General features: G+C 42.0%; 8 protein-coding genes and 1 non-coding gene across 17 annotated transcripts in view; 3 read left to right on the forward strand and 6 right to left on the reverse strand.

The window, feature by feature from the left end:
• Positions 1 to 10,985: 10,985 nt before the first annotated feature.
• On the forward strand, positions 10,986 to 50,459 carry LOC119013145 (potassium channel subfamily K member 2-like). The gene is made up of 9 exons (XM_037087547.1): positions 10,986 to 11,033; positions 11,770 to 12,085; positions 12,196 to 12,239; positions 14,133 to 14,455; positions 27,573 to 27,690; positions 33,556 to 33,716; positions 37,523 to 37,718; positions 40,293 to 40,435; positions 45,651 to 50,459. Coding segments are annotated over exons 3-9 (1,299 nt in total). The 5' UTR covers positions 10,986 to 11,033; positions 11,770 to 12,085; positions 12,196 to 12,238; the 3' UTR covers positions 46,008 to 50,459.
• Positions 50,460 to 61,633: 11,174 nt separating this feature from the next.
• Positions 61,634 to 75,656, reverse strand: prkg3 (protein kinase cGMP-dependent 3). The gene is made up of 22 exons (XM_037085691.1): positions 75,320 to 75,656; positions 72,102 to 72,191; positions 71,016 to 71,078; positions 70,733 to 70,859; positions 70,391 to 70,557; positions 70,115 to 70,228; positions 69,098 to 69,203; positions 68,890 to 68,953; positions 68,646 to 68,723; positions 68,477 to 68,565; positions 67,956 to 68,021; positions 67,711 to 67,758; positions 67,537 to 67,578; positions 67,320 to 67,431; positions 66,212 to 66,348; positions 66,025 to 66,114; positions 65,390 to 65,531; positions 64,519 to 64,682; positions 64,136 to 64,252; positions 63,808 to 63,870; positions 63,524 to 63,599; positions 61,634 to 62,368 (listed from the first exon to the last, which is right to left on the reverse strand). The coding sequence occupies exons 2-22, from the start codon at positions 72,187 to 72,189 to the stop codon at positions 62,282 to 62,284; spliced, it is 2,040 nt and encodes a 679-aa protein (XP_036941586.1). The 5' UTR covers positions 72,190 to 72,191; positions 75,320 to 75,656; the 3' UTR covers positions 61,634 to 62,281.
• An 834-nt stretch (positions 75,657 to 76,490) lies between these two features.
• On the reverse strand, positions 76,491 to 83,841 carry LOC119012155 (phospholipase ABHD3-like). Of its 3 annotated transcripts, XM_037085696.1 has the most exons (10): positions 83,290 to 83,365; positions 82,234 to 82,322; positions 81,640 to 81,800; positions 81,249 to 81,431; positions 81,124 to 81,169; positions 80,355 to 80,467; positions 80,020 to 80,193; positions 79,888 to 79,936; positions 79,612 to 79,777; positions 76,491 to 79,056 (listed from the first exon to the last, which is right to left on the reverse strand). In XM_037085696.1, exons 2-10 carry the CDS (start codon positions 82,246 to 82,248, stop codon positions 78,851 to 78,853), a joined length of 1,113 nt encoding a protein of 370 aa, XP_036941591.1. In that variant the 5' UTR covers positions 82,249 to 82,322; positions 83,290 to 83,365; the 3' UTR covers positions 76,491 to 78,850. The 3 variants fall into 3 exon arrangements, with proteins under 3 accessions (XP_036941591.1, XP_036941592.1, XP_036941590.1); XM_037085697.1 differs by lacking the exons at positions 82,234 to 82,322; positions 83,290 to 83,365 and adding an exon at positions 83,536 to 83,841; XM_037085695.1 differs by lacking the exon at positions 82,234 to 82,322 and having other exon boundaries at positions 83,290 to 83,841.
• Positions 83,842 to 84,133: 292 nt separating this feature from the next.
• LOC119012156 (cathepsin B-like) lies at positions 84,134 to 87,853 on the reverse strand. Its single transcript, XM_037085698.1, has 10 exons — positions 87,722 to 87,853; positions 87,063 to 87,186; positions 86,866 to 86,951; positions 86,112 to 86,226; positions 85,907 to 86,022; positions 85,739 to 85,824; positions 85,513 to 85,656; positions 85,306 to 85,422; positions 85,094 to 85,222; positions 84,134 to 84,971 (listed from the first exon to the last, which is right to left on the reverse strand). Exons 2-10 carry the CDS (start codon positions 87,183 to 87,185, stop codon positions 84,895 to 84,897), a joined length of 993 nt encoding a protein of 330 aa, XP_036941593.1. The 5' UTR covers position 87,186; positions 87,722 to 87,853; the 3' UTR covers positions 84,134 to 84,894.
• A 349-nt stretch (positions 87,854 to 88,202) lies between these two features.
• Positions 88,203 to 97,418, reverse strand: fdft1 (farnesyl-diphosphate farnesyltransferase 1). 2 transcript variants are annotated; one of them, XM_037085694.1, is made up of 8 exons: positions 97,078 to 97,418; positions 93,279 to 93,376; positions 91,329 to 91,512; positions 91,039 to 91,167; positions 90,756 to 90,947; positions 90,269 to 90,445; positions 89,777 to 89,929; positions 88,203 to 89,697 (listed from the first exon to the last, which is right to left on the reverse strand). In XM_037085694.1, exons 1-8 carry the CDS (start codon positions 97,174 to 97,176, stop codon positions 89,470 to 89,472), a joined length of 1,260 nt encoding a protein of 419 aa, XP_036941589.1. In that variant the 5' UTR covers positions 97,177 to 97,418; the 3' UTR covers positions 88,203 to 89,469. The 2 variants fall into 2 exon arrangements, with proteins under 2 accessions (XP_036941589.1, XP_036941588.1); XM_037085693.1 differs by lacking the exon at positions 97,078 to 97,418 and having other exon boundaries at positions 93,279 to 96,164.
• Positions 97,419 to 101,065: 3,647 nt separating this feature from the next.
• LOC119012929 lies at positions 101,066 to 105,012 on the forward strand. Of its 2 annotated transcripts, none has more exons than XM_037087164.1 (3): positions 101,066 to 101,198; positions 101,408 to 101,539; positions 102,156 to 105,012. In XM_037087164.1, the coding sequence occupies exons 1-3, from the start codon at positions 101,185 to 101,187 to the stop codon at positions 103,306 to 103,308; spliced, it is 1,299 nt and encodes a 432-aa protein (XP_036943059.1). In that variant the 5' UTR covers positions 101,066 to 101,184; the 3' UTR covers positions 103,309 to 105,012. The 2 variants fall into 2 exon arrangements, with proteins under 2 accessions (XP_036943059.1, XP_036943060.1); XM_037087165.1 differs by having other exon boundaries at positions 102,168 to 105,012.
• gata4 (GATA binding protein 4) lies at positions 103,914 to 115,741 on the reverse strand. The gene is made up of 6 exons (XM_037087166.1): positions 114,959 to 115,741; positions 108,488 to 108,654; positions 107,976 to 108,101; positions 107,293 to 107,374; positions 106,885 to 107,021; positions 103,914 to 106,161 (listed from the first exon to the last, which is right to left on the reverse strand). The coding sequence occupies exons 1-6, from the start codon at positions 115,479 to 115,481 to the stop codon at positions 106,036 to 106,038; spliced, it is 1,161 nt and encodes a 386-aa protein (XP_036943061.1). The 5' UTR covers positions 115,482 to 115,741; the 3' UTR covers positions 103,914 to 106,035.
• A 17,313-nt stretch (positions 115,742 to 133,054) lies between these two features.
• Positions 133,055 to 133,126, reverse strand: trnae-cuc. The gene has a single exon. It is a non-coding gene; the product is annotated as a tRNA-Glu (tRNA).
• A 90-nt stretch (positions 133,127 to 133,216) lies between these two features.
• Positions 133,217 to 142,796, forward strand: part of LOC119012842 (nuclear receptor coactivator 7) — a 13,812-nt gene continuing 4,232 nt past the window's right edge. The window contains exons 1-10 of one of the 5 annotated variants that reach the window (XM_037087015.1): positions 133,217 to 133,406; positions 134,451 to 134,638; positions 138,234 to 138,391; positions 140,283 to 140,353; positions 140,444 to 140,551; positions 140,654 to 140,755; positions 141,140 to 141,265; positions 141,432 to 141,616; positions 142,061 to 142,215; positions 142,501 to 142,796. The exon at positions 142,501 to 142,796 is cut by the window's right edge and continues 289 nt beyond it. In XM_037087015.1, the coding sequence (XP_036942910.1) occupies positions 134,601 to 134,638; positions 138,234 to 138,391; positions 140,283 to 140,353; positions 140,444 to 140,551; positions 140,654 to 140,755; positions 141,140 to 141,265; positions 141,432 to 141,616; positions 142,061 to 142,215; positions 142,501 to 142,796 (1,239 nt within the window). In that variant the 5' untranslated portion in view covers positions 133,217 to 133,406; positions 134,451 to 134,600. The other 4 variants (XM_037087019.1, XM_037087017.1, XM_037087018.1 and 1 more) reach the window with 4 other exon arrangements.

The following is a 142,796-nucleotide window of genomic DNA, read 5'->3' on the forward strand; positions in this document are numbered from 1 at the left end:
AGAAACTCTGAGATTACAAATAGCCTGGGCCTACCGCCAGTTCTGACGGAGTAGTTTCACCTGTCTGGTGTTCTAAGAATAAGAGGATTTAACAGTTATTCCAGAGGTATTCGGTGCATCTCGCCGTTTTTTTTAAATGTATGATGCCAAATCTCAAACTGACAGAGATGATAATCCAGTGGAATTGGGCACAAAGCTTTGCAGGTCAGCAGCTCGGCGGTCGGGACATGGTGTTCTAACTTAAAGCGTTTCTCCTCTCTCTACGGTCACAGCACTTGCGCGACTCCTTTCTTTTTCTGAGTCAGCTCTTTTTGTCTCTTTCTTTTCTTCAAGTGTTTTTCATAGCTTGGCCTGTTTGGTTGTATCGGCCGTCGTTGGGAGCGCTGGAACTGGTAGCTTCCCCTGTTGTGCCAGTATACGGGAGGATCCTCCACTCTGGGCTTTTCCCTGAGCAGACAGGACCGCCTCTTTATGGAGTTCTGTGTCCTGATTGGATGAAGTGGGCGTGCATGAGCAGTGGGGAGGAGAAACATGCGTTATGGACCAAATACACAGGGATTACTGTTGGAATAAAGAGCTATTTACTCGTATTCTATCAAAAAAAATTACTTAAAGCATAATGCATGACAGGCCTAGCTAGGTTAAGGCACAAAAAACACTTGCGTAGGGGTGAGGAACGTTTTAGGTCGCCACAGCTGCAAAATATTCTCATTCTTATTCTCCTTAGAAACATTGCTTGCAAATGTTCTAACCTCAATTCAATAACGCAACCGCCATGCCTTCCGCCTCCTGACATGAAAGTCAGCTTCTATACACACACTCTGATGAGAACCTGAAAAGAGACGTCCAACGTATCCGTTGTTTGTTTGCAGAAACAAGAAATGTTTCTTGGCTGCAGAACATCGTGCGACGCTCAATTCCATTTAGTGTTTTAGCATGCAGATGTGGTGTTTCATAATCACAGGCGTGCATGATCTGCACACACAGGCATACAAAAGCCGCGATCCAAGTGTAGCGCGTGTCGCCGAGACAAGTGTGTTATCCAGCAGATAATGAGCTGTTGGGCCGCTGAGCGCTGAAGGCTCCGAGGGGGAAATGGGTAACCATAAAGTCAACGTGACGGGAGGAGACGGAGGATTTCTATGTGTGCTTTCTTATCAAAGCCCACCACATAATGATAATGTCTCGGGGCAAGAGGTTGTTATGCAAAGTGCCAAACCACAATTGTACACACTCAACAGTTTCCCCTAAAAAAAACACGATTCTTTGGCAGTAAACATTCGCTTTCTGTCTCTGCAGCAGCGTCATCTTTGTCGGAAAAAAACAAAAGATGTTTCTGTGGATTGCTGACGTCTGTTTGAGGTCGTGTCTGCAGGGGGGAGGACGCGGTGGGAGGAGTTGGATACGAGAGCCCGATTCAAATGTATGGATCTCATCAGTTCGGCTCTCAGACGCGTATTGATTGGTCCGTCATTGTCTTTGACTGCGGCATGAAACTGGCTTGTGAAGACAACGGAAGAGCTCAGGCGGGAGATAAGCAAAGCGGAGATTCCTTTGTGTAAATGTGTGTGTGTGTGTGTGTGTGTGTGTGTGTGTGTGTGTGTAGCTAATCTAAAGGAGTAACACAGTGTGGCAATAGCTAGAAAATCTAGCTAGAGTAAAAAAATTTAAAAAAGAATAATTATTAAATCCATCCCTTCTCTGTTCCAAAGACGCCTTCCTAATTAATGCATCAATCTGCTGCCAAGAGCTGAATTCAAACTGCTAGAAGAAGATGTCACTCACAGTCTCACTACACACAGCGCTATTATTCCAAAAATCTCCCCTCGTGCGTTGTTTGTGGCTGCTGCCATCCTTCAGTGTGTGTGTGTGTGTGTGTGTGTGTGTGTGTGTGTGTGTGTGCTCCAACCCATATGCCCGCGCTTTGCAAACCGCCCTGTCAAACAAACAACCCCCTAGGAGAAGTTCTTTATTTTCTCGGTGACAGAATGTGGCGCTGATCCCATAATAATCTCAGATCCTGCAGAAGGGAGAAAAGAAAGGGCTGGAAAAGAGCAGAGCCACTGGTTACACAAGGAAGAGTCTATACCGTCTATTATCACCAGGAATAGAACAGCAAATTAGTAATCAGAATCCACATTGCTTTATTTCATACGTGGTCAGAGGGGACGGTTGCTACTAGTCAAATTCGCTGTAAGCGTTTGAGCTGACTTCCTGCCCACCTCCCGCCTCTGAGCACTGAAGTTTTGATTATAAACCTAAAAAAAGGCAACTAAACCAAACTCCAAACCAAAGTGACACAAACATATTAACTTACTTTCATTATAGTTATTAACAGAGGCGTTTATGGATTCAGGGCAGCCAAGCTGGTGACAGCATTTCAACAGTTGGGACAAGTTTCAGCTGTGTTTGTGGGGACAAACCCCGTCCATATTAAGCCAAAGCACCTTTTCCTAACCCTAACCAAGTGGTTATTGTGTACCTAACCAAACCATAAGCACAGCCTTGCCACAATATTAAAGTTAAACAAAAAAACAGAACCTAAAGAAAATAATGCAAGTGCGGTTAGTTGTTCACGCTGGGCGACTTGTCCAGGGATTGCTGGGATTGCCTCAAGCCCCCTCGACCCTGTAAAAGGATCAGCGGTTGCGGATGATGACTGAATAATTCCTTTTTTCCCTTTCATTTGAACCTCTCCCAGTTTTCTCCAACCGACTTTCTTGCCCTTGAGTGGTTTGAGATCAGTTGCAGGGCTTGTTGTAACATGAGTGACTGCAGAACAAGGAAAGCTTGAAGCCTTTATCTCCGTCGAGAGCCTGTTCAACTGCAGCAGAAGCCTCGGTGTCATAATGGACCATATTCTTCAGAACATAAAACATTTGAAGAGTATGGAAAGACAAACAGACATTTTCTTCGCCATACAATAAGCCTTATTATGTTGATTCTGACCTCGTCATGTTTCCACCTCCCACCGCTTCGCTAGTTTGATGAGCTACAGCAATAAAACTTGAAGGCATCACCACAAGCAGTGCAGCCGAGGCAACACGTCACACCGCTGAAGGAAATCTCAATCTGAGAGTCATTTTCAAGCGACCTCTCAGAATAGGGATTGATATACAAACACTGTACAGTAGTTTACGAGCCTGGAGCGTGTTCCCCTGTGAGAACAAACACTTATCCTTGTCGGCAGATGAAATGGGAGCGTCTGATTTGTTACACTTGGGAAAGCCGGCATCAGTATGATAGCCTCATAACCACATCTTTGCTGCGCGGGATTACACTCGTATCATATCACTTTATTCTGCATGGACTCACCCCAGCGGTTATCTCCTCTCACCAGCTTGCACAGGAAAGTGTGCGTATCAGCTCATTCAGCGTGAGACCCCTCGTAAGCCCCTCCATTAATCTTAATTAACCCCCCGCTGGCTGTGGTGCACCTGTGCGACGGCGTGTTATGGGATAGGTGACACTGCCATCTCAGCGGGCGGTGGAGAATAAAAGGGGACAGAAAACGCGCCCTCTCTCTACATCAAAGTCTGGATTTTGACGTGACAGAAGGAGCGGAGAGAAAATGTGAACCTCCGAACATGTTTCCGGACAGTGGAAAACTATCGCACAGGGTGAGAGTAGAATTAGCTATGTGAGGTTTCCATCTCCAACACGAGGAAGGTCGGCATTTTCTTGAAACTCACAACCAGACTGAGTGAACGAGTGATGTTGTGCAGGTTTTTTTCCTGAAGAGGCTCAAGATGTTTGTCAGTGAGTGAAAGTGCGTCCTTGATGAACACAGTGCATGAACGGAACAGGAAGTGTCATTGTGGATGTGAAGAGGTCGTAGATATTCGCTACCTGAAGTTTCCTTTTGTGCCTCTTCAACGTCGATGGAGTAACTGAAATTCTGTACTCAAGTAAACTAATTTAATAACCTTTAATCAATAGCGATCACGAAAGTAACATTGACATTGGAGCACGCCAATTTAAAAATCCCAGACGGACCTCGAGATGCAAGATAAGATCATGTCATCAGCAAAGCGTCTATAGATAAAACATGAAAAATGAAGTAGCAAACAACATTTTTACTCATCCACAGTGAGTCCCAAGTGTCGCTCAGTCCCTGCATTTAGAACAGAAAAGCTCAAAGTAAATTTGATTAGACTAGTTCAGTTTTTTTATGAAGGAACATAAAAACTCACAGAAACATTCTCATTCGTGTTCTTACAGGCTTTTTCATTGCAGGTTCTCTCTTTATCTTGGCTTTTATTATGTTGCCTGTCTCCCAGTTTGAGATATAATCAGTGGGAATGTACCAAACAAATCCATGTGTGAATGCCCATGTGCAAGACTGGGTGTCTTTTTAAAGCTTTTTTAAACCCTTTTGCCTGCACACCCATCCCATTTAATTCTATTTCTCAGTGATTCATCCTCATCTACATCCATTTAGGCATGACATGAAACTCCAATCCACCCGTACATGTGTCTGCGCAGCAGGGAAAGGTAAAAGCCGTCATTTCTAAAAAAATATATATATTTGATAGAATTAAGTGTGATACCGTTGACCTTAACCACTTAAAACTCGTTCATATTCTTTGATAGTCTATGATGTGTGAAAAGGTTTCCCCCCGATGAATACCAATTCAAAACTGTAATTATTGTTGCAGCGCGAGCAGCTTCAAAAGTGATTTACCTCCCCTCCTCTCCAGGCTGTTATACTTCAAAGCACCACGTGCACCAGAGTGAGTTCATTTTTGTGTAAATTTAACATGCCTGTCAGTGTTTGCATTTACAGGTGCACGTCACATTTCATTTTGCTCAGCTGTTCATGATGATTGATTTTTCGCAGGGCTCACTTAAAAGAAAGCAGCCGATGAAAGACCTTCATCTCATGTGTACTGGATTACTCTTCTGTCCTTTATCAAGAAGCAGCGGCTGGAACAACCAGACCTGACATTCAACATGCAACACCACGAGGAGCCGTCGTAACATCAGGTACTGTTTCCACACCGGTGCTAACAGCATATGAAATGATGATAGGGATCATCAGCACAAACTCCAATCAAAATCAGTGCGCGTTGTGACTGCAAAATCGCTCTGGCAAAAAGGCTGCAGTTAACTGGACTTCATTGCATTTCCCTCCAAAAGGTGTGAAACAGCCGAACGGCAGAGTAAAATGTTGGCATCATACTATTCAGCAAATCCCGGATATGTAAAATGTGTACGTTTAACGCATGTATCAGTATTTCTTACAATGCATGTCAAATAACACTCAGATTACTTGCACATGAGGTGACAGTCATGTCAGGAGGAGGAGGAGGGGAAGGATAGTTGGTCGGCAAGACAACTGACAAGCGAGAGACAACTGTTTGAGATGGTGCTGGTGGTGAAACCACTGGAACCAGGTAAACCACAACATGCCAACAGAGACAGACCGCTGTTCGAGGTGGCATTCCAACCGTTATAAGCCTGAAACCACTGGATATTTTGACAGGATGACTGAACATTTTCAAGCAACAGTTGTGGGAACAGAACCAGGTAAGGCAAGACTTGCCAAACAAGAGACGACTGTTCAGGATAGTATTTCAACGTTTGTAAGTGTGAAACCACTGGATATTTCAATGCTGCGTCCGGACCAAAACAGAACCATGTAAGCCAAAACAAGTCAAACTAGAAACCAGCATTAGAGATGATGTTTCAGTATTCAGTAAATATGAAACAAATAGATATGTTGTCACACGGCATTTGGACATTATCAAGTAACAGAATCAAGATAGACTAAGCGAGAGACCACTGTCTGAGGTGGCATTTTACCATTAGTTATGGTGGTTCGCATTAGCCTGGAACCACTGGATATTTTTAACAGGACATCATGACATTTTTCTGCAATGTTTGTGCTGACAGAACCGAGTGAGACAGAACATGATCTCTTGGACAATAAGGAGTTTTGTGTTGAAAAATGTCCATAGTTGAAGGAATGTAAATTGCCAACATGTTTTCCTGTTGACTGGACTGTGTACAATTCTCTGTGTTCTAAGATGTTCTCAATAGTTTATTGTATCATTCATGAACCTTACATTCAATAGACTGGCCTCTGTAGCAAGCTTTTCATACTTATTCAGAGAAGCTTCCCTTTTTCCTTTTACAAGATGATAAGATAAGTGCTGAATCATGCATCACCGATTCATCTGCTTTTTTAATCATTTTTAGATCAATACCTGTTTGGGATACACAGTCTATGTTCATTTGCTCGCAGATGGCTGAGATCGACCTAAAGACAATCATTATATGTTCAGTTATGGCCCCTGCTGTCGAAACAACTGATGACACGCCTCTGCAGTGTGAGGAGAAAACTGCAACCTCAGTAGAAATGATTCAGGTAGATTCAGCAGGATTTGCTGTAAAGATGTGATTTAGTTGCCTCACCTTGAATGTTCTAATAGTCTACAATGCAAGCTTGCGGGCAGGGTTGTGAAATACATACAGTATGTTTAAACATTAATAAACCCCTTGATAGCTGATGCTGCCGATTGTCTGTTTTCTGTGCATTCGTTTTTTGTGCTATCGCCGTTGAAGTTTTGACACAGAATTTTTGTACAGCTCTGCATTTATAAAAAAGAATACTAATGAATAAAGGCCTTTATATAGCCTACTCAGCCTACCCTCATTACCCACAGTCATATGGTGCGAAACGTTTAAACTGGAGGGTTTTTTTTTTTAATGGAATTTCACGTTGCATTCACGGATAAAGTAAAACCCACAAAGTGTAGAATTTAAATCCTAATTAACAGCCAATTCCAGTAAGAAGCCACTTTCTCAGCACCTTTTCTTTCCAAAGGTCACATGTTAGCTGTAAAACGGTTCAGAACGCCAGTGTCTGGCATTTTGCTGAAACACAAGGAGAGATTTCTATGGTAATAAGGTTTCATTAATGCAACAATGTCACCCGTAATAAGATTACTGTCATATAACAAAAGCCACATGCCTCCTAATGTCACGGGTGCTGTCCTGTTCGAGGGAAACAATTAGGACGAGAGATGCTGGAGCAGGATGTTATGAGGAGACTATTAATGAGATGACAAAGACACAAATGCATTCATTAAGACATTACCTAAATACATAAATGCAAGAGGGATGACTTCACATAAAGCCAGAGACCCATCAGTGTAACTGTGTCGTCCGAATGAGTTAGAGCGTCCGGGGACAGCCTCCTTCAGGCTTCATCCCTCATTTCTTCAGAGCAATCAAGCTGAGTGACTCTAATTCAGTTATGCACTGCTGCATTATATCCATTGATAAAATGTTTTCAGAGTCAGTGGAAATTCAGATCATTTACCTTAACTCATAGCTACGTATGCACATTACACTGCACTCCGTTGTGTGTCTCCTGTGTCATTATATATCGCATACGACTCGGGCTGTACTAGCTTCTTTAATGGATTTTTTCCTCCTTTGGCTTTGATGAGAGGTGTAATTGTGTTGTCTGACTGCTAATTCCATCAAAGCTTATCACGAGCAAAAAGAGGAACTGGAAAATGCTTTGAACTGGCGATAGACAACTTTTTTGCACATCTTGCAGGCTGTGGAAAGGTGATTCTTTGAAACCTAGCTTTCACAATGCCACCCGGTCAGCTCGACTCTTCCTAGAAAAATTACGGTAAAATTCGACACATTCTGCAAATGCGCGACCGAAACGAAACAGGAAGAGACATTGTTCTCCCAGGTAGCTATACCCAGGTGACTTTGGATGATTGGAATAACTGTAGAAACCCTACACTGTAGACTAGAAAGACAAAGAAGGTGCGTAATAGGAATCGAGGTAAAAATAAATAAATAAATAAAAGAGAGAGAATGGAGTTCGCTGGTGTGACAAAGTTTGTTACCCCGTTGATATGTGTTTCCCCTTACAACTGGGATTTGAGATACAAAATCGACACTCTAACAACAAAACCTGCTCACTATTTATTACAACCGGATGTTTTACTCCAACTTGTCATCGCCCTGAAATTGAGGTTTCAAGGTTAAATTGGGATTCTTACAGTTGTTGTTTTTTTGCCTTGGACTGTAGCCAGGCTAGTAGCAATAGCCATGTTGCTAACTCTGTATGCAGGCGCCAAAAGTAATACCACAGGGAAACTCTGGGCCATGAACTTATGGCACGAGAAGAAGAAAAAATTGCAAAGAGAACATTTCATAATTCAGAGTGCTCAGCATCTTTATCTACAGGACTGGTCTAAAAAAAGCCTTGACACTCTGAGTGCCAAAAGAAATAGATGGAAACTGCAGAGAAAAAGTTACAAAACAGCCCCGAAGCCACACCGACAAAGTCAGCAAGATTCACAGCCTGTCACATTCTCACACCACAGGCGTTAGTGAATTGTTGTAGTTCTGCTGGCAGAGCAAAGACAGCAATGATGGCAGGAGGCCATTTTAAATTGATCCCAGCAGCAGAATTCATATTAAATGTATACTGTATATTCACCTAGCTTGAGTGCTAATGAACCCTACTGTTCCCTGGCCGAGCCGACCTTTTACCCCTTTCAGGAAGCGTCAAGAAAATTAACCCTCAGTGGATTAACGGGAGCTCGTAACACTTCCTGCCTGCAGTATAGAACGATTAGTACAAACTCTCAAGCCCTGTTCTGTTTTAGTGTTTTCATCAGCTGCTCTCAGACACCTTCCCTTGCTCTCCATCTGGCTGCTCGCGCTGTGGCTTGCTGCACCAGTAACACGCTGCCCTGCAAAGGGAGACGCGCAGCTATCTGGTTATAAACGCGAAATAAGCCTGAACACGTGTGGAGTTCCCTGTGTTACGTCCTGCTGCCAGGGAATCCATCACGACACGACACGCTGCAATAATCGAGCTGACAACAGAAAGCTTTGAACGACTGCAACCGAGAAGTTTATACGCGTGTGAAGCCACAGTTTCCACTGCTACTCTCAAAAGCAGAACCGTAACCATAGCAACATAAGCAAATCCAGCACTCCAGCCATTAATCCTCCGAGTCTTCGGCTCACGGAATGAAATTAAAGTTAATATTGGTACAAATTTACAGCATCCACTCGAGCACACATTGGAGCGCTCGGACGTAAAACACAGGAGCTTGAAGGTGAATCAGAGACGATGGATCAGATCTGAAGATTCATTAATATTTCTTACATGTGCAAGGACAGAATAAATCAAAGACTTACAAACAGAAATAATTTAGCATTGTTATGTCACGATTGCATCACACGGCCGACATGAAAAGCCCCCGACACTTTGTAATATTTCAGGCAGGAATGCGTTGTCCACCTCTTGAGCGATGGAGGAAACACTCTAACTAATGAGCTCCAACCATCAAACAGACCGGAAACATCTGAGACCTTCACTGTCAACACCTGCAGCACCAGCAGAGGAGGATGATGATGGAAGATGAGAACATGGCTGACACATACGTTAGACTTCCTATAAATATCAATCTGCTGTTCTTTGAGCGTGTGAGCGCAGTTTGGATGCTTCACCAGGAACATGGGTAAGAAGAGAAGAAGAAATATGGGAAAGGGAAAACTGCAGCTGGCGATTTATGTCGGAATGAGCAATTATCTGGACGCAAACCCACTGGAAGCCTTTTAAGAGTTGGAGCACAATGCATGTGTGAGACCGTTTATGGTTTTATTGCTGTCATCCTGCAGACTGCGATATATTTATCTTCCGTTTTCTTTGGCAGGAGAGGCTTTTTTTTTTTTCTTTGCAGACTGAAGAGCCAACCAATTATGAGTTACTCTTGCTATAATCTAAGATGAAGACTACTTATTCGCAGTCCCATTAATACAAAGAGAGGATCTTTCAGAGTGTGACTGTGTGTGTGTGTGTGTGTGTGTGTGTGTGTGTGTGTGTGTGTGAGAGAGAGAGAGAGAGCCGAAGACAAAACAACACAGCTGCACAAGTCTCTGTGCAATTCAATTAGCTGTAGCAGCTCATGCAAATCAATATTGTGGACACATGTGCACACTTTTCTTTTGCTAACACACACACAAACACACATAAATCCTCACGAGGGCAGAAAAAAAGGATGTGAAGTGCAACTGGAAATCAAATTACTAACAACAACCGCCAGCCTTGGTTTTGTGTATTCATGGAGCGATCACACCTGCGAGCTAAGCTACATCTGGGACATAAACCACACGCCGTCACACTGATTCAGATGAATTTAATTAATGCATTGACAGCTGCCCTTCAGGGCATGTACAGCCTGAAGTCTGTTCCTGCTGATAAGGTGGAAGGACGGGAGACGCCGGCTCGTGACTGGGATGTCACAGGGTTAAAATCATTGGTCACTCAAACAGAGTGAAAGTGCTCTTGTGGAAGAAACTGAACAAATAACCCACAGAAGACCTTAATCACACAGTGGCCGTTCTCCTCAGAACGTCACACTCGGGATGGGGAACTTGAAATCCTGGGATAATATAACTCTTCTGTGCTCCAGGTTGCACGTTATATAAAGGTGTTGTCATTTTACAGCTTTCCAACTGGTCAGCAACTGAAAAGATGATACAAAGGTAAAAGGGATATGGAGGGACATGGGGCCATCTTTCAAGATACAACAGCATATCTGGTAACTCGTTCGCTGTATTTCATTTTTATAATTCTGACAAACGTCAGGGAAGGTGAGGAGAAAAAACAGGAAGCAAGATTTCATCAACTGATCTAGATATGAAGCCCAAAAAGCAAGCAACAAAAACCTAGGGGCAAATCCACAAAAAAAACAAAACAAAGACAGATACAAAAGCTAAATTGAGTACAGCATTAAGGGAACACTGGTTGGAACGTAAGGAACTCTGGACAGACGTGACAGATGTGGGAAAGCAAAAACAGGTGACTGACGAAAAGAGAGGGAACAACACAGGTTTAAATGCAAACTGAACTAACGAGGGGACGAAGTGCAGGCGGTGAAACACCAGGAGCCAAGATGGTGCTAACAGGACTGATGTGAGACAGGTGAGGGCGAACAGTCAGACTTGGGGAGGAGCACCAAGGACGTTATATTACATCTGGACATGTAGGCAGAGCTGCTCAGTTGTGTTTTGAAGCGAAGCTAGCTTCCAGTTCGGCACCTGGCTAACTTGAACGGGGATAAAGTTATTTAATATGCTCTTAACAAAATGCTAATTTCATTGGACCGAATGGCTCCAGTCAGTGAAACAAGTCATTTACTGTGGTGTTGTGATGCTGTTTTTTGAATGTTTGGTGCACCGCGTGACGTTCTAATCACACTGATTGGCCACTGGTAAGATTGGGGGCTCGAGGAGCACAGGAGGGGAACCGAAAAGGAAGTAGAAAGTAAAAACAGAAGACCCAGTGTAACTCCAACATAAAACAGGAAATTGACAGCTGGAAAAACACAAACCTTGACAGTGTTGACGACAACCTCAGAGTGTTTCACCTCTAAGTTCAGACAAACGCCTCCAAAATGTGTGTGTTGATGTTTCTGAATTGGAACAGTAAGGTTTGCTGGAACATGGTTGAATGACATGAGTTGCATCAAACCTGTTGTTTCACCTTGAAGTAGCTCTGATGCCCCCTGAACAGCTGCCTGTAAGATGTGGAATGATCATTTGTGTGAGCAGTCTGTCAGTGTGCTCTTGGATTTCTTAGTTTGGAGCCGCTTGATTTTTTTTCATCCATTATTGTGTGGAATTTTGCAGCACGTGGAGTAAAGTGGAATGAAGTGTAGTGAAGTGAAGTGAAGTGCAGCAGCTCTCCTCTCCCCTCTCTCCCTCTCCGTCTGTCTTTAGAGCAGGAGCGCACACGCACAGTCCACAGCAGCGCAGCGCGTCCAGAGTCGCACCAGAGGAGGAGAGCATCCTCCGACCCGCACGTATCCCAAACCTCTGCGTTCCCCCCTTCCTAGGAGAGCGCCGCACCAGGGCACAATGTCTCCAAACACCCGCACGGATCTCACGGAGGCGACGCGCTCCTCCTGCGCTCCGTCTTAGCGCGTCTGGCGGCGGCGGAACGCGATGTCCTGGATGTATTTTCTGCGGAGATTGTGAAGTGGAGAAGGGGAAGCGCAGCTCGCAGGAACCATGTGGAGAGCGGAAACGTCCCTCGGTGGGAGCACCGGAGGCACACAGCGACGATAAAGAGGGATACAGGATCTTTTGTTATTTATTAATTTAATTGAATTTTTTTCTTCTTCTTTTTTTTTCTTTTGGACAAAGAGATCCGTCGATGAGGAAACAAAGAGAGACGAGATGGTAGAGAAGTAAGTGCGTTAAAGTTCATCTCGATGATGGAAAGACGGCAAATATTTCTGCATCACTCGTGTTAAGTGTGCACCTTCACAGAGAGATGATGGACAGTTGAGTTGGAGGAAAAAACATCCCCAAATTTCTGTCTCTTGATAGTGAATAGTGTCACAACAATACTCCTGCTGAACTCATGTGTAGATTTTATCATACATTTTTTTAAAAAATGCTCATGCAGTTAAAATATATAGTGAATAAACTAAACTGGTGAATATTAATTGGGTTGATTTGACATGTTCCAGCTCAATATTGACAGAGTGATCCTTCCCATAAGTTGTTTACTGTGCAGTACTGGCTATGAGGAGCTCATGTGCTGGTTATGTAATTGCATCTACTGTAGCAAGCTGTTTGGGGGACGGGATTGTGACAAAGAGTGTTTTCATTTTTAATGAGCTCCCATTCAGTCCTTGCATTTATTTGTATTGTTGGACCTAAAGGCAACAGCAATCCTCAGTATTTTGCTTCAGGGAGCCTGTTCTACTGTTAAATCCGAATAAATAACCCCTAAATGTGTTATTCAGTTGGTTGTGATCATCTACTTAATTTCCCATTTTCAGTCTCAATATTCCTAATGAGCTCCAGCGCAGAGGAGGAGGCTGAGATGTAGAGGTGCATGTGTTTAGGTGCAGGTGTGACTGTAAATGTTGGTGTTGGATAATGACCGGTGGTGTTAGACATGCTGCAGATGTAGCATTCGATGACAAAAGTGCTCTACCTGCACCGGATCAAAAATTACTGTGGGTTGTGGAGAGACAGGGCTCTGCTGGCAGGCACAGAAGCAGGTCCATCCAGTTCCCATGTGTCAAGTCATTCTGTAGAGTCACTGTATTTTAAAGGTGTGGAAATAATAAATGAATATATTTGCAGGTAGATCTGCGCTGGAACACTTTAATGCCCATGACTTACTGATGTAGCCATTAATAATTAAGTTTATATTAACGTCCAGTGCTCACCTGACTTTGTTCAGATGGTTATTGCCTTGCAGTTTATTTAAATGAATCAATCTTTTATGTAGAGCTGAAAAAGTTATTGAATTAATCAGTCAGTCAAGTGACAGAAAAGATACTTTTTTTATGCCATCGAGTTATGGTTTGAGTCATTTTTAAAGACTCTGAAACTCAAAGCTCGTCCTTTATAACTCTGTAAGGACACTCCCACGCAGAGTTTAAAAGCCTCTCGGATGAGAGGTGAAGAGTCTGCAAGAAACTGAAACAAGTCCAGCTGCCTACGATACAGCACACAAAGAGTTTTCAGAAATATATATAAAAAAAAATATACATATCAAATTGCCAGAATTTTAGTTTGAAAGATTCAAAATATGAAGTGGAATCAACAAACGAATGAAAAGAACCAACCATCCTAACCTTACGTCAAAAACGTCAATGTACTGCTTTGCAGAGATGTCTGCAAGTTAGCATGCTAACCAGTTAGCCCTGGCCTGTCCTGCCTCTCACCATAATGGTCTAATATCAACTCACTAGATGTCAAGAAAGGAGGTATTGTTACGACTGTTTTCCTTACCAAACAGAAAAATACACCTGTACATCATCAAGTTTAGTCGAGCTGAGCTCTGTTGCTCGTGTTTACTTGTCCCATCACCCAAAGGTGCTGTTGAGGCAAACTACTATCAGCTCATAGGGCCACTTAGCTCAATGGTTAAATTAGCTAATCGCTAATGGCAGGTAGTTGCTCCAGCCAAAGACAGGATGTGACTGCTGGGGATGCATTCATTACCAGCAGGACAATACTGATCTGGGGAAAACACAGTGATGTGACAAACGAGTCTACCCAGGCTGAGTCTCCTCTATTGCCAATAAACTGATCCACATTAATCCCTTCCATCCTCACAGTGGCCGCACCTGACCTTCTTGACCCGAAATCTGCCGCCCACAACTCCAAGCCGCGCCTGTCCTTCTCAGCCAAACCGGTGCTGCTGAACACGCCGAACGACGATGATGATGACTGTGACACCCACACCACTGTCATGAGGTGGAAAACCGTGTCCGCCATCTTCTTCTTGGTGGTGCTCTACCTCATTATCGGGGCGATGGTGTTCAAAGCGCTAGAGCAGCCGTACGAGAGTTACGAGAAGTTGGTCATCCTCGAAAAAAAGTTGGACTTCTTGGTCATGCACGGCTGCGTGAACTCGTCTGAGCTGGAGGATTTGGTCAAGGTAGGAGGAAGTGTCAAGCTAGTATTATTCAAATCTTTTCTAAAACATCTCACACTGTGTTTCTATAAATACTGTATTCTACACAGAGGGGAGAGGAGAGGATAATCCATACTGAGGTTAACACTGGAATTTGGCAGCTTTGCCTTGTTTAACATTGGGTCTTTAGGATTGTAGTTAGTTGTGGACACAGTGACTGTGAATACTGCCAGAGCATCACCCTCAGGATCTTTTCTCAGCCTGCTGAGCAACTGAAGAACTAGTTTGTTTGAACACATTTATTCTGTGGCTCTGTTAAATCTACATATTTCAGACCATTTTAAAGGTCAGTTGGATATATATTTTTCTCCTTTTTTGTTACAAATATTTTGAATTCCAAATGTGTGCAGAACAACTTTTCTTCAAGTTTTTGAAGGGCTTTTTAAGAAAAACTGCAGGAATCACATTTGACAAACACAACACAAACAAAATAAGAAGAATGAAACACAAACACAACACCAGGCTGACATGTTTACATTCAGATAATGAGGATATGCTGGCGTCATATCCAGTCAAACTTTTACAGATCTGTGATTTGTATTTATAACAATGTTGTTGCACTTGGAAACTGCAGGGGGCGCCAAATCCCTCGAGATGCCAATTCCTACAAAATATTGCTTTAAGTTAGTGAAGATCTACACTGACATCTTTCTACACACATATTATATAAACTACTATAGGGCACTGTATGAAATATTCCAGGAAACCATCAAGGGAACCTGAGGGGCAGGTTTTGTTTCAAAGCAATGTCCGTCAGATGTCAAACGTATCTAGAATGCTTTCCCTCCGATGCTTCCTGTAGCCAGAATGAAGTGTGCCATTGTACTAAAGGAAGAAGAAACACAATAAATACATAGAAAATATTGTTTGGGACTCAGTCAAGTCAAATAATATTAACAGATTATCAACATTCACTTCCTGTTAAGGCTCTTGTTAAAGGCCCCTGTGCTTTCTCCTGCTGGAAATTAAATCACATCTCGAACTGAACTGCATTTAATTCTTTTTTTTAAACAGGAACACTTTTAAAAGAATAAGTAAATAAAGCTGACTAAATTAAATTCACCATTTAGTAATTTCCACTCACTCAAATGTCAAATAAAAACATCTGTAAATGTCAGTATTGAGTGAGTGTTCTTCTCATAAAGGACATCCACTGACTTCACGACTCCTCTTTTATGGATTACTGGATCTCACATCACCCACGGTTGATGAAAAGCATTTCCTCTTGGGGAATCTTATAATGTGCAAGAACTGAAAGGTCTTTCAAAATCCCAGGACACACACACATTTATCATTATATATATTGTGCATGAGTTATCCATACAGGCTGATAATCAGCTGCAGTCCCTGAATTTGTGTGCCGCTGATAATTTTGTCCCCTTTAGATTAGATAAGATCGGAGAGACGTTATTGGTTTGCAACACATCATCCTAAAATTCTGATTCTAAACCGTCCTTCACACTCACTGAGTAAGTAATATGCAAGAAAAACAAAAATGTACTTATATATGAAATATATTTCCTACAGTAAGCGAAATACTTTTATTATATGCATAAAAATACCAGCAAAGTATCTTAATGATCATTACCAATTTTGCTTATAGTTCTTGTTCTCCCACTTTAATTGACCTGTAGATTAACGGTCCAGCTTGAATGTCAGGTAGTTTTTGTTTGTTCCAAAATGTACTCACTGTACACACAGCAGGGCAGAGCTGCTGCAGTTTCTTAGATAACGAGAAAGGAGCCTCGTTATCAGCGGCCTGGTCACTGTCCTCAAGCTTCTAAATTTGATGCTGTACTCTCCCCTCTGGCGTCACGTCTTGAAGTGGCCCTCTAGAGGATTAGAATCAAAAACAGGAAGAGTCCAATTCAGGAGGTGGTTCAGTGAGTCAGACACAGGCCTTTCTCACAGGAGACTGTGGTTTGTCAACAGTGTCGACATTTAATTATTTTTAAGTTGTGTTCTGTAAGTGGGTGTATTTAGGTAAATTTGGCTGTGTAAGCAACATTTCTGGATGTTATTTTAACACAAAGCACAAGAAGTTTTGGTACCTAACCCTAACCAGACACTGCCGTTTGACAACATTTGTAACAGTCTACAAGTCATGATAAGTCAGACTATGTGAAACATTTATGAGCAAGGGTTATTTTGAAAGTCAATGCTGCAAGTTATTCGTCCTGGGTTAGGGTTAGTGTCAATATTCAATTGTTTTTTTAGTGTTTTTTTCCTAAACCGAAGTGATTTGTTTTGATGCATACCACTGAACCAAACTCTGTGACAATCCAGAGGTCATATCTCTTTTTATGAAAGCTGATGTGTGTGTGACAGTCTGTCGCTGTCGCGTTTGACGAGTTGTTTGTGAGAACGTGTTGTCGTTATCAACTAAATCGTCTCATTAAAACGGAAAACTCCGACTGTTAGGTGAGAAAGACCTTGTTGGAGAAAACGTCTCTTCTGATAATAATGAGGAGACCTGAAGTACAGACTGTATTCAGTTATGCTAGTGTATGAATGGTTACCTTATATGGCATCTGGGTTTGCAAGATCAAATTAGAATCCATCAGGCAATGCAGTGAGTCTATGTAGATGAATTACATGGTTCAGATGAATCAGCACCCCATGATGAACTACTACAGCCGGGGTTTTACTGCAGCTAGCTGGGAGATAAATGACTGCTGGTGTTTGGTTTCTTGAGTTGATTGTATGATGCCAGCCTTTGAGAGACGCTGATAGTCAAATGGTTTGTCCAATCAACAGACAAGTGTTATTTGAGAGTGCCTGACCTTTACCGAAAAGAAGGTCTTCTCAGAGGATTCTGTGCAACAAACCATTTGGTTATGTGAGTGTGAGCATTTCAATAAACCCGTGAAATGAGCAGAGTGACCGTTTGTTCATGTGCTGTCGGACTTGTATCGGAAAACGTTTTGCAGACGGGTGAAATACACGTGAATGTCCCCTGAAGTCGGAACAACGCCTCATAAAAAGCCTTCGAAAATGTTGCTACACAAGATGCTGGGTTGACGTCACATTACGCTAAATCATGGTGGATGAAAGTAAACACTGGGTTGATAGTAAGACACTTTGACCAAAGTCACACGTTGAATAGTCATTGTCTCGAGTCCTTCGCGCTCCCTTGTCACTCACTGAGCAATAAAATGCGAAACAACTTCTTTTTCGTTGCGCCTTGTTGCTCCCACCCTTCTTTATGATGCACATGAAAACCGAGGAAGCGAAAGAACAACTTCCTAAATCTGGAAATGGAACCATCCGGGGAGTGTGTGAATGCAGCAGATGTCCCTTAGATACACTCTTAAGGACTAAAAACACACAATGGTTGCACCGTTGTTAGCCGGTACAGCAAAGCGTTGGATTTCCATTTAGTGGGAATTTGCTCTATTTCCAGTTGAGCCACTTTAATTACACTGACATTGAAGATGTTGCACTATTCCCCATGGCAGAGCATCAACCCCCAGTGTAGTCTCGAGATGAAAAAGACCTCACTGGAACGAGAAGAGTTCTTGGTTTAATACCTTCTGGCAATCATGAGGAAACTTTCTGGATATAACACAATACTGTGTGGCATACTTTTTCTCACTGCTGCATCTCTGGGCTGCAGCTTGAATGACAATCTTGGAAAGAATTCAAATGTAGTTCATGCATATTTTAAATTATCCATAATCAAATGTAAATATTCAAGGATATTTCCTGAGGTGTGGGAAACGTAGCATGTATTATTTCTAAATTATCTATCAACTTTCTCCTCTTCTGAGTTCGATGTGAGCGATATAATAGCTTGAGGGAGCAAGTGTGATATTGAGTTGTTGGTCAGGCTGCTGATTAAATATGTATGATTTGATTTTCTTTTTTTTAAAGCTGTTGTGGAACTGAAAAATCTTTCATGAATTGTTGTTCTCTGTGTTGGCATTTGGTTATATTTACAGTAGACACCCTCACCATATTAAACTGACAAAAGATTTATCAGGCCTACTGAATAATGCTCAGTGCCATCTACTTTATGTAAATGAAAATGCTTTCGATTAAAATGGGCCGGTAACAGATGGTGGATCATTTGGTTCTGAGATGCTGAGCTAATGCTCAAAGATGGTGTTGATGCTCCTGTCATGAAATCATTATCCATCAGATTGACTGATTTCCTGTCAGGAGTCGACTTAATGAATGTGGAGTGCCCGACAATGGAAAGCAAGGGGGGCCTTATTTATGATACCATAATTATGCACATATAGTGATAACAACAGCAAGTCTGGTTTCCCCTTGGAAGCCCATTAGTTGGCATAATGCAGTCACCATAGTTGCCACTGTTGCTTTCACCAGCGGTGAAAGAAGAGAACATTGAGGTTGGAGGCAGCTGAAATTGATGAAAACAGCAAACCATTCATTCTCCAATTGAGACAGTGTCTTTGTTTACTGCACCACTTTGCGAACAGTAGCACCATAATGGATGGACTGCCATAAAAAATCTTTAAATTTGTCCATTTAAATGGTCTGCGATGCAGCAGCCTCATGACTGTGATGATCACCTGAGGTCAAATTTTTAACTTTTCCTGGTGGATGGTACAACGGTTGCTGCTGCAGATCACTCAACTTAAGTTGTACCAAATATTTAGCATTAATTAGCTAATATTAGCTAAACTAAGTTGGTCGAAATTGTATATAACATACCTGCTAAACACTAATATGTTAGCTTTGCAATTCTGAGAATCTTAGCATGTCAACATCAGTATTTAGTTCTAAGTTAACACATACTCATAACTAAATGACTGAATAGGTGATTGCCAGTTGGTACCTAAAACTTCATATGTCTCCGTTCCTCCAAACAGTGTGACCATTGCAGTGTGTATGCATCAGGTGTACTGGACATTGTTCGTACACTTGCAGTCTGGTCTGGTTTAGACAAGGACGCTACTTGGTTAGGTTAAGGAAAACATTGTGGTTTGGCTACAAATAACAATGTTACTTGGGTAACTTCAGTTGAGAAAGTACCTCTGCTATGCTACTTTGCCTGATTTCCTCCTTTGCTATCATAACAATTACTGCGGCCACTAGAGGTCAACACTTTACAGGAAATGTAAATATGGATCGTAATAAACTGCTGTCACAGTCAACCTTAATGTAATCTTTCTAATCTGGTCGGTACCAAAATGATCTATGAATAAACTCGCTATGATAGTAAATTTAACAAACCAAGCACATGTCTCTGAACAAGCCACTGTAAAATGAATGAACAAAATGCCCTGTAGCCGCCTGTGATGTGAAGAATGTTGCCAACAACAGAGCCATCTGTGCTGTTTGACCTCAAATGTCCCACCTCACTCTCAGGCTCAAAAGTTAGTGCAAACTGTCCTCTCTGTCTTTTCAGCCAGTTAACTATTTGTATTCCTCCTGTCAGTGATGTTTTCACTGAATCATTGAGTGGTCAGTTTAGTTTACAAAAAAACAAACTTATCAGTCTTGGACCAGGCTGCAAAGTGAACTGAATTAATTACTTACTTACTAGATGGTAAGATCATTAAAACTGGGCCATTTGCCTCTGGAAAGCATTCAAGAGCACTTAATGCTATCAGGCTAATTGAGAGCCAGTAAGACCAGTTCTGAAAATACCAATAAAAATCTTCAAACACTTCTTCTAAGTGAGCAGTGTGACCAAACAGCTTTGCCTCACCATCCATCAGAAAGCAGCCCTACGAGCTCAGCATCCTTTCAAGCCTCTCTTTCTCCTCTGATGATTTATTGATAAACAGCTTCAATACAGGTGTCCCCCCACACTCACTTTTACTTAATTATGTACACACACACACAAACACACCTCTGTAAGCTCCCACTGATCAAAAGCCAGTCAGCAGAGGATTGAGAAGAGACGCGCTCTCAAAGGGAGTAATTAAAAAAGTGAGAGATGTCAAAAAAAAAACAAAAAAAAAAACCTCAGATGATTCAATCTCTCCTGGCTGTTCGCCTCAGTGTGGAGACAATGCCAGTGTGGTCTCCACACTATCCTGTCTCATCATTTCCCGTGGCCATTGTTAATATGCATACAGCCGAGTGCCAGTGAAATTATTATCGCTGCCTTGGCGGGGAAACAAAGAGGCTGACTGAGCCAAGCTTGTCTGATTTGTGTCATTGTTAAATGATGATGAGGCACAATTAATGTAGGGTTTCAGATTTTCTATCTTTGAAGCCTCTGCTTTGTTGTATTTGGAAATGATTAACCAGAGGGGAGATGTAAACACTGTTGGCATGTTGACCTCTAGACAACATATTATTTTGAATACATTTGTTTTGTCATTTGGTTGACTTTTTTTCTTTTAACTCCGAAGGTAGTGGCTTCTGTCAAATATCAAACTTTTTACTTTTTGCTTAGATTTGTGCTTTGTCCTGCTAAAGAGCAGCAAAAAAAAGATGTAAAACAAATCAGCTTATGAAGCTGATATTGTGAACTTATTAGTAAAAAGCTGCACAACTAGTAAATGTGAAGCAACATTAGCCTTCAAGAGTCAAGTCTATAATTCACTCCCTTTTAGCTCTTATTTTGGTCTACATCAACTCCTCCAGGAAATAAACTAAAGGGTATGCTATGTTTACTAGCTAGTTGATAACTTTGCTTGCTTTTTGGTGCTTGGTATGTATAATGTGATAACCAGAAGATATTTAGCTGTGGCTGCAAACCTACTAGATGGCCAAAAACAGTAACACTGCAGGCTATACAACCAAAACAATGTGCTGAAAGAAGCTAAAATGTTACACAGAGCTTAAGGGAACTGAAGAGTTGGATGATTATTCTCTGAGTTCCCCCGTTACAAGCAACACCTTTCACACTGTGCCTGGATTAGGCTCCTTTGGACTGCACGTAAGGAGACATGGTCGTATAACACACGTGTCAACTTAGAAACGGTGTCATGTTTAGCAAACCACAATGTAGCGAAAACATAGTAAGAAGAAACCAGAACATGGAAATCAGTTTCACCCCCAGTAAAACAGTAAATAAATCACTACATGCATGAAACTATCTGGATTCCTCAGATCTGTTTATCGACAGTCTTAAGTTCTTCGAGGAGGAGTTTATGTTTCTCTGCTCTGCTCAGTACTATGCTGGAATATACTCTGAAAGAATGAAAGAATACCATCTTGGGATGATGTTGGATCATTCAATCACTATGGTTGACACAGGTCCTAGGGCAGCTGTGACTCAGGAGGTTGAGCGGACATTCAGCACTCCAAGGTTCTGGTGGTTCGATCTCTGTCCACTTCAGTCTACATGTCAAAGTACCCTTGAATAATATACTGAACCCCAGATGCCCTCAGTGGTTCTGCTTTTGGCATCTGAGTGCTTATGAGTGAATGAGTCTGTTCTGCCAGTGTATGAATACATCTATATGTATGAATATAGATAGGTGACTTAAGTTGTAAGGCACTTTGAGTGCTCACCCAGGCTAGAAAAGCGCTATACAAATACAGCCCATTTACCATTTACCTATGCCTTGTTTAGATTTAGGGGGTGTGAGAGTCGGCGCTTACTTTGATGTCCATCTCCACGGAAAAATAAATCCTGCTTTAAGCTTCAGGCTGCTGGTGCTCTGAGTAAATATACAAATATTTTCCCACATCTATGAATTGCTATTCATCCATGCAGGTAGTTTTGATTTTCATTGGAAATACTTTACACCAAAGAAATAGTCCCCATGAAAAACTACTGACAATGAGGTCTTCTGATTTTTTCAGCACCTTAAACAAAAATGAGAAGGTAGCTGATATCTCAAAACCTAGTTGAATAAAACAATGGTAGATGCTAGAGCCCGACCAAACTCGAGTTTTTATGTGGATATAAGGGAGTAATACGTATTAATACATTGGCTAACACACACATATTTCTTTTGCAATGATCTCTAAAATGTGGTTTGCAAAAACTGTCAAAGACATGCGACAGAGGCCGTGTATTTTAGATTTTACCGAAACACTTTATTGTCTACAGTGACACCAGTGTATAATCGTCTTTTGATTGAACATATACTCTGATACTGATGCAAACCCCACACCCTTTTGTTCCACACCACTCTATAACCAGCGCAGTATTTCCTGCATTAGCACTTTATGGCTGGTTGGCAAGTGTTGAGGTGCAGAGTCATCAAATATGCATGTAATTCCCAGGATACCTTGGCTGAGGAGTTGGGAAAATAGGCTTTTTTAGGCATTTGAGTCAACCAACCCTTTCAGCTGCTGTTTGTCCCGTTGTGTTTGTCGGGCTGTGTGGAGAAGTCACACACAGATCGATGTAAGCTGCAGGACAACATCATTATCTGCCATTGGCACTTATATTTCCACCTGCTGACCAATCATGTCACGTTGACTCATGCGTCTTTACATGAGTGCTCAGCTTCCGATCCATTATTCATCAATTTCAGCTTTTACACACTTGACCTTTATCACGTGTTATCACCCTCTAAAGTCATAGGTTAACGAAAGCTCCCTGTTTCACGAAGGATGACGAATCGTTGCAGTGACCCCAAACTGTGTGAGTGTGTGTATATATTGTGACGGTGCGAGTTTCAAGCGACCTGAGTTACATTATTGTAACATTACTATTCTGTTCCTGAAGTTTCATCTGTATTATTCAAATGATGAAGATCATTAAAAAGACCTACTGTCTCACTAGTACAATTCTTTAAATCAATAACATGCACTGCAGAGACATTGGATTATTTTAACTGCTCCGGATTGGAAGCCCACAGATACATGAGGGAATTAAAGCTTTAGTCCGGCAAAGTATTCTTCTGCTATTTATTAGTGTCAGCGCCTGTCGCAGTGCCAGCTGTTCCCCAGAGCTTTTCTCTTTCATTCGTCTCTGTAATGATTCTCTATCTTCAGAAAACCACTTGGGCCAAGAAACACTTTTTCTTTCTCCCTGCAGTGAACAGCAAGAGTCAATTTCAGATTTCACTTTCCGGCTTTCAGGGCAGCAGACCACAGAACCTATAGTTGCTGCTGCTGGATACATGTCAAGATAGCCATTCTTGCCAGTCTTGCAAACTTTCCCATTAGATTGGGCTTCTTTTGAGACTCTCTGAGCTAGTTTATTTCAAAGAGTGCCTTGTGCCAAAGCGCCCTGTTCAGATCATCAGAGAAAAGGTGAGAATTATATTCGAGTATATTATCATAAATTATCCCCATGAATGCTGCTCAGGTTGATTGTAGTCCACAGCTATTCTGCCATAAGCACTAGGGTCTCTTCCTCTCCTTTTGCACCGAGCATAGGCAGTTAACAGGCGTGATGTGTTTAATAGTTTGGATTTATTTCCTGTTATATTTTATTGTTCATATCCTCTTGTCATGTTTCATTTTCTACTTCCTTTCTTTGTCTGTTTCTCTCTTCACATGTGTTCCATCAGTCAGTCACTCCCTGTGTATATTAGCCTGTGATTTCTCCTTGCTCCTCGTTGGTTCGTCGGCTTGACTCACCTGTCCACCAGCCCTGTGCTCTACTTGTTTAATTTTTAAGTTGTTGATTTCTGTTTTGACTGTGTTTTTTTTTTCCTTTTTGGACTGCCTCTGTTGCGTTCCTTTTGTATTAGACCATCAGCTCCATTAAAGCTCGCTTTTGGTTTCAGTTGCTTTTGGGTCCTCACCATTTTGTCACTCACAGTGTGCAGGGGGCAGGCAGGAGGACGCCACTAGCTGTTTAGTTATAGTGCGTTCATTTGATTTATTGATGCCCTCGTCAATAAAACCATATAAGGTGAGCTGAACCATACAGGTGAGCTGAAGCTTTCTCTGGATTGAAATTTTTTTTAAAGCACGAGAAAGTGGTGCACTACATTATAAGTGCCATAGCTCTCAAGCCGTGAAGATGTTTTGAGGATTTATCTGTTTAATCTAATACAGCTAAGTTGTGCAATGCTTTCATTTCTGTCAGAGCATAATAAAAAATATGACACCAGTAAATCAGATAAGATTTATTGGATTGTCACGAAACACTTTCACTTGTAACACCCACATGGGCCTTACTGCAGTCTCTGAACGAGAGAGCTGCACGAACCTCACTGTGTTTGTTTTAAACACTTCTGGAACTTAATTTATAAGTTAACCTATTACATCATCTAATATGTATAAAAACTAATTTCATGCACCTAGTCTTCTCCTTCATAAAATTTCTCATAATTGTTACTCATGCTTCCCTCATGTCTCATTCTAGCATATGCACTTAGAAGTATAGGAAGGAATGGGAGCCACATCCTGAAACCCTGCATGGGAAATCATTTAATGCCAATTCTATACCGTCTCCTCTACAAGACAGTCTTTTTATATGCCAAGTTGAGTGACATAAACATGTGCATGTCCTCTAGAAAGACATTTTAGATCTCCAAGGCTTACAATTCCACAAAGCAATCCAAGAAAATTGATTCCTCCAAGCCGGCTGAGGCAATCATGGCCATGGCTATTGCTGAACACTGCTCAATCATGACGTGTGACCACATCAGCGAGGCATGCAAAGCTGCTTTTTGCAAATGCGGCCACACATTTCACTTGGAAGGTGAGAATGTCAGGTCAGTGGACAATGACATGAGCTGTATTGGCCTTTCTCGAGAAATGTTCCTCTGGTAACCGAAGCTGTGATGAGAGGTGTGTACAATGTGGAAGACCAATTTCTGATGGAGGAGAGTGGCCTCAAAAATCCTCATCTGCTGTGTTTTTCACAAGGAGTTGTGCCTCCAGCAGAGTAAATGCTAAGAGAAGCTTACAACCGGTTCCCTGTATCTCCAAAGTGCAAAGAGGCATCCGAGGCGGTTTATGAGACAATTACCTACCTGAGGTCAGAAGCCTTTGCAGATCACAAAGGCTGCTGGTGCCAAATGTTAGCGGTCAAAAGAGCTCTGCTCTGTCTCGAATACTGGGTCAATTTGAATTACACTTCAGTCTCACACATCGAAGGCCAAGGTAGCAGAGCTGAGCCTCTCTGCTGAAAATGAGAGCAGCGTGCGAATGAGATGTGTGGGCAACCATACCGCTGACAAATGAGCTGAAGGCAAGCCCCCCTGATAACACAGAGACATTTCAGCATACATCTCACTTTAATGTGGGGGAGACACTGAGGCAGTGCTCGGCAGACATATTCATAATTGCCAGCCTTTTGGAATACTGCCCTTTCACCACTGTGAAGGAACAGCACAGTGACACACTGGGATGAGATCAGGAGGTACAGAGATGCAGCTGCTGAGGAATTGGCTTCTCCTGCATTCTCTGTCCCCTCCATCACACACTCAAACACTTGCCCCGTAGACCTTCAGATCTAGTGTGATTATCGGCTATGAGCTGAAGCTGGCTGAGGATCCATTTACCAGTTTTGTGCCTAAACTCACATTCAGGAACTTGGCAGAAATGACGACAAAGTCCATATGTAACACGAGCAGATTTTCATTCTTGTTAATAGACAGAGTTCATGGATCTTCAGTTTTGAAGAAATGCACACCACCTTATCAAGCAGAGAAATCCAAAGCTTGTTTCTTCACAGTTGCTCTAATACTGGACGATTCCTTTGCAGAGCTTGATGTTCCTCCTCACTTCTATGTTTAGTTGACTGTGGGTGTGAGAAGTTGTACAGCGGTGTTTTCCCTCCAGCTGGTAGCTTCATTCGCCTCACGTCTCCGGTCATCAGAGCACATCCCTGAATAGGAAAACATCTTGCTGTCCTGTTTCCTGTGCAACCGGCTGTTTCGAGGGCTTCTCACCCTCAGCTGAGACTCGTGTCACACTGACAGTCACCGGGGAAAGACCAATCAGCACAATATTCGACCAGCTGGTATCACATCACAGCTACAATCCCCCTGTCAGTACAGCTCAAAATTATCTTTACTTTTTTTAAAAAAAACATGATTCAAATGATCAACAAAATGCTTCAAATTGTTTTAGAAGTGGAAAAATAAACAGATGAGCTCTCTGCTGGTATCAGATTTCCGCAGTTTTCATGTTGTCACACGTTTACAGGAGGAGAAAACACTGCTCAGGAATGCCAAAATACACTTTTCCTGGCACTTGTAGTGCTGTTCATCCATTTCGATTGTTTTGGTGCGAATTGTTGGGTTTTGAAGAAAAAAAGAGTCCTTTTGAAAAAAATCCACCGCAATGTGTCACCTCATTGATCATAACCCAGCCTTTCTTATGAGCAGTTTCGTATAGGACCTATATTCTCTCTATGTACCACTGCGCAGAAAGAAACATGCATCTGCTCATTGGCAACAGGCCAGCTACCTAAGCTAGTTAATGTTGCGGCTCAGCCAAAGAGGACGCCATTATTGTTTACCTACCATGCCATTACAAGCTTTTGGGGTGAACTGTCCCTTTAAACTCTGATGTCTTTTTTTTCGAGTTCTACATCTAATACAGCAATACAAATGGGCAGCTACGTTTGATGTTTCCTTTTACCTTTTAACCTGGTCAAGGATACACTTTTTTTTTTTTTTTTTTTTTTTGCTGCAGTATGGGCAATAAAACCACCTTGGATTTCTTTGTGCACAGCAGTTTCCATGTAGCCTTGATCCCCCTGCATGCATTTTTGCCGGCATGGTGAGGCACTCAACACGACTGCCCTCATCCATTTTAAAATGTGTTAAAATGTTCGATCCAGGCTGGGCTCCCTGAAGGCTGGATGTACAGTTTCTGAACACATTTCATGCTTCGGAGAGCATTGTGTAATCTGATGCATATTGTATCACATCCTATACTGTAGATGGCAAGAATGTGTGTGTGTGTGTGTGTGTGTGTGTGTTTTCAAGTTGTGGGTGCTTAATGATGTGTGAATAATGAATGCTCTGTATATAAATCTTTCAGGAGCACCTCATTTTAAACCATAGGAATGTAACTGTGACTCTTTTAAAATGTAAACCCTTCTCGTAAACTTTTATTGAGGCAACAGATGCACCTCGCAACTCTAAATTGGTTTTGGGTTGGATGATAATCTTGGCTGTCATCTGTCTCCCCCGCAGGAAATTGATTAACACCAATTTTCATATGTTCTTCAGCCCATCTCATACCTCATGCGTAACTTTTTCCTGTTTCTTTTCTCTTCCTGCTGCAGCAAGTGGTTTCAGCAGTCCGAAAAGGTGTGAACCCTTCAGGAAACTCAACCAATCAGCAGAGCCTCTGGGACATCAGTTCCTCGTTCTTCTTCGCCGGGACTGTTATCACCACTATTGGTAGGTCGTTTTTCATGCTTCAAATGCTCCCTCCTCATTGTCCTTGGAGAAGCTTCTGGCAATACTTCACACTCACTGCATGTTAAGACATAAACTAGTACTCTTCAGGATTTAAAATCATCTATGATTGAATGTCCAAAAGCACGCAGTCCATTTATTTTTAGTCTTCACACTCTGAAACTACTGAAGCACAGTACAATTTTCATGATCATTTTGGCATGAAATTGCACATGCTGACCAAAAAAAGTTTGCATTTGCCTTTTCAGTTGCTTTTCAATTTCGGAAAACAAAGCAGTAAAAAATCTGCGGTCAGAACAACAGAAATTTGCTCTGTAAGCAAGGAAATAACTCAAACTGCAAGCAGGTATACCAGGATCCTAAACCTAAATGCGTATGACCCTGTGACAAAAACATTGCTAAACAGAGCTTAGTTTCATAGTTGTTTGTTTGAATGTTTGGACAGGCTGTTGCCACAGTCTTGGACCGTAAAAGCTGTGTTTTTTGGTCTACACTAAAATTATTCTCAGTAAATAAATCCTCAAGGTTAGGTACTCTCTGCAACACACTTAAGATAACAGATAAGACATAACTGAATTAATCCCCCCAAAAATTATTGTGCCAATTCTTCCATTTATTTACAACAACAGACATTAACTGCAATTTAGCCTACAACATAATGATAATTGCAAGTTGCAATATATAGTATCATTAAATTAATGAGCGTCTGGTGGAGATAATGTGGCCTTTCTCTGTCTGGATACATCTACTGACTTTTAGTCAGTGTCGGGGAGATTTAAACTACATGTAGCTGAGCCATATTACCGATTGCAGTAGAGTTAAGCAGCTCAGGGATGAAAATGTATGATTATTACTCCATGGAAATGCAATCAAAGTTCATATGTGTCTTGCCTACCAGTTTATAACAATTATTGAGAGGTGACAGAGAAAAGAACGGAGCATTTCTAACTGCACTCAGTAATTGACTGGTCAGGGCTTCCTCACAATGAGCAAGCTGCTGCGGAAGAGTAGTGAGCTGTGTTCTCTTTTCAATAGAAATGCCTTGAACTATGTACCGGGACCCCATATGTACTGTTGCTGGAATTTGATGCTGTTCTGAGCATTATGAGTGGCTTTTTGAAGGCAGTTCCTTGGTGGAGGCATAGACTGCAGTGTATTGTTATCGTGCAGTCTTTTCTGTGTTTGCCAAAACTACATAAGCGAGCAGTCGGAAAACTTGATCTCTCGAGGGGGGGTCTTACTCTGTGTCACGGTGTGTTAGACCATGGATTAAATTTACACCAGAATATCCCTTTAAAGGGGTCTGCCATTAGAACAAAAGAATATATTTTTTTTTTTATTATTGCTAGAGGTGTCAAAATTTGGTTGGTTGGTTGGTTGGTTTGGTTGGTTGGTTGGTTGTCAGCAGGATTGGTTGGTTGGTTGGTTGTCAGTAGGATCGGTTGGTTGGTTGGTGGGTTGGTTGGTTGGTTGGTTGGTTGGTTTTCAGCAGGATCGGTCGGTTGGCTGGTTTGGTTGGTTGGTTGTCTGTTAGCAGGATTGGTTGGTTGGTTGGTTGTCAGCAGGATTGGTTGGTTGGTTGTCTGTTAGCAGGATTGGTTGGTTGGTTGGTTGGTTTGGTTGGTTGGTTGGTTGGTCGGTTGGTTGTTCGATACCAATACATACATGGTTGATACAATTTGATACAGTTTTAGATACCAGGATGTTTTATTTGATATTTGATTAAGCTTAATTGAATTAAAGGGGACTGTTGGCATGCACTCTACTGAGTGCCATCCTAGTTAGTGGTGGGATTGTTCATTTGCATATGTAGTTCAAACGTGGTATTTTACTTACTGTATGGTCTTGAATCACTTATCGTAATGTCTTTATTTATATTGCATGAACATGTTGCTATGTTTAGATTGTGGAAATGTGCATTACAAGAAGCATATGACTTTAAGGGCCTGCGATTTGTTCTGAACGGCTGTGCATAATCATGGAGCTTCCATGCTGTTGCACTTTCATACAGCCTGAGACTCTGGCACACTTCCCTTTTCCATCATGTTTTTTACATGACGCTCGACAGCTCTTTCTCTGTGTCACCTCCAGCTGTAAGAACATACTAATCAGGAACATGGAACAGCTCACACACACACACACACACATACACACAGCCAGTCCAACAGCTCATCAAGCTCTTCCAAGTGGACCTTGACAGATCGCTGCTTCTGTTCAGTGGGCTGTTGGGCTCCATTTCACCTCTCTTGCATCCTGCTCTCCAAATTCAAACCGCAATACCTTGAGCCGAAATAAACTCATTTTGCTCCCTAATTAGTGTGTTTTTTAAGGTTGGTTGTTGTTGTGTATAGAAAAATACAGTCGTGATGACTATTTCCTGCTACACACCCAGATTTTGCTGCACTGCACCAGGCTGGTACATCTTTCATGGCAAAAATCCATTGGCCACAGCAACAGCACGCATGCACAGCTAGTCTTACCAGTCTCGTCGAGGCAGACCTTAACATTTCAGCTGTTTGATGGGTGGTTGGGCTACCACTTCGCCCCTCCATCGCAGAAAATATTACATCATTGGAATGAATTGAATTTTCCTCTGGTTGGAGAATGTTTGTGCTTTTGTAAGAGATTATAGGTAATCACATGTAGGTAGGGAGTAAAATCTCCACTGTGGGTTTGTTATTTTCCTCTGCCGCTCAGCTTAGAATAAGTATGTTGATTTTCTGTTTTGTTCGTTGCTGCAGAGATTGCGCTTTACAAAAGGCAGGTTTACTGATGTTTGACTTGACCGATAGAAAGACAGAAGGGCTCTGCGATTTTAATTTACCTCTATATACAGATTTGTTTTGTTTGTGAGGAAAGGTTGCAAAGCGAACATGCACAGAAGAGAAATAGGTACACAGAGTCACACAGCTTTGACTTTGCTGCAGAAATACAACTCCCAGGTTGTGTTTTTTTTTCATGTTACCTTTGACACTTGTTAGTGTTAACAGCGCATAATTGCAGTGCTGTCTGGAGGCGATTATTATAATGATCCTGATTGGAACAAAATGTTCTGTTGGCCGTTGCTGCAATACAAAGAAAGAATATTTCATAGAGGCTTCTCTAAAAATCATTGTTTTATTTTGTCAGTGATCAGCCAGATATGAGATACAATAAAGTCCAGAGAGGGAAACAATTCTGCCGGCGAGTTGCCTCTTTCCTCATGCTTTCATTCAGCTAAAAGTGGTTCACATCCAAAGATTGATTTGTTTATGCAGAGATCTTTAATTGGCTGTGCAGCATTGAGGCAAAGCATCTCCACTCTGCTTACTTTCATCTGTATACTTCACCCTGGAAATGAATTGAATAAGCCTCATGACTATACCTCCTTTCCTGCATCTCCTGGGAGTAACACAGGGGCAGTTGCGATTGATCTCGCTGTATTTCCTCCCTATAGGATTCCTCGGCTGGTTCTCTCCCACTTTTATACTCCAGCTGGATCCAAACAGATCTAGAAGAAAAACCGTTGTTTCCAGTGGAGTGCAGGTGTCCTGATTCCTAGTTAGTATGCTAACTTCAGTAGCTTCAACACAATACTTAGACATCTTAGACACGTTAACGCTGTTATTTCCTCGCACTCTCTTGATGATGTTTGCCAGTTTGTGAATGTTGAAATTTTCTTATGTGTTTTCACATCATATATTATTGTACAATGTTAAATGCTAGATTGGGAATGAGGCCTAATTCCGAATATCCAAACAGAATGACCTGTATCAAAGTCAGATACAAAGAGCTGTAATCACAGTCATTGTAAACCAAATCAGCTTATGTTAATACCACCTAAAACCCACCATGGCAGGATTTCAATAACTTTTTTTTCTCAATGAAATGATCCACCAACCAGCAATCACTGTTCTCAGCCGACTTTTTTTTTTCTTCCTCCCAGCATCACTTAATGAGTTTAGAAGGAAGTCATTAAGGTTTTATTGGCCAAGAGACAGCGCAGACCGTGACACGTTACTGCCTGTGATCATTGCATAACCTTGTCAGTGATGTCGTGAACGCAGCGATTTGTGGCCCGCGCTGATAAACGGGTTCGTCCGGTTCAAGGCTTCAACTCATTATAAAGTGGAAACTTAAAGGTTGATCTATTATTCATGGAGGCAGCGTTGAAGTCACGTATGATGCTAATTGGACTTTTTAGTCAAATACATATCAAATAAATGCCATTTTCTCAATTTGTTTAGCAATGTTCGAGTGCCTAAATTGTCTTTTTAAAAGTGCACCAACAAGCTTGTTTAGACTGATTTTGCCTTTTTTCCGCCTATTTAAATACAAAGTCAGCCGATTATCTCTGAATGCCAGCATTTTAATCCAGTGCATGACACCAACTGAACCTCGCTTTTCACGTCATATATTATTGTAGCATTTAAGAAATGACAATATAAACAATAATTACTCTGTTTGATTCAGTCAAAAGAAAAAACAGAAGAAAGTGCGGCTGCAAATTAGAGAGCTGCTGTTTCTCGCTCGTTCTGCAACAGAGGTGAACCCAGTGGCGTTAAAAATGAATCCAGGCATCCTGCCTCCCACTGAACTAATCATGAAATTAGCGAGACTTGATTGACGACATTTCTCTCACTTAAGAGTCCCTCGACTCCGAAGTGACTCTGGGAAGTCGTTAGAAGGCGCCCTGCAGCTCCCATCCTGAGACGCACAACTCCATTAATAAAGGAAAGTGGATGCAGTTCATTATGCAGCCTCCATGAGACGTTAAATAATGAAAAGTCGCATGCCGCTGGACGTGCAGAGTCAGGTTTACTTAAGGCAGCAGGTTTTGAGGCACTCGTGTTTACGAGGACACGCACTTCTATCAGCCTCATCAGCTCCTCTGGCTGCACATGATGACAGGTTTTGAGAGAAGATGAAAGGCAGCGAAACACTGATGGACTTTAAAGCATACTCTGCAACTGCATGTCTTTTCATTCTTGGTGTTCATTTTTATATATATATATATATATTTTCCCTCTGTTTTTTCATTCACATCAGTGTTGCTTGAGGACAGTGGGTGTGAATCATGAACTCTAGTCTGAGTCAAGGCTTTGACACGACTTCCATCTCTCACTCGTAAAAGAATTCTCAGAGCTTTTCTGCTGCGGTTTCCTCAAACTCAAGCTTTGTGAACAATTTTTATTGTCAGCCCAGTTTAGTTTGAACTGCTTCTGGCAACGCTGATGAAAATATACAGTGACAAGTCCTGGTAAAGCCAAGAACTATCCCTCAGTCATAACTTCTGCTCTTGCGGTGGACAAAGACCGCACTTTCTAGGTTTCCTCAGAGCCTAATTGCAAGACACAAGCATCACATTCCAACATTCCCAGGGTCTGTCAAGCGTAAATGCTGTCTGTTTCCTCCCAGAGAAAAAGTTAAAAACAAAAAGAGCAGCAGAACAGAGCATAATGAGCTCAGAAACATCAATACAATACCGTCTAGCATAACTGAACAACCGAAAGTCATTCCCTGCAGCAAAGAAAGTCACACAGACCACATGTCTGTAAATGTTCTTTGTGTTGTTTGTTTCAGCATTACAAAATGTTTTGTACATCCGACACAATTTCAATAGTCTGAGTGTGCCATGCGCATGACTCAACAGTCTTCTCTTAAAAGTTTTATGCATAAAAGTAAATAAAACTGCACCTTGAAAACATCAAAATATCAGTTCCCTTTCTTTCGTGTGCACGTTACAATGCAACATATTCATCTTATAGGAACTTCATCTTTATAACAACATACACACTGCTCTAAACTCTAAAACCATACCACTGTGTTTTTCCAGATTACTACTATCTGTTTCTTTTTTTCCGTCAGGTTTCGGGAACATCTCTCCTCACACAGAAGGCGGCAAGATCTTCTGTGTCATTTACGCCCTGCTGGGGATTCCCCTGTTTGGATTCTTACTGGCTGGTGTCGGGGACCAGCTGGGGACCATTTTTGGGAAGGGCATCGCCAAAGTAGAGAAGATGATTGTGGTGAGCTCCTTCTTTGTGTTTTATCGTCCAATCACATGCACCTGCCTGTATGTTTACCTGGGTGCAATGAGCTGTTTTATTGTCAACATCACGGTCACATTTGACGACCTAATTATCCAGGTAGGCGAAGGCAGCTGTAAAATTATATTGCCGGGGCATAAAGAATTGCAAAGTGTAAAGGTTAAATCTGCAACATAAATATCCCTAAATAGAAAAGCAACATCAGGAAATTGTGTGCTGGTTGCAGTTTTGGGGTTGCCATGTCAACTGACTCCTGGAAACCTGATCTAGAAAGCACTTTGTCCCAGTAATGAAAGCCCAGATCACTAAATGTTACAGCAAAGAAACAAGTTCTGGTGTTCACTTTTTGTGCTGAGCTCGCTGGACTGTTTGCGTCTCATTTCTTGGTTTAAAGCAGCAGAATAAACTAGCAGCACACAGATAGATACATCACTCCGGAATAACGATGGTGGTCTGATTTACCAAGCCACAAGTTACACATTGACTTATGTCCGTTCACAGAATGTACGGTACACACATGCACAGGAAAAACACACGTCACAGCTCTGCCGGAGCAGTTAGAAGGCACCATTAGTCATGTTGGACACAGAGAATATAAATGGACAGTCAGATTGATGGATGGTCATTAAGTTTTTAGTTGTTTTCTTTCCTGGAAACTCAACGGCTCTCCCTGAAGTAAGGAAGCGATTAAACAGCCACTCAGTTACTAAGGAAGATATCGACAGCAGAGACTGTCAAGGAGTTTCACCTAAAGCAGATTAAATGCATCAGACTCTTTTTTTTATTTTCTCTAAGTAAAACAAATACCTATGCTTTGGGGTTTTTTGTTTTGTTTTGTTTTTTTACCCATCCCTGAACCAGAAGCTTGTGCTTTTACAGTGGTTAATGAATGGACTGTCCAGCTATTTGATGACTGGATGGACGATAATGAGCCGTAATAACTTAATCACTCAGATGGGTGCAATACAAAGCGGTTTGCAAAAATAAAAGCAGACGAAGAAAAAGTCTAACTGTAGATGCTACAATGGAATTCAAGGTGTTACTGAAAAAAACATTTGTGCACTAAATGTGGCTGTTGTTTGAATCATCTGACCCCCAAACTGTTGCCAGTGTGTCGCTTACATCGCTAAATCTAGCAACACCAACGCTAACGTCACTAATCGTAACGCTAGTGTGGCTAATGCTAATGTCACTGCCACAAGCGGTTTTTTTTTTTGTTTTTTTTTTCAACAAATCTAAACCAAACTACCAAAAACCTTGATTTGTTGATATTTACGAAACACAAATACCACGCGATGCCAACAGAGTTATACTATTGGCTGAAAAATCTTGTTATGTATGTGGATGTGGGCCTATTTTTTATTAAACATGTTATTAATGTGACATGTAAGATTAAAACATTCAAGAATTAACTAGAATTATCAGCAAAATACAGATAAATAACAACTTTGATGCTATTTTGAAGATGTTGATGTATTCTGTTACAGCGTTAAACTTAATCCTGACATTTTTCGTAATATCTCTTCCAGCTCCCAATCCTGTCTACTAGCTGCACAGCTAACTAAGATAACTAGCTAATGACAGCCATAGTTAGCAGCAGTTAGCACATATTTTGGTGAATTGCCGCTATCTATTTTGAGTTTGAGATATGGCTCAGTCTTACATATTGCACAAATATGAATATAAATAGATGTGAAACAAGTAGTAGACAAGTTTTTGCTTTAATGCAAAAATATGAAGTAAATATTGATTGAACAATGTCCATGTTTATTGAATAATAACTCATAGTTTTGGTTTCCTGTAAACTTTGCTTTGGACGTGCAATTATTTCTGCGACCAGCCACAAAATCTCCTGGGGATATACAGGCCGTTTCTCTGTGCTTTCCATTAAAATCTATATGTATGAATCAAAGCAGGAGTCAGCAGAACACCAAATTAGCTCGCTATATGGTTTAAAAAAAAACAAAAAAAAACAGCACAGATGATAACACTTACACATCACTTTGCTTCATATAACTGTGAAGAGCTAATTAGGTGGTGAGAACCTGTTAAAATCCATGTTCCCTGTAAATCTGGGTGTCAGCGGACTGTGATTGGAGGCGTGCAGTACGTTGGCTGGGGAGTCATAAGAACCAGCTAATATCATGACCCGATGGGAGGTTTGGGATTAGAGAGTGAAATCCTCTGGGCCTGCAACTAATCTGTCTTTCAAATCAGGCAGAAAATGGTGAGGAAAGTCTGTCGGTGTTTCCCAAAGCCTAAGATGAAGTTCTCAGATGTCTTGATGTGTTGTCCTAAACACAGAGATAATCAGATTACTGTGAAAGAGGCATATCACATTTAAGGAGCTGGAATCAGAGAATTGTCTGGAATCGCTTTTCCAGTGTGGGGCCTCTGTGATTTGAAACAGTTCAGACTGCTGTGGCGTGGTGTTGTTGGTGCTGACACGTATCAAAAGTCAGCCTCTCTGTTGACAGTAGCTGGAGGGGAGGGAGCTGTGTTTCGGCTGTCTTGACGTCCCTGATGATGGAGTCCCCAGAGAGGTTACTGTCGGATGAGTATCAACACTGTGAGAACTGACAAATACAATCCTCATCCTGCTGCATTTTGTTTCTCTATTTTGCAAATAACTATGTGTTCAGCCGAGAGACGCCTCAATGCAGATACACCCTGAGCTGAGATAGCCTCGCAGTAGCAATGTTAAATAATCCCCCAAATAATTACGCTGAGATCAGAGATCCTTTTTACTGGATGTTCTTTTAATATATTTGTGCAGCTGTAAGTATAGAGAGTGTAAAATCTCCCATAAAAGCATGCCATAAAGAATCCAGGCACGTGGCAGCAACAGGTTAATTACGATTTTGATTCTCTGTGGCTTCCCTCCCGCGGGAGGAGGAGGAGGAGGAGGAGGAGGAGAGAGGCTGTCAGCTGGCTCCAGCAAGAAAATAAATGGACTGTAACAGCTGCTGAAGTAGCTGCTGTGCTGTGCAGAGAGCGTGCTGGCTAAGAAACCACCTCAGCTACATTGGTTCATAATTTAGTCCACCGTAGGTCGCTTTAAACTGTGCACCACTGTCCTGTGCTTTGTTCGGCACAGCGCCCATTAGACGGAGTCAGTGATCTGATGTCTGCCTGCACTTTGCGCTTCTTCCCCCTCTGAGGCTCTGTGCTCTGGGCTTACATAACTGGAAGTAAAAAAAAAAACAAGTACAAGTGGGAACCAGCTGAAAGCAGTCACCTCAGGTGGGAAAAGGCAGCTAAGAAAACAGCAGCGCGCAGATGAAAATCTAATATTCTGCGACTGTGAGGCAAAAGAGGGACGACAGGGCTAACGTCAAATTAAAACCAAAATAAAAAATAGTTACACCTGCACAAGCCGCATCCGCAATTATTCAGTATGATATCTGCAACTATGACTTTTGCCTTGTGCCACCTCGCCACATCTTGAGCGGGCGTGCCATCTGACAGCAAAGGGTTTGACGTTTGCGATGTTCGAAAATGGCAAATATATTCCTAGAAGGAGGTTGGAGGAAGTGACTCATCGCAATGTGAACTGGGCAAAAGAAAAAGAAATTCCCCGGGGAATCAGGGAGAGGGAACTGTCCTTTACAGTCACAGTTGAAAACATCTTAGGCTGCAAACAATCACGTTGAGCAGTAAACAACCTCTAATCACTACTTCTTCCATTAAAAGCCTCTGCTCTACACAGTTCCCCAGCTCTTTCAAAGTTTATTTTCTGAATGTGAAAATCTTGCTTTTTTTTTCCTTTTCCATCTCCCTTCCAGAAGTGGAAAGTCAGCCAGACAAAGATCCGCGTCTTCTCCACGCTGCTCTTCATCCTGTTCGGCTGCCTCATCTTTGTGGCCCTGCCGGCCGTCATCTTCAAGCACATCGAGGGATGGAGCACCCTCGACTCCATCTACTTCGTGGTCATCACTCTCACCACGATCGGCTTTGGAGACTTTGTTGCCGGCGAAAAAGGTCACTCGATTTTCCTCTCTGATTTATAGGCCGTCTTTCATTTTCACCCCCAGTTTAGAATCAGTGTATTTATAGTCGAGTTATTCCTCAGCCAGTCTGACTCAACAGATGTGCACTGCAGCGATAAGTCTTCCCTTTGGCCTGCCGTTACATTCTGTTCTTGACTTCATGATGTATTTATTCTGACAGTGCATCTGCATTGTGTTCCTTGCTCACATCTCGTGAAGCACACATCTGTGGTCATTACCGCCAAATAACTTTTCTGCATGTTTTACTCACAAATCATAAAAGAACGTTCAATTTGACTGTTATTTTTAGCAAAAATAATAAACTCAGGCAAATAACACAATCATTTGCAGACTTCACACCTTCATGCACATTTATCAGAGCCATCCAAGGGCAGTGAAAGGGTCATCCAACCCTCCAATCTAAAGGGATAGTTTGACATTTTTGGAACATACACTTTTTTCGCTTGCTTGCTGAGAACTGGATGACAAGTTTTCAATGCCTGTTAAGTAAAACTGGAGGAAGCAGCTAGTTAGCTTAGTTTAGCACAAAGAGAAAAACAGGTGGAAACCTTTAAGTTCACTAAGTATCTTAATATATCTTGTTTGCATCAAGTGTGAACAGATGTGTTGAAACTGGCAGCCGAGCTTGTTAGCTGTTCGCTGTTAGCAACCAGTGGGAAGCAGTGTTCGGCGGTGTTTTTGGCCAAGGGAGCTAACCGCTAGTGGAGCTAATAGTTTACTTACTCACTTTAGGATGGCTAAAATTGATTTGCGTGACAGCACTGTGACTGTGGTGATCCAGCTGATCCAGTGAAATAATACAGTTGTGTGAGTTTTCTCGTCTCACGTCTTAGCAAGGAATTTAATAAGCGCACTTCCTAAAAAAACTGTTCCTTTAATAACTGATCCTGTAACCATTATCTTGTTGATTTAATGGCAACATTTTGAGTCTTGTCATTCCTACAGTTTTGTCCAAAATAAGGCAGATTATGTGATGTCTAAATCATTGATTGCACACATTATACATAGCGGTAATATGGGATACACTTGTGCATAAACAAGAGAGAAAGTGAGCACATGTGTGCACCTGTAAACGTGTGTGAGCAGGTGGTATCATCTTGATTTGACCTGCCTGATGGATGAAACGGGAGAGGCAGATGTGAGAATCACAAACACTTAGCTGCCAAATTAAATTTCTCTTAGCAGGCCCTAATAATTATGGATTAGATAACACCACCAGTAAACTAATCAGCCTGGACTGTGGTTAGTTAAACTGAGGTTATCTAACAGCACAGTGGGATGTGTGGCGTCACAGCTGATTTATTAATCGCTCGTGCAAGGACACAGCTAATGGTGGGAGAAAAAACAACCTCAATCAAATGTACTGAAGGTAATGATTGTATGTTGATTCAAGGTAAGGTCTGTGCAGCTGATGAGACTCAGGTGCTCTCAGACATGTCACATAAACATCATTTTTAATTATCAAAATCTATAATCTAAGTCTATTTCTGAGTCACATATCTAAATATTTTGGTAATCTTAACCTGCGTATGTGTTTTAAGTTAACTTGTATCTCATTTCACAAGGAATTGCAAGACATCAAACATCAAAAGTACACAGAGGTACATACAGCTAAAGGAAAAACATTAATCATACCATAAGATTTACATTTACTTGATTTAAACTTTACATTTGTTTTATGGGCAAAACATTTAATTAATCTGTGCACTAAACACCTTTTTCCACATGTTTAAAGGGGCCATGCAGAGTTTTTATGTTTGTTTGCAGTCAGTGTCTCTCACATAAACTTACTGTGTGTATCCCGCCCACCTCACTACCCACATCTCAAACACCACACAAACAAAACGGGGGCGAGTGTTAAAAACATGGCAAACACGGTGCTGCTGCAGTCGCAAACGCCACAGAGCCGCATTAATTGTCATCCGGTCAAATGACTTTTTTCAAGTAACTGACTGCACAATTGAAGTAATTGAGTTTAATTTGTTTTATGTGTAAAATAACTCAGTCGTTATCATGTCTCAAAGATTCTGTATTTATGTTTGTCTTACCAAGCTAAATATTACCAACTAAAAACTAAAATTAATCACTAAATTAATCACTTACAGTAGACAACAGGACAAATCTGCTGTATAAACCTACAGTATATCTATATATTCTATTCTGTATTTTTAGATTATAGTATCTGTAAATGTTTACACAATCAGATCAGATTTTGTTGTTGCTTTATGAAAAATATCCATCAATCATTATTAGAGGTTGAACCTTTTCTTGCCCTCTTTATTCTCTATATTCTTACAAACTGTCTCCACTGAGGACTGAGGGGCAATTAAAGGCATCGGTGCAGCTGAGAGCTGCGACTGCCCTTGAAAATGGAAAGACGAAGGCTCATTAAATGATACAAGTATAAAAGTTAAAGACCCATTTTCCTCAGCTGACTGCATTAGGCCAATAAAATCACTCCTCTCAGAATGAGTCAGTTAGTTAAGTGACCCAGGATAATGTAACAGACTCATGTGACAAACTCCTTGTGTCTTTGGTTCTGCAGCTGGGTCAGAGAGTCCAGATTATCTTGACTTCTACAAGCCCGTGGTGTGGTTCTGGATAATGGTGGGCCTGGCGTACTTTGCCGCTGTGCTCAGCATGATTGGAGACTGGTTCCGGGTCATCTCCAAGAAGACTAAAGAGGAGGTACGTGCTGATGAGCTGTGAGTTATGTCACCGTAGAGCTGACGCAAGCAGGAGATAAGAAACTTATCTCTGGTAAAGGAGGAAAAATTAAATTTCACCTCTGAGGTTTTTCTCAAGAGGATGCTGGGAGACCATTTTCAAACTTAAAAATGTGTTATTTTTATATTTATTAGGACCCAGCTGTCTCTTTTTTTTATTGCCCAAGACCAATTATATCACTCCAATATTACTATTGCCAGCCTGCCCCATGAGTCACTAAACGTGTTGCTGTTAGTGAATAAGAGGATAAAGACTTTTAAGGGACGCATAAGTCTCACACAGGCAGTGCCAAGCTTGTGGTTGGCACAGCCCCAAAGACAGTAATGCCAAAGATAATAGATCAATAGAAAACACACCTTGAATAGCAATCGCTATCGGGTCCCTTTGACATCACACATCATCATGTACTGCAAGTATTTTTGTATGTTTACAGTTTAAAAATTACAAGTCCTCAAAATTGTGTCATAGCTAACACCCTTGTACTGCCCTGTCACTTTACTTAAAGCTTGCAGAGTCATGCTACAGCATATTATTCATGTTTATAAGACATTATACCATTTTAGAAATATATAGTCTGTAATGTGCTGTGAGACAGAAACAGTGGTCTCAAGCATTATGAAAGCTAAATTTAAGGGAGACATATTGGGCTTTTCTCATTATTTTACTTCTCTTTAGTGTTTCATTTCAGTTCATGTGCATGAAAAAGGAGTTAAAGGTGTATTAATGATTATGTCCACCTTTTATATTACTCAATAAACCTTGTTGTTCATTGTCATGAATGATAAGAAACATTTATTAAGAGTTTTATAGCGCTTTATAAATGCATTTTAAGATATATGAATATGCTCACCATGCATTACAGACATAAAGTTTATCTAAAGGCTTACCAACCGTACAATTAATCAAAATTATTAGATGAGCAAGCTCTGAGCCTGGGGTTTTAAGGGAACCTGTGAGTCTAAGGCTACAGGGCTGTTGCACATTTGAAATCCAGCTGTGCGGTTTTGTTTTTTGGTTGGACACGAGGAGTTGTGCAAAAACAAAAGATTTATTTTAACAACAGGGGGGAATGAGGCAGGTCGAGGAGAGAGACTGCGTCGAGTGGTTTGGGACCAAGCAGCTAGCACTGGCAGACTGGAGAGGGTGAAAGTGAAAGTCTGAGCAGGTGAACGCTGGTGAAATCGGCACGCGAGGTAGAGAAAAACAGTGTCAAACAAAGGCTCAAAAACACAAGAGGTAATCACAAAGAGAGTACACTATGATTCCCCGCACTGGTCTTGTGTGGAGAATGAAATAAGGGTCCTTGAGAGACAAGTTCAAATCCTGCCTTACTTTCACAGCTTTGTACAACGTGCGAGTCTCTGCATAAAGTGGATTATATGTATCAAAAAGTATGTTACACAATAAGCAACAAAAATGTGATGTCAGAGGCTCCGAAACTAAAGCATACACTTTGTGTCAGTATACTGGGACCTTCAAAGAAGCACTAAAGTCTGTCACCCAGTTTGCATTATGCAAGTCTAAAAGAAAATGTGTCAACTTTAGCAGCGAGGTGAGCACAATATTTGTTTCACATGTCAAAAATGTGTCAGATTTGTCAAAGATCCCAAACACTTGCACAACTCTGTGTGCATTAGACCACTTAAAGCTGCTGCAGCTGCTCCATGTTGACGCCTACACTCCTCTTCAGCAGCCTAACAAATATAACACTGTAGATGTGGGGGGAAGTTTGCAGTAAGTGCACAGGTGCGCATCCGTCTCCCTCTAGTAGTGACAGAGAAATATCTTGCAGTGTTTTCCAGTTCACTCCTCAAGGCATAAATCTGAGGTGATGAATATCCATCCTGACTGTGTCCTGTGGAGAAAACACCATCTTTACAAGAGTTGGATTAAATATTTGTTGTGCTGCCGCTGAGTAATAAGATGCCTCGCTGTTCCAGCAGTTTCATTATTCACATGTAAAAGAGATGGAGGGAACCACGCATCTGTGCACACACACACATATACACACACACATACATACATGTCAATATTACCAACAGGGCACTATATCGAGCAACTACCTAAGAGGGGACCTCTGTTTCTGGTCATTTTGAATAAACAACAATAGATAATATTATGCCATAATATTACTTCAAATGTGTTATTTAAATGTTTTTTAAAGAATTGCCAAGAGGGGATTTGAACTTAACTTAAAAACAGGGGGACTAAATGGCGGTCTGCAGCAGGAATCTTGCTCAGGCATAATTAGGAGGGCAGCTGTGGAGGCTGTGAGCTCTACAGAGAAATACATTACTGTGAGAGAAGGTTGCGGTGGGAGGTTGGGGAGTTTGTGGGAGGGGGGTGAGTAAGATCAGACCGAGAAAGTGAGAAAAGGGAGGAGAAAGCACGTACTCAAGTGTCCTAGTGTGTGTGTGGCTAATGTGAGCACACATGGAACACAGCCCATGAAATGTAACTTAAGCACGCAGAAACACACTGCTTTAAACAAGCACACCTCAGAGCCCTAATGAATGACTACACGGCCACGAGAGAGAGGCCTTATAGTTTATGAAGGTGAGAGCAATGATGTATCCCCCCCGCTCGCCTCTCAAGGAACATAAACAGACTGTGTCTACCAGATACTGTACCCTGCTCAGAGACAGGCTTTTCTTTTTATTGCTGCAGGCTCCTGCAGTCAAGTTTAGATAAAACCAGTGAAGTGATGGATGGTGCAAGCATGTCTCATCTGTACAACTTCTCAACAGCAATAGCTGCCTGCAACAACAGAATTTTAAAAAAAAATCCCCACAACATCCATCCTCTTTATGCTTAGAACAGTCGAGCGTCTTATGACAGCCAAAGTAATTCCTGAATAGTCACTTGAGAGCAGAGCTTGCATAAAATGAATAGGTCATTTTCAGGCTCCAGCAGAGCTCGATAATGAGTTGATCATTTCTATCAGGTGTGTTGGAGCAGGGAAACACCTAAAACACACAAGGGCAAGGAGTCCCGAGGAATAGGACTGAAAAAATGTTTGTTCATGTTTGTGCAAAAAAATCAACCCAGTGTCACACCAAATCATGCAATAGATGCACCAGTTCACCGTTCAGTGTCGTCATTTAGTTCAACATGCTGTCATTCTGTGTTCAAGTTAGCAAAAATAGATATACAATGTCTGGTTAGGCCTTCAAAACAAAGGCATCAAAATAACTTGCAGATTTAGGACAAGATTGTTTAAACAATTACCACTGACTATTGGCTTCATTCTGAATCCGAACATCGGTCTCCTGGGTGACCGTCCTGTTCCTGACCTCCTCCCAATGTGAACTCTCTGTGTGCTCCTTTCATTATCGCCTCTTGCTGGAGCGGCACCTCCATGCACTTGTGCACCTTCACACCTGGGTGAGGCACACTGCGACACTCAAACGCTATCCTCTAGCAAATTGGCGGTTCTATTAAATGCTTTGGCAGGAGACTGGGCTGGATAAATAAATCCAAAATATTTGGTTTCTTTGTGAAAGCACTCACGACAAAGACAAATATTCGAAAAACAATATTGAAGCGCGAATGAATCATTTGAAAGAAGCCACCCAAGGGTGTAAAGACCATAACGGGCAGATATCAGATCGGTATTCAACATCTCATCTAACTCTCAGCTGGAAAGAGAATATGCCTATTCCCTAAAATGTCAAACTATTGCCTCATACAATCACTCAGATGCTCAACAGAAGGTAAAAAACACATTTCTAGATCGTAAATATTATATAATATAATATATTTTCCCCAGTTTAGCCATTTTACCTCTAAAAATCTAAAACCTCACTCCCTCATCTCAATGACAGATGAACCATTGATGCAAATAATAGAAGAAGGTTCTTTCATGGGCATCACTAATTTGTGAGCAGCTAATATATGTGTGAGAAGGCACAAGCTGTTGAACAATATGATCAGATTAATGAACATGGCATTTATGTTCCCAAGACTGAACTCCATTCACTGTTGGTGAGCTGCTCACATTAACATGGCCATTTCTGTTTACCTATTCTGTCTGAAGCCAATGAATACGTTCAGAAACAGGCTTGGGGCTTTTGTGCAAGATTGAAAATACATTAATTTACCTGCACTGTCTCATTTCCAATTCTATATTCTATAAAGACACAAACATTTTTTTAATCACAAATGGTTTTCAGGACTTTGTGGACTCTGTTAAATGTGAGGAAATAAAAACACCAAATACTTGTGGTTGAACCATTGGCATGTCTATGGAAAGTATAATAATTATTGGGAACAACACAGAAGTGTGTATTTGTTCATCTCTCTGTGTGCATTACTGTTGTCCAGCACCTGTAAATAATTATGGATGCATGTTTTTTTTAAGGTTAACAATTAAAAGCACCATGACAGTATTTAAGCCCCCAAACGTGCATATCTTATATGCTATGTGTTGCAACATAGCAGTTCCAGCTCGGCCCATAGACCCACATCATGACATGCCATAATTTTCTCAGCCTTTTGGAAGTTTTACAAATTTTAAAACCTCCATGTATCAAACGTTTTTTAACAAAAAGTGTCATATTCAGCCTTGTTTGCTGTTATTGATTTCCACTCAACAGTTTTACAGACATCTCTCTTATAATCAGGGTCAGTGAAGAAAATGCTTTTAGCCCCGACTGGAAGCAAGGTTGAGCGACACCCTCAGGGGCCTGGTAGAGGGATCCACGGTCAAATTAAGCACAGAAAATTCTTGCAATATCCAGTTAGACTTTCAAAATCTAACTTTCTGACAAACATTTAACATATTTTGACTATTAAGACTCCTGGACTGTTATTAGTGTATGGATTGATTAGGTTTAGGCACCATAACTACTTTGTTAGGCTTACGAAAACATCCTGCTTTGAGTTAAAATAACATTCTTTCACATTTTTTTACATTTTGCACCAGTTAAGATACTTAGACATCATTACTTAAAAGCGATTCCATATTGGCAGTAGACACAAACCCTTTCCTCTAGAAAGAAATGATGCTTTAGGGGCTACCTACCGCATCACATCTAAAAGCCAGGCTGCTGTATTTTAAGCACTGAGAACAGACTGAATTGTAGCATGTGTAGTTGTTATGATGGACATTACTGTACAAGAAGGAACAGGTTGTTGTGGAACACCTACAGGCATCAATCTTGTTCTCTCTCTGCAGGTCGGGGAGTTTCGGGCTCACGCAGCTGAGTGGACAGCAAACGTCTCAGCGGAGTTCAAAGAGACCCGGCGGCGGCTCAGCGTTGACATCTATGACAAGTTCCAGCGAGCTGCATCCATCAAGCGCAAGCTGTCATCTGAGCTGGGTATAAACACGTCCATCAACCAGGAAATGACCCCTGGCAAGAGGACGCTGTCGGTCAACCTGTACGAGGACAGAGAGGCCTGCCACAACTTGACTCTCTCCCTCAGTCCCGTCACGGGCGCACTGACCAGGAATGGCAGCCTCTACCTGAACGGCCTCAGCCCAGACTACGCTGACCGGCGGGAAATTGCCATCATCGAAAATCTAAAATGAGGAAAGCGTGTGCATGAAAATTAGATTAAAGGGGCTGAACATACACACGCTTTTGTGGCTATTGACTCAGCATCTGTGATAAGGTACCAATGCACATTCATTAAGTGGATTGAGTGCCAATCATTGATTAAAAACCTTGATAAATCCATCTGTTTGTTAAACACTCACACAGATACTTTTGGTGTGGTTTGCGCCTAAGATTCACGTCATTCGACGAAAGGAGTCTGACTTCTATTTTTATTTTGTCTGTGCCAACATGATCGAGGTGATCGAGCCAAATCCGGAGCATGCTCCGGACTGGAACATATGATTGTATCAGAGGCATGAGTTTAACAAACTTCTCTCATCAGCAGGAAAGTAAATGAAAGCCCATATTTAGGTAGCAGCACACTGGACATCTGGGTCACATATACATACAAATAAGCCTATAAACACACAGAAGTGAATACATTCATCAGACTTAGAAAGCAATAGATGTATCTGTGCTCATCTCTTGTTGAGGCCCTGAAATCTGCATCAGATGAAGAGGAGCCTCGCTGCTAAAAAAAAAATACACTCCATAATCAACAATGAACTCTGGCGAGGCAGCGGTCCTGTGCCAACACAAAGGAATGTCTCTTTCTCTTTTCGTTTACACTTCTTCCAGTATGAATTTATATTGCCTTGTATTTGCCTGTCAGTCCGCCCTCACTTAAGAGACGAATGTTGACATCTTCGTTCCTCCATGACTGACGTTCAGCTTTTCACCCCAAGGATTAATTCACATGTGCCTTACTGAAAACCACCGGTTTTACATGTGAGGATGGTGATACATGAAAGACTGATGCTCTCCGTCCACTCATACTTGTTATCCATGAGCACAGTTGTTATAAAGACACAATATATAGACAGTATGAAGTATGCAGGAGAGGCAAATGTAAGGAGATGGACATGGACCTTTTTTTTTATTTAAATAATTTCAAGCTGAATCTACAGAATGCATGGCAACTGAGCGGAGAAATGGTTTCTTGGGATATGATTCATTTCTGTCTGTCAGCCTGAATTAGCCATTTCCTCCCAGTCTCAGAGTGTTGAGATGGATACAGTGCCAGGCTCACTGATCAGACCCTCATCTCCCCTATATATGCCAAAGTAATGAGTCTGTTTTTCTGACAGAGGAATCGGAGAAGTATCCAGTCTGATCAAAGGATCTGGTGTGTTTCTGTTCTCCCTAATTCCCATCCTATTTTCCTAGAAATTGAACCCACCGCTATGTTTTCACGCAACTGGAAATAGAGCTTGGAGGGAAAATAAATCCCTGGCACGTATGGTAACCTGTTGCAATGACAGCTCGGAGGCTGGGAAGAATACATTATCTTTACTGCTTTTAAAGATGTTGCAGCTGTATGTCACAACCCTCACGTATAAAGTTACAGGGATCGTTTCCTTATGCCAATGCTGAATGTACGCTATTGGAAACTTGTTTTTGCTCGATATCACTGCAGGCGTTTAGATCACCAGGCTGGATCACACTGAAATAGAAGCATCGATCTAAGTAAATGTCACTCTGCAGCTGATTTGTTGTTGATTAAATATTAAGGACGTGGTAGGAATGTCATGTTGGCACAGTTAATATTTCACCTTGACTCTTAACATACACATTCACACTTTGATTTCTCATTCAAATTCAGCATATTTCCACAAAGAATTAGGTTACTTTTCATATCATTGGATTTTATCACTGGTGTCCCCAGTTGAATGATCTGGATTGTGTCTTGTGTTATTCAGTGCATTTTTTCCCCCCCAACAGGATACACTTATATTCTCAGTAGCATTAACATGCATTAATGATACAGTGTGACTTACAGGACAGTATGTCATATATGGCCAAACAATATACCAAATGTCTATAATTGGGTGGGGATGAGTATGTTTTTGTTGTTGTTGTTTTGATTTTTTTTTTTTTTTTTGGTGAAAATGGATTGCTTTTGTTTTCTGTTAAAGCACATTTCAGAACATCCAATGTAATCTTATTCCTCAACTTAATGGCAGGAGCTGATTGCACCAGCTTTTGGTTTAAAGTTTAAAGTTCCCATGAAGATCAAAATTGATGCTTAAGTGTTGTTATCACATAGGTCTTTCTCCTACAGACTAGTATCACACCCAACAATGGCCAAAAAAGTAGTTTTGTAGGGGCTCTTAATGGTATTGTATAGTTATAGCTTTTAAAATAGGAGATGACTCATCCTGCACTTTGGGGCGTATACCAATAAACATTCACAAGGCTGCTATGAATGTCAAAGTAGAGGGGGGAGCCTCCAGAGCAAGCCTCATTTTTCAACTTTGTCCACTGATTTTGGTAAAACTTGATCATAATTCATGGAGGAAGTATTTTCTCAACTATTATTGCTGACTACTGCTAACGAGGAGCCTCCCAATGAACAGCTCCAGATAGGGTCTGCACGCAGCCTCCTGGAACAATAATGGACAGATAACAGTAGCATTAGCATATAGAGGCTAATGAAGCTGCTGTTAGTTGCCTCTCGAAGGCAGAGTTATTCCTTCCCAGTCTGGCCGTGTTCAGTGGGAGCTGCCAGTCTGGGTAGAGTTGGTTGACTGCTAGATTCATGGTAGGGGGCGTCATGCGTATTCAGTGCTATTTGCTACTTTAAAAGCTGATCAGTATCCGTGCTAAATCCTCTCCTAAGCAGAAGACATGTCATACCAAAGCAACTTGCATATCACTAGCTATTTCATGGGAACTTTAAACTTAGCCTACTTATAACTTAAGAGATCAGATGAAGATTTACAAACAACTGATCTGAATATGTTGCACTAAACAAAGTAGATCTTAGATATGGATGAGTTCATTTACAATACCTAGTTAAAGAATATAAATGCCCGATGTAACAGATATGTGGCTATCTGAATTAATTCACAAAATCTGCATTAGCTTACTAATAGATTACCGAAATTAGAATGAAGGTGATGCAATACAGATCCGACCGGACACTTTGCTGTATGTATGTTAATGTCGTCATTACCTAAAAAGTGACGCAATGTACCTCAAATATACTATCTTTTAAAAACTTAGTTCGACTAAATAACTAAATAGGGTTATCTAAGTTAGCATGATTGAATATTTCCCCACTTATTCTGACGTGTATAAATGTATGTCATTTTTTCCCCCATGTATACATATATAGATGAAACAAACATTCATAATGATATATTGGTCCAGTTCTAAAACTACCAAGCAGTTACTAGACTTAAATAAAAGTAAAAGAAGTGACAGGTTTACAAATATCTGGTGCAACCCTGTCTAGGACAGTATTGGTAGGTTACAAGTTTGCTGTCTTTATCCATCAAGGATCTCCTGGTGTTCTTGAAAGCGTAAGCAGGGCCCGACTGACAGTACAGTAAGGTCAGCAGCTGTCATGTGTCATAAAATCAAAGAGAGAGTCACTTCGGCATTGTGAAGAAAGATAAGATAAAAGAAACGAATAGGAGTCGATTGGGCTTAAAGGTTACCATGGTGTTCTTCTTGTGTTTCTAAAAGGTGAACAATAGCATCCAAACACCAACTCTGTGGGTTGTTTTTTTTTTTTCTTGCAATACACTGGGGGGAAAAAAAGACAACTGGCATAATAATGCAAAGCAGAACCGAGCCTCAGTGCAGATGCTCAGCGTGAAGCCCCCAAGAGGCGTCAGCAAGTGTGAGTGACAGCTGCTGCGAGATGAGCTGTCAGCACAGAGGAAAGTCAAGGAGCGCTGCTGAAAGAGCGTTATGTAATATGTCAGGACACACGTGGAAACGTGTGCATGAATGTGTTTACAGTACGTGTTTGTGCCCGAATGAATGTGTGAATGTGCAGTGGGGTTTTTCCAGAAAACCAATTTCATCTCCGCACACACACACACACACACACACACACACACATGCATTTTCGCACGACAGCCCCCTCATTCCCCTGGGTGACAGTTTTTTAATTAAGTCTTCGGCTGCATCAGAATCCCAGTTCAAGCATGTTGAATGTATCTATCCATTCATGATGGCAGAGATTAGCCTCATTAAGAATGTAAGCACATGATTCGACATTGTGATTTATGTATGCACAGAGCGGGGATGCTGTGAAGATAACTATAGGCTTTTTAAGGCCACGTGCCCTCATACATGATGGCATTAAAAACGTGATTATGTACCAATCATAGTCGTTATTATCATGATAGTAGGTAAGAGAAAAGTGTTCTAAAAATCAAGAATCATTTCCTATTTTAGGTTAGATTTGGTCAACTTTTTAAAATGTATGCATGAAAATCTTTTAAAATGAGAACCATTAAAGAAAATTAAGTGTTTATTCTGTTGTTTTTAAATTCCTGATGAGCTCATCTGTAAAAAAAAAAAAAAAAAAAAAAAACTTGCCAATATACATGGGGGGGTCATGTACACACATGCACATTTTAAAAAGTCAACATGATTTCAAAGTGTTGCATGCTATGTAAATGTTTTCTTCCAGTGCTTATAGATCAGATGTGTCTGTAACTGCAGGCTTTGCTAGGATTTTAATAACAGTACGGCGACCATGTGTTTCCAGTATGTTAATATGTTTATGTGGGTATGTCACCTCAGCTCATGACAAACTTTTCAGACGGTTTAGAATAAAATATTTTGTATGCAAAAAACACTGAAGGTCACTGTTTGTACTGTTACATTTCATTCTATTCTCATTCAATATTTTTCGTGTTATACATGTGACTATCCTTCTCGTGACATCCTCTGCTGCGCAACGACAATCTTTAAGAATTGGTCATGAATGCATAGTGTGTCGTTTCCAAACAATTCATTTCTTCATTATGCTGGGTGCTAATCAAATGTGACTCAGACAGGAGGAAACTGTGTGTTTGTACTTTCAGCAGTGGATTAACACACATTTTGTGCTCTCATGACTTTCGCTGGCAGCAGGATGGTGTGACAGGGACTGAGTCAAATTCATTGTTGCTTTTTGGCGTTTGATCAATTTTGTTCACAGTTTGTTCACACTGGACAAAAAACAACTAACACCTGCTTACATCTAGCTTTTGTTTTCAGTGTGAATCTGTATAATCTGCATTTTCTTCTCCGCATCAAATTACTCTTCAGTAGTCAGTGGTGTTTATCCGCAGCAACTCCAACCGGCTGTGACTGAAAACACAACACAACATATTCGCCCCCTTGTCAGATACCATGTTATGTCAGTCAAGGTCCGGTGGCTTGTAATTACTTTTGCGTCCCTCTTTGTTCAAGCAGCGCTCGAACGTTGCTCAGCGGGTGTTGTGTTTGGAAGAGACACTAAAGTAAAAGATACTTCAAAAGTAAGCACAGAGAAATTGCAAGCTGTCACTACCAGCCGCCTGATTGGTACTTGGCTGTGCAGATCTCAGAGATAAAAAGCTCTCACTCCTTACAAACTTTAATCATTAGCTCTGGAAAAAAACAAAACAAAAAAACAAAAAAAAGAACAACGTGCGTCTAATTCCAAATGTCTTCTGGATGTAGTCTAATGAGGTGTGTGATCTGTGGCTTTCTAAGGTTCCCTGTTTTTCCACCTCATTAGTAATGACAAATGTGACACAAAGTAAGAAAGTCAATATCACTAGCTCTGTCTCTGAAGGATCAGTCGCAGAGAAAACACATCAGCACAGTGAGTCTCAACTAACTTGGTAACACATCATAGTAACTATCATTTATCAATGCTGCATTTTTACTTAGTGAAACTTTTTAGGAGTTGTTTTACTGTTAACAGACAAAAAGAGCTACCAGAAACAGTTTGCAGTAAAATTGCAATTGATGCTTATGATATGTTTTTTTTTGTTTGTTTGTTTTTTTAAATGGTTAATAAGTATTTTGTAGTTCATCTAAAAACTTGGTTTATGTTTTATATTAGAATATTGTATTCTTATGCTGTAGTGTCATTGGCAGTGGGGAGCTTCTACATAGGACTACCTGTTTTTTCTGAAAAAAATTACACATCAGTTGTCCCAGAACAACCTGCTGCTGCCTGGTCTGTGCAGCACAAGGACACAATGTGTAATCAAATGAACAAAAGGCAGACGCTGGCTGGTAATGGAGCAGAAGTGACAAAGTGATCTGAGTCACAAGTTACAAACTGTTCTCCGCAGCTCACAAGCACAGAGTGGCTCGAGACAGCCGCCGTTCACGATTCGCCGCATTGACACTTTCACTTAATTTGCAAATCTTGCCCTCGTATGTTTTCATTCTACTACGATAATATAACTTTCCTACAATCTCCTCTCTTCTTCTTCTTCTTCTTCTTCTTTGCGCACCGTGCAACCTAGACACCCACTCCAATCAGGCGCTTTGACGGTTTGTCCTTAATGTGTACTGACAGGTTACTTAATGATTCTAGACAGAGAGCGATGTTTGTAAGTCACCTTCAAGCCTCTGCCCTGTGACCCAACAGACAGGACCAAAAGTACATCCCCAGCTGCTGGATAATCCAGGAAATGACCCGCAACTCTGTGCCCTTCAAACGGCAGCCGCTGTGATTTACTGCTGATAGCGGACGGGATTTGTAGCTCGGTGGTGATATCTGAGTGTTTCAGCATGGAGAATCTGCAAACTAATACTGAGTGGTAGAATTTTTTTTTTTTTTAAAAGCCCTTGAAAGCTTACCGGTAAGCTGAACCTACAGTGGGGACTAGACAATATGATCTATAACTGTAGTGAAGCCTTGCAGCCGCCCAAAGCACTCAAACGGCTGCCCGAGACACACTGAGATGCATAACGGCAGTATTTAGTGTCCTGCAGCCACTCAAAGCGCGGAGCCGGCCCGGTTGGAGGACTGCTGGATTCATTAGAGATTCTGTCTGCACTGACATCAGAGGAAAGCGGTGACTCAGCCACCAACCGCCACCGTCTCAGAGGTACACGGTGAGAGTGGCAGCTCCCGCACACATGGAGAGCGAGCCGGGATTGTGCGTGGGCGGGTTTGTGTGTGTAATGACTTCGTGCGACAGGTCCTCTGTCGTCTGTCCAATCCTACTGTATTATTCAGCACATAATTGGCTTCATAACCACTTTTCTTTCTTTGTTTTTTTTTTTAAGTTTCTAGTTACGCACCAAGCTGCTGTGACCACAAAACACACTATACAGAGTATGGATTTTTTGGGAAATACTGTCCAGTCGCCTCCATGGGGAGACTCCCACTGTGGCACTGAGCTGCTGCATCGACAACTTCGGCTCGACAGGATGTTTCGCTGCAGACGCTTGAAAAAAGAGGATGTTTGACGTTCTTTAAAGTTCAATCAGCGCTCACCGGGATATGTCTCATCTGGAAAATAAAGCCTTTAGAAAAAAAGAGTATAACCATTTGGGACATATAGTACACGTTCACGGCAAGAGAAGATCGATACTCCTATGTGTGTGCACATTCACTATGGAGCTGGTGACAGGAGGTGATGGCTTGATGCAGGATCAAACAGCTGGTCTGTGCTCCATCTAAAGTTAAACAAGCCTGTGCGAGTTGTGTTCTTACGTTATCCCCAAATGCTTCCAACAATGTTCAGTCCCCGGTGAAATAGACAAGTTTACTTAGAGTGGCATTGCTTTCCATTTGGTCACCCATGACTACTTACGGATTAGGGAAGTTGGTGAACACGACAAAACTTCAAATGAATAGAACTTCTTAATTGTAATCTTGATTGAAAGCATTTGTGCCAGCAGTGGTGGTTGTCCAGTGGTGTATTTACTGCCATATTACTGCCAGATCCGTGTTCACTTGAGTGTGTTGAATGTGTTGACTTCTACTGACTTTGCTGTGTTGTGTATCTACTCCACTGCAGCCCTGGCAGTCAGGACCGTTCGGTAGCAGACACATACATACAACCGCTACCATGCGTGATTCTGTAATCATCGGGGGAATTCCTGGGTCTAGTCTTTATACTCCAGCCAGATCACTTCGTTGTCCATTGGCCATAAGCTAGCACACAGGTCAATATTACATTACATAAACACCCAACAGTGGCGGTCACCTCTGCAGATCATTGCTGCAGTCAGGTTGATAAACAGGAGTGAGGATAGAACTTCTTTTGAATCTTATTTAATAAAGTAAAAAAGTAAATCTGAAGCTCTGAATCAGAACACAATCCAGGGATGTTCCAGGGCCCCAAAAATGCGACTTCCAGGAATCTATTCATTATTCTTAGGTTGCCGTGTAACTTCTGGCTGATAATCCAGTGCCCATCAGTTCACTTTAGTTCAAATCCGTTGGGTATTGAGCTTTGCTCCAGTCAAAGAAGGAGAAATCTGTATTCAGAAATGTGACAGCCTCTTCTTACCATTGACCTTTTAAGTCAGATCATCACAAAAAATTCTAAAAGTGAACCTGACAAGAAAACCAACTCTTTAATCCAGAGGGGGATGATTTAAACTTTGACCTTTCTCTGAATCTAACAGCACTTTCCTGCCATGTTCAGGCTGTTGCAGATAGGATATCCTCTCACGCTGAGAGGATGAATGACATCCTGCCCTTTACGGCTCCAGACCTCCCTGTGGAGCGTGAATATATATAGTTAGAGGAGATGTCCTTGATGAATAGTAATCACAACAACCCAGCAGCTTTCAACATACCTTGATTATATTTAGCCTGCAGCTGATATGTTCATCTTCTCTCCCTCTCATTATTTCAGTGTGTGATTTCAGAAAAATAACCACTGTTAAGACATTATTATATTTTCTTGTCAAGGCTAGTTGGATATTCTCAGTCAGTTTTTTTTATTTTTATTTTTATTTTTTTTCAGTGATTACATTACAGAAACTTGCAGTTGTTTAGGGAGAGGGTGAATCATCTCGGACGGGCTGTGTGTGACAGGAAGTCTTTGCCTGAGGCATTAACGTTGACTTTTCCATTACAGACATTTGTGGTTTGACAACACAACACAGATGACAGCGCTTCTGTGCCCTTGAATTGTTTTTGGTAACGTTCTGCTCAAGCAATCTCTTTTAAAAATAGATTGAAGACATCGGTTGTCCCAGTTACTCCTGAGTCATATATTTCTTTCAGATGTTTAGACAATTTCTTGTCATAACAAAGATTTTAAGATGGAAAAGTAACAACAAAAAAAAAGACCACACGTCAGAATGGAAAATCTGAAGGTATTTTAAGGCACAAATAATGTAACTTGGCAGTACAGCGTGGCAGACTTCGTGGGAGATGACTCACCCCCTGTGAAGATATAAAAGTCTCATTCTAAGGTAACAAAGACAGGATGATTCTTGTTTCAGGTGACTAAACACTATTAAAAGAACATAATTATGTATATAACAGTCCATTACTGCAGCTAAATGCTACACATTGGACCTTTTAACCCGCTTGACTTAACAAACATTACACATTTATACACAATTGTTGGATTTTAAGTCTCAAGTCAGTATTACAAAAATAATACATTGGTGTTTTTCCTGAAGTCAGACTAATTTGGACTCCTTTTAGCTCCATCTGCTCTGCTCTGCCTCTGCACAGAGCTGTCTAGGCTGATGTGAAGGGCGATGAGTCACTCTGGCCAAAACACTTGTCACTCTTCATATTCCTTTTATAACCATTTAGCCTTTTACATGCGCTGACCCTCCTGGTTGAACCGATGTCCTTTGTGTGAAAGATGTAGCATTTATGCCTGGGTGCACCTGCAGACAGAAGAACAGCCCCTCTTCAACAAGAGCAGAAAATAGATGCAAATTCTCCATCGCCGGTCGCTTGGTCTCCTGGCAGCCTCGCGCTGATGACGAGCCTCCTGGATGTGACTGATGACTAATTCAGCTCCCTGCCAAGTGATCGTTACAGCGCCTAAACAACATGCAATATGTTCATTATAGCCGGGATGCTGCTAGGCGTATATATAAACTAGCTGCTTCCCCCTGTTTCCCACCCTTGCACTAAGCTAATCTAACTGCCTCTTGGTCTAGATCTACATCCATCGCACACACCAGTGTGGCGTCCATCTAGTGGTCAAAGCATTTTCCCCAAAATGCTTAATCATCACCTCAAGTATGCAGCTGGGGCAGAAGTGGGGTTAGCTCAGCTTGAGGACCTGAAGGAGTGGAAACAGCTAGTCTGATTTCATTTGAAAGTCGTGCTAAAATAGCTAACCAGGTTTTGATTGCAGCCTCTTACTTAAAGGGTAAATGTTTAAGAATTATGATGTCTATCTACTGTGTTTCAGAGATATCTACGGAAGTTAGCATGCTAACTGGGTGGCACCGGCCCGTCCTGGTCCAAAGCTCCTGTGCTAGCGGTGTAAACATGTAACACTCCCCTGGTCCCCTAGCTCCTGGTCCAAATCGCTACTTAACCGAGATGACTAGCTTAGGGCAGCTCTAGTCGGCAGCAGTGGTTACTCTGGTGATATAGTATCTACCATTTGTTTTTAGTATGAATTTGACAGGTGACTAAGTCTTACATATTGCACCTTTAACTCTAAAACAGGGGTAATCTGTATCCAAGAGGAAGAAGAGCATTCGGAAATCTTTACATTTTTGTCATCTTCTAAGATTGAGAGCAAAGGTTTGTCAAATTGGCACCAGTTTGTTCAAAAACTGCTCTTTTCTCATTGTGGAGAATTTTGATTTGACACCGCAGGACTAGCTGCTAACAGCCTATAAAAATATAAGTGATTGCTCCATTACATTACCACCATTATTAATGACATCAATTACACCTGCACTTTTCGATGAGATGACATGTCACGGCCTTTTAGGATTCCGCTTTGATAATAATGATAACTTCTATCCTTACAGCCCTGAATAATTGAAAGATCTGCTGAATCCTACTTCAACTCTTTTCATGCAGTTAACTGTAGGAACCTCAGAAATCCAAAATAAGAAACACAGCACAAACTATTTATGCCTCCTGCCCCTTAATGTCGAACCAGTTTGTTTGTGTGTGCTGTTGAACAGAAAAGAGCCATTTTAAGGACCTATAAATGCAGCCCTTCCACAGGGATCCGAGTCCATTCACGCAGAAAAGAAACCAATCACTGAGGCCGAATGAGGAAGCGGTTTTAGATAAATCGATGTAAACAGGGAATTCATGCACAGAACAACCTCCTGTAACTTTGATTGTTGTGCGAAAAGCCTCGGTCTGTTGGGACATTTTTAAAATTAGAGTTGAAAGCTTGGGGAGCAACACCGTTATACACAACGCTGTGTGTAGACCAGTACTGTCAGAGCACATGCTTCATTTCCAGACAGTAAGAGTTTTTCAGTATCTGGATAATTTTAGCCTTCACTCACCTCATCACTGTGAACGAGCCCGGCTTTCATCAGAGATAAGGACCTTGATGTTATAGAGAAGAGTGTCAATCAGCAAACACACAGATTCAGAAAGCACACACTGATGAGAAACTCAATTTCTTCAGCAGTGCCTGGAGGGCTTTAATAAGCCATTTATGCAGAAAGACGGCAAAACAAATTCACTGATAATACTGGAAAGGCTGCAATTGATTCAAGACTGAGACTTCCTCAATTAAAAGGTTTCATAACGACTGTTGCACAATGATTACAGAGAGGAAACCAAAGCACGTAGAGGGGTAAAGACCCTGCATGCAAGAGATACTATATGCCACATGTAAGATGATGCTGTGCATACACAAGCAGGGCTGTAAATTATTGGCAACAACTTTATTATTTTTCTTTAGAAGGAAACCTTTCTGTTTCACAAATGAGACCACGAAAAAAAGGTCTAATAATAAAGTGGGAAAAGACTGTGAGTCGAGCAGGATGTGAAATCTGGCATCAGAGCAAAGGTCCACTGAAACAGGTGAGGATAGCAGTTCTCCAGTTCTTCCAGCCGCATCAGACCAAACACCCCAGGGAATGGACTTTGATTAATATTTGGAAAAAAAGACCAAAGGAAATGCCAAAGGATATTTCAGACACAGGTTGAGTCCTAACTCTGTAAACAGGAAGCAAGTGTCACATGAGGGAAAGTGAGCAGCAAGTGAGAGCATCAACAGACGGCACCACGTGAAATTAAAGCATTCAAGTTCTTTTGGACTCGTGTAACATTTCCATTTTCTTACACACTTAACATGTGAGCTTGCAAAGAGGAGTGGCACTTCTGTGAGTGCTGGTTTGGCGTCGGTCGTTTATCTCTTCCTGGGATCATCGCGCTCTTACAATAAAGTCGATCTGATAAATGTTTTTGTACCAGCAATGTTCAGATGACTATGGGTGATGTAAAAGATGACAAAAAAAAGTCACAAGAGAATCGTCGCCCAAGTCTACAGTTCCCATCAGAGCATTTTAGTGTCATTCAGCTTTATTTTGGATGACACAGTTTTAGCTTATTGTTTAGATCCAGATCCAGATTCAGCAACAAAGCTTTGATAAATCCGCAGCAGACAGATGTGGTTAACAGCTAGCTAGACAACACGGTAGCCTTTAGCAGCTTGTCATACTGACGCATTAGCATTAAACTGAGACTGTTTCTTAAAATAACTACATTTAATTTCAATTACCTTATCTGGCCTTACATTCTCCTGTGTTATCGTGGATGTATGAATATTATGTTTTAATTTTGTCGTGACTTTGACACGGCTGTTACCTCCGCCGGGACTCTCTTGTCCAACAGACCTTGATCTCAAAGGGATATAAAATCAAAATAAAATAAATTAAACATTCACAAGGTGCGCAGAAGCACAACTCTATATGACTGGCAATATTGATCTGCTGGAAGTATGAAGAGGAAACTGTTTGCAAAGTTGATAGCTTTCATTGGGTGACAGTATGTGAATGTCGTGTTCTACTGCCCCCAAGTGGCCGGAAAAAAATAACTATTTACTTTAAAGATTTTCAGATTTTTTTTTTTTTTTTTTTTAATTTTTTAATTGTTTATGAATTCAGATAGTTTGGTGCCAGTTTTGGAGGACGTTAAGGAGACATCTCAGAGGTGCTAGTGGAGGGAACAAAGAATACAAATCATTTGTGGGCTTGATTGTAATGTAGTTCTCTAACATGGCACTCCGACAGACTTGCACTCAACCATCCCTGTACAGAGAAAGAACACATTTCATGACGCAGATTCAGACTGTTTGAGATTGGTGGTTACATAAGCACATACAGTCTAAACATTAACACGAAGACACATGCAAGGAGGCTTTTTATATGTCAGAAGCAATGTTCGTTAACATGCATGTTTTGTGAATCATCAGCTCCCTTAGCAAAACGTGCCCAGGCTATACATCAGCCTCCCTGCAGTCTCAGGCTATCAGATGCCAATCCGCATTAGCGAAGTCAAACCAGCCATGTGTTGTGACTCATGTGGGGAAATATGAATGGGAGTTGGTGCAGGAGGTAGAGACTCTAATCAGTTGGTCAATATTTTTCTCTCAAAAATGCGGCGAAACACAGAGAGTACGGGTAATAGAATCGGCCTAAGGGGAGCAGGTTAGCTAATCATTGATCCAGACGACCCGACACAGAAAACAGCCGCCCACTCAGACCTCTCAAACATCAGAGATGGAGCAAAGTGGCGAGCAAACAGCCGGGCTTCAGTCGACTGAACACAGGTGCAACCAATAATTAATGAGCACAGATGTGAACACTGAGTGTGATTATCTCAAGAAGGAGCACCGGATCAGAAGGAACATCTCATGACGAAACAAATGGGACAAGAAAAAGGAGCAAAGCCCTGCTCGTTCCATGGTGGCCTGAATTAAACCACAGAGTCAATCCGCTCACGCTGGGCGCAGCAGAGATTCCCACAGAGATATTCAGGGAAAGAAGCCGGCAGCAGAGACCACTGAACCGTCGATTCAACCTTTCATTCTTATTTTTGATGCAGTCTGGTCGTAAAACACGTTCCCTCTGTGGTCGTTTAGTAAACGTTACCGGCCACACCTGCTGTTCCTTCAAGACTTTTACACTGGTTACATCGAACGTCAGATAGAAGCGAATATGAAACATGTGGTACAACCCTCCTTGATGCAATATGTGAAGTGTACATTGCAACATTCTAATACACTGTGTGATATAACATCACTGAGGTCAAGTGTTTGATTTCTGTAATCCTCCTCAAGTGGATACATGATTCGAATAGAATAGAAATGCCTGTTTTTGGCTCATGTTTTCATTTTTTTGCCCACCATTTGAGGTTTGATCGGCACTGTTGTCCTCTGCAATCTATAAGGGCGCCTCGTTGGAAAATTCGAGCAATTCACTGTTGACTTCATTGAACAAACTCCAGACAATGGTGGCTGGGAACTGTCAGATAAATTCGATAACAGCAACAATGGTGGCTCAACGATAAAATTGAATTCTGTGAACATACATATTCTGTGAAAATACCGAATGTAGGGCTGGATCTAGTCGATCTGAGGCCCGTGGGTATAGATTTTGCCCTCTTGTGAACCTCTCCTTTCTTTGTTTGTGTTTTTTGTGATGCATGTAATAAGCTGCGGTAATATACAGCATTAACACATTGTGCATCAATAATATTATTATAACAATAACGATAAAAAAAAAAATGAGAACACGTTGGCACAAGGCATATGCAGCACAACACAAGAGCTGTGCAGCAGTTTCTGGGTATTGACTGCGCAGCTGCTCGTCACAGTGAGAGTTGTTTATAATGTTCTGTCCGCCCTGTACGTGTCAGTTAGGGAGACTGGAATATTAAAAACTAAACACCTGTGATCATAATGCATTAAGATTCAACAGCATCTCCAAAAAATTGTATTCATTTATAACTTTATTAAAAGTGGGCTGTATCGAATCGCTGTATGAGCTTATAAACTGGCAACTAAATGTATGTTATGGTAGTATTTTCCTTAGTCTGTTGTTTATCTACAGCGGTTAAAAGTTTTCCCTGTAGGAAGAGAATTAAGAAAGTCGAGATAAGTTGTGGAGTGGTGTGAAATAACGCCACGTGACGTGGTCGACTGGTTTCCCTCCTGTCCTCTCCACTTCTCTGACTCAACAGACTGTGTTGTGGCGCACACAATAGGGCTCCAGGGCTCCTGTAATTTGCTCTAATCCTGTTTACACTGTTGATTTGATGTTGGCACACTGATTGCAGGTACAGACAAGGTTGCCCTTCAAACGTGTCGATCGTACGTGCAGCTCAGCAGGAAACCTCCTTCAGAGAGATCATTTTGTACTATACTGTACATCCTCTGAGCCACTGCTGTCAGCGCTGTCCATGCGTTCGATCCTAGACTTCAAAGTCTCTCCAGCAGGAGGGAAACATCTGGGTGTGAATCTTTCCACTTTGGAAGATATGAGTCCTTTCATGTGAGGGTTCTTTTTATATAAATATATATACTGGTGTGGAAAAATAGTCTCACTAGGCATGAACAGGAAGGATGAAAAGGATTCCTCCCGCTGCCTTGACGGACAGCTGTACCCATCCATAGCCAAAAAAAAAAAAAAAAAAAAATCATCTGCAACCAACATGGAGTCCATCAGATTAATCCTGCAGACAGTCTCTCCCAGGCCATTCATCCCTGCGATAACATCTCTGCAAGCTCCAGTTGCTCTTTGTATGCAATATATGTGCGATTCGGCCACAGCAGCATAAAAATCTGCACCATTTCACTCCTGGGATTTGATTGTTACACAAAGCCGGGTACGTGTGGGAGACAAAACAGCTGACTCAAGCATGAGGGCACTTTTATTTACTAAACTCGAGACATCGAATTTTTTTCATCGGAATGTTCTATGATCTTTTTAAAATACAATCAAGGTGCGTGGAGAACAATCTGCACAGAAACAGATTCTCCAAAAACAAAGGGAAAAAAGTGACGGTTCACGATAAAAAAAACAACAACTACAACTTAAGCAATATTAAAGCATTTAGCAGCTCTGCTACGAGCTGGTGAGCATCAGATCGAACATAACAAAACAGAGACGACATCAGTATTGATTCATTTGTCAGGTTTGGTACGAGCTGGCCTTTTGTACAGACTGTACGGTGTGACTCAAGCCTTATTTTTCTCAGCGAGGCAAAGCGCTTGGACGGGTGTTTTATTCTAATCAGGGGACAGTGTTATAAACACTTCTTCATCAGCGTTCTGCATTCAGAGACAGAACGTCCTAACATCTTCACACCATATCTGTCCATCCGCCTCCTTGATGGTCATCCATAACCAACAGTGACATGGATTATTATTATTATGGGGTTTTTTTTGTTTGTTTCTTAGTTTTTCTCAATACAAAGCTCCTACTACCATCATGTGACCTTGTTTTGGCTTCAAGGGAGGATTTTAGGATTTGGTGGGTGACGCGGGAGACGTCACGGAGGTCAGAAGTCACGGTCCCAACCAGAGAACTCCTCATCTACCTTCGTCTGATCGACAGGGAAACGATCAAAGTTGATGTAGCAGGGGCCCTGAAGGAGGAAAAAATAAAAGTCAATCGAAAAAGTTGGATAAATTTAACATGCGTGGAAGCCCGAAACGGTCATATGTGTACTGTGATAATTTTTTGATGCCGTTATTTTGAGATCACAAGTTATTTATTATTATCTTAAACAAGGTTCCTTATTCCGATAAATACACATTATCATGAGAAAACTGAGGAAATACGTTTAACCCATACCAGTTTTGGGCTTCCATAAATAAATAAATAAACCAATTCAGATCCTTAATGTGAGCAGTAGGTAGTTTCTGCAAAAGTTTGAGCATTTTGGCTATTACTTTGACATTTTGTATTTGGGTAAACTATGCTAACAAAGAGCCGATTCACTGAGATTGGAAGTGTTAGATTCTAACACAGCACCACGACAGATTCCTGTACTCAGGCACAACTAATATTATTGTGCCTGCTCTAAGTTTCTTTAACACTATTTATGGACCATGCTGCACGGGCAAATAATCAGGATGGATGGGGGGCCTACAGGACTGTGATGAAATGTTTCTCTTTGGTCAAGTGTTAAGGACAGATCGTGACAACCTACTCCCCCTAGTGTTTTCAAGTGGTATTGTAGGCCAACTGAATTGTTTCGATTTTCCCTAGAGTACAAACAACCAACAACAGGGACAAAATGTGAGTTTATTCAATCATTTCGTCTATAATGGAGATGTGAGCGCAGACCAAGAGCGGCATGATTTTCCCTGGAGATTCTGCACCCAGTCACAGACAAAACTACATTGTGAAAATTAAGTTTATAGGCAATCTTAACGCCCGAGATGTCATTATTCTACAGGGATAATATTGTGCAATCAACAATTTTTTGGTAAAATCAAATCTTCTTCAAGTCATACAGACATTTTTTGTGCCAATTTCAACTACAAACTGCCAGGATACTGGGCTGTTTAAATAATTTCCTCTGAAAATATTCATTTTGATTGTTGTACACTTAGTATTTCATGTTTCAGTATTCAAGAGAAAAAAAGGAGCAGCCAGTAGGTCTGAATTACTCTACAGAATCCTCTCTGGGAGAGAGTGTTCTTGGCCGTGTTTTTTGCTTTCTTTTTCCTTAAACCACACAAAAGCCTCTTTCCACACAGTAGTAAACAAGCTCAGGCGGTCGCTTTTGACTTGCCTTGCGTATGAGTCGGACTGTGGGGGCGTCGAGCTGACCCACACGAAGCTTGTGCCAGTTCATGTTGCCGAACCACCTGCGGGGAAGAGATGAGACGAGATTGCAGGTCAAACGTACCGAGAACGAGGAAGAAATAGAAGGATTCAGCGGTAGTAGGGACTTAAACTGTCAAGACGAGAGGAAGTAGGCCAGGTGGTGAATACTTGATGAGTCTTTTCACCAAAAGGTTTACGTGACATCACACGTTTTTCTTTTGCTATCGTGTGACACATTGCCACAGTTACCTGTGATGCCGCACATCTTTGATTCCATTCTTGGTGTTTCCTAACCTCTGGCCCGGCCGAGGTCTGCAGATAAGAAACACACTAAGAGGTCACTCAGGGATTAAAATATTTCAAGAGATTTGCAAATCCACGAAAAATACTGGTGCATTGATTTTTCAGATATGCTCCATAATTCATGCTCTGCACCGTGTGAAACCTTCAAACTTCTCTCCATTTTCACATGCATATTGCATGATCCAACTCTATTTCATGGGAAAGTTATTCTCACTTCATTTTGAATTCATTCCATGGGCATTATCGGTGCATGAAATTTTAATCCCGATTTCACCTGCACAGTTTACTGATAATGGACTTGGCCGCCTCGCTCAGGTACGGTGGATACTTCAGCACCCCGTCCAGAATCTTGGCGTAAATCTTCTGAGGCTCTGAGCTTGAAAAGGGAGGGCTGAGAGGGAGATAAAGAGAGAAGGGTGATGTTCACCGTGGAAATGGTTCCGTCAGCTGGTGTTGGACAATCTGAATCTGTGACTGCAAACACTGAACTGTGCAGATGTCAGTCATACTTCCCTGCTGCCATCTGCTGGCGAACACGGGCTCATTCATTCACTCGCCACGCTCTTGTGACTGCCTCGTGACATATAGTCGTCCTTTTGCTGAATAATTCTTTATTTATTCAGGCTTATCAGATGATTGCATGTGTGTCAGTGTTACCTCCCCACCAGTAGCTCAAAGATCAGGATGCCGAGGGACCAAAAGTCGACTGCGAAGTCATGCCCCTGGTTCTTAATGATCTCCGGGGCCATGTATTCTGGAGTGCCAACAAATGAGTAGGTTTTCTCGCCGCGCACCATCTCCTTTGCAAACCCAAAGTCCACCTGTACAGACACACACACACACACACACACACGGAGAGAGGGAAATATACAAATCCTATACTCAGTTTGCATACCAGAAACTTGGTGCTGCCTTTGCATGTAAAAACACCAGTGAGCACACCTTAACAAGAGCATTACCGTCATATTTCCCTTGTCCTTAAAGGGCAACTCCACCAATTTTACACATTCAGGTGTTTTTAAAGGTTTTGGGGTTGTGTGAACACACAGTTGCAACTGATTTCACCGCGTGCATTCCATTTATTAAAGAATGCAACGCTGAAGGCCGCTTCTTTGATGCCTGAGGTGAGACTCTCCAGACTCCCCTTAAAAGATGCCCAGTCTTGACACTTGTTGTGTTAGGAGACACTTTATAAACTATATGAAAAGATGCCCTCAACAAACTATTCAGTATTTGGGGCTTCTTGTTAATTCAGCAGATGTTACACGTGAAGATATTTCTTTCTCTCTACGTGGCTATGTTGCATTGTGGGTAATGTAGGTGGCAGGTTTTGAAAAGACACAAGATGGAACTGCTGTATCGATTTTAATAATTTGTGTCTTTAAACTGAGTCCAACGGTGTTATAGGAGTGGAATGGCAGAGTTAGGTGGACGGCTTCTAAAAACCTGGTGCCTACATTACCTGCATTGGTGAAGTTCCCCTTTAATGAGCGTAGAAATCAACACACGTGCACAGGTAAGCTCTCACCAGTTTGACGTAGCCCTTTGCGTCCAGCATCAGGTTCTCAGGCTTCAGGTCTCTGTACATGATGTTCTTCTTGTGGAGGTAGGCGTAGGCCTCCACCACACAGGCAGCGCAGAACACAGCGACGGGCTCGTCAAAACGCCCTCTGAAAATCACAGAGACATAAGCGGCTGAAATACACCTCTTCAAGCCCAACTCCTCTGCATCGCTCTCAGACACATTTATTACCTTTTACCACTTCTTTTACCATGATATTTTCATTTTTACTTCGCTCCAACAGCTCTTAGGAACTGAAGTTGATTTTATATTTGTCACTATAAATGGATGTGGGTGACAACATTCGCTATATGTCTTGTTTTGCTACAAGTTTTGCAGCAAGCAAATAAAACTCTTCTGGATAATATCCCACTGGTTACCACGTTGTGCATCCTAATATTCTGCTTGATCTGAATAGAACAGCTGTGGCTCAGTGGGTAGAGCCACCATCAAGTTATCAGAAGGTTTCTGGTTCAAATCCCCTCGTCTGCATGTCAAACCAGTGTATGAATTACTGTAAGGCGCTTTGGAGAAAAGGGTCTGCTAAATGCTGTAAATGTACTGTGTATGAGCAGAAATATCAGTGTCTCTGTGATTTTTACACTTCTTTGAGTTTGGTCCAGATCTCTCCTCCAACACAGAACTCCATGACCATGTAGATGTATCTTGTGTCTTTAAAAGCAGCATGAAGCCTACAGAGAGAAAAAAAAACAGAAGTTTTTAACGCCTGCTCACATTTTTCTGCACGTTAAACTGTTGAAATGAAATGAGCATGTGCGTCTGTGATACCTGACAATGAAGTCACACTGGGTGGCTTTAAGGATCTTCTTCTCAAACAGCATGTGCTCCTCCTGTCTCTTGGCAACAATGTGCTTCTTGCTGACTCGCTTCATGGCGTAATACGTGCCGTGATTCACTGTGGTCATCTTAAAATGACAACAAACAATAACTATTGCTTAAAATGACTGAATGATCAGTGGTTAGGATGGTAGTTTGTGGGTAGAGAGTTAAAAGCCAGAGAGTCAGGTAGGAACCAGAGCTGGTAGGAACACAATTAGTCTAAATTTGGGGAGAGCAGGAGTGTTTTATATTTCATTTCTTTATTTTTCTCTCATTTTTTTTAATGACATTTCTCTCTTTTAAAAAAAATATCTGAATATCTTTTCTCAATATCAGGGCTTTTTTTTGTTTTATTTTGTCAGTATTGCGCTTGTGAGGGGGACGATCCAAGATGAATATCAATAACACAGAAAACTGCCTCATTTTTCAGTAATATAAAAGATTAGATGAAGCCCCAACATTTTTTCCTACAGTCCCTTACAATTTACCACCTCCTGTCCTACTTCTTGCTTTACTCATCTTGGGCTTAACATAATGTCCTTTAGGCAGAAACTTTTAAAAGTTTGACGTTTAGTTATTTTAATTTTGTTTTGTTTTTTTGGAGCCAGAAGTGACCATATTTGGATGAGAAGGTGAAGCTGATTGCTAAGCCTTAATCCTGATTGGATCTGAATGAAAAAGAAGCAGCTACTTGTCAATCAGATGCTAGCCCCTCCCTAATGCATGTCCTGCTTTATTGTCTACTTTACTCTTAATGGGACCATAATTTAATAACTGAACATCACGTCGTCTTGAAGAAGACTTGAATCTAGCGATCGAGACCATAAAACTCATTAGGAATATTTTAGGACGTGATAAATCAAGTGAGAAGTAGGGTCATTTTCTCATAAGCTTACATATGATCAAACTTCTTTTTGAGACCAGTTGAAGCTTTGTCCATCTTTTAATGTCGTAAAATCCAGCTAACTCAGTACCTTTTTCAGAGAAATATTGCATTTTGCATTCTATCAAATATCACAGTAGCAATCCAGAAAAGTGACCACAAAAAAACACTTACCAGCTCAACACGACCGAACCCTCCGACTCCAAGAGTGACGGGGTCTCCCTGAAAGCGACCCTCCTGATACAACACAGGAACCAGATCCTTAAACCTCAGAGTGGAGCTGGGACTGACAAAGACAGAAGGACAGAAGGACTTTTAACTCATGTTATTCCATCTTAAGGAGCTAATTTACGTGATTCATATGATTGCGCTCCAGACTTATCATCCTCACCTCGACTTCACTGGAGCTTGTGCCTCCTGCAGCACTTTGGAGCTAGTAGGAAAAAAACAAAAACAAATGAGAGTCAAGTTTTGAGCAAGAATCTAATCATGGCAGTCTGTGTACACATCTCCCTGTTATCACCAAGCTTAAGGAAAGAATGTGAAGTGTTTTTATGGCACATACTCATCAAATAGCTCCAGGTGCTCTATGGGAATTGTCTCTTCGAATACCCTTCAGGACAAGAAGGCATTGTTAGTTGAGCTGAGCATCAAACAAACAAGTGCAAACAAAGCAACACTGACGGAAGACAAACAGACGCTGGAGGAATTCCCTCATGCATGTATATTCTCAGGGACTAGCAGCTGCTGTCTGAACTGGAGCGTCACCTCCATTTACTCTCATAATTCAGAATGTCTTGTCAGACTCACTCCTTGTCAATGGAGAAGCAGGTGACAGGGCCGTCGGCAGAGCAGGTGGCAGTTCTCAAGACTTCCCTGCGAGAGGAGAAAGTATTTCACATGTCAACCCAGAGAAACCGGCCATTACTGTCATGATAAGTAGGTCGTTACTGTACATTTCATTTGAGAAAAACTTGCAACAGAGGCTCATTTGTCCATTTACAGCGAGGAATTGTTGACTATTTATTGGTCTTTGCCTCATAAACCCTTCCCAGTGAGACAACAAACACTTGGACCGCGTCCACATGAGCGTTGGGTTGATGCAATAACACTAACACCCGCAACAAGGAGAAACAGTTGAACGTTGGCCAAATGTTTTGAGCTCTCACAAAACTGGCTGACACGATGACAAATCGGTAATTGGCAGGCTGTGCAATCATGATGTCAGAGATGACCGCAGCCGAGGGTAGGTGTCCACGGAGAGGGAGGATGTTGCACAAGGCTCGAACAGATATCCTCAGGCATGTGTCTCGCTGCCACTGTATGTTTACCGTATCAGGGCCTGTTCTCCGAAATGCTCCCCTTTTCCCATCCTACGAATCTGCTTCTGATGCCCGTTCACGTTCTTAGTCACCAGGACCTGAGGTGGGGGGGGACAGGCGTGAGGATAGAGAACGAGTGCATGTTTGTATACAACGTTTAAAAGAGACGCTGTGTTACCTCTCCTTTGAGGATGATGTAGAATGTGTTTGCTTCTGCTCCTTCTCGAACGATGACATCTTTGTCCTGGTACTTCACCTGAGGGGTGATTGACAGAAGAACAAAGCCATCATGACAGGTGTCTTGAAAATGTACAATATGTATCCACAAATCCTGCAGATGGGATAAGTAGTTATTCAAACAAAATAAAGTCTGTTGTTGGACATGAGAACGGTTCAAACACTCAAAGTTCACATTTACACACCTCCTCCATTGAGTCAATGATTTTGGACAGCTGGACGTCATTCAGGTCCCTCAGAGTACGAGACCTGTGGCAGCGTATAGAAAACATAGCGGCAGGGTTAGAAATAGTTGTGATATGACTCATGAAGCCATGAAAGATGCCAACGCTGTCATGGCAGCGGGACATAAGGAGAAACCACCACATGTGCAGCAGAGTCCTTAAAACTCACGTCTTCAGGAAGCCCATGAGCTGCTCTCGTTTCTTCTTGGACTTGTTGGTGATGATCGTCCTGTAGGTCTGTCGCTCCATGTACCACAGACGCACTGCTGTCTTTGCTGCAATGTAAATGAAAGTGAGGAGAGCTGAAGCGTAGACTGTAAAGTCTGCCTGAGCTGTTTTACTGTCATTACACAAGAATACATAGGGAGCCATTATGGACTAAAATAGAGCCAGCCATCTCTGGAGAATGGTCTAGTGCAGAGTCATACTGGATTCTGCTCTGATCTCCTGATGGGAAGATACTTTAGTGATTACTTTTCATTTATGGGATTGTAAAGTGGATTCAACCCCATTTATCAACCTGACTGCAGCAACAAACTGCAGACCTCAATCGTTGGGTGTTTGTGTACTTTAAAGAGGTCACATCATTCTCATTTTCAGGTTCACACTTTTATTTGGGGGTCCTAGTAGGATAGGTTTGTATACTTTAATTTTCAAAAAACAGATCCTGTTTCTCATATGGTGCATTTCTGCAGCAACCCATTTCAGACTGTGTCTTGAATGCTCCGATTTGGCTACAGAGTGTGACATCTCACCTCTAGTCAATCTTTGGTGAGAGTTGCCCATGCACATTACTGAACGGGCAGGATGTAGCCAATCAGAGGCAGAGTAGGGCGGGTCAAGCCAAGCAAGGTAGTGTCATCTAAAATAACACCGCTACAGCAGTAGCAACTGTATGTCTGCTGATTGACTGGAGTGTATATATGGCATAATAAATGTACAAATGTAATGTTACAGAGACGACTAAAGAAGGGTCTAGTGAGTGCTGAGTTTCGTAAGAAGTTGACCTGATGTACAACCCACAGAGCGTGCCGTTGCTCGCTAGCTTAAGGCCAACGTACAGTAAAGTAATCTGGCTGTGAATAAACACAATAAGACAAAATAATCACTCATTCATTAACAGACGAAGTATTTTTGCCTTTTCTACTATCTGTACATTTGTGTATATGCGCTTGTAGGGGCTGACCTGAAACTGTTGCTGTCCGTTTGCAGTTGTACAGGATGGCCAACTCCCCGAACACATCACCAGTGGTGAGCTGACGGAGGTCCCTGCCTACCTGGGTGACACGAAGCTCGCCATCTAAAAAGGTGGAAGGAAAATAAAGTTGCAACATACAGAAATCAGTAGAATTCAATTCAGATTATTTCAAAATAAAATCCTCCATCACCTGCAGATGCACATACACACACACACACACACACACACACACACACACACACACACATCCAGACGTGTCCACACCTGCTACTATGTACATTCTGTCTCCTTCAGAGCCCTCTTTGATGACATCCTCCCCCGGTTTGAAGTTATTCACCACTAAGAGATCCACCATCATGGCTGTTTGCTCATCGTCGAGGCGGCCCAGGAAATCATTCTTTTGGATGGCTCTGACGATCAGATTTGTTTCGCTGATGATGAGGGATGAAAGAAGTCATTTTAGTCTGAGGTCACTGGAACATGCTAACCCATCACACATTATGTATGTGAAGGAGAAGCAATTAAATTGGGAAAAGAAGGCAAAACCCCTGGTCAGTCCGGCTCAGATGGGATATTCTCTTCCTGTTGTCAGTACCGATTACCAACCTGGCAGTTTTCTTGACCTTGGTGCGCATAATCTCCAGGGTCTCGGGGATCGGTTCGGGGGCGATGACAGCCGCACGGCTCTTCCTGAACTCCGGTTCAATCTCATTACCGCCCTGAGAGGGAAACTCTGAAACAGACAAACAGAGGCACACGAACGGGGGGTTAACTACTGTAAATTGATGCCAGGCTCCAGCTTAATGTGGAACCAAGGTCGCCTCGATCATGGTGGTTGTGTTTCTGTGTGTGTGAGTCCTTGCCCCTGGTGCTCATTTTGAACTCTTACCCAGATCATGATATTGGCTTTGGAGATCCTGCAGAAGTTTCTCTTTTTCCTGCAGCCGTTGCTCTATGTGGATCAAAAACAGAGAAACATATTTAAAATGCAAAACATATGGTTATTAAAGATGTGTTATTATGTGTTCTCACTCCTCCGGTGCATAAACTATAGACACTTTTCTAATATCACATCTAATCACTATATGTGGGATAAGCTCATATCAGCCAGTTTTTCTTAAGCCGGCATTGTTGTTACAGATTTGCTTTGACATTGCAATTTGATGTTTTCATTGCTCATGTATTAATTCTGCAAATACTTGCATTAAAGAGTTACTGCATCACTTTGTGTTCTGACAGATGACGTGAACTTACACAAAAAAAGGCAATTAAAATGCAGTGGTACAAATTCCCCCGAGGCTGCAAGGCCTGGTGGGCGTCTGTGCAAGTAGGCACCTATTGCATCTATTTAATAAAAATACAGAGATCTACCAATGAGAAATACTGGAGGAAATCAACAAAGAACTGGAGGGGAGGGTGGAAGCGATGGTGGTGGGAGGTCGTGCCGAGCCAGTGATCATGTTGACTTCACTGGATACGTTTAAGGAGACCTCGGGACAGTTTCCAGCCAATGTTTCTGGCAACCAAATGGATGCTTATGGATATTTTTGACGAGACGTCAGGGCATCTCCTGCTGTGTTTGCTGTGACCAAACCAAGTATATTAATCCACAACAGGAGCTTTTATTAACTCTTTCTGAGTGTGAATAAACTTAACCAGACCATAAAATCCATAGCATCCTTGTTTAGTGAGACAGTCGCAGTCTTTGTGTCAGTGCATCTACTGCTAGCCAGCTGTCAGCCTGGAGACGATGCATTGACGATTTGGGGCAAATAAACACAAGCCGTTCAGCCAAATATGAGGGAAGTAACGTGGAAATTCACTCTGCTTCCTGTCCGAACACAACTCAATCCTGATTGTCCTGCTAGGTGACACAGCAATATCACAGCTGGATGTGGTCAACTGAACACCACACATCTCCCGTGAAGTTACTCTTGTAATGTTATAAGGAGTATGATGTTATGGTTGCACTCACCCAGGTCCTGGTTCTGCCTCTGCAGCTCCTCGTTGATCAGACATTGCTTTTCTAGCTGTCGCTTCAGCTCCTCCAGTTGCTTCTCCATGACTGCTCGAAAAAGTAAAGAAAAACATACAGGATGGGAGGAAACAGATAATCAGGCCGATGTAGGTTCATGTAAATGATGCACTTGAACACAGATGCAAAATATCAAATGTGTTGGTATGTGCAGAGTTAAACACAATAAAAGCCCCAGATGTCTTATTTCAACTGTATGTCTGTTGCCTTTTTCACAAGGCAGTGAACTCTACTCCACTGCCGGCACACAGCGAGGGGCCCGCTGAATAATGCACACTAATGATGGACAGTCAACAGGGTGCTGTCTGAATGCTGTCATGCCCTGCCAGCTTTTGCTAAACCTCTTTTACTGCACCTGTGACTGCACAAAAGCTGCCAAAACAGTACAAAAAATACCCTACACTGTCAGCTCCCTTAATGCAGGCTGAGCACCTGTGCATATTTCGTTATGTGGGGCTTCTAGAATATAATAATGATGTGGTGCATTAAAGGAACAGTTCATTCAAAACTAAAGATTTGGCTGTTATATGCTCACCCCTCATGCTGATGGGAAATGAGGTGAAATTTTGTCGTCCACAAAACATTTCTGGGGCTTCGCAACAAAACAGCGTTGCAGTATTCACCAAAGAAACTGAAGTAGATGGCTCCACTGCTCCGTGAGATCCCAAATGACAGTGAATATTTCAGCTTTTAAAAGGGTGTCAAGGCTTTTAAAAGGATCTCAAGGCTTCTGGAGGCCAAGATTGTGCTAGACGAGGGTAAGGAGCCATTCTGTCTTTTCATTTTTGGTTGTTTTATTCACGTTTTAAAACGAGTCCCCATTAACTTTAGTTGCTGCTGCGCTGTTTTGCTGTGATGCTCCAGAAATGTTTTGTGGGCTACAAACCACGACTTTCCATGGGCATGGGTTCTAGTAGATAATGACCGACTCTCATATTTTAGGTGAACTGCTCCTTTAACAATCTCCTCTTTGCAGTTTTGTGTTTGAAGTGGAGTTAGCCTCGCAACGAATGTGTGCACATGCTTCTCTGCCATTTTCTATGTGCCGTTGACGGAAAGATGTTTACATCTTTATTGACAGGCCAACCATTACAACCACCGCAAAGGCCGACCAATAACCTTAACACACACACATATATCCGCTCCAGTAGAGCCTGACCGGCATGAGCTGTTTGCCGACTTGCTTCATCACGTGACCCGAGTCACTGCAGCCTCACCCTGAACATTGGACAGCTCTGAGATTAGCTTGATGTTAGCACATCATAAAGTTGCTGAGCAATAGAGCAACAAACAGTGACGGGGGGGGGATATAAAATGGCTTCTGTTCCATTATCGCTGTCTCTTTGACGGGGCAGAAGGTGACTCTGGATAAGAACAGTTGGCGTTTTAAGACAGCGACCCTGGTGACATGGTGACTAAACTGAAATATAACCCATCACACTGCACGAATGATCATCAAAGGAGGCAACAACGTGATAGGCTGATGCAGTCCGGCACACACCAAATGCAGCTGCAGTTCCTGGAGTGAACAGGCCTGTGAACACTGGGGCGCTAATGATACGTTGCGACATGTTACACCACTGAAATTTGTCTTGGGGTGTTTTATTAACCACATAGACACATACCATGTAAGCTTTCTAGGAACTGGCAGCTATAAAGAGAGACGACTGGGGCAGATGTGGAAGATAACCTCTACTGCCTGCTGGTCAACATTTAATGAAGGAAAACCGCTGTTAGTTTAACTCTGCGTGTTCAGCCAGGGGCGACCGGAGTTCAAACAGCGATCCCATGAGCTGCTGCACACTGCCAGTTGTGCTGTCTCCATGTGATTATGTGAGGTAGATTTGCAGCAGTATTAGATCATCAATAAAGATTTGCAATTGTGTGTTAATGTTAAAGGAGCACTCTGTAGTTTTGGGAGAAGAGCTTCTAATCAGAATACCAAGAGCTTCACTTCACTTACACAAATTAAATAATCAAACTCTCTTTGTTTTCATGCTGGAATAAACTGAATAAACAAACTGACCCTGAAGGACTACACAGCTTCATACTGTTTTACTTTGTTTATATGTGGCGGATCCTGCCACCCTTCTGGCTTCAAACTGTGTTCTGGGGACTGAATTTTACTCTGCTCAGCTTGTTCATTCACTTGTGGAAAGAATAAACATGTCTGAGTTTGGATTATTACCTCATTGATATTGTGAACTATAAGATTCTGAGTTTATAATTATTATCCAAAACTACATAGTTCCCCTTTAAAGGTGCAGTATGTAAGAATGTCAGTTGAAGACATCCAATGATAAACAAAAATTATCAACAGCATGGGTATAAATCTGTTTTGATGTTAATGCAAATAAAATTACTTAAGTTACATGCTAACCAGCTAGCCGTAGCCTGTCCCAGTCATAAACACCAACACTCCCCCACTGCTCCTAGCTGCACGGCTAACAGCGCTAACTAACAAATGGCAGCAACAATTAGCGGTTACTCCGGTGATGTGCTGCCCCCTACTGGTTTGGAGTATGACTTCATCGGGCGGACAATTCTTACATATTGCACCTTTAAGTTTGACACACTTATATCAGTGATGTGTGGAAAATGAAATGAAAACACATCCAGCGACCACTTCAGGGAAAGAACGAAAAATGAGAAGTTAGCAGAGACAGCTAAAAAATAACATAAATTCATAAGTGAAATATTTCTGTCTGCTTTTTCGCTGCACAGCAGGAACACGAGGACTCCATTGATCACCTGTATACTGATACAGGCGAGCAGCACGCTGTACACTCCATACCGTCTCATTACTAATTCATGGCCGAGTGTAAGTACAGCTGAATTCTCAGAAGATGCCCTGTAATAGAAGCCTGGAGAGAACATGTGTCTCGTCTGGTCCCGTGGCGCGTTTCAGAGCCTTGAAAACACAGGCTTCTGACACATGGTGATCATCACTTTTTTATTTTAATCATGATAACCTCAATATCTGAAGGAGGAAAGCTACGTAAAAGGTGTATTTTGTTTTGAGATGACTTTTAAACACATTGAGCCATGTGATGAAATGAGAATTAAACAACACAGCAGTTCTAATGTCTTTAAGATCTTTCTTTGCATGACACCCAACTCTCAAACATACAGTGACCCATAAATATGTTGATACTCACCTGCAGGCTGTGTGTGGATCAGAAGAGAATGTCAGTCCAGCCAGTAGAGGCCTCATGGATCACAGGAGCCAAATAACCACCCTGATCCGCTCACGAGATCCACTTTTTCAGTTAAGTGTCCGCTGCAATTTCTGCAGACGCACCTGAGCACACACAAACATGCACCCTGCAACCTCCTCTGGCATTACTTCCTCCACCGCCGCACACTTTCTTGGCTTACATTGCCGTATCTGCTCCTCGGCTATTCCTATTTTTCTTCTTTTTATTTTGTGCCTCTCTCCAGCTATCTCTCACTCTCAATCTTTTTCCTGCTCTTTCTCTATCTGTCAATCTCAGCAGCTCCGGGTGTTGAATCATTAACGATAACCCCGAGGCTCCTCCCATCACACCAGGTAGAGGAATACAGGCGGGAGGAGGAGGATGGAGTGGACAGAAAAAGAAGAAGTCGGAGGGGGGGCTAGAAATCACTCTCAGCTAAACCTGAAGCTATTTTTTTGTAGGTTATTTATTGCTGATTTTTAGCTGTTCTCTGTCAAAATCTACACGTGCATAGTGCTGTTTTTTATTACATTCAAGTGAACATAACTGCAAAACTGATTTGGGATTTGTGTCATTTAGAAGTGATTTATTATTCCCTGCTGACAGAGGTACCAGAGAAATTTAGTGGAGGATTGAGTAAACAATGATAAAGTCACTGTATAAGATAACACACATGGGGAAGCAAAAATGAGAAGCACACAAGAAAGATGAATTTTCTGTATTTTCTGAGAGTAACACTCACATAACTGACAGCAGGAAAGGAAAATTATCCAAGCTGAGGGGCGACCAGGACAAAGCTTCTGCTCCACTAGGTTGGTTTTTTTTGTTTTTTTTTTCCTACAGGCCACTGGATGTTTTCCAGGCCGCGGTGTCATTGCATGCATCTAAATGAGGCTGAAGGGTTCGCATTGTGACAGAGGGCGGTGGCCTTTATTGTTCACAGTTAATTATTGATACCCTGCCTGGTTAATCAGCGACATTAATGACCCCGCAGCTCGAGAGATAAAACGGCAAGGATTTCAGCTGGCAGCTGGACTTGGTGACGGGTCGCACGCGTGCATTATTACATTTTTCCACTGATACCTACACTGTGACACACATCAATAAAAAAGAAAAAACCATGGGCCACAGGTGACGGTGAGTTTGTACTACTGTCATTCTTTAATTCAAGTGTAATTCAATAACCAAAAAAAACAAAGAGAAACTTCATAATGCCCATAGTTGTGGTGGCAGCACACACATAAGTGAGAATGAATAATAATTGAAAACAACACCGCAAATAAAGGCAAGTAAATGTAGCAAAACTGAACTGTAGCTGAACTTAAAGGGCAACTTCACCAATTTGTCACATTAAAGTGTGTTTACATATATGAAAGAAAATTAGTATAAAGCCTTTTGTGGCTCCAGAGGGAAGCTGCATGCAATCTGATAAAGTGCCTCCAGCGATGTCACTCAGTGGCTAAGTTGCATTGTGGGTAATGTAGGCACCAGGTTTTGATATAGTACAAAGTCAGTATCTCTGGTTCTACTACATTTATTTTGATCCTTTTTAACTCCAACAGTGTTACAGGAGCGGTAGACAACTGGACTGCTTTTCAAAAAATTGCCGCCTTCATTACCCACAATGCAATTTAGCCACTGAGAGATGCAATTGGAGGCAATTTATCAGATTACGTGCAGCTTCGTCTGGAGCCACAAAAGGCTTAATATTTGTTTTTTTTTACTTATATACAGTGGTACTCCCCAGGACCTGTAAACACACTGCAGGGTTGCCTTTTAAAAAGCCAACAATAAGCAACATTTGTTGCTTTAATTTTAACACCTTCATGTCAAACAACTGTAGCTTCTGGTAAAAATGACTGGTAATCATATCTTAAGAATTCCTTGATATTAGTATCATACAATGGTGTTTGTTTTAGGGTTGAGCGAGTACTCTGCTGAAACGACTGTCCGATACAGACAAGTGTGGTTCTGGTAAAGTCAATATCCGACATTGTTCATAACACAATCCTCATCAGGTAGCTGACTGAAGTTCATTCATTCATGTTAAAAATAAACTTGTTCTAGTTTGAATTGTGACATTGATCTGAAGCTCCGTTCTGAGGCTGTTCTGTAAATAGTTAAATATTAGATCAAGCCACATCAATTTCAGGTTTTAACAATGAACTTCTGGTTATTCACACACTTCCTGTTTAAGCACCACCCATTACGAGCACAGATACAGGAACAGTTCACATCGTACTCGCTCATCCCTAGTTTGTATCATCAGTGGACCATCAGTGACACACACAATAAAACCTTCAGCATATTCTTTACTCTCTCACACACACACACACACACACACACACACACACACACTTAACCCTGGTACTAAGACTTAAAATCAGTGATTACATTCAGAACAAATGCCCTCCCTATAACTACATACCTAATAACAATCATGTGGACGTGAATGCAGACATGATAGAGAATGTGCGTCAATGACAAACAGAAGGCAGATTGCAACACACAGAAAATTCAGAACCACATGTGATTACATTATTCACAGCAGGTGGAAAAACCTCAAGTTAGTGACACACAGGGATTTACTGCAGTGTCAGCGAATTTACCTGTAAGGTACTGCATCATTTACATTGCAACTGGGCATACTGCAAAAGCATCTACAAGCAGCATTTGTTTACATTTAATACATTTTCTTTTTTTGTATTCCTGCTGTGTGGGAGCTTTGAGGGTGAGAGCAATAGTTTGAACTACTTGCAGGATTACCTCACAGTCTGGTACGCATTAAGAAATTGTATGCAAAGTATGCACTCAAGTCTGAAAACACGCCATTGGAATCCTTTATGGCATGTCGCACTTCAACGAAAACAAGTGTTGGAAAAACCAAAAGAGCTTATGGGGCAAAACAAGAGCGACAGGGCAGCTAGCAGTTTTCTAGTTTTCACATTTGATTCATTTCATTTTAAATAACAATTTCAAATCAATTCTGAAGTCCAAGTGCAACTATTTGTGCATTTTGTTTTGAGCGACACTACAGCACTCTAAGTGAGGATGGGACGGCATGTGAGAGGAATATGATAATTAGGAGCAATCAAAATTCTACTGAAAAGCTAAAATAGAAAGACTGATATATACAGTATGCTGTACATCATTTTTTGTAGGCATGAACTCATCGGCTGAAGGATTTTCTTGAATACTTTAAAGTTCTCGACTTTTCTCAATCTTCTTTGAATGTTCATGAAAAGAGAACCTGAGACGATGAAGAGGTAGTTTAGCTCAGTAGCGGTGAGGTCACATGATTGTACAATACAGTTGGTCATTCTCGGTGCAAACCCAACATTTCTGTGGTGAGATAACTGCATGCAAAGCTAAGCTATGCATTTCAAATGATGTGTTGCAATGAGGTTGTAGCCGGTGACTTCATTTTGTTCACAGTTGAGAGTCATTCTGGTGTTGGGTCTGGTTCAGAGTGCAAACAAGGGCGAAAGACGATCAGCTCGTCTTCTCCTCCTTGATGCCGCATGCCTTCCTGATGTCCCTCTGGTGCTCAAAGACAGCTTGGACAAACTGACCGAAGAGGCGCTCCATGTAGCTCTCGCCGCGGGGAAACAAACCCTGCAGGAAGGCGATGTGTCCGCCATGGGCCGTTAACAGCAGAGCGACGTTGGGCAGGCCTTGGACTATGTTCACCGGGAATGCTGCAAGAAAATACATACATCCAGGGTTGGATTTAGTGAGAGTTGTTTAGTCACAGGAGATCCCAAACAGCTTTGACATTTGGCCGTTTAAGGTTATCGCTGAAAAATGTCTTTATGTAACTCTTGTTTTGACATTTATACCCCCTGAGAACAGCTCATATTTCAGTCGAGCAACCAAAAGAATTCGTGAGCCCTTAAAAACTAAAGTACGACACAGTTTTTCAATATCTACCATATTACAGCTATTGATGCTCTCAGTTGTATACTCCAAATATTTCCAAATTTCATGCTGTCCAGACAGTCAGCAGTTCACTGCCATATCTAGGTGTCGGGGCTGAAGGTGACATTGCCTTGTGCTTCAAGCTGGAGTGTCCCAGGGTACATCATAGATTTAGTTGAGGTCAAGAGGACAGAATTATTGTTTTATTTATGAATCATATTCTGCAGGTAACATACGTCAGACACAGACTCAATGTCAAGTGTCAGCTAATGAAAAAAATACAATAAAAAATCTAAGCCAAACACAACAGCCACATTCTCCTATTGTGTACTGACCGCATTTTGGAGAGAAGGGGTCATCCGCAGCGTTCAGACACAAGATGGGCACTGCTGTATTGGGGAGTTTTTTGTCTGGGCTGGCATCGCAATAATACTCCGTACAAGAATTATAACCGAACTGAAGAGAGGTGAAGCGTTCATCAAACTCACGGACTGTCCGTGCCTACAAGATAGAGAAGATATTAAATGAAGGTGGGGAGGAAAGATCATACAAAAAAGGAAAAGATGAGGAGAAACTGTTACAAAGAAGTGAATGTCAAGAAAGGGCCAGACCTTCAAAACATAGTCAATGTCCACCACTTTCTCCAGAACCTTCCTGTGCCTGTAAGAATGAGACCGTAACAACTTCAACAAGCCGAAAAGTCAAACTTAGGCACGTGTTTATAAAACCAAAGTATTTCCAACCTGGCGACAGCACGACGCAGGCCCCTCGTGAGGTAGGAGTTGAAGAGCAGCCAGTTCAAAGGTTCTTCCATCGAGTCGGAGGACTTCTGTGCATCCCAGGGGACGGAGATGGTCAAACCCGCCACCATCCCAGACTCTGCGCGCTTACGGCCCAGGTAGTTTAACAATAACATGCTGCAGAGGAAGAAAGAAGAAGAACAGGGATGTTGAAAAGGGAACTAAAGGGAAGACAGAGATAGGAAACAAAGCTAGAAACAATTTTGATGAGGGAACAAGTTTTCAATAACATTTTCTCAGAGAATGCAAGCAGATGGAATCACCATAGACCAACTCACCCGCCCAAAGACACACCAGCACCAAGCAAAGGGGCATGTGGGTGAAGTCCTTTGACATGCTGCACCACAAGCTCAAGATCTGAGGTATTGGCTGCGCAGTAGGTGACAGGCGTCTGAAGCGAGCAGAGGGACAGAGCAGCAGCGTCACATGCAGCGCTCCAGTTCTAGATTTTGTGTTTGAAATCTTACAGCTGGCGTCATCCAGTTTTTATCTTTTTGTTTACAAATCCAAAGAACAGACCAAAATCAACATTGGCGTAGTTGGTCTCTCAGTGGTTTCCAATCTACCCTGCCTGTCTGTGGGACACAAATAAATAGTAATATTTTTTTCCCAAAAGGCAAGGTAATTATGTATCCACATGGTTCAATGTCCTTATTGTAAGTTATTTTGGATACAATTCTGCAACCGCAGACACATCATATGTACCATATTGACATCACTACATACAGTGTATGTGTCATGTAAATAAGCTGATTTTAATTTCAACAAGTGCAGGGAATGGCAGTCATACAGCTGGGCGACACTGTTCAAGACAGCATTTCAACATTTGTTTGCATGAAATCACTGGATTTATGCAGCATGACGCCTGGACATTCTCTGGCCATGTTTTTGGGGTCAAACTCAAGTGTTTGAAGCCAAACCCTAAACCCAAACAAGGACAGTACTAAGGTGAAATAAAATGTAACCTAATGACATCAAGTTGCTAGATAAAGACATGTAAGGTCTCAACGTGGACGCAGAAACGCACTTTGCCGACATTGCACTCACCAGCAACTCTTCCCCTGCGGCGCCTCTGTTGTTGAAGACCACACATCTAGGAGAAAACAGAAATTGGCACACAGGTAACAGAATTCCATCATTAAGACAGGAGATGGTTTAAGAACACCACTGACCTGTAGCCGCGGCGGGTGGCCTGACAAATGGCATGGAGCACATAGGACTGCTGGCTGTTCCCTGTCAGGCCAGGGAGGATCAGCACCGTGGGGCGGGTAGAGGATTCTGGGTAAGGCACACTGGCCTGATTGTCCACCCAGTCCAGAGAGATCTGACCACCATCGACCGTACGGATCAGCTCACTGAGGAATAAAGTGAGGATTACTGGTAAATTAAGGCAAAAATGTATTTCATCAGTCTATAGGTTTAAGATTATGAGTTACTTCAAAACACATAGGCTTAATACTCTTACAGAAATGCAGGGTTTTCATGAATATATAGATAATGTAGTTAAAAAAAAAAAAGGAACATATGAAAACAAGTGGAACACATAAAGGAGCTTCATCCTACTTGCGATAAGCAGCGGGGGGTTTGGACTTGATGAAGGCACAGACCAGCGTCTGGAGCCGACCTCCCCAGCACCAAGGAGTTGGGCTGAAGTTCTCAGACACCACAGGACAGTGCTTGAGGAGGAAAGCACTGAAGGTCTTGCTAGTAACTAGGGCCGGTGCCTGGGAGGAAGAAAGAGACAGAATAATAAAGGTATGAAAACACTTTGAAAAACACCTGTGATTGACAGGACAAGCATGCAAAACAGGACATAACAGTATGAGAAGTATGAGGCTTAAAGACTGTGTGTGTGTGTGTGTGTGTGTGTGTGTGTGTGTGTGTGTGTGTGTGTGTGTGTGTGTGTGTGTGTGTGTGTGTGTGTGTGTGCGTGTGTGTGTGTGTGTTTAAGTGCTGTGTTCTGCAAAACAACAACCTGACTTAAAATACACTATTCACATTTTCTAGAATGTCAAAAATAATGATCTGAGAAGATGGATATGACAACTGACATTATCACATGACTTTTAGACTTGTATATAACATGAGAATTATTTGGTATCAATCTAACATGCACTCATTGCATAGCTGACAAATAGAAAATGTATTAAGTCACACATTTGCAGATTCCATCTTCACATATGTGACGATGCTGTTTGTTTCTCTGTTACTCTTATATGATTGTCATATCTTTGGTTTTGGGACCGCTGGTGAGACAAAACAAGTTGTTAAAGGTTATTACATTTTTCACAGTGTTTTAACATTTTATAGTCTAACCAAAAAATGCATTTCATTAAAATAGTAATCAGCAAATAATGACTGTAACTGTATTTTAACCTCTTTCAGTTGTATCATCATTTACAATTCCTCTGAGGGGGATCAAATACTTGCATATCAAGTTCAACAAACACTGACAAAAATATATCACTATGTTAAATAATGTTATAAAGAATCTATTACAGCTTTATGTGTTATAAACCATCTACTAAGTGTTCATTTGCTGCTTATAAATGCTAAATGTGGGTGAAAATAAAGCATCAGATTCAGGCACAAACATAATGTTGTATGGGTGATCTCTGTATGAGAGTGCCCTCGGTTTCACAGATCAAAGGAGAGAAATATCAGGCAAACGTTAAAAATACAAATGCAGATTTAAAAACATTATTGTTTCTATATTTAGTTAAATAAATACTTTTTTTTATAAAAGGTACATTTTTGCTGGTGTGTGAATAAAGTGAATAAAGAGATCTTGTGCCAATGTACGTAATGATGACCAAAAACTTTCAATGAAAAAAGGGTGATAAACATATAAATAAATTGTAGCTTTAGACAAAATCCTAAATTAATCAAATAAGAAAATATCAAATTGAGTCAAATTACATTAAAAATTACATTTAAATAAAACTGACAAATACAAAACAATTACAGTAGTATTTTAAAAAATGAAGAAATGAAATAGGGTAAGATAGGTTTTAAAAGGATAGGTAACAGAACTGAATTTGAATAAAATCCGAACTACGGCAGATTAGGATTAACACAAAATGAAGGTTGAAACGCAATAAAATAAACTGAACAAGAAACAATGAGATAAATTAGGTAATAATGACATACAACACATAATAAAATCATGTTTTTGTGCAGTCATTACCGCTGGCCTTCACCGCCGTGACTGACCTGACACTTGCGGCCCCACAGATAGTACAGTGCGGCTGTGAGGGAGCAGATGAACACCGTGTAAGGTCTGGAAACACACTCCCAGTATGTTCTCCATATCTCCGAGTGTGATAAAAACATGACCGGCTTATTTCGGAGCGGAAAGAAGACAGCTAACCTTGTAGCGTTAGCTTAAATATATCTCCTTCACCGACACAACGGGACATACAACTAAACAGACAGACGTGTTAAAGGCCGACCACCTGCCTTCATCACCACCAGCTAACAGTAAAGATGTTGCACTGCCTCTCCGACAAGTCCCATCAGCCCCGACGACGGTGAAGAGGAGCCGGTATCGCTTGCAGCCTGTTATTATCATCCGCTTACTTCAACCAGCAGCTCACACTTCCGGGTTGTCACAGGACCGGAAGCTTGAGGAGCAACGTCCAATGTCAAAGTCCGCCTCACACTATGGTCCGCCCCTCCAGTGTGCTCGTCCCGATGTAGTTCCTTCTCAAACTACAAACATGGCACTCAAACGCCTTTCTTCGTCCTCTGTTCTTTAAAACAAAAAAAACAAAAAACAAAAAAAAACTTTACAGTGGCAAAATCAAAAAATCGTGCTATACAAACAGAATTACAGCTCCTAGCTACATGGGGTATATTTAAAAAACATTATTACTAGTCATAATGTGGTAATTATTATGTGCAAGAAGACTGAAATAAGACAGGTAGAAACAAAACATACTCAGCTGAGATAACACAGAGGCCTAGCATAGATGATACATGGAAATATGGATAGCTAAGGCACCAAATAGTCAGGCGAGGAGCTAATGTTGATCAAATTATCACATTGGTGCGCAAACTTTGTTCATCTTTTATTAGACACCTAGAGTAAAGAAAATGAATTCCTAAGTGCATTGTACAATGAAGAGGATTTGGATAAAAGACATTTATGTATGTAGTATTACAATAGTATAGTCCATACCACTGATTGAAAATTGAACATGTTTGTTCTTCAACAGAATACTTCTAAAAGAGAATAAGTCAGCACATGTATGGATTTGGAGTTTATCTAATTTTGTAAAGACTTCCCTATGTTCTGGATTGTGTCACACATATGAAACAGATGCTCCATTGTTTCTAGTTTTGGGTTTTGATGCGCTGCAGCCTTGGAGCCCTTTGTCTGCAGACCTATCATGGACATTACCGCCACCTTCTGCTGCCTGTGCGAGTTACTGGATTCCAGCATTTTCTTTCAAAACTGGATAACTTCAGGCCTCAGACCCTCAGGGGATTTATATTCTGTATGGATTATATTGATCTACAAAGTAACTCACCAAAGTTGTTGAACAATTTAAGAGAAAAAGTACAATATTCATGAAATATTACAAAGTGCCTCACAATTGTACTTGATTACACTTGGAGTACATTTAATTTAGATACACGCACAGTCCACAAAACTTCTTGCATGACTTTCTTGTGACTTAATAATTTATTTGGAACAACAACAACGCATGCACACAAGTTCCTGTTTCACCATGTTGTGCTAGTTATTCTCTCTACTTGAAATCATAATTTTAATCTCTCTCGATAGACTTGATTGGCAGGCAGGACTCATTTGATCTAGTTGTTTGGGATTCCTGCAACCATCTCGGACTCAATACCGCACTCGTCATTTCCACGCTTGATCTTGAAGAAACCTGAATTGAGAAGACACGAAAACAGACTTCTTTAGTGCGGGCTGATCATGTGGTATTTGTCTGTTCTGCGCTTGAAACAATATGTGACCAGGACGCAGTCCCAAACCCTGCTATCGTCGCACCTTTATCTCCCCAATCACTGTTCCAGGAGTTCGCAGCCAGCCAGTAGGGAGTCCCATTCTCCTCTCCCCAGCCGAGGATCTTGATGGCATGACCGCCCAGCATCTCCCCTGTCACATGCTGGTACACACCTACAGTAGAATGTAACTTGTGAGTTTAACGTAGAGTTTCAGAGTTTAAGCCATTGTGGAAAGAGATTCAAAACCAGCCTCACCCGACTTGTACAGCAGAAAATCTGCATATACAGAGAAAGCTGCCTCCACAGGTCCGTTCTTGTACAGCTCAGTCATGATCTGCTCCTGCTGGGACGGGATGTTGTATGTATGTTTACCTGCAGATGGAGACACAGAGAAGAACATATCATCAAAGGTATATACAAGAAGAGGCATGACAGAAAAGTAGACATTTTAGAGGTCTGTACCAAAGTGTTTGTCCTTGGGATATGATGGCGAGTATCCATCAATGCACACCTGCTGACACTTAGGAGTGTCCTGTTCACCCTGACAGGGAGGACGAGTCCCGTTGACGTGATGCTCACAGGGAGCGATGCTGTAGGGCCGGCAGCCTGTCAGACACACCGCACAAACAGTTTCAGTTCAGACTTTAAAATGCTTGGGCTGTACACACACATTTCACTTCACACTCACCGACTTTGGAGCCGTACAGGCCCCCTGTCACCAGTCCTTTCTTTGCCCAGAACTCCCAAGCAGCGGAGGGGAAACCCCCGAAACAGCTGCAACGACAGGAAATTAAAAGCACTGGTGTTGTTAGCTGTCCTCCTGGGATTCACTGATTTAGCTGCACTGAAGACTCACCCCATCCCGCATTCATCACAGCAGGACAGCAGATCCTCAGCAGAGATCTCCAGTGAGATCTTCTGACCGCTGTGGATACACAGCCTGTCCGATATCGCCTCAGCGGCCCCAAAGGCCTGTGGGAAATCAAAGAAAGGGAACACAACTGAGCGCTTGTGATCTCTGTGCTGATTCTATTGGTGCCTACTTGTTTTGTCAGTCTTACCCAACAGGACCCACAGGAGCCCTGGTCTCGGATCTGTTGGATTGTGGGACAGTTGCGCCACTGCTGCCGCGCATCGAAGGTGTCTGGGAGCCTCATGCCTTCAATGTTGTGAACTCTAAAGAAGAGAAGGACGGTCACTGGGCACTGCAGATAACTCTCTTTGATTTCATTACTTAAATAAACTATCTGTCCTTGAAGAACAACACAAATCATCCTCTTTCACCTTGTTTACATGTGGCGGACCCTGCCACATTTCTAGCTTCAACAGTGTTCTCTGCACCTTATTTTCCTTTGAGAAACAGCTTGTTTATTCACTTATGGAAAAGATTAATATTTCTGAGTGTATATTACTGTACCTCATTTATATTGTAAATATCAAAATTTTGATTTTGAATTAATAGAAATGGATTAAAATAATGGAGTAAAAGCAGCCCATTTGTGAAGATATAGCCATGAAATCTTTCTATTATCAAAGCCAATAAATTCAATTTTTAATTGATTTATGTTTTCAGCTGCACTTTTACACACTGTTTTTTTATTTATAACAAAACATAATATTTTATTGTCTCATTATATGTTTTCTAAGTAAAAACAATCATTTGTAAAGTAACTAGTATCTCAAGATGTTGAATAAATGTAGTGCAGTTAAAAGTCCAATATTATCTCTTGAAATGTTCTGGAGGTGAGACATGAAATACCCGAAGTACAAATAAAGTACCTCAAATTAGTGGTGGTGCACTAACTCTTCACTTACACCTCTGGCAGCTTGGGTCCATTCAGTAAGGTCCCACACAGTCCCATCACATAGCTGATGTCAACGTTGTGGAAGTTTTGCCCGGCCTGGAGTAAAAGTATGGTGTTAGAATCTCCCAACATTCAGGACCACAATCTTTGATGGCAGGTTTCCTCAAGGGCACATATATTTGTATCAGATGGTTAAGGCGTGCTCACCGTCCAGGTGGTGTTGGCCTTGTTAACAAAGTTCACCATCTCTGGGGAGAGCAGAGGGAGGCGATGCCGAGCCACGGTGACAGAGACTGTCACAAGTGCACAGAGGAGGGCCAGAGGACGCATCCTGCAAGTCAGGTGACAGCCAGACTTTTACACACACCTCGACTGCAATATAAATATTTTACATCTGAAAAGGGGGAGGCTGCTGTAGTCCATGGTTTTCTTCAGTGTCTTTGGTCTAATCTCACCACAGCATCTTGTTTTTATCTCCAAAAATAGTGAAAATATTTATTGAACAGAATACTGTACAAGATAGTTAAAGCTAATTTATTCATTAGCAGCCACCTCTGTCCTTATCAGATACATACATGAGGAGCAAAAACTTCCAGTGTGGACTTTATGAACCTGATAGAGATCTGATCTGCTCTGATCTGATCTGATCTGATCTGATCTGATCTGGCCTTAAAAACATGAAAACTGCAGTTATTGTTAATAGATATCAGGAAAAAACATCTGATTGCAGCTGAATTCCTCTCATTATTATTTACAATTAACTCAATTATGAAAGTGTAATAAACATATAGTTTACGACAATAATTAAAGTAATCGTGACATGATGGAAGAACAACAATCTTTCATATTGAGGACAGATTTTTTACCTGTGTTGCAGTCGTTTCAGTGGACGTTTCTTCTGAACAAGTTCTTCTTCTCGCTGGACGAAACAACACTGACCTCGAGTCTGACTGTCCTCTTTACAAGTGGTGAAATCACATGTCTGTGTAATGACTGCATCGTCAGTATAGATCTCATGTGACTGACAAAACATCCAATCCAAAGGTTGACAGGTCATAAAATGATGGCCAGACAATGAAGAGAAAATGTGCAACTTGCTGTTATTATTAACTTCTAAAAAAATATATATCTTTTTTTTTTTTTTTAATTCATTTGCTTCATAGCTATGATGTGTACTATGATGCAGAACATTTCAGGAATATTACCAAGAAAAAATAAAGCAAAGCACAATATATGAACCTTGAACCTGCTGGAAAATGGATAAGGATATAATTTTACAATCTGGAACCTGAGCTATGAAAATAAACATGACTGTGTTTTATGCACAACCACCATTCAGTCTGTACAGATTCTTTCACCTCTTTATTTGTTCAAATATGTACAAATCAAAATGTCACATTACATAGCAATGTTTGTAGCTCTCCTTTGGTTCTGTACAAGGTTACTCTGTGCTAGCCTTTCTACTCACCAAAGCTGCGTTAAGGACACTTTAGCTAGCAGTCTTAATATGCATTTCTTTCAGATATCAAATGTATCAGAAATTACATTTGTCTTTTTCATTCATTTAAACAGTCCGCATCGAAGCTACCTCGGAACTGCACTGTTCTTTTTGTTCCTGTTTTCTTCCCCATCTGCGAGAGTTGAAGCAAAACACAGACATAAAAAATGTTGAGACTAAATTCTCCTGTACGTGGATGCTAACATACAGTTCATCTACTGTGAATTCATTTGTGTTCTGTTTCTGCTGTAGAAACATAACAAGTGGAAATATTAAGCTAGTTACTTATCTGACATGAAGACAGAGACAAAGAGTTGACACTAAATTAAACAAAAACTTGATGAGGTTTGATGAGCAAATCCTAGAACAGGCAGTGTTGCATTTCATTGTGACAGCATATTTAAAGCAACACCATAGCTTTCTGCAGAAAGATAGTTGATAGTCGATTCTCCATCCATCCATCCATCCATCCATCCATCCATCCATCCATCAGATGTAGTCACTTGTCCTTTGCATGGTCATGGGGGGCTGGAGTTGATCCAAGCTGACACCAGTTTCATGCGAAACGAAATACCAAATCGGGTCTTTGGAGTCAGACCAAGACTAGTAACACAAAGCGTGGCTATTTGACGACCTTGGAATGAGTCAACAATCAACGACCTTTCTCTAGAGTTACTTTAAAAGTTAAATAGTGTTACTTTAACCATCAATTACCTGTTAACTCCTATCCTGATAGGTTCAAATATTCTGAATCATTACACTCAATTAAAATGGTCAACATGGTTAAAAGAAATTAAACTGAACAAAAAAAAAGAAAAGAGAAGAACACGGTATCAACATAAACATGAAACAATCAAACACCCTGAATTGTTTCGATGTGTCATTTATGCTGGTGAATATAACCACACAACACTGTGCGTAAATAATTTATCTGTTTGCAGGATGGACTCTAAATCAATATCGAATCCAAATGAGCCCAGCCTGCCACCAGACGCCCTCCACAGTCTAAACATGTCCATGGTCCTGTGATGGCCATAATGAAGAGGGCAAAGTGTGAAGAAGTGCTTCAGACTCGGACCTCCAGTTTGGGCAAACTGGTTTTCTGATTCAGTGGTTTCACTGTCCGTGCATGTCTCCGGTGCCCTGCGCCTGCGCTGCAGTGGTGCTGAGGTACTGCCAGCTGAGGGCGGCGAGCAGCATGGCAGCAGACAGGTACATGGGCGACAGGTGGTGGGTCCTGGTGGGGAGGCTGGACTGCGACAGAGCCGACTTGTCCCTGATGACAGCCAGGATGTGCAGGGTCTTGTCCCGTGACGGGTCGGTGAGGGAGACCTTCTGTACAATCTGCAGAGAGGGAGGGTGATCGTGTTAATAGTGCGCCGCTACATTGGAAGTGAGAGAGCAACCACGCAGACACACCCACCTCCTGGCTGTACTGGGCGATGATGGTCTGCACCGCGCCCATGTTGGTGGCTTCCATCATGAGCGTGACAGCCTGTCCCTTTCTGATCTTCACGACTCCCTGGAACACCATGGGGTTGTTGTAGCATGACGAGAGTGTAGCTATTGCCATCACCTGGTGAAGAGAGGATTAGCATGTAGTCAAGCGGGAGAAAATCATTCAAATAAATGAAGGCTTGTATTTCTCTATTGTCAAAAATATGCCACCAATTTACAAACTGCAAAAACATGTCATAAAGTCAGTTACACTGCACATAATACATAAGAGTATTAAAATATTTTCCACGTCTCGCCATGATTGTGCTGTCCCCGTAGAGGAGCAGGACTTGAGGACAGTGAGAAAAAAAATGCCCAGAAACTGACTGGAATTCTATGCTGTTTAAATACGATGTCGTGCAAATCAAATTCAATCACCATATCACTGGATTGCAGTAAGTAACGAGTCAACATGTACCTGAGGAATGGCGCAGAAATTGAACACGCTCTGGTTGTGCAGGCGGGACAGGTAGGCGATAACATCGGGGACGTGCCGCAGAGCATCAGTGACCAGCAGGTTGAGACAGGAGAGCGCAGACTCCAGCTTCTCGGGATGGGCCAAGTCCTCGAGACGACCCGCAAACTGACTCCAAGCCTGCAGGATCACAGAGGATGCAATATATTAAACACACGGTAAGTTTTTTTTTTTAACTCAGTATTCAGCAATATGAGCAATATATGTCGAAACGTTGGTTTTGCTTTTTTTTCTCTGTCAGCTATCTGCAACACAGCTATCTTTGCAAACTCTCCATATTCTGCTGATAAAATGTGAGTAAATATTGAGGTTTGAGTGCGTTCAACCCTGAAAAGCATTCAGCAGCACTTTCTTTAACAATCACACTGCATAACTGTGGGGCTCGGGTCAGACACACAGCTAAAACAAACAGCCCACACCATGCATTTACCTCTTGTGGCCAGAAAGCACGTCCCTGCTGCGTGTCCTCCAGATAGTCTCTGATGATGTTCGTCTTCTGGAGGAACAGGCCCATGGAGTTGGCGAGCTCGGTGTCCCGGCCCACCTCGGGGTCCTCCAGCTTAGACGCAGAGAACAGCTGAGACAGACCGACACCGACCAGCCCGGCAACGTAATGGCAATACTGCAGAGAATAAAACAAGACGGCGTCAGCTTTTATGAGCCAACATCGGCTGATGTGTCCAATGTAATGATTACACAAGAATGTTATTTACCAGGTCCCACTCCTTCATGGATCCCACTTTCTTTTCCAGGAATTCGGCCATCCCCACTCCCATACGGTGGCAGATGTCCGAGATGACGTCTCTGTACTCCTGAGCGAGGTTTCTGAATTCCAGTGATATCTGATCGGCACATGCGGAGATTCTCATTAATGATTAATAACAGCCTTTTATCTGAGTGACATGGATTTCATTTTTCTATCACATACACATATACACATACAGATGCCTATCTTACAAACTTAAATCTGCCTGTTTATGAATCATCATGCGGTGCTACTGACCGTGGGGAAATCCTCCAGAACCTGTCGGTCCTTCTCCTGGCTCTCAGTGAAGCACCACTCGTCCTGGTACAGGTAGGTGTGGAAATCGTTCAGCATGGGGACCTTCTTGTCCAGAGGGATGGTCATATCGTCCTCCACCGTATCCAGCGCTCGCAGCACCAGGTAGAAAATACAAACTGCATGCCTGGATATTAAAGACAGGAGAGAGGACATTAGACCGACTGAGAAGCTGCTTCGTCACTCGTTCACAAGAGGGCAGGAATAGCAGGATGTCACAGATCACGTTGGTCTATATGTGGAGGATTCCCTTTGACCCAGGATATTTCAAGTGCACACACACACACTAAAGATGTATATTTGTTTACAGATGATCTATTTACTTATAGTTCTGACCTGAACAAGGGTCATAAATTAGACATCTAGCAGCAGCAGCAGGCTTCCCAACTTGTAATGGGAGCAGTTTCCTTTTGACCCCAGCTCCAAGTCGTCTCAGGTTACCAGAAGAATTCGACCACGTCAAATTATCTGGATGACTTGATGTAGTCGTTTGGATCCTACGAAACTGGCCCAAGGTCCGCCATGCGCAGTCTGACTTTGGTAAGTCCATTTTTTTTAATGTTGTGTAAACTCACACTTTAGTTATTGGATTCTTTTTTTTGATACCACACTTTATAATGATATAATATCCACTTTCACTAGAGGCAAATGTAGCACTGCTTTTAAATCCAATTTATGTGCCCATGACTTTATTATTCTATTTCTTTTTTTCTGTGATATCAAAAGAGATATCAGGTATCTTTTTAGTCTAAATTTAAAATTCTGGTATTATGACAGCCATGCCATAGGCTGCAATCCAATGCTTTACAAACCTATGGATAAATTAAGACCGTGATCACTTGTCTGTAACTTGATCTCAGTGTAAATGAGGATAACCTCAACGGTTGTTTGAGTTTGTTATTTGTTATAGCTGAGTTTAACTTAACTTTAAGTCACAGACACATGAAATCTCTTTCTGGTGAGTCGACTGTTGAGTGTGCAGATTTGAATAATCGCTTAAAGTGAGCATTAGTTTAAAGATAAAACGATTCTATAAGTCCTTTATAAGATGTTTTATAAGATGCTCATATGCTAATAAGACTATTCAAATGTTAAAATGGAATTTAATGGATAATGACCTAGTTGCAACCCAAGTGACATATTTTACTGTGCAATGGGCTTTGACATACTCTACACTGCCAGTATTTTTTCACAAATATATAAAATGAACTTTCATCAAAAAAAGAAAAAAAAACTTCAATATTACACAAACTGAAACAGTGGAGCTGTCAATACTGATTCTGTATTTGTCAGAAATTCCTCAATAAAAGGAAAAAAAAAAGAACAGCATAACCATTTAACTAGTATACATTAGCACAATATGTACCAATATTACATACATTAATAAATACGAAAACTATTTTACAATATGGCTTCAGAAGCAACCATAATTTGGACACATAACAAGAGGATTGTCAATACTCAATACACCTGAAGTCCCTAAGAACACTTCAACTGATGTGCATGTTGGTTTATGGAGGCTGCCTAGATTGATGAACTATTGATTTGTGCTAAATGTTATCAAAGAGCGATAACACTGGGTTCCTTACACAAACATTTACAAGAAGGCATGCACAGGGTCTGTGTCTGCTGTCAGACTTCTCAGGTCATGCAATAACATGCAAGGAGACACATGCAACACTGAGGTCCATACTGCTGAGATTAGTTTCATAGTAATCAATGTTTTTAACTTTCTACATATTTAACAACGGTAAAAGTAGCGGTGAAGAAAAGGGAAGTTGCCCAGCCACCGCCCCTGGCTCTGCCCTTCAGGAGAGAAGACGTGCCTGCGGGGCGGACACACCTCTCCTCCTCCTCCTCCTCCTCCTCACCTGCAGCCCAGCTGTCACTCACCTCAGCTCTCCGTCCAGCGCCTGAATCACGGCGGCGAAGCTCCGGCTGGTCTGGTTCAGGTACAGGTAGCAGGTCCGCAGACTCTCGCTCATGGACTCCTGGCAGGAGAGACAGAGGAAGGCCGTGTGTCGGTAAGACGCTGCGGGTCTGAGGGCGCTGGAGGGTCGGGCGGCCTCCTGCAGGCCCCGCTCCCCGAGCCTCCAGCCCAGAGGGAGGGACCGAGGAGCGGAGCCGCAGCCGCGCGGCGCCACCGAGAGAGAGCGCTTGAGAACGGACAGAGAGAGCGGACACTTGCAGCAAGCTCCGGCCATAAGAAGAACCTGACAGCACGAGCGAGCGCGCAGCTACAGTATGAGCCCGTCCATGTCGACGCCACGGCTGCTGGTGGGGCTTGAAACGCGCAGTCCATGTAGAGGACAAGCGGTAGGTCGACCGAGGTGAGACGGGGGAGCGCTGCAACTGATCTGAGAGCGGTGCGACCTCCCCGTGAAGGTGACGGGGGTCTGAGCGCACTGCTTGTAGATCTGCGCTCGCGATACGCTGCTCCTCCCACCTTCACCCAAAACAACGCCAGCTGGAGCCAACCACACCACGTTTCATAATCTGCCTCAGTGAGGAAGTGTGGCTGCTTTAGCCCAACGTGCTAACCAAAATATACACAACCCTGTGTGTATATCCCTGGGAGCGGGAGGCAGTGTTGTGACTGGAAAACAACACAAGAGTCATTTCTAGCTTTTTCACTTGGCATGTGCATGTTTCAGTTTCCTGTTGGTGCATTTAAAACGTTAGAAAAATAGGTTTGTCTTTCAGGAGGACTGAGGGACATGGTGTGTTTTTTGGTTTCCAGTCATCTGCGATGCATCCTTTCCACTAGTAAACCTGTTTTTCATGCAGTACTGAGTTATCCAGATTAACATATGGACAATTTGACATTAATCCAGCTGTTTTGGGTCCTTTAAAGCTGCTTAAAATACATCTGGAAGTGTCCTTAAACCTGCAGCACTAGAGCCAGGCTCTGGGCCTCTGACTCACTTCCTCTGAAGATATACAAGGTTCATTTTAAGGAAACGAAAAAACACAATTCTCAGTTTCAGATGATGTGATATGTTCCACTTCGCAAAGGACACAACTTTAGTAATGTCTCATTTGCACAGAAGGCTCGTGATTATACCTAAAAGTGCAATACATAAGACTTGGCCAGCTGTTGAATTCCGTTATCACAAACGTTAAGGCGGCATCATATCACAGGAGGAACCGCTAACTGAAGCTAACTGTAGCTTCCATTAGCTTTTTAGCTTTCTTAGCCGTGCATTTAGTGGTCCAGACTTGGGGCTCAGAGCAACAGAGGAGTGCTGGTGTTAACACTAGGGCTAGCTGATTAGCATGCTAGCTCTGTATCTCAGCAGCACATTAGGTTGAGTCTCCACTGGATCCCAAGTGTACACTCCACCGTCCTCCTGGATCGATAAACATGGCAACTATACACATGCTTCTGCTCTTCAAGGTGTTGTGTGCCTCTTCACTGGCATTTGAGGCGAGAGTAACTTGTGTCTGTCCTTAATGTGGAGGGTCCAGGTTTCCAAAGCAACACTTCAGACTGTGCCCTGCTCGCACAACCGTAATCCTTGACCTGGACTCCATCCAAACTTCAGCTCTTGAACCAAATGTTTTTTTTTTATCTTTCTCTTTATCCAGAGCAAGTACTTTACCTCGCACTGCCATGTTCTATTTTCTACAGATATTCTGTATGTATCATAGCAACCAAAGCATCTCAGCTGAGGGTACAGTAAACCTCACGAGTGCTCTCAAGCATTTCAGGTTGAATATGTGGAGGCTGGAGTCAAACGGTTCCCTGTCTTGGACAAACTGGAAATAAACAGCGAGTACAGGAGAATAGTCACTGCAGAAAATGGGTAGTGAGACCATTTTAAATATTCAGTATTAATATTTATGATGTTTTGATTTTTGACAACACTAACAAGTTTTCAGGCACACACCAAAAAATCTGATGTGCTGTTTAAGAATATATTAAACAACACTGTTAACCGCCCGAATATGCCGACTGCACAGACACAAGTCAGATCACAATTGCTGTATCGACATTTCTATATCTATTAGGCCTGTGTAGCATTAAGTTAATTATCCAAATTGCTAGAAGCTGCAACTCTGTATTGTGACAAACCAGCATTCTAATGAAGTACCGCAGAGCTGCAGAGATGCTCTGGCCTACAGATGTTGTTCTCAACATGTAAGAAAACATATGTTCGAACTTACGGGGTGGATTTGAACCCCGAACTAAACAGCCTGCATGAGGCATGCTCTTTACCAGGAGGGCTGCTTATCAGCTATATATTAAAAGGCATGCTTTGGTCATCTAACCTCAATCCGGTAGGCAGTGTTCCAAAGTGGGATAACCAAAACGTTGTATATAAAAAAGCTGATAAGTAGATCTCCTGGTAAAGGGCATGCCTCGTGCTGAGGTCGAGGTTCAAGTGTTCAAATCCGGCCTGTAGATTTTGCTGCGCAGAGTAAAATGTTGCTGTCATAAAAACTTAAATTATGAACAACAAGAAGACATATGCGACTGAAGTTCAAAAGATGTTTATATTACTTTGTAAAAACTTTTTAAAGATGTCACTTGGACATCTAGAACAGATGTCACAAAAACGTTCATTCTGGCTCTCCATTGGATGTCAAAGACGTAGAATTGACGTCTTTTTGCTCAGCTGGAGTGATCAGTCCCACTAATCATGAGTGACATCACAATTGTAGGTTAATGTCTGACTAAATAATCACAATCTGATTTGTGTACCATATCATGCAGCCCTTGTACCTATGGCAACACAGCAATTAAAATGTAATGTGAAACACTGGCATTAGCCTGATACTCGAGATCATTTTGGTTTTTATCAAAGTGTTATATCATATTATATCATAATATTATATATTATTATATCTATTCTATCAAGTATTATTATTATTATCATTATTATTATTATTATTATTATTATTATTATTATTATTATTGTTATTATTATTACTATATATACATGACTTTTTTGCCTTCAGTTTCTTCCTGACCAGATCACGTAATTTGACAGTCACAGAAAAATGTGTAGCACCTGTGTGATCATGTTATGACACTGTGGCAGTGGTGCCTACAGTCAGTCTGACCTCACTTCCATGTATTATTTAATAAAGGTGAGGCAACATATGAATCCCAGACACAGTATGGTCTATCGCCTGGGCCCTTTAGTAAAGCTGCTTACCAAAATAAAGGCCTATAAAGACTCGTGCTGCAGTCTCTGCACTGTCTCTGGGTCACATTGGTGTTAAAAAAGTGGGATTAGCCGTCAAACATGCGCACAGCAACTCTCCCCACTGCTGAACCGTCCAAGCTCATTATGTAACGTAAATCCCGAGTCAATGGTCAGATCTGCCTGTGTGCGCATCGCAGCCAACACAGCGGATAGAGAGCACAGATCTAATTAGCGCAACGAGCTGACTGTGTTTCCATCAGCTGATGAGGGAGCAAAATTGACCATCATATAGGTCAATCCATTACAATGCAGCGCTAAGCATATGCAGACCTACTTGTCACACAGGCCTGCAGTGTTGCTGTGGCCTGATGCTGAGATAAAGGAAGGGGGGGGGGGGGACATAGTGTGCTGGATCGGCGAGGGGTGAATCTGCAGAAGCATCCGTGCATCCAGCCTCAGTGTTCGCTGCTGCCTGCACGTTCACATGACAAGTTTATTCTCGTGATGATGTTTCTTATTTAGAAAGCGGGTGTACTCACATAATCCAACTTCGGCATGACGGCGCTGCAGCCCCCCATTTTAAACTTAAACAGGTTGAGGATCTCCTCCGGGTGGCCCAGAGACTTCAGGATGTCCATGTTGCTTCAGACGTTCAGCTGCTACTCAGACAAACTGATGTGAGGACCTGCCGAGCTGATCTCCATCAATGGGAGGTGGAGCAGCAGCAGCAGCAGCCCCGGGAGAGGAGTCGGCTTTCAGTCACAAGCCTCGTCAGATCGACTGACGCGCCCGATTGGTTGGCGCGTCATGGGCTTAGCGCGCCGCCTCCAATGAGCGAGCAGAGCGTCTGGTGTGATGCCCCGCCTCAGTGTTCTGTCATCGGAGCGCGGCTTCTGATTGGTCAGCGGTTTATCCGAGAGGGAAACCATACCTGCTCATTTTAAATTATGTAAACCCGAGAGGGGTACCTGTTGGTTGTGCTTTACACTTCAGTTGACACAGTTTATGTTATCAAAAGTATGAAAACTACTTTTTTTTAAGCTTCATCTGTTTTTTTAATAGTGTGAAGGATTATCATTAATTATTTTTATTGTCCAATTGTATTCTGGTATATTTAAACCATTTATGCTTTTTTTGTGTGGCATTGTTGTGAGTGGGAATGTGTATTTGTGTTATTTATTCAACAGTCTTTATAATTAGCACCATTAATCTTTATTCATGTATTTATTACATTTAATGTTACCCTTGGAGAAATGAGTCTCACAGGAGAGAAAAGTGTGAGAATAATAAGTAATTAAGTAAGGAATTCTGGAATTTGTAATAAAAACTTGTTTGCTCAAGGTATATTTGATACTAAGTTAAAGGAGCACTACGTAGCTTTGAGGAAGACATTTTAATCAGATGAGAAAAATTATCATTGACTGATTTCTTTATTCCCAAACTAACTATAACGAACTCTCTTCATTTCATGACTGAATAAGCTGAATGAACACTCTGACCTTAAAGGACAACACAGTTGCATACTGTTTTCCTTTGTATGTGGCGGGCCCTGCCACCTTTCTAGCTTCATACAGTGTTCTGGTGATCCTGTTTTCCTCCGAGAACAGCGTGTTTATTTGAATTTCCTCTCCACAATTACACGGTGCCCATTTAATTAGACTGCAGTCGGTGTTCTTAGCTCATGCACTGCTACGTGACGTCAGTTAAGCTGAGCAGCTTCACTGCCAAGAAGCTCCTCAGCCAGTCGGTGGAGGATCTCCAAAATCTACAACACAGCCATGGAGAGCAACTCAGCTCCGTTTGTATTCTTCTGAGTGACTCTCTGTCTTACTTGCAGCTTCACACAAATGCACATACATTTGCAGACATCAACACTTTTATGTAAGAAGAAGGTCCAGGTACAGCTCCTCACCCTAACCTCAAGATCCCTCACAAAGCACAACACCAGAAAGGTCAGAGAGCTGTCCTTTGCAAGACAAATGTGCTAAAACCATTATCTTGATGGTTTTGGAGCTAATGAGGATACGCTGAGCTCAGCAGCAAATCCAATAAACAGTGAAGATGCTCGAGTCTTAAACACTGAGCTGTGTGTGATTCACTACAGAGGAGAGCATAATGAGATTCAACACCGTGACTTTATAACAAAGTCAGTTTGAAGGGTTACTTTGCAAACTGATCATCCCGAATCATTTTATTTTTGTGGAGCAATCAAGGGAATATCAGACTGCTGTTGGTGGATTTACTCTCAGAACAGCTTTATCTATTTTTACAAATGAACACCTGCCTATATATTATAAATTATTTTGAGAATAAGAAGACATGCACCTGTAGTATGTAAAAAATGGCTTGTCAAATGCTCCTGCTGCTGTTAAATGACAAAGTTAGGTTCTTTGTGGGTTTTGGGGTTTAAAGTTGCATGTTTTTGCCCTGAACTACCTCGTTTTGGACGTGCCCAAAATTGGACAGTTGACACCATCTGTTGGTCTGTTTACTCTCCCCCAGCTGTCCTCAAACCCAGATCCAAATCCAAATCCTGCTGTGTTGGTAAGAGTAGCAGACGGTAAAATGTTTACAAAGGTATCAGAATTCATAAATTCAGCAAAAAGGAAACACAGCTAATGGATTTCATGTTGGCACACATTATATCCCTGCTATAATGGAGGGAAAACACAACGAAAAATACAGGCATGAATAAAATCAGGATATATCCGGGCCTAAAAAATAACAAAACATCTAAATATAATATCTGTGTTTTTGTGTTTTACTCATTGGTTACTGACTCACTCCCATGTACAATAGCTAACAGATGACCCACCTGAGGTCATGTCAGGCCTGCAGATCATCCTGATTTCTCTCTTTGCTCCCGGGCTTTGACACACTTTGATCTGTGGCCAACTCAAACGGTTGGTATGAATCAGAGAACTGAAGTGCTGCTGTTGACACAAAAGTATTCCTGAGGGGAGCTGCCCCCGAGCCGGACATCAACCGCGCAGGTAAAACAGGTTTAAACTCTTCATTGCAGCCGACACTGTGGTTTGTCCGCCTCTGTTTAACTCACCGGCTGATCCTGCTGCACTTTGCACATCCTTAAAGGCCTCCCTGCAAAGATAAGCCTCCTGTTTGTTACCAACAGATTATTTATCTCATCATTAAAGCAGGTGTGATCATCCCTCACACAGTGCCTCCTGGTGAACAGGAGTGTGTGTTCCCAAGGAAGCGCAAAATTCACTTCAGCATGCTCTCTGAATGAATGAATCAGTGAATCAGTAAGTCACTCAGTCAGTTTAATTTTATAGCCAATTAGAAAATGCCACCTGGCAGGGGTCTGTAAGCTGAATATCACTGTGAAAAAGACCTATTACCAATTACTGCAGTCTTTATTTTTGCAGGTATTTGGACAAAAAACTATGTTTTAAATTTAGCCAACTTCAATGCTGACCTGATGATCATGCCACATGACGAGAGAGGATCCCCACACTGATTAGAAATCAGCCTGAGATATTTCAGTCCTCACAAAAGTGATACACCGCATGACAGGAAGATTGACATTCCACATGGTTAAATAAACAAAAGTTCAAGTAACAGATACTTCCTGCTGAGTTCTTCAACAAGCCAAGATCTTAATGCCAGACTGTCAGTAACTATTCAGAGAGTAACACCCGGATCCTGTCTAACGTGTTACTCTGCTCCGTTCATGGCAACAGTCTCCTAACGTGTGTTCACATGTCAGCTTCTGTCCCTCAGTCAGGAACCCCAAGAAAACACAAAGGAGGCCAGTGTCATTAAAGTTAAGAATCGCGCAAATATGCAAAACCTCAGTAACCACGACGACAAAGAGCAAACGGTGCCAGACCTCCGAGGTTGGTTTCTCTGATGATTTCAAAATGGCATCTGTATATCCATCACCACGTGTCATTTCACTATCAGGTTTGTTGTTTTGTCCCGCAGGCGACGTTGAACACACGGAGAAGAAAACGGCAACTTCATTTTTGTTCAAACAGCTTGACAAAGTTGCCTGATATGTTACATCAGCTGTTGTGTTTTTTTTCCAGTGTGAACTAAGGAGGAATGAACATTTTATTAAACTTCCTCGAGGGCACACAGCTGTGAACTGAAGCCAACCTCTCACACAGTCTGTGTGTCACTCTGTGGATCACTTTCACCCTTAAAATGAGCCAGAGGAACCCCATTAACTTTAATCCACGTCCTACCTTTTTCATTTTATGAGGCAAAGCTATCATACCTTGCTATTTTGACAAAGTAGGGCCCTGATCTAACTGCGAAACTGGGGGAAAAAAAAGATGGGGGGGGATTGTCGATACCATGAGACAGTTGATTACACACACACAGTTCAGCTTGGCAACGCTGAGGCAGGTCTGTAATCTCAACAGCATGTATGTCAGGTAATAACAATGTGGCCCTGAGCATTATCAGGAGGAGGAGGAAGAGGGGGAAGAGGAGGAGGAGGAGGAGCTCAGTGTTGACGGCCACAAACTGTCAAGCAGTCTTCTGAGCAAACATGTTGAGAATGTAACCACTGAGCAGTCGCCGGGTTTGTCACTGTGCTGCGTGATTCACCTTACTAGAGGAAAGAGGAGCCACATTTTTCTAACCAGGCGTCTCCTGACCAACGCTGAGGAGTCCAGATGGAACTTTCCATGTGAGTAACAAAATCGTGAAAGAGAGACAAACAAATGTGTCTCACTTTCTTTTCTTTGACACTCTCCTGTGCTAAAGAAGCTTGAGGCAGTCTACAGGCTCTTAATCTTATTCGAAATGATCACAGACCTCCCACGAAGCCAGAATCTGGTTCATTGTAACAGCCACCTTCTCCGGATCTTACATCCCAATGAGTCTGTTTCTGTTCAGGTTGAGCCGTAAGCGTCCCTTCTTTAATGGATCTGAACAGGAGCCTCCGCCGTACACGAAGAAGGGTCGGGTGGCTCTGAGAACTCTGCTGGACAGGCATCCGACAGACAGGTTGGACGGAGTGAGACTGAAGTGAGTACTGACATGAAGAAGAAGTTCATAAAGGCTGTGAAACGGGCGCCTGAATCAATGTGTTGAAACATGAACGTGGCAGGTTTGTTTAAATACCTGGGTCGTTTTAGGTCAGAGGGTATTTCAGGTATCACTTCTCCAATTCCTCCAGTCGCACCAAGCTCAGTTATGTCACATTATGTGGTTTGTGTGACGTGTATCATCGTGTTTGAGTGTATTTTCTCAAAAACGTTACGTCACGTTAGATTCGTATTTGTTTTAATATATTTGTTTTGCGATTAATGCAAATGCGAGCTATAATGAGCTTTTGGAGAACTGACATTACGTAAGACAACAACAATTATTCATATGGCAAAAATCATGTTTATGTTCAAGCTGGTTTGCTTAGTGAGGACACATATTCATAACTTTTAACTTATACTAAGAAAACACAAATATATTTCCCAAAATGTTAAATTACTCCTTTGAGAAGTAATATAGTAAGATATAATATGTATTACAACCGCTATAGGTCTACTTTGTGTTCACAAGTTTTAGAAGAGTCAGACATGATTCAGACCTTTCAGTGGTTTTTGTGATATTCACCCAAGCTTTTCATGTCTTACAGTAAGATAAGTTTGTGTTGCAGGACCGGCTGTGGTCACTCCTGCGCGCCTGAAGCCTGCCTGAACGGAGGCACAAAACACCCGACTGACACCGAGGTCTTCTTCGAGCGGTTGTCGTCCTGGGCTGACACGGAGTACTCTGTGGACAAAGTGCTGCAGCATCTCAAGTTCAGGCCAACCGAAGACGACGGGCTCCTCGGGGACTCGGTGAACAAGAAATTCGTGGAGTTGCACCGTGACTTCACTGAGGAGTGTGGCGCAGAGGACAAGCAGCATTCGTGGGCTGTCATTGAGAAGCGGGAAGAGATCGTCATGTACGGGCCGTTTTATCCTAACTACAACAGCGGGGAGCACAGCGAGGACATCATCATCAGGCAAACCCAGGAGCTGCTGGAGTCGGATGCCGCCTCAGAAGACTGGAAGGTGTACGTCTTCACCATGAACAGCCCGTGCTTGGCTAGAAACACCGATCCGTGCATGCTGAACCTGGTTCGGAAAGCTCACGAGTGGTGGAGCGTGTATGGAGTGAAGACTCACATAGGTTATGTGAAATGCTGGGGATTCAAAGGAACAAAAGAAAATCTATTCAGGGATATTAACTACAGCCAAGTGGACCGTATCGATCAGGCGGAGGAGCACGAGAGCTACGTCAAAGCTGCTGAAAATCCTTTATGCGAAAACCTGTTTTCTGCTGTGAAACACCTCCTGAGGTCTGTCAGTTTCCCTCCGGAAAACTTTGAGCAGGGTCAAGACTGGAAGGGTTTCTTCAAAAGCATGTATGATATTTCACCGGAGGACGAGAAAGACATCGTCGCCCGGGAGGTGGACGCCGTCGTTGAAGCGGCACAAGCTCTGCTTTCAGAAGAAAGTGGACGCTTCGAAGGATTTTTAGACAAGGGACAGGCGTTTGTGTCCGGTTACACTTTTAGTTCACATGTATCTGATGGCATCCGGGATCAAATGAGACTCACGTTTCGGCAGTGTTGGAGGGAGATGGCGCAGGACAAATACGCCGAGTTCATCAGGGAGAGGCTGACTGAAGACTTCAATCAATGCACCGTCCAGCTTTTTATCAAAGATGTTGTGAATCACACAAAACAGTACTTGCAAATTGGAAAGATACGGCTTTTAGAAGATTCAGGAGCTCCACAGGTTCACCCATAATCCAAATACACTTTACCACAATGATGAGAAAGTTAAAGGAGATATATTAAGCTCATTTTCAGGGTCATCACTGTGTTTTGGGTTACTCCAAGAATACGTCTCATGCATAATTTTCCTCATAACGTCCAACGTTGCAGCTCTGTCTTTAACACTCTGTTTTAGCTCCTGTCTCTTTAAGGCCCCCTCCCTTCCTGAATACCCAGTCGGCTCTGATTGGTCAGCTCACACACGCCTGAGCCTGCACCGCTAACACATAGAGATTAGCTGTGCTGAATTCATTCCTGTGTGTCAAACAAGCTGCTAGGCATAAATGGTGCAAATATGTGACATGGTGACACAGAATGAAAGGCGGGACTACTGGTGAGGCATTTCAGGAGCAGATGTTTCTGTGGGAGAAAGGAGCGTCTGTTGGTGCAGACTTAGGCCTTTTTTTTCTTTACCAATTCAGATCTTTTACATGCACAAGAACCGATATGAAACACTGAAGGAAAGGGGACAAAGCGCAGTAGTTTTCCTTTAAGACTAACTATTTCACAAATGTTTGGCATGCATCTGAAAATGGAAAAGAAAGACACTGAACCTTAAAATCACACGTACCATCGGCATTACGTCAAAATGCTTCGACTTTATTAGTTTCCTCAGTAGAGCTACAGGTGCACACAGAGGAAAGAGCATCAGGTAGTGTTAGTGCACACTGAGAGATCTCTCACTGTGTCTTTACTCACAATATATCACAAATGGTGTATTACAATTATACTGGAGTGGAGTTTTTTTTTTGTTTGTTTAGTTTTTTTTTGTTTTTTTTTTACATATATGCTCATATATTTGTTATTCTGGTAAATTACATGTGACGATGTCCCACATTTGCACATGTTGCCCCCCCACCACCACCCCACCTCTGTGCTTGTCACAAGCAAAAGCATCACTGCTGACAAACTGTACAGTTTTAATACAGTCCTCATTAACTGTGTGGTTTGGGGGTTTGTGCCTTTCATAATAAATACTAGCTCTGAAGACTTCTGCGGATGCACGTCTGCACTCGCGCCAGCAGAGGGAGCTGGGTGCCATCCCCCTCCATCCTCAGTCATCATGTGCAACTAACTGCTGCATAGGTAGTTTCTCATGTATTTGCTTCAAAGAGGTGTCAATACTGACTAACTGACTAACAGGGAGCTGTGTCTATTGCACCGTGGTCGTGTTTACTGAAGGTCATACCGCTGGGTTTTAAGGAGTGATGGACATTGAGTGATTCTCTCTGAGTTACAGTGAGTTCATAGAAATGTTCCTGATCGCCTGTAGAACTCGATGCTCTGTGAAAATGACATTCACGGGTACCACAAAGAAGTGACAGCACCTGCATGAGTTTTTTCTTTTCTTTTGCTGAATCCAGGCCACCGTAGTACAACAGAGACGACTGCATGTTTGTCTGTGGTGCTCGATCAACTGGCTTAATTTTCTAAAAAGTCAGTAGCAAAGTGCTTCAACAGACACTCTGGATCGTCCACAGACATCGCCACTGCCTCTGAGCAGTTTTAACCATCAGCTGAATTTATACGGTAAGAAATCATAGAGATTATACACAGAGTGAAATCAACTATTGACATAAATGTACAGGTTTTATTTATTTTAAGGTAATTAGACTTGTCTGTTTTTTTTTTCAGTTATTTCAGTTTTTATAGTTTGTAGTTTTGTTTTGTGTTTTTTTGATCAGAATTTTAGCAGCATCAGACTTGTCGTGGTGCTTTGATTGAGAGTTAAAGGGATGTGTCACCTTAAAATTAAAATAATTTCCAGTGAGTTTTCAAGGCATCGGCTGTAGAGATGTCTGCCCTCTCTTGAGTATAATGGAACTAGACGGCACATGGCTTGGGATGCTCAAAGTGCCCCAAAAATGCATTTGAAAAACTCACCAGAGATGAGGCATAAGGATCTGGACGGATAAATATAGTGAATGTGAACTCACATATCTAGCTCTTACATTTTGGAGTTAAAACAGCCGAATATTTTTTACAGTGTGAAAAACATGTAAAACTGTCTACTTTTGACGTCTGTGGATTATTACATAACCGGCTCCTAGCTTGCTCTGTAAAGCTTTCGACTTGCTTCCAGCACCACAAACAAAATGACATTCATCTCCATTGCATTGTTGTAGCATGGTGAAAATATATAGCTGTTTTGTTTTGTTTTTTTATTAAACCGAACTGACCCTTTAACTTCTACTGCTTTAATCTTCCATGGCGCTGCTTTTGACTTCATGGTAGCATGTGAAATAATGTGAAAATGAAGATAGAAATATATCAAAATAAAAAGAACTCAGTGATGAAAAGTCTCGCCGTTGCTGTCGTGTGTTACTGGTTCATGTTACAGTATCTGACAAACATTTAAAGCTCCTGCACTGGTAGAAAAAAAAAAAAGTGTCAGTGACGTGAAAAGTGTTCACCTGCAGTTTTTTTTTCATATCGAGAGTTGTTGGGTATACTTTATCACAGCGCTGCTCTTCAAACTCCATTCAGTCCTCGATTTGCAGTTCTGTTTAAGATCTCCATTTCTTTACTGGTGCTGTCCGGCCATTCGCCCCAGAGTGCTGCACTGAAGGCACTGTACGGTGTGAAGGCTGCGTCATCTGAGTCTGAGAGCGGCAGTCTGCTGTCCAGAGACCGGCGTCTCCCACGAGAGTTTTAATCGGTACAGATAGTTTTTGAGTTTTTTTTCGGGCTTGAACGTCTTCTAGGCCAGGATCAGGTTGTTCCAGGGTTCAGCTTTGGAGCTAGAAGACCCACCGTGGCCCCCGGGGGACATCTTGAGAGGAATGGCCCCTCCTTGAGCCGCCATGTAGGCCGGCAGGGCGGAGATCTGGAGGGGTGCAGAAGGAAAGGGTGAGAAGGCAAACCAGGGGATTTAGTCAAGTGATGATCACAGAGAGGAACTTTCCTGTCTTTGTCCTTATGATTGAAAGTGATGCAGTTTGTTAGATTCGAGCTGAATGTGATGATACATGAGCACCTCAATCACTTTCGTTTTGCTGTATGTTTCTGCAAACCACAGATAGGTTGACGCTTCAAGTCTCAGCTTTACGTTTCTGACATCCACATTTATATTTTTCAGGTTTAAGGTAACCACTGGAGTTCTTTTTGCAAAAGATAACTTTTTGGCTTAAAATATCTGGTTCTTCAGCCACAAAGACAGCCGGGAATCGTCTCAACATCTCTTTCAAAACACCTGGTTTTGTTTCTAAGAGACGGCTGGATAACGTTAAGATGTGGAGTTTAAAAAAAAAAACAGTTTAGTCTTGTCCAGGACGGCTCGAAGCGTCCCCACGTCTTGTTAAAAAAGAGATTTTGTCACTTAATTGTTCAGCTGAAACAGGGAGCAAAGGGTGGTGTCCTAGTGGTTTTAAACAGTGGTCTCACACTTTCTGACTGTCTCGCCATTACCATCCCAGAATGTTGATACCACAAAATGTATCTGTGGTTTACAGAAACGTACGGTACCAACATTTTATCCTGGGCCGAGGCTTCAAAAATTACATTTTGAGTGCGTGTTTTCCTTTCATATCCGACTACAGAGGTGTCCGACCTGTGCGTGTGCGCTGTGGTGTGAGTACAAGCTGTGAGTGTCCGGCTCCGTCTTTATCTGGCGAGGCTCCTCTGTGGCGGTGGAGGCACGGGGAGTGCTGCTCGGCGTGACGGGAGTCCCCTCGCTGCCCGGGGTCCCTGCGGAGCGCCAAATAAACAAGGTTATTTCACATTCGCAGGCAGACGGACAGACATTTACTTTCACAACAAGCGCTTTGGGAAAATATCGCAGTGAGGTTCTAATTTACTGCTCTGACTTTTAAACGCTTGTTTCAAATCTAATAAATCCCATGAAGTTGGGCAAAGGCTCCTTTATCTTATCAGACAGAATACACATTTTCTCTGCTCACATTTTGTTTATCACAGATAAAATAATGGGTCGTAAAGCACGTGCCGGTTTGAAGCTCACCAGTTTGGGACTTGTTGAGGTTCTTTGGTTTGCGTTTGCGGGTCTGGATCCCCTCTTTCTTCATAGCCAGGGGTCGTGGCACCTGTCAAGACATTAAGACAAAAGAAAAAGCTTTAGTCAGACAGCAGACTGAAGAGGTATGCATTTGTAGAAGACGGTTTTCACTCATTTATAAAGATACATTTTTTTATTCCCCTTATAATGGATTTCTTTCCACCCAGACAGTTAATGATGTATTTATTTAATTACTATATACCCTATCTTTATTTCATCAGATTAGGTTTCGTTGAGATTAAAATATGGATTTTTTCTGAGGGAGCCAAGGAAAATATTAATCTGGTTAATCTGAAAACTAAAAAACCTAGAAAGTCTCTGAGACAAATCATCCCTGTCTATCTTGATAATAATTAGATTTCACAAATAAGTTGCTATTATCATTAAAATGACATTCATTCAACATCATTTTGAGAATATTAAAGAGACAAAGGAATATTTGTGGCCTCGTCCATTTTTCCAATACGTGCCATAATCTTTTCAGTGTTTGGTCTTGAAACATTCCAAACGTTTTCAGATTTTTGTTCACATTCATTTCAAAATCTTCCTGTTAAATGTAAACTGAAATGTGTTTAAGCGGGTCATGGTTCCAGATTCTGATAGCGTCAGAGGTGGACTTTCTCCCTCACCCCGTGGAGTTTCATGTAGAGGCCACAGGCGTTGCAGACCGGCTCGCCCTCTGCGTTTCGTCGCCACAGGGTGGTGGTGGTGGTGTGACAGTTGGTGCAGGACAGGCCCACCCTCCTCGAGGCAGACTGCAGCGGGGACAACAGAAAAAAAAGGATTTAACAAAAACATCTCCACTGAGGGGAATTTATCACCCACGTAAACCTGCAGGTGCAACTATCAGTCGATTAATCAGTTAGTCAGAGAAAGACAATTGATCGCCTTTTACAATACCACATTTGTGGTTGCAGCATCTTAAATGTGAGGATGTACTGCTTTTCTTGGTAATCAGTGACAGTAAATGACCATTTTTGAGTTTTGGACTGCAGGTTTGATGGCGTCATATGATGACTGAATGACTGACTGAATCGGCTAATCATGAAAATGCTCTGCAGATTAATCAGTCATGAAACCAGTCAGCAGTTTGCACCTCTACATGACACACTGAATTACTTCACTGTCTGCTGTCACCCACCAGCCGTCTTTGGGGTTTGATAAGAGGCCTGTTGATGCCGTTCATCTTGTGGTACAGTCCGCAGGCGTTGCACAGGTAGTGGCCGGTGCCATCCCGCCTCCAGAGGGGCGTCGACATCGCACCACAGTTCACACACTCTCGCCCCTCAGCGAAGTCGTCGAACAGGTCTGATGCGGGATGACAAAAAAAAAAAAAAGGTTTGTTTTTTAGTTTATTTTACAGCAATGTGCTTCTGTCATGTTACCTTATGAGAAACCATCTACAGAGCATCATTATTATAGGTGAGGTCTGTTCACCCTGCTGCCAGCTGGCAACCGATACAGAAGTATCCACCAGACTACAGAACTGCTTCTTCCCACAGGCTGTGAGACTCCTGAACTCACCGTCAGATATTAAATAATATTCTATATTTTGTGGCCTATTGATTAATACTCCACTCAGATAAGTTCTTCTTTAATTTTAGCATAGACAAAAGCTACATTGTGTTAAATAACATAACATTAATGAATTTTATATCTTGAAAAACTTTTATTAGGTTATTTTCTAAGGTTGAAGGATCAAACGATACCGGTGGCTGACAGTATCTGAGCACATTTACTTAAGAAGAAATTTAAGGTAATGATACTTTACTTGTGTATTTCTGTTTAATGTGACTTTAAATTGTGGCCCCTCTACAGCACTGAGGAAAATATTGTACTTTTTACTCCACTTCATTAATTTGTGACGTCTTGTTACTTGTTTCTTTTCTGATTTTAGATTAGCTATACAAATAATATCAATAAACAACTTACAGTATATTATTAGCATTCTAACAGTATAAAGGTTAATTAACCAATTAGACTCATGGAGATATATAGATTGTTAAGGAGAAGCCCCACAGAATTATGTCTATTCGAGGTAGAAACACAAAACAAAACCTTTTTTTTATTCCACATTTTTATCATTCCATAATTAGGACACACATTTTATTTTCCTTCTTTATCTAAAACAGAAAAAGCAAAAAAGAAACCCACTAAAGTTGAATTCAATAGCTAGGACTTTAAACACTGTCAGGGAAACTATGAAATGCCAGTGTGGACATTCATGGGTTAGAATTGGCTTCACATTTACCAGCTGTAACGTTAATGAGATTAACATAGTAATGCAACAATAAGTATAATATAATATTTAATATTCATGATCTGAAATGAACCATTCTGGCAGATAAGCACATTTATTTTTGATACTTTGGTACATTTCAATGTTTTGACGCCAACACTTTCCGTATTTTTACTTTCAAATGTTTAATGCAGGACTTTTACCTGTGACAGAGAATTATTACACCATGTTATTGTAACTTTTACGTCGTTTAATGATCCAAGTGCATCTTCCAACACTGCACAATGCCTATATGAGCTAACACAAGTTCTTTAACACTCTCGGCTTGGGAAAGTTCATTCAAAACGCCACATTACAAATAATGAAAGCAATGCATTCTGGTTAAGATGAAGCCGTGACTATCTTCTAAAGTGTTTTGGCAACAAGCATTACTTCCCACACATCAATTTCAAAACCGAGCTTATTCTTAGAAAAATCCATTTCCAACTGCTTTCATGCCACAAAAATTCTTTCCACCCTCCTTCAATAAACAGTTTGCAGCACTGTCAGACCCCGACAGGGTGATTACGGTGTGCAGGGTCATTTGTACACCAGCAGGAGGAGCAGACTGCCGGCCCACACAACAGCAGCAGCAGCCTGGAATCCCTCCTTATCTCGCTGCTCCCCGTGAGATAAAGAGCCGGCTGGAAATAGAGACGGAATAGAGCTCCATCATATTCAAATAGAGACCCTGCGTCTATCACATCCATTTAGCGGGACGTCTGATTAATGCGACGCTCACTCTCTCATCTGGCACATAAAAGAGCATCTCAAGAGTCACTTGGACGCTAAAGGGGAAGGAGGCATCAATCAACTTTGAGCAGAGACACACCAGCACCGCAGGTTACAGTATCTGTCAGACATGTGAGGCCGTGCTGAGTGGAAAAGACTCGAAGAGATGTGTAAAACCCAGACTTATTGACTGCAAAAGTCCAATTTGAATCAGACCACAATGTGTTTTTTTTTTCCTCTCTCAGATGGCACAAATCTCGCCTCCATCTGGTCTGTGTGACTGGTATGATGCAAGCGCAGGCCTCCTCCAAGGCCGAGAGCAAAACAAAGACAGCGGGGCGAGCTAACCTTGAGCCAGGCGGCAAGTGTAGCCAACACAACGCAGCCAACGCGAGACAATACACAGGAGGGAAAACGCTGCGGCAGTCACGTCTGTCTGAAATTCGACTTTTTATTTATTCCGCTGCATAAATGTCAGCGTGTCTTTATCAGCGGGGGCAGGTCGTGTTGTTAGAGGTCAAAGGTGAAACTGGCAAACAAATTCACAACCACGATATTATCACAACATCTGTAGAGTATTTTGCAAATGACTTTTTTTTTTTGTTCGCGGTGTGTTTTGCCTCTCTTGAGAAATAAATCACACCCAAAGTACATGTTAGTGAAGGGAGGAGGAGAAAGTGTTCAAAAAGGAGCAATTATGTTTCATGAATTGTGGAAATTAAGGAAAACAGATGAGCTGATAAACAGCAGATCCACATCTGCACTGTGTAATTCACAAGATATTATCATACATGTATCATTAATGCAATATCAATATTTCATTTTTTAACACACAATTAATGCCAACACCAGCGTATCACAACTCCTCTGATATATTATATACCAATAATAAGAGATTGATGGAAAGCACATGACATGTACAACTAATGTACTTAACTACAATGTTATGGTACCTGTACTCGAGATTACTTAAGTATCTCCAGTTTAGTGCTACTTTATACTTTAAATTATTGCACTTTTTACTCAAAGATACAAATATGATTTCAGATAGAAAAACAGATGGATTCAGATGTGATGCAATGTTGTAAATTAAACTATCTGAAATACACATGAAATAATTTAAATTAATTAGTTTGACTCAGCATTACATATAATAGTTTGTCTATTTTTTATAAAACACTTCAGCATGCCATACTTTGACTTTGGATGCTTCTTACATGTATGTTTTGTTAATAATACATTTAATTTATTTGTATTTTCAGCTCAGAGGTTTAATTTGCACTGCTGCCTGTGCATACTAATCATTTTAGAAGTACATTTTACACCCAGTGCTCTTTAACCCTTTCCTCTGATTTTCACCCAGACGCCACGCCAGCCGTCTCTAACTCCTCACATGTACAAACACAGAGAATATTAAACTGTCAAAGTCGTCAGTCGGCTGTTTATTTTATATCCGATGGCTGAGATAGGCAGAGGCTCACTGTGTACGAGGGAGACACGATTAACTTTCAGTTACTGCCAGGCTCCTAACAGACTGATAACGCAGATATAAGAAAATGTCTCACAAACTAAAATAGTGAGACTCATCCAAAACATGGATCACAAAAAGGGTCATGGTGAAGTTAGCTGTGAAAAAAGACTATTTTCCTATTGAATTAAGAGCAAATTTAAGACATAATGATTATATCAAGTCAAGTAAAACATGTTAATAAATAACTTCTCAGTCACAAAGACCTTTATGAGCCATTACTAGACTATAAAACCAAATTAATTGCCATGTTTTTTCTGGAAAAATAAGACATCAATAAAAACTTGAAGCTTTTTTAAATGATCACAGAATAAAAAAGTGAAGCTGTTGCTGATGTTTAATGTGACGAGTTGTGAGTGGTAACGTGCTCTCACTGATCAAACGTTCCTCAGTGTGATTCTATTCACTCAACAGACACTTTCACTGACCGTTTGAACGCCGAGATTTGATTTAATTCTCTGTGATTGTAAAAACAATGAGGTTGCCGTGTTCTCTCCACCAGTGAGCAAACGGCCTGTGTGAGTGTGATTGTGATGAGATGAAGAGGTCAGTGTGGATCAATGCTGCTATCTGTCTCACTCTTGTGCAGCTGATCTTATTCTGTTTTCATCGAACAGGCGATCTGTCTTCGATGGCCATCTTTAAGTGCTGCCGGTCAGCTCAGAGGCCGAGCAGGGAGCTGATATTCATAAAGGAGGAAGTAATCAGCCTGTTAATCAGCTTAATTTGATACTAATAACAGGCCTGAGTGATATGTCTAATAACGATCCAGCCCATCAGATTAGGTTGTAACATACACGATAATGAAATGGGAATTTACTTAATGAAAACATGGACGGGACACTTCAGATGCTCATCAGCCTGCAGCTGTCAGCGATGCACCAAATGTAGATAATGTCAGAAACATGGGTTAAACAAACGCTGATTGGTGATGTCAGCTACACAAGGTGCAAGTCACAGCCATCACGTCTGACAAGCTAAGCAAAATCAATCCACTGTGATACGGTCCAGAGTGCAAACCAGCAGCCCTGCAGGCCGAAACCACGGCCGGCTACAGGAGTGTTCAAAGTGAGGCCGACTGTGAGCGTTTCAAAAAGACTTTTCAGCTTGAATGGGTTTTTTTTTTTTTTTTAACACAAAGTGATTCTGTTTATCTTCACCAACAGAAAGGACTCGGCTGAATCAAGGTTGAGATTCCCCAAACACACACACACACACACACACACACACACACACACACACACACACACACACACTTCAAATCCAGTCCGCTCTGACCTCATCCTGAGGCCACAGTCAAACACAGCTCATAAACTATAATACCAATAAACTGTGTTATCAAGTGCGGTTCAGTTAAAAATTAATTTCTATCGCTGCAATAATTATTTTTTTTTAGATTCAAAATATTCAAAACCAGTTGATCACATGTCTAAATGCATCAGCGTCGATGTGTGTTTGACACAGCTTGGGGGCCGTCGTGCAGAAGGGATCATATTTAAGATATTAACAGGGTAATAATATAAACTCAGAAATATTTATGTGATGCGTGTCCATAAATGAACACACGAGCTGTCCTCACAGGGGAAAAGGTCCCCAGAACAATGTTGGAAGCGGCAAGATGGCTACTAAAAATTATCCTGCAAGTAAAAACAGTCAAACAACATGAAATCTCTTTTTTTTTCTTTTTTTCTTTTTTTTTTTTTTTGGTTATCAAAATCAATTAAAGAAGTTTATTTTTCGTATGACTAAAATTTCCTCCCCAAAACTACGTAGTGCACCTTTAAAAACAGCTGAGCATTAAAAGGTACATTAATACTCAATCTGACCTATTGCTTTATTTTGATTTGTTCATAAAGAAAATCATCATTAAATATATCATACTCCTATATGGGCCTCCTTAGAGAGAAATGTTATTGTATTTATTAACACTGATATCATTCAATGTGCTTATGGTGCGTTTACGTGTATATGTAATTTCGAGACACTCTAAGAGTAAAATAAGGTACTGTGAAAAAAACGTGCGATAATTGTAAAAATACATCGCAGCGATACAGCAGTGGTCAAACGACTCCGACCAGCTTAAACTTGCCTAAATGGTATGTAACATAAACATATAATGTATTGATTTAACAAGTGTGTGCGTTCCACGTCTTATTAATTCTGGCGAGAACAAATCTATGATTTTGAAAATTGATTGGCAAAATGAGCCTCTAATCGTCCTTCATCACGGCTCAGACTCATCTCCTGTGGCTGCCATTGTTTTATAAAAAAAAAAAAAAAGTAAAAGTTCACATTTTTTCGTTTAATCAGATGTATCCATTTAATTGATTTTAAAAACACACATGGTCCTGTTTAACTTTGACGACAGCCTATTTTATTTCCGCAGAAAAGTGACATGAGGACATTTTTTTTATTATTTTACCTTATAACCATAATTATTCCTACAGTTGCTTAAATGTTAAATCATACATTTAATCTCGTTTTGTCTTATTGATGTTGATGTATTTGCGTATTTCCCGGTCCTATATTTCAGGCCTTTTAGATTAGAGCAAGTGTGTCCTGTCAGTCAACACTGTCTTAATCTCGATTTTCCCAATCAGGAGATTATAACGAAGCGGTTCTTTATATATATATATATATATATATATATATATATATATATATATATATATATATATATATATATATATATATATATATATATATATATATATATAAACGTGCCCTGCAGCCGGACTCGAATCAGAATATGACACATTGTACACATGTAATATATGGTGATACTATGTCACTTTCTTTTACTTTTTTAAATCATGCCTTAACCTTTCACCCCGTCCATGTGTGTCACAAACTGCACCTACCATGAATTAATCCGTGACAAACACGATGGAATAAAACAGACGTGCTGCTCTCATTTTATATTTTATTTCCAGTGACATCTGATATTTTGATCCCTCACTTTTTTCTTTCTAAAAGTAAAAACGAAGCAGAACATTTTCTGCATACCCTCCAACCCAGGTATTAAAATGCTTAAGTAATAATGATAAAATACGTATGATTCTGCTGGTGCTCACCTATGTTTGGGTGCCGTGCTGCGCCCGGAGGAGCGCCGGTTTGGAGACCGTGGAGCACCGGGCTGTCAAACGGGGACGCCGGCCACGTTCCACCCACGTTCGGGCTCATGTACGCCGGGTAAGGGCTGTGGTACGACCCGCTGAGGCTCCGGGCGCCGTAGTGCTCCCTCCCGTTTGCAGAAATGTTCAGCGGGCTGCCGTAAGAAGCCGCCGTCTCCCGGCCCGTGGCCATCCCGGAGGACAGAGGCGGGCTGGTGGAGAAGGCGAAGCGCGGAGACACCGGGGAGTGATTGTACGAGGGCACCGAGTCCGCGCCCGGCTGCGCCCAGGCAGAGTGGCTCGACACCGGGCTGCCCTGCTGCGACGCGCCGGGCGCCTGGAGGTACGGCAGCGCCGGGATCATGGGGGTGACGACCCGGGTGGTGGGCACGTAAACCGGAGAGGTGCCAGCCGAGGTGTTGTGGAGAAATCCTGCCTCATAGGAGGGGGGCCCGTGGTTGGTTGTCATTATACCCTGATACATATCCTCTCCTTGAAGCTGAACATCCGTGTTGATAGAGGAGATAGTGACACGGCTGCAGTTAACGCGCAGGATCTCTGGGATATCTGTGATTCAATTACAATGCTCTCTCTCTCTCTCTCTCTCTCTCTCTCTCTCTCTCTCTCTCTCTCTCTCTCTCTCTCGTCCTCTGTTAAAATCAAGATGTGCCGGTCAGAAGTCGAGCAGGAGGGGACTGCTCCAGAGAATAAAGAATAAAGTGAGAGGAGACACGAGAGAGAGGAGGAGGAGTGAGAGACTACAGCCTGTGATCAAGATCCAGCTGTTATCATCTCTCTCTCTCTCTCTCTCTCTCTCTCTCTCTCTCTCTCTCTCTCTCTCCTTAATGGGTGAGAAAATGTTTTTTAATAAAGATTCCCCAAATTAGTCATCCAACTAATTAATGTTGTTTTCATCTTATTTTCTTATTTTAGCCACCTGGGGGTGTTTTAAGACAACACAAAAAAACATTTTTACTTAGATTTTTTACTTATTTTGATTCATGCTTGTGAATTTTACTAATGATCGTAATAAAATAAAAATAAAAACACATGATACGAATTAAATTGACGCTTATAAACGTCCCCTGTGTGTTCGGGGTTCGGGAAAAGCAGATAAGTTTTCTTTTTTTGGAGATTTCTGTTGTAAACAGTTTCAAATGATTTGTGAATGCACATTGAGAATATTGAAAATTAAAGCAGCTTTAAACTGGCTGCAGTTCATGTTCCTTCCATAGATGAATATGAAATATCTTCATCATTATATTCTATATGATCGTATTTTAGATTTATCGGATATTAGCTGTGTATATATATATATATATATATATATATATATATATATATATATATATATATATATATATATATATATATATATATATATATATATATATAATTATAATAAATCCACCGCAGAACCTTATCAGCTCTGAGATATTTACTATGGATTCTGTATCAGGGCGGCTCGCGAGGCCTCAGGCTGAATATGGGTTCATTATAATTATTCGATTGTAACCGATATTCGTGCGCAGTCTCAAGTAAGTCGAACTATCTCCCCCAGAGTTATCAATTATCTATAAATAACGTGATAAATAATCGACTAAAGAAGTTAAAGACAACAGGCTCATTCATTAGTTACACACGTGGCTTCATGACTCTGATTCAGTGTTATGACATTTACATTCACATATTTTTTTTTCCTTTTCATGACAGATGTGATGTATGGGCGCTGGATGCTCGACGCGCCTTCGCTCGGAAGTCTCCGGCAGTTGTTGTGCGCGCGAGGACAGATTTATACCTGTCATCAACACCCGCGAGAGTAAACACACGAGGCCATTTCATTGTCCTGCCACTTCCCACAGACGGCAGCTCTTTGAATTATGTGACTCTATATTATCGGTCCAATATGTGTGTGTGTGTGTGTGTGTGTGTGTGTGTGTGTGTGTGTGTGTGTGTGCGTGCGCGCGCGTGTGAATGTTTATAATCCATTAAAGGTAATCCATTCTTTTTGTTGGCTACATTATCTCATCACGTGATGGATGTCTGTGATCAGGCCTTTCTCATTTTAATTTTACAAGCTCCTGAATTTAATTTAGAAGTTTCTCAAAGTGTCAGAAAGTAAAGAAAAGTCGTGTCTCCCCTGAATTTATCCCGATGGCATCGAAGGATTCACTGTTTGTTCTCATTTCTCTTTGAAATTTGGTTAGATTAAGATGTTCTATGCCACTAAATGCCCCTTTATCTAGGCAGAAAATTTGGCTTTGTGGAAGAATTTCTACAGGAATGCAAAGTAAGTTGAAAAAAAAACATGAGCAATCAAATCAAATGATTGTCCTTCAGGAAAGACACACACCAATGCCCCTTTGACTCATCACTGGCAAAGGGACTGTATGTAAATTGCCACAAGTGAAATGTAAATGGGCAAAGTGATCAAATGAAAAAAATGATAAGGGACCCACATGTAAATTTAATTTCGCCACCCCGCGCAGTAAAATATTTTATTTGTGCATCTCAGAGATGATCGGCCAATCATCACCTGGTCTCCGAAACTCATACTTAAATAGAAGTAAAAGTATTGTGTTAAAATGTTACTTTGGTGAAAGTGAAAGTCGCCCGTATGAGTAGTTGGTAAAAGTCTAGTATGAGAGGTGCACTGTGTGTGTTGTAAAAGCAATACAAACCCAGAAAGGTTATATTTACAATACTGATCATATAACGATACAAATGATTAGGAATCTTCATTCATTTCCATAACTGAAGAAATAAACCGTCTTTGGGGGGATAAGGGCAAAAAAAAAAAAAAAAAAAAAAAAAGGCGGCTACTTTAAAGGGTCCTGAAAATATTGACAAAGAAAAAGAGTGTGAAGTGTTTTTGTCCTTTGAGAAAAGTTTGTTGATTCAGTCAGGAATATCTGAAGCTTCTTCTTTTCTTTTTAAAATCCCTCCCCCAAAACTATGTAGCACACCTTTAAATGTGGTTAGATATCAAAAGTCAATTACACATTTTTTTTACATACATTTTTTATGTACATACTGTACATAATGAGTTTAGCCTATTGGTCAACCGATTGTTGACCTGGCCAATTATCATATCTGAGTTTAATAATTTTTGTGATAATCAGAATCAGTGAGTTCTTTTTTTTTATATCTGATTACCTGAAAGATAAATAAATCTCAAGATGTGTGTTGCCTTGGCTCTGATGCAACATGCAATATGCAGTGTAAGTAGTAAATTTAATTAGGAAATAAATGTGGTGCAGTAAAAGTACAATTCTTGCCTCAAAAAAATGCAGAAGTGTGTATGTATTTAAGTAGCAGGAAAGGGAAATACTCAACTCAATTTGAGCAACTCAAATATGAGATCATATTTGTATGAGGTTTTTGAGTCTCATTCTCGTCAAATACTGACGTACCAGGTGTGGCGACCGATTGTCCTACAATTCTGAAGTGTCCGTATTTAACGAGTTGGGAATGAGACTCGAACATGAACTTTTCTGACAAACAGGATCTTTAACTGCACTTGAGTAAATGTACTTAGTCACAATTAGTTACTGCCTATAACCCTGTTTAACTCAAGATGGAAAGTCGACATAGACGAAGATATCTCTTGTCAAAACCTGGCGCCTACATTACCCACAATGCAAAACAAACCACCACCAGTTCAGTCAGATGTGTTGCGTGGCTCAAGAACAGATGAGCTCTATCTATCTATCTATCTATCCATCCGTGAACCTTATACAATAACCTATAACCTTCTTAAGGAGTATTGATTGGCTGCCTCTCACCCACTCTCAGAGAAGTCAAACAGAGCAGTATTGCCTCAATGGAAATGGGGAACTGCCATCAATGTGTAACTGCAGGCTGATAACAGAACGGCCAATTGGTGGCTAATAATATCAGGGCGCGGCTCGGGCACGAAGGAGCAAAGGAGTCAGAGATGATTCACGTTTTTTTATGGTTCGAGTTAATGTATAGAGGTTCCAGCCTGTGAGCCACCACGCGAACATGAAATAAGGAGTAATGTAACGAAAAGGAACACGGAGACAGTTAGTTTGGCTGCTTGGCTGCTTCACTTTTTACAGTGCGGCCTAATCTGAGCGATTATAAGGTTGAAAAGTTTACGAAAATACCCCCAAAAATCGGACAGAGTTCATCCTCTTTTCTGTTATTGTACAGTACAGAGTGTGTTTTGATTTGTGTGTTTGCACATGCCAGGCTGTATCACTGACAGTGACAAAGGCCAGAGCCCGAGAAAACTCTGCATGTGTGAGTGTGTGTGTGTGTGTGTGTGTGTGTGTGTGTGTGTGTGTGTGTTTATAACCATCACTCTGTGCAACTGTGTGTGTTTTCACTGTGTATGAATGAAGAGGTGTTGGGTGAGGGACTAGATAGAGATGCTGGTATGTGGCGGACAGCAGCCAATTGTCAGTGAGGAAAATGTGTGTGTGTGTGTGTGTGTGTGTGTGTGTGTGTGTGTGTGTGTGTGTGTGTGTGTGTCTGTCTGTCTGTCTGTGTCTGTGTTCGAACCAGGCACCAGGAAAACTGTCCCCGTCTTGGCTAGGGGCAGAGACTTAATCATTTGGGGTCGGTGACTTACTTTGGCCCTTCTTCCTTGGACACACACACACACACACACACACACACACACACACACACACACACACACACACACAGACACACACACCAAAGCTAGTAGACTCCTGGCTCCAGGAAGAAGACTTCAAATGGAGAAGCAGGAAAAACCCAGGAGGTAGACAACCCTGTAGATATGGAACCAACAGGGGCCAGGGAAACACACAGACACACACACACACACTCACACACACACGTCACTCAGTTGCACTCATTGATACTCTCCTCCAGCCTGCCTTTCTGCAAAGCAAGCAGAAAGTTTCGTCCTGTTCCTGCTGACCCCACCTGTTTGTCTCTGTTCTATCAGATGGGACTGATCATCATGGATCCACTCATGTGACGGTGATAACGGTGAAACAGTGCTAATCAATGTTAACTCACTGTCTGTGATTACGTCTGACATTTCTGTCCCTTTTTATTTTGTTTGGTCAATCAATTCTTCCGTGTTTGAAAAACCTCTGCTGACCTTTCGGAATGATCGACTTTTCTTAATCGAGCCAGACTTTTGGATTTGACGACAGCATGCGTGCGAAACACGTGGTTCATCCGTTACACACAACAACAACAAAAAAGGTCATTTCTTCCATCAGCTGCTGGCTTTTCAAATGAAATATAATTTGGCCTATTATCAGTTGTTCTCTGGATTATCTCTATTTCTTAACACAATTTTGGTGACAACAGTGGTAGAACTATCTTCCAATATTTCTGTTAATGCTTTTATTTATCATACTGCACATTCATGACTGCCGTCTGTAAAACAAATCACACGGATATTAATACGCTCAGCTCAAAATGGATCTCACAACCACCATCTACCACTCTTATGCAGAAATATCAAAACCTTCTTCATCTGTAAATGTATTGTCCTCAGCTATATTTCTGACTAAAGCAACATATTTGTGTATCCTATTTTCTGGAAATGCAAGCTCCAGTTTGGTGAGTTATGGTTACACGTATTATACATATATAACATGCAAAAATAAATGTGAAAATGTTCTTGTCTTGTTTGATAAATTTCAGTTTTAGGGTTGTAAATTTTAGTGATAAAATGTTGAGTAATTTAGTTAAAGCAGCTCTGAAGAACTTTCATCTTTTGCTCTCTGGCGGCCCCTGTGGCCAAAAGCAGTATGATTACCATTCAGGAGTAGATGCATTTGTTGGAGGTGAGTGAAATGCAAATGAAACGTATTTACATTTATCTTGTTAAAGGTCATATGAATAAATAAATATGAAAATAATACATAAACTAAGTTTGTGGAAAGGTGAAGAATAAAAGTGTTTTCCTTCCATCTTCTAACAAGGTTCACAGTTGGTATCACGTGGACATCCGTGCTTTTATCAGCATCAACAGTCTTGGTAGTTGCCAGTTTGTGGGGGGAAGAAAAGTAAAGATTCCTACAAACTTCTACAAAAGTTCCAGAGCGTGCGTCCTGAGAATACTGTCCTGCCCCAGCTAGCTCTCGTTAGCTAGCTTGAGTTAGTAACATGTCATTGGCTGGCATTAGCATCGCTAGGTAGTGCAGAAAACTGGCAACCACATGAGGGGTCAGATGGACTGAATGATTCATGTCTGATAGTATCAATAACACTATAAAGTTTACTGTAATCTTCTATTATTTGGACCGTGTTTGTGCATATGTGTAAGCATGTGACTGTGTGGATTTGTGTGTTATTCCAAGGTATCTTCGTACGTTATGCTTGTGGATTAGGTGTGTTTGACCAGGTAAGGTCATGGAGTCACACTGGGGGGGGGGACACCTGGGCTTCAGTAACACAGAACATCCCTCTCCTCCTTCCTAACACACACACACACACACACACACACACACACACACACACACACACACACACGTGCCATTAACCAGGAGTGTGTTATTTCTGTTTTTGAATAAATTATTAACTCCTCGGTTGCAGGTTCACATAGGCGACAGCCTCAAGTGTTGAACGGGACTCTCAGTTCACACTGTTTGAAGAGCAGCGCAAACACGCAAACACGTCACACAACACTCAATTACAGATGATAAGAATTCAATTATTAAAACCTTCTTTTGTTCGGATCGTCTCCGCTGTTTGTAAAGCTACTTAACCGACGTGCTCGCACAAACGTTTGGATATTTCTTCTACGCTTGTAAGCTAACATTTGAAATTCCACTCCTGGGTGTTGCTTTACGGCAGCTCTGAAAAATCTGAACAAGAACTCTGAGGAAGTTCTGTGAGTGACTCGTTGCAATCGGTGTCGAGGACACGTCCCACGCGCGACCAATCGTATTGACCAGACGCTCGACTGCCAGCCTCGGAGGGTGTTTGTGTGTGTTTGTGTGTGTGTCAGAGAGAGCCACGGCGAGTGTATTTTTAGCAGTGAAGACTCAGGGATCCCAGGACCTCTCCCTGTGATAAGCAGCGGCCAAAGTCCGCGGGCCAGCGAGGGCCTGGAGAGCAAATAGGGAACCAATGCAAAGACGGTGCTTAATACGCTGATACGTGGGGCTTAGCAGTGGTGATGTGGCAGGGCCGAGGGGGGAAAGCAGTTTGTTTGTACGTGGAGGGGCAAGTTAGGGGTAAGATTCAGGTTAGGTAAAGGTGAGGTGACATCATCAAAACAATTGATCCTGGTGTCTTAGAAGGGTTCAAGCAGAGTTCGCGCGGAAGACGGACAGAAGGGGTGTGAGACGACGCAGAACTAAAGGAGAAGTGTGCAAATTTTCATCGGCGTCAAAAACTGTCCTCTGCTGTCAGTCAAAGTCGGGCTCCTCCCTCTGTCAAAACAGCCCTGAGGGAGAACAAAAACACAATGAGGAAGCCGGAGGAGAAAAAGGTTCCTCAATCCAAGGGCCGGTCATACCGCACATGCCCCGATAACAGCAGGAATATTTCTGTTTGGACAAAATAGGGGAGGGGTGGCCGGAGGAGAAATGGTTTAACAAATTGGATTCTTCTGGAGGGAAAAAAAAGAAAAAAAAGAAGTGGACATGAAAAGAGGGAACGTCAGAGAGGAGGAGAAGGGAGATGCCACCAGACAGGAGGAGCAGTGGAAAACAAAAGAGGCTCCACACTCTGCTCCGTCTTATCTGTCTGAGGGTCTTATCCACCACTGGCTCTGTTAGTGTAACCCCATTCCCTCCCTGCCGGCCGCTCTCCCTCCACCTCATCCCTCCTCATCTCCAGTCGCACCCCCCACCCCACCCCACCGCCTACACCCACCCCCCTACTGCTGCTTTGCCGCGGACCCCGTTATCAGGGCCAGGGCTGACGTCAGGGGGGCCCACTCGTGCTGGGGGGGGGCCGGAGACGGAGGCTGATAGCACGGCAGAGACTGCCTCCACGCTGGCTGTGGGAACCACGGACCCAGCCCACCTCGACCCAGTGGCCCCGCACGTCCACCACCGAAACACACGTAGAGGTGAGGATGCGCGGGTAATTCAGGAAAGCGCACACACTTCTGCGGAACCTGGAGATTCTACAGTTGAAAACTTACACATTGGTTAAAGCTGAGACCATTATTTTTTTAATTATCATTATTATCAAAAAGTGGTTATTGATGTTGACGTCTTTTAGACCAACAAGAACAAAATAAATAACCATTTTCTTCACCAGATATCTTTTGGAGATTGCTGTGGATAACGATTTAGACCTCCCAATTAACATGTAAAGGGTGACTCGTGTTCTGGGTGATCCTGGTTATGTCCCTGATCCATGTGTTTCTACCTCAGTCATGCTTAGGTGTTGGTGCGGCACCTATGATATATGTTGTAACGCTGCGATTCTTTATGTTTGGGTTTTCAGTTTCAAGTCGTGACAAAACTGTCGTCAAGGTCTGGATAAGGTTGGGCCCAAAAACCACATGGTGCCAATGTCTCGTCAAAAAATACTGGATTTTATTGCCACTAACACAGCTGGAATGTGCTGGATTTCGTGTTGAAAACACATAGTTTGGAGCAACAAATTGTCCCAACATCTCCTCAGAAATATCCAGATGTTGCCACTGGCAGTGCTGGAAAAACGTGATGTCTAGTAAAGGTGTTCAATGTCTCATCCAAACTATGAGGTTTTGTTGCCACTAAGATGGTTCAAAAATGTCCCAACATCAATTTTTTGGCCGTAGATTGTCCCGACATCTAGTCAAAGATATCTAGCTTTGTTGCCATTAACACAGTTGAAAGACTTTCCTGATGGCCGGTCTAAAATATGCAGTTTTGTTGCCACTAATGCTGTTGAACAAGCCCCCAGTTATCTTCTTAAAAATCCAAAATTCTTGGCTGCAAATCGTCCAGACGTCTCATCAAAAACATCCGCTGAACGTGCTCCAGACTTCTCGTTGAAAGTGCCCAGCGGTTTCATGCTCACAAATGTTGCATTTCTCGTCTCACTGCCAACTCCTCCTCATCTACAACTCCTCCGAACGTAATATACGTTGCGTAAAATCATTAAAATGATACATAAAAAAAGGGGAACAAATGCACATCTAAATGCATATAAAATTGAGTGTCGGTGTGCATATAAGCTCACATGTTGCTGTTATAAACTCTCACAGCCTCCTAAAATAAACACAAGAGTCTCCTCCTCCTCCACAGCAGCAGCAGCAGATAAAAAATTGTGCAGTTAATGAGCTGTTTCTTATCAAACTCCTCAACTTTCCCTCTCATCCGATTCTATAAAACAGCAGCAAATTTCTTCCAAGGTATCAATATTACTGTAACTCATTAGCTCCCATAATTTTAGTCACAATATTTATACAGCGACTGACCTCCACTTAATAAAAACAAAAGTGCACAAGTTCGAGGAATCACTTTATGGGTCATAAATTACATATTTTTTCAACCTCACTCTTCAGAAATCCACCCCGGGGTGCCCTGACAGCCTGATAAAGCAGCGTAAGACGGATGTGATGTGCAGAAGGGGAAACTGTCCTTTTACGCAGGAGATAAAGCGGAGGTGACGTGACACTCATCATCAGCCCGTGTGTCTCCATTAAAAAAGGCTGTGATGTTGATTGTGATGTCAGGGCGGCATGCGATGAAGTCCACGAGACGTGAAATCCAGTGGAGGGGAAAAAACTCTGGGAATTAATTGCCTGACTGGGTTAAGGAGGCACTTAGCCCTGAGAGGTGGAATGGCTATTGTCATGCCAAAAAAATCTGTTTTAAAAAAAAAAAAAGGTGTGTGAGAGAGAGAGAGAGAGTGTGTGTGTGTGTGTGTGTGTGTGTGACAGTGTTGGTACGGGTCAACAGGTGTGAGTTTGATCTGAGGGGGAGTGAGCGGAGTGTGGAGGGCCGCAGCAGATGAGGTTTCACATCATTAGCTGCAGGTGCTGCTCTCCCAAAATGTGCAAAACACGTTCACACACACACACACACACACAAACACAGCTCAGGTCATCTAAACCTTTTGTCAATTATCATCCCCAGGACATCCACTCTGGTCCGACTCGCGTACGGCAAACGGGAGTGAATCGGAGCATCAATCTGCCAGTTCCATACACTCACAGTTCCACATCTTCCTCCGTACGTCTCCGATGTTTTCAAAGATGGATCTGTCGGATGAGGAGTGGAGACACACTTATCAGTGTGTTGTCCTCGATAAGACAGAGAAGATTTGTAACGTAGCAGTGTGAGTGTGTGCGTTGCTCTCTCGCTCTCTCTCTCACTCTGACCTCTCCTCGGCCGAGCGAGTAGGAGGAAGAAAAGAGTGGCCTTGACAGAGCGAGAGGACGGAGAGGGGCGGGTGAGATGTTAAAATAAGAATTGGCGAAAAAAAGAAGGACGCCGTTGTTTTTTTTCCCCCCCCAAGGTTGCTTATTTCTTCTCCTCCACCTTTGGGCTGTCATTTTCTGCTCGTCAGACGCACACACTCCCTAAACCTGCCCGGTGTTCAGAGTGTCCTTGAGCTGCAAAAGAATTGTGAAATGAGAAAGAGAGAGAGAGAGAGAGAGAATAAGGAGGGAAATGAGAGTTGAACTTAAGATGCACTCTGAAGAGAATAAATAAAGTAGCAGTGGCAGTTTACATGCTGGAACTGTGAGTGTGCCATGGATGGACATTTTGATGCACCTGCTTTGTTTCCATCAGGCAGCAAACACCTTCACTGGATGTTAGAGTGACTGAAGATGCAGCTCTTCTAATGGTGGCAACACAATGTATGGAAACCAACTGTATGGAGGAACTAGCGAGTCATTTCTTAAAGCGAGTTTTGCATCCTAACAATACAACATCGGTGGATGTGTTTAAGGCCCGTGAGTCATTTCAGTTTTGGCCCGCCAAAGGAAAACATTTAGGCACTTCCCTGCTTTAAGAGCTTCAAATATACACTAGACTTGTACTTTAAGCAGGTAAGCTGAGGTGCAAGCACCTGACGCAACTGGAACCAAAAATATCACCAAACCCGACGTTCAAGATTGTTCTCGATATTTAATCCTGGGCCCCGAAAGGCAGAAAAAAAAAGAAACCAAAGTTAAAAGTAGCTGCTGTAGCGCAGCTCGCAGACATGAATGTAAAGACACACGTGCATGTGCCGAACACCACCTGGCTGTGTGACATTGCTCAATGTCTGGAAACCACGCAGCTGCTGCCAGTTGGGCAACTTGCACACGATTTTAACAAGTGGGCACAGAACAAGTTAACGGCAGCTTCGGTCGGTCGTCAGTTCGTTCGTTAAGTCACAACGTCTGAACCATTGCAACGGACCTTCCTCTCGATTTCCACTAAGAGGCCGTTCAAGCTTAGAAGTGGGTAAATTCAGGCATAGCTGCTTGAGAGACAGATCACTGAGCCACAACTACACACTGAATCCCAAATTCAGCTTTTCTAACTAAAAGGGAAGATAGGAGAGTAACCGTAAACCACTTTAAAACATCTGAGGGACCCACTCGGGTGACATAATAAAGCGGAAGCGTGTGGCTTTTGAACAGAAGATTGATTCATCAGTAGATGCATCATGTGATCACCTTCCAGCCAACAGTATATCATCTCCCTCCATTTTCTTGGTAATCTTGATGCTGCCTGTCTCGGTGCCGCCCCCCCGGCTGACATGATAAGCACGGGCCTCATTAGTCTTTTTAATTGGTCCAGATCAGATGTAGTGAGCCGGTCTGCGGTCTGGCCGCATGCCAGGCTAAAGTAAACCGACCCAATGGAAACACTGTACAGGCCGACCAACAGATCACAGAGTGTAATGTCGTGCCTGAACCAGAGAGGAATTCATGGCACACAGAGTTGGGGTTTTTTATCTTTAATGAACACTAGTGAGGTCAAATTAAACTTTTGAGCTTGTGTAATGTCTTTTGTCATATTCTTTAAAAATCACACCCCGGAATCCATTTCCAAACACATGTACTCCCTTCACTTGACAGCTTGTTGGCTTTCTCCTGCCAGAAATCTGAAAGTGAATCAAATGTTAAAACGTGACCTCGCCCACGAACGTTTCTGTCTCAGTCCTTTTACAAAATCATGACAACTCCCACGATTCCACACTACTGTACTTACATCTTTTGTATTGCTTTGATTGCTCCCCTAGTGGCAGAAATGACGTACTGCGCGTTCAAAGTTCTCATGAGGTCAAAACCAACGTGTAAATGTTCTCAACACATATGTCTTGCTCTATATCCTACCTATATGCCAATATAGTGTATATATACACTTCTGGGTAGAAAACTGCTGCATCACACATTAGCACATGATTAGTACATGATGTTATTTCAGTGTATACATCTAATTCATCTAAAATCCATGCCTGATGCTTTCATCTAAATAATAGCAACACTTTCACTTATGTGAGGCTGGAGAGCTAATTTACAGGCAGGGCCACAGATGCAGAAAAAGGCCGCTTGAATTCAACCAAACTAGCAGTTAGCATAACATGTCGCTGTTGTAGAAAAAAATGCTAACTACGGCTAACCACCTACTCTGGATAGCTAGCTTTATTTGTTGTAAAAAGAAAAATGTTAACTAAGGCTAACCAGAAACTCTGGACCACTAGCTTTATTTGTTGCTGAAATAAATGCTAACTAAGGCCTCCCAGTGAACACCTGCAATCCTCTTAAAATGACAACAACAACCAGTCACAGTATCGAGGTGATTTATGGAGTTTCCTGATGGGCAGATACCACTACGCGCTAACTGCTGCTAAATGTAGCTGCCTTTAGGAAGTCAACAATGCGGTTACTATATTCCCTGACGTCAAACTGGCCTCTGTCTTCTCGGTCTGGCTAAGTTCATGGGAGAGTCTCATATTTAGCATTCTAAAGCACTTATCTGGTCACTCATAAGTGATATAAATAATAGAATGTATTCTAAATTAACATTCGTGCTAACATTTGGAATTTTTTTTAATCTACTGTTTAAGTTTGGTACGCTGTTCTGTTGGTGTGCATGTGTGACAGTGTGTGCTCAGGCGCGCACGTGTGGATCAGCGAATGTATATGAGTGTGTGTGTGTGTGTGTGTGTGTGTGTGTGTGTGTGTGTGTGTGTGCGTGCATCGTGGCGTCTATAGCTTGCAGGGAATCCATCAAAGCTTATCATTATAAGTAAACATGACAGAGTGGACAAAATGTCTTGTGCGCCGCCAGGCCTGCTATCTGACCACAAGCCATATCTGCGATGATGGACTGATGTGGCGCTGGCTTGGACAAACCAGAGTCTGAGTGTGAGAGTGGGAGTGCACCTTTTTCGAGCGCACACATATACACAAGAAGGCACACATCAAACGGCGTACACATGTAGACACTCAGACACAGTAAGCACACACTCGAGTTACCTTTAACATGGCCCTTATATCTTCTGCCTCTCTGAGGAATATTACCTTTGCAGCGCATGAAAAGTTGACTTATCGCACGATCATAAATGAGCCGACGGGGTCATAATTCATACGGGAATTTATTGTGGTTATTTATTAGTCGCCGGTTGATGGGGCTCATAGTTTTACCTACGAGTTGAGCAGAGGCTGCCGTGTTTCACCAGAAAAGTGATGGTTACTGTACAGGACAGGCCTCTTTTTTTATGGCAGATGAGATCAGAGGAGAGTTAAGGAGTTAGTGAGGGAGATTTATTAGTAACTTTAGCTAATAGCTCAAGATCTTTACTCATTATCACGGCTTCACTAAGCATAAATATAGACCTCTGTTTCTTGTGAGCAAGGTATGTGAAGTAGAAGTCAGGAAATGATTCAGAAAATGTCCGCACCATTAGAATTTGTAGCTTTTTTTTGCATTTGCCAAAGGTGAGGTTGGCTGCATGTGTGTGTGCTGAGGTCAGCCTGTGTGTTCCTCGACTTGTTACAACACCACTGATAAGCAGGGTAAACAACCATGCGCTGTTTGCTCCTCTACCACGGCCATGTGATCAAAAACACTGATGAGAGGCCGTCCGTGTGGTTGACAGGGGTGATATAGTGCTCATGTCCATCTCTCCGTCAGGTTCCCTACAGCCGTCTGCCCCTTTCCTCGAGGTGTGGCTCCCGCACTGTCTGGGCATTTAGCTCTAAGGACGAAAAACCCCGACGTTGATAACCTCTCCCCCTGCCGTTCAGTTCCTGGGTCAAAGGTCATGGCTGCAGTGCCTCAGCTGACTTGGCAGATTGACAGTGGGTGTAGTGGCACTGGATGGTATACAGTATAGAGTGTGTTTCAAGTCATGTCTCCATCACTTTCGTTCCCTTCCCTGTCTTTGTTAACTGACTAGTCGCCAGTGTGTGTGTGGAGGGTGTGTGTGTGTGTGTGTAAAGGGGGGGTCATTAACCTCACAGCAACCTACGAGGTGGTCTTTTAGTCACTCCTGACTCTCCTAGACCACCAAGGAAGTGGTAAACGTGTCTCCATCACATCTAAAGTATTGAATGATGCGTCACACCCAAGGGTTGTAAAGAGTTATAAAAATGAAAAAGCAATATTCCCGCCCCCCTGATGAGAGCACACTCTTGAGACGGTCTGCTAAATATGGTGCTGCAATCAACAACCACTTAGCTTAGCTTAGCTTAGCACAACGTGTAAGCTACTAAGTGCATCTCCATGTCAAAGTATTCATTTAAAACTCTGGAATTGTCTTTTCTAGTAGCCTTTGGACTTTGGCATCCAAATGTACAAATCAGTTACAGCTGCTACCAACTATTTGGTCATTCAGTCAGACTTTATTAGCATACTTTTATGTATATTGTGTTGTTTTTTATTAAATTGAATTTAAAAACCATCATTTGGCTATTCAACAGCATTACGATTTTAGCATTTTAGCATTAAATGATGCATAGGCCTACCACTGTCGTGTCTGTTTGGCAAACATGACGCTACGATTAGCAGCTGGTTAGCTTAGCTTAGCACAGAGAGTAGCTGAAGTTCTTTTATCTATTCCTCTCAGGCACTGGGGTTGTTTTGCAAGTAGCCTGAAGACTTTAGTAGCCTAATGTCTAAATTGATTACAACTGCTAGCCACTGTAATTTTTTCATTCAGTAAACTTTACTAGCACAGGCCTAAAATGCTGTGATAGTTTGGTATCATATATAACAATGTGATGTGCATTGTGCTGTTTTTGTGAAACGTGATTTAAAAATCTTCGTCATCATACTGCACTTAAATCAAGTGTCCATATCAGATGTAAACCATGTCCTACCTCCTCACCCTAAAACGGTCGTATATTAACAAGCTAACATTTGCTTTGTAGGTGGTTTTAGTTAGCTGCATAGTCACGTTTGATAAACAACTACTCAGTGAAACTAGAACAACACGCATCAAGATAAAAAAAAAAAATTTAAAAAAACTGCAGCATTCTAATAGAAACCTGTTTTATTAAGCTATAAGGGACTTTTGGAAAGAAGATATACTTTCATCCTTGCATCGTCCTCAACCCAAAGCTTGTAAATCTGTCACTGATATTGGCTGTTAGGGTTTGTAAGAGGGACTCTTAGTCTTTGTTTTAACACTTGCTGTCATTAGCTCCATGTATAACAACTCTTCTTATAACATTTCTTATCCTAATTGGTTTATTGCACAACAGTCTGTCAGCATTCTTACATCTTCCCATAAACACACAGATAGTGTGGAAGAGTTTCTCAAATACGAAGTGCTTTTTTTTTCACAGGTTTGGTTCATTATAATGAACTACGACTCCCATATTTCCTATCAATTATCATTTGTGTGACATATTATTTTTTCAGTGTTTAGGTTTTGCAGCTTCTTGCTGCCACAGCGTACTTGAAGTTATCAGTGGTTGTAGTCTAAGCTAGAGGTGTATGACGTCTAAGGGAAATGATTTTAGATCTCCCCAAGGCCGGCACTGGGTCAGACCTTTGTGGGTATAGCAATTTTAAAAAGATACGAGCAGGATATTATCTTTATTTATACTGACTTTTTGAGACAGAATAAAATGGGAGCTAAACAACTTTGTTTTGTTGCTACAGTTGTCGCGCTTCTAAATTCCCCCACGCCAACAGCAGACACAGCTGATATATTATTATAGAAATCGATACTGCTTATTTCTAAATATTTTCTGAATATGGTGCTATTAGTTGGCACATACAAGAACACATATGTATCCTCAGTGGCACACATGAAAACCATATTTTATTTATACCTTTTGTTCCTTTTTTCTGCTCGTCCTGCGCTGCATAAATTCCTCTGTGTGTGTGTGTGTGTGTGTGTGTGTGTGTGTGTGTGTGTGTGTGTGTGTGTGTGTGTGTGTGTGTGTGTTTGTGTGTGCCATCCATGGGCCATGACAGGACAGTACAGTAAAAAATTCTAATATCAGAGGCTGAAATGAGACTGACTGTATACTGTACAGATCTTCTATCACACAGAGACCAGGAGTGCTGCAGATTTGATGGGCTTAGACAATTATTATAGTCCTGTCTGAGAGCCACATCTTGAAAACATTACTCACCAAAGAGTCAAAAGTTTACTAGAGCTCATCCTTGGCTTTTTTTTTTTTTTTTTTTTTTTTTTTTTTTAGTGCTTAAAAATTCGAACCTTCCCCACTCTGTCTGCCTCAACGCAATTTCCTTTCCTTGTCTTGTGTTTTTAATGCTTTCGAGAAGAAAAAGGGCAGAAAAATCTGAGATAACTTGCAATTAAAAGCTTGAATACAAATATATATCAGACAAAAAAGCAAGAGAGACAGAGCTTGTAAAAGGAGGTGGACGGCGACATTTGGGTGGCTGTCCCGTCACATGAAGGCTCTAAAGGTCTTGAAGGGGGGACGATGCTACCCAGAGCACCGGGGTCCCTGCCAACACAAACCCTGCTTCTCAACCAAACAGTCCCCCACAATCCTTTGCTCTAAGCGGGGTGGGGGGGAGTTGATGAGAGTCTGAACAGGACGGAGGAGGGACACACCGGCGCCATGGCGATCCCTAAGACAACTTATCTCCTCTCTCACAATGATAGCGCCTGTCAAAATAACTGCCAAGATACATAGCCAGCCAGGAACTGGTTAACTCCTGCCTTGTCCAATCAGAGGGCCTGCAGCCGGGGCTCTCTGTCTTTCCCCACCTCAGAGGGCTCTCTGGGACCCGAGTTCCACAAACACACATTGTCTCCGTCTCGTCGCTCTCTATCTCAAACAGGTTAGGTTTAACTAAGCTTTAATGGGGGAGATAGAGAAACCATTGCTGATTACATTTGAGTTAACGTCACAAATGTGTTGGAAATATCAGACTTCAGGCGGCACTGAAGAAATTATACGAAACCGAGGTTAAAAACACATCTCCAACACACTGTTGTGGATGCTGTTTGTTCTTTTATTTAGCTTGAAGACATGTAAAAGCTCCCTAAGCCTGGAGGGAAGTGTTTTAATACGCAATCTGTTTTATATACCTAATACAACAGGCCCTCTTCCACCCCTCTGTTTCTTCTGCCATTTGTTGTGAACTGTCGCCACCTATCGACACACTTGGTTAATGGCTCTGAGGTTGACAGGCGGTGACAAAGTCAAGTGTACTGTATTTCACGCTTTGGTTTCCAACATGAGGGATTGTTTTAAAATGGTGCAATAAGAAAATATGCCCAACATTATTCTTCATGTCATTTTTGCAGTATTTAAAGTGTGTTTTGTTCAGGCATTAAAAACATTACCAACATTGCTGAAACAGCTAAAAAAAAACACTCAATCTTTCACTCATAACACATATATAGTATATCTAAATTTATGTATTTTTAAAAAAAAAAAAAAAAGTTCCTACAAGAAACTGCTCACAACAGGCTCTGTAAATGATCTGGATCTGTAACCGTGTCATAAATACCAGAAAACACTGCTAAAGTTTTTCAACCATCTAATCTCATTATAGTCAAATGATGACAGTCATCTCTAAGGCTAATATTTCCCTAAAGAAGAAATCTAGGTACTTTTGATTTTTGAGTGAACTGTCCCTTTAAAAACATTATCTTGTGCCGCCCCACCTAAACCGCCTTCGATATCTACGGAGTGACTGGATCGTAGTAAAAGACGTGTTCCCTGACCGGGAATCGAACCCGGGCCGCGGCGGTGAGAGCGCCGAATCCTAACCACTAGACCACCAGGGACAGCTACTTGTTAAGTTCAGGGTGACTACAAAAACAACTCCTTTTCATACTTTGACTCTAGACAAGTAATTGTAATATCGACCAACTCTAAAATCCTCAACCTAGCAAACTTTGGCTCACACCAGCTGGCGCTAAAACTACTTGAAGATTAGCTTCACATATTCCCGAGGAAAAGCTAGCGGCGTGCCGCGTGTTTTTACAGCGCACATGACACCAGGGGGCGTACTGAAGGAGGCACCCGAATACATTTTAACATTAGCTGCTTGAGGATGCACGCAAGGTATGTGGGCTGCTGTAGCTACCTGTTTTTATGCCGCGTTTACCGCTTAAATGCGTCGTTGAACAACCCGAGTTTGGCGTCAGCGTTGTGCCAGACTGAACGGACAGACACACGCCACCTTGTTCGAGGAGAATGGGACGAGCGGCTCGGTCGAATTAAACACCCTCATCTCCGCCAGGTTGCCATTGTCCGGTAAACAAAGTGGCTAGCTAGCGCCGTTAGCATCAGCTGTGGAGTCAGCTGGGGCGGACTGGACCTTGCTCACCGTGTGCGTGTTTGCTGAACGTGTAGTGTGGCACAAGACTGTTTTAAACATTAGCACGATAACTGGGTGTCCGGGTGTCTTTTGTTTAAGGCTGCGCCGCAAGGAGAGGCTTCACAGAGGAGTCACCTAGCGAGCTGCAGCAAATATAGAAAAAGCGTAGCTAGGTGGGGTAACAAATGTAGCCTTTCCTCTCTGTGATTAGCCTTTTTTTTAGCATGTTATATAATACGTCCAAGGCTACACGTGGATGAACTTGCCAGATTTCTCTTCTTCGGGTGTGTGTGTGTAATCGATCGTTTCGTTTCCTCCTAATCCTGTGATATTTTTTTTACTCTCTTATTTCCCCAAGCTAGGTTGCTACTGCACCCATGGTGGTCTTGAATGTTTACATCTAATTTGGATTCCTTGCAAAAAGTGATGCAGCCAAGGATAGACATGCTGTTATGCGATGAGACGGGGGGTGTGGGGGGGGGAATAATTATATAATAAAACACATGTTTACTGTAGCGACATTAAGTAGTAGCAGATGTGTCTCTTCCTCTTCAGCAGACAGAGAGAAGGAAAGAGAGAGAGAAGGGGTTGCGTTTTTCCCATCCTGTTGGTCAGCCATTGTCAGCTGAGTGGCCCGACATGGTTATTACAGGATGCTTTCATCGCCCTCCACTTAGGCTGATGAGGCTTCACCGTCAGCTGTAAGGCTTTAGCTTGCAGTGAGTGCTGTCGAGAGAGGAGCCCGCTAATCCCCAAAAGCTTATTTTCCCTCCCACCTCTCTTCGCAGGACAAGAAAGAAGCCTGAGAGCACAGTGTGAGAAGAGGTGGATCTCCCCTTTAAGTGTGGTGTGTGTGTGTCTGCTGGATTGGACACACTGTGGGTGGGTGTTTGTATGGATGCGTTTGACTGCGTGAAGATTTAAGGGACCCTGGCCTGATGGAGAAGAGAGACAGGAAGCCGGGATACTTTGCAAGGTAAAGAGACTCTCGCATGTGTGTCACTCACATTTGATTTCTGTGTTTTGCATGCATGATTTATATGTTGTGTATCCTGGGCGATACATGGAATCAGTCATTGCCTCGTGAATGACTGCAGCTGATCAGTTTTGGATTCATGATCAGTTTCATTCTGTCCAAGTCAACCGTGTAACCAAAAACCATCTCTCTACATAGGTTGTTTCATGTTCATTAGAGCCGCACAGTTAATCGCAATATGGCCAAGAGCAATATCCAAATTGGATTTTATAAAGGCAAAATGTGTCATAAAACAGAGTTTTAATGAAATGTTCTGGTGCTGCGGAGGTGCTCTTGCCCACAAAGCTTGTTCTCCTAAAATATAACAAAGTGACTGGAAGAAATGCCACATCATCATGATTTGGCTAGTTTTTCAATGGCAATGAAAATTTTGATTTGAAATTGAATCATCCATGATAATCATGAATTACAGCACAAAGCCCTTCATTCAACAATACATACAACAATATGGTCCATTTTCTGGAAATTTAATGACTACACAGTTCTTGTGAAATGACCACATCATGTACCCAACAAGTCAAAATGGCTTTCTCATTAGATTATTTCCTCCCTTTTTTTTTTAAGTTTCCTCTTGGCTGGTCTGCAATCCTCTCCCTGTTCAGTGTCGCGCTCACTCTCCTCCGTGTTGCCATAATTGAACTTTCGTTCCTGCAGAAGAATGCAAAGTATCGTCCAAAGGAAGACAAATGTTTTAGTCAGCGTGTGATAGAATAACAATGAAAATAAAAAGATATACATGCAGGAAATAAGTATATCACCCTAAAAAACTACGGTAAATGTAAAATGTATTATATACACAGATATAGTTACAGTGTTGTTTCTCCACATGCCGGCCGAAATGACCATGAAGTGCCGCGAGGTTCAGTGAAATATGTGCATCACATAGTCAGTTTAATGGGAGTGTTTCTTCATCCAGACAGATATTATAATATAAATCTGTTGCAAATAAGTCTTTTGGTTCACTTGGAGAGGGTGTTCATTTTTGGAGAGCGGGGTGAACAATGTAAGTCGATAAATAAGAATAAGGGGCGTTCTGCTTTGTGTCTAAAAACCTAAATACGTTCTTGTTCTGCCATCTTTGCCTGGCCTTTTCTACGGAACCATATATCATAGCGTGAGAGAAAAGCACATGTCTTGTGTCTAACTGGTTTTCTAACATACACATTTGAGATTGTTTGTGGGCAGTATTCACGTGGTGAGTGTGCTGTCAGTGTCAGAGTTGTTGAGTGTGTACTTGTGTTTATTGCTGGGAGGCAATGCACTGCAGCCTAATGGGTTTTATTCTGTCTTATTGAGTCTCAGGTTACTTTCAGGCTATCGCAGACAGCCCGGCACACTACAAACCTGTGATTTTGTCTTGTGTTTTCGTGATTTGCTTATGTTGGCAGTGTTGCGTAATGGGGGGAGAGATTTCTTTGTAATGGCATCGCATTTCAGTCGCTCTCTAATTATTGGGTCTGGAGTACATGAAGTCGTAATGGGATGCAGGCTTTGAGCTGATTCGGAGGTGGTGTCTTCCTGTAAAGGGAGGGTGCAAACCTGTGGGGTCGAGCAGCAGAACAACATTGACGAATACATCGAATCTCTGGTACTGTAAAGGCCGATGCCGAGCCCAGAGATTGAACATGACAGGAAGGAAAACCGGGCTTATCTTCCAACACAGCTACTCCTGAAACATGCAGCTCTCCTGCTGCTTGCGCCATATGCTGCCTCGCTTCCTGTCAAATAGAGCAAAGGTCGCTGTGAAGCTTACACATGTACCCATAACAAGTGTAAACCCGTTCTGGACTTTTTCGTGTTTGTTTTATAAAAGTGAAGAGCAAAATGATTTTCTGATGTCACGGTGAAAAACGTGACAAGCGCTTTCAGGTCAAATACCTGGAAGGTTCAGCCGCTGATTTGTAAGTTTCCGGGAATAAAAAAAACGCCATCCCTAAAAGGTAAAACAATATTCCAGACATGTCTGCATCAAGGTGGACATTCAAAGACACCCAATGTACAGCAAGTATAATAAGGTCATGCATAAAACATGGGAAGATTATAGATTTTTCCGGGGAACAGGTTGCACACAAAACACCAAGAGGCTCATGGCAACTGCAAAAGAGCTGCAGAGCACCATGACGGAGACAGAGAGCCCCTGCCACTGAGCTGCATTTGTTGCCTTGGAGATTTCACCAGTCACAACTTAATGGCTGCTGAGAAAAAAAACACTCACACAACATCCTGGCCGGTATTTGCCACAAGAAATGTGTGAGGGTGTGAATAATGAAAGTGAGAAAAGGTTCTGTCGTCTGATGAGAAGAAAGTTGTGCTTCGAGGCCATCATAGTAAACTACATGCAGATCAGTGGAAACGTACAGTATCCCAACATGAAGCGTGGCAGTGGTAGCACCAGTGTTTTGATTATCTTGAAGGAAAGTCTGCTGGTGTCTGCTTGAGAACAGCCGTTTAGGTTAAAGATTTGTTGTCCAGCCAAACAACTGCAAACATGAAGGCAAAAGAAAAGAGAAATAGCCTTAACAACATGAAATTTAAAGTGTGAAGTGTCATACACGTGGGTCCAACATTGGCCTGCCTGTTATGTTTTTTTCTGTTGTTGGCCCCGTTAAAGCACGATAAAGAATTTTAATTTGGTGCTGACGGTTTGTTTCCTCCGTTATTACGCTAAGATGGATACACCTGTTACAAAGTGAAGTTCAGAGATGAGATGAGAAGGAGGGAGAGTGGTAATACGAAGGCTCGAGAGTGATTAAGATGTTGTGCAGAACAGCCCAGAGCGAAACAGTTGCTGTGGAGAATGCAGATTCTTGAGCTCGCGACCAGATGTTTGCTGCATCAGTCAGAGCAGTGAGAGTGACCGGAGGCTGTGGGAGAGCTCGGTCTGTCTGCACCCTTATCGACCGCCTTTTCCATTAAGCCACTCGAACACTTAAAACGCTTGTCTTTTAGTTTTTTCTTTAGGTTTTTTTTTTTCCCTTTGCCCAGGAGTAGGGCAGAGCTACACTTTCCCCTATCACTCACAGCTTAAGATAAATCAATCTGGTCTTATCTTTTCTTTACATACTCATACACACACTTAAGGTTTCAGTGGCGGGGGGATCGTGCATTATCCTTAAGTGCACCACTAACCGGTGGTTCCGCTGCACTGCAGTGTTCCCCCATAATGAACCCCAACAGAGCCTGGAGATGCCATTACATCATCCCCTTACCTTTTCCAATCATTAAACAGACGGTCTGAGAAGGAGAATCCAGCTGATGCAGCAAAGAAAAGAGAGAAAAAGGTGTGATGACTATGAGCAAGATGGCAGCACTTGTACAGAAGGATCACATTTGAGTCAGCTTCATGTTGTTTTTGTGTTTATAGCATTCAGAGAGTTTATATGTCTGTGCACATCTTTGCAATTGCTGTATATTGATCCTGGCCTGAAGGAGTTTATTGCGACATACGCTATAATGAAAGCGATCAGATGGCCATCTGAGCTTCCTTCGCTGTCTTCAGTTTACCTCATCAGAAGATGTGAACATGTCCCAACAGGCTGAAGAGGCGGAGGCAGCTCAAGCAAAGCCAATCAGAGAAGAGCGTGAACGAGCAGAACCCGGCAATCATCTCTTGCCCGGACATCCCAAATGACAGCGACCCCAACAAGAAGACGGATCTACAGAGAACAACGGGAAAGCCACCTGCAGGCTCAGGTAAGGCCTGTGTCTGAAGCCACAGAAGCCATAAATAGCACACAAAAATCAACAATATTTATAGAAAACACCACCATATCTCGTTTAGACCTCTATGCAGACTGCACGGACAGCTGGAGAGCTGGGAAGGCTCTCCTCGGGTTACATCTGATGCAATTTGTTTGTAACCTGATTATTTATTTGTCAAACTAATGGCACCACACAGCCCGGGTGCAGGATAACAGGGTACAGATATTGATTGTATGAAATATGGATGAAGCCAATGTGGAAGTGCCTTAAACCTCCTCTCCACTGGTTGCAAAAAAAAGTCTGATATCAATGAAGCTCACTTCTCACTTTATTTATTTCCTTAATAATTTTCCAGATGAGTTTAGGGTCTCCGTTGTTAGTTGCAAGTCTTTTTCAACACAGCACGATGTTCATTTTAAGAAAAAGAGACGGGATGAAAGCAGGGTCTGCTTTAGGGTGTGGCTAACTTGTGACTGACTAGGTGCTGCCACACCATGTGTTTGAGTTCTCGGTCATATGCAATTAGGACATCCTCCCAAGTTCACTATGGTGATTCCAAAAAATACAAGATGGCGACGATGGTGTTGCCAAACTGGAGGCTCCAAAACAGCAGTCCCCAAACAATCGGTGACACCATGGTGGGTGAACACTATAATGTAACTTTTCAAAGCAAAATCAGTTGTATTCCAGACAAAAGCAAATGTCCTACTACAAAAGTATGCAGGCTTTTGTATTCGTTCCAATTTTGAGATGAGCAGTTTGTCGACTTATTGGTGGTATTAGTCCCGGCGTGTTCGTGTCTGTGCTACTACCAACACTGTTATTTTAAACGATCACCATCTGAGCGATACAGCGGCACAACGGTCCTCTGTGCTGGGAACAACCTCAGCAGTTTTGAAACAGGAAGTTGCATAACCTTTATCCTGTGCTGTTTATACAGATGATGATGACATTAAAGTTGCTGCATTCACAAAGTGTGTGATTCCTACGGGCTTGTGGAAATCACCATAATCACAATAGTTAACCTTGTGATGCTGTCGGCTACTGTAGATTCTGTAATCAAGCTGCTTGAAGTCGGTGTTTTAAACTGAGAATGGCTGAATTCATTGTCAGTATAAACAAAAAAATATTCCACCACTTGGCAGCACAGTTTAAATATCTGTTTTCCACCTGGTTTTCTTCCATGTGATGTCAGTGTAAGCTGCGTTATCAGCATTGTGAATCATGCTATCATGTGTTGCATCATCCCCAGCTCCTCCCTATTGATTGTGATGATAGACTCCTGTCGTGCGAGCGCTCGGTCCTCCAGCTGTGTAAACTCTTCAGCATGTCTTAACATCGTGACATTTGTACCTGCGGCCCATTAAATCAAACATGATGCTCTGACAAAGCATAGACAAATATAACATGTAGCTCCTCGCAGGAGCGACAGCAATCCCGTCTTTGATGCTCGGTACAGTAAAGTACAGACGCAGCTGGAGTCTGGCTGTCTGATGCTTAGTCATGCTCTCAGTTTCCATGGAGGAGGCAGCAGCAGTGTAATTACGCAGTCAGGGAGTGGTACGCTAATAGCTCCTGTGTTCTTGGCTAGAAGAAAGTGCTGACTGTGGACCTTGTCTACTACAAGGGTCAGATTGTTTGTGCGTGTTTTATGATAACTGTTTGAGTGTGTGTGTGTGGGGGGGGGCGGCAGTGTTTTTAAAGCCGGATAATGACAGGGCTAAAAAAAACAGACACTGGTACTTTCTCAAATGGCAGTTGAGAACAAGATAAGATCATCTGTGCTGGGGGGTTTCTTAGCATCGCCGTTATCGGATCGTGTTAACATTTCTCTCTTCTGTTTTTAATATCCTCTTTTCATTTTCTCTTTCCTTTTCTGTAGACGATGGCTGTAAAGGTAAAAATCAGGCTAAGAGGGAGAAGAGAAGGCCACCAGGGACAGTGGAGTTCACTGTGAGTAAAACTACAGCGATGGCACGTTCAAATGACATAATGGTTAGCAGAAAGGCCGTAGCGTCCGCTCGTTTTCGTCTTGTGACACAGGTGGGGTCGAAAGACTCCCTCAACAGCATCGCACTCAAGTTCAACATCACCCCAAACAAACTGGTCCAGCTGAACAAGCTCTTCTCCCGCAGCGTCTACCCCGGTCAGGTGAGAACCTCGTCGGTAGCACAACAGTAACCACTGCTGCCAGCTCCCTCATTATTCCCCTGACTGTAGCTCACCATTCGCCACCCGTCATTGTTACTACAGAGGCTGTTTGTCCCTGACATGAACCAGACAGAGGCTGACCTAAAGTCTCCGAGTTGCTCCGATCCCTCGTTCACAAATGGCTCATCAGAGAACGCATCACATGTGAGTACGAAAGGTGCTCATTATTTTGCAGACAGCAGACGTTAAATGACAAATTTGGTTTTGTTGAAAAAGCAGGTACTGGTGATACAATGTCTTCCATTAAATATGTAGGGAGTTAGACTTACTGATTCATTAGATAACAGGAGGAAGTCTTCTGGTGTTTCGAGCTATGTCTAAAGTTGTCTATCTCCACTGGGTCTAACTGTGAGGGTTCAAAATGTTTTTTTATTCTGTTCTTATTAGTCTTATTCTGTCCTTCATGATGGATAAAAAATTGAATAAATGGTGTGAGTAGGCACATTTCAGTGGGTATGAGTGGGACTGAAATGTCTGGCTCTGGCCAAACGTTCAGGTCTCTGATCTGTGCCTCTAACGTCCCTGCAGGACGGTGTTTCAAACTGCACGTCATCAACGTCCCTCCGGCGTGAGGTCTCCCCAAACTCGGAGGACGAGAGCCCCGCAACAGTTAAATTCATCAAGATGAGCTGCAAATACTTCACTGATGGCATGGTGAGAAGCCGACGGAGTATTCAGCTCTTTTACTTAAGTAATACTACTGCCAAAGTACTCCACCACAAATGAAGTGATAACTGAATTATCCACCTTGGTCATATTGGATCCTGCAGGCATCAGTTGTGCGTCACTGCTGTGTGTCTGTGTTGTGCTGTTACCGCAGGGCGTGGTGGGAGGCGTGCTGATTGTGACGCCCAACAACATCATGTTCGACCCCCACAAGTCAGACCCCCTGGTGATCGAGCACGGCTGCGAGGAGTACGGCCTGATCTGTCCCATGGAGGAGGTCGTCTCCGTGGCGCTGTACGATGACGTGTCGCGCATGAAGCTCAAAGATGCTCTGCCGTCGTAAGGGCTTCTAAACGCATCATTTTTTTTCTCGCTCCCCTCTTTTTTTTAACTGCGCCTCTTCGAGTCCTCAGCTCTGATTTCTCCTTTCTGGTTCCTCTTTTCATTTTCATGTTCTTGTGAAATAAAACTATACAAAGCCACTTGAGGATTTTTACGCATTTGCCTCTGTTACCACATCTTTTGTATCCTGAGTTAACAGCCTTACAGTTGTTCTAGTTGTGCAACTTTTCATTTTAACTTTTGATTTGTTCTTCATTAATCATTCCTCTTTTAATTTATTTGCTGTTATACATCACATGCATCACTTTGTTTTCATTTGTTTGATATCATTCTCATTTTTAATTTGTGTTGGACCTTCTTCTTTTTGTTTTCTTTTTTCCCCCTTTTCATTTCCATCCTTGGTTTGCGGTGCGGTATGTGTGATGCCCCGTGACCCCACAGAGACCTACCCCAGGATTTGTGTCCTGTGTACAGGCCCGGCGAGTGGGAGCAACTGCCGTCAGAGCGGGATCTGAACCCCTTCAGCCGCTACGAGGCACTCGATCAGAAGAGAACGATCGTCTTGGACGACATTGAATCAACCCTCTCAGAAACTGGTAACTGGTGTTGCGAAATATACACTGTGTCACTGTTTGCCACATGATTTTGAAGAACATGGTGCACATTTTAAAGTTAAATGCATCAGTCTTTCATTAATTCATTAATTCTCAATCTTTGAGTAACATGAACATAAGTAAGAAATTGTAGAAAGTCTTACATGCTACTGTGAGAAATTAAAAATGATGTTCGATTTCATTATTATGAAACTGCGGTGGTGCAAATTGGACTCTAACTTCTGCACTTTGATTAAAGCAAATACTGATTCATCTTCTTTATACCAGCGAGCACAGAAGGCGAGCAGACAGAGAAATCTCCATCAGATGAAGGATTCACAGATTTGGAGCCAACTCTCAACGGGAGCACTGAAGAGGCGGAGGGGATGTCCTCCAAGACGGCCAGCGTTGTCAGCAGGGACCAGCCAGATCTAGGACCAAGCTGCCCAGGCTGGGGAGTCCTCCAGGACAAGTCGATGCTCGGTCAAACTAAAGGGAAGCTGGATGAAGACGAGGATGAGGGCGTGGCCCAGAACAGCTCCATTGAGGATGGAGAGTCAATACAATCCTCTTCAGAGACTGAA

This window comes from Acanthopagrus latus, chromosome 22, assembly GCF_904848185.1.
Source record: "Acanthopagrus latus isolate v.2019 chromosome 22, fAcaLat1.1, whole genome shotgun sequence".
NCBI classification, from domain to species: Eukaryota; Metazoa; Chordata; class Actinopteri; order Spariformes; family Sparidae; genus Acanthopagrus; species Acanthopagrus latus.

Excerpts from the sequence above, each read along its gene's own strand:
- LOC119013145 (XM_037087547.1), top strand. Across the intron at positions 27,691-33,555 it reads GACTGTTATCACCACTATTG|GTTTCGGGAACATCTCTCCT; the intron begins GTAGGTCGTTTT and ends TTTTTCCGTCAG. Across the intron at positions 33,717-37,522 it reads AAGTAGAGAAGATGATTGTG|AAGTGGAAAGTCAGCCAGAC; the intron begins GTGAGCTCCTTC and ends TCTCCCTTCCAG.
- prkg3 (XM_037085691.1), bottom strand. The coding sequence starts at position 72,189 with ATGGAGAAGCAACTGGAGGAGCTGAAGCGACAGCTAGAAAAGCAATGT. Across the intron at positions 71,079-72,101 it reads GAGGCAGAACCAGGACCTGG|AGCAACGGCTGCAGGAAAAA; the intron begins GTGAGTGCAACC and ends TGATCCACATAG. Across the intron at positions 68,566-68,645 it reads ACATCATCCTCAAAGGAGAG|GTCCTGGTGACTAAGAACGT; the intron begins GTAACACAGCGT and ends CCCCCACCTCAG.
- LOC119012155 (XM_037085695.1), bottom strand. The coding sequence starts at position 83,409 with ATGTTTTTATCACACTCGGAGATATGGAGAACATACTGGGAGTGTGTT. Across the intron at positions 79,937-80,019 it reads CTGCGTCGTGCTGTCGCCAG|GCACAGGAAGGTTCTGGAGA; the intron begins GTTGGAAATACT and ends TCATTCTTACAG. Across the intron at positions 79,778-79,887 it reads ACATTGACTATGTTTTGAAG|GCACGGACAGTCCGTGAGTT; the intron begins GTCTGGCCCTTT and ends TCTATCTTGTAG.
- LOC119012156 (XM_037085698.1), bottom strand. The coding sequence starts at position 87,185 with ATGCGTCCTCTGGCCCTCCTCTGTGCACTTGTGACAGTCTCTGTCACC. Across the intron at positions 86,952-87,062 it reads AGGCCAACACCACCTGGACG|GCCGGGCAAAACTTCCACAA; the intron begins GTGAGCACGCCT and ends CTTTTACTCCAG. Across the intron at positions 85,825-85,906 it reads TGTGATGAATGCGGGATGGG|CTGTTTCGGGGGTTTCCCCT; the intron begins GTGAGTCTTCAG and ends CTGTCGTTGCAG.
- fdft1 (XM_037085693.1), bottom strand. The coding sequence starts at position 93,589 with ATGGCCGGAGCTTGCTGCAAGTGTCCGCTCTCTCTGTCCGTTCTCAAG. Across the intron at positions 91,513-93,278 it reads GCGCTGGACGGAGAGCTGAG|GCATGCAGTTTGTATTTTCT; the intron begins GTGAGTGACAGC and ends TTTAATATCCAG. Across the intron at positions 91,168-91,328 it reads TTCTGGAGGATTTCCCCACG|ATATCACTGGAATTCAGAAA; the intron begins GTCAGTAGCACC and ends TGTGCCGATCAG.
- LOC119012929 (XM_037087164.1), top strand. Across the intron at positions 101,540-102,155 it reads TTGGACGGAGTGAGACTGAA|TTTGTGTTGCAGGACCGGCT; the intron begins GTGAGTACTGAC and ends CAGTAAGATAAG.
- gata4 (XM_037087166.1), bottom strand. The coding sequence starts at position 115,481 with ATGTATCAGGGTATAATGACAACCAACCACGGGCCCCCCTCCTATGAG. Across the intron at positions 107,022-107,292 it reads CCTCAACAAGTCCCAAACTG|GGACCCCGGGCAGCGAGGGG; the intron begins GTGAGCTTCAAA and ends GGCGCTCCGCAG. Across the intron at positions 106,162-106,884 it reads ACCACAGCGCACACGCACAG|ATCTCCGCCCTGCCGGCCTA; the intron begins GTCGGACACCTC and ends GCACCCCTCCAG.